Here is a 121,896-nt window from a genome sequence, read left to right as displayed (position 1 = left end):
ACCTAGAGCCCGTGCTCCGCAACAAGAGAAGCCACCACAAGGAGAAGCCTGCGCACGGCAAGGAAGAGTAGCCCCTGCTTGCCTCAACTAGAGAAAGCCTGCGTGCAGCAACAAAGACCCAAAGCAGCCAAAATAAATAAATAAATAAATATTTAAAAATAAAATAAAATAAAGGAGACCCCACAGAGCTTCCTGCCCCTTCCATCACGTGAGGACACAGAGAGAAGATGGCCATCTATGAACCAGGAAGCAGGTTGTCAGCAGACACTGAATCTGCTGGTGCCTTGATCTTGGACTTCGCAGCCTCCAGAATGGTGAGAAATAAATTTCTGTTGTTTATAAACCACGATATATCTTGTATAGAAGCCCCAATGGATTAAGACATTCTCCCAATGCTGTAGTGTTTATACATTCCCTTCACAATCACCATGAATGACTATGTGTGAGTTGACAATTTGTCCCTCTTATCCAGTCTTAGAACATAAACTCAAGGAGGGGAAAAGCCAGACATTATGTTGTCCTGAGCAGAACCCTAAATCTTTGTGGAAAGAACCATTTCTCTACACTGTTGGCGATAACAGAAAATTGTTTATCACCATAGAGACTCTCACCTCATGGAAATGTCAGTTTCCTTGGGTCAGAGTTTGCTCATCTTATAAAAGGAAGTAAATGGAAACCTCATGCTCATGACCATCTTAACTCTGTAATCCAGCTTTGTTCTCTTGAGAAGTGAAAGAGCGAAAGAAACTTCATCTGCTTCTTTGAGAAAAATTGCCATAAATCTTTCAAAGAGGATTTTGTCTCTAATTTTGCCCAAGTTTTCTGGAAATCATAGTAACACTTGGCTCTAAAGGAAATAATAATAATAATAATAATAAGGCTCTAATAGGGAAACTGATTAAGTACCTATCAAATGCCAGGCACAGAGACAGGTTATCAAATGAATTCCAGCTTGTCCTGGAATGTGTTCTGCTGACTGCCATGTGCCACCCTGGGGCTTAATTCCAAAGCTCAAAGGCCCTGGCTCTTGAACTGGTGGGGACACAGGAGGGGAATTTGAAGTATCCAATGAAGAAGAAAGGAGGGTGTGGGATTGATAGTCTCCAGGGACCTACTTCTCTGCCTATGACGTTCCCTTTACCTGGCAAGGTTTGACTCCATCCAGGAAACACCAGCTTGCCAGTTGGGCTAAACCTCTACAGCCTCTCTGTGTTTGTGTTATTGATCTTGGGTATTATAATAAAAAGTTGCAGTTTTCTCTGGGCATGTCCAGGCTTCCGTCTGGGCCTTTGCTGCCATGTGTCGGTAGGCTGTAACTAGAGATGGATTACATAAGAATTGCTTTTGTTGGGAGTCTTTTTCCATATCCTGCGTACCCCGCCAGCCCCCTACCTGTGCTGTGAGCCACCTCCCCATATGGACTGCAGCCCGGCCAGATACACCTGTGCTGGTCTCAAGCACCTACGGTGGGTGTATCACAAAGCAGGAACTGGGACTCCTGCTTTGACTATCCACAGGGCCACTCCGCACCCGATGAGGACACCCAAGCCAAACTTGCAGAGCATGAAGGAAGCAGACCCAGTTTGGGACCTCAGCCTGAGCAGCTGATGCGGACTCCACTGCCAAGCGACAGAGAATCTGGGACAGCCTCCGAGAAGCCTTGGCCAACTGGAACCTGTGAAGCTGCTGTTTTCCTCGGAGCTCATCTTCAAGATGTGTAGAGTCACTGGGCTTGTTTCGCTTCCTCCTGGCTCATGTTTCAAAGCCACGTCTCTTCCTTGACAAGCAGCAAAATCTCGATCCCCTGGGGTTTCCATGCAGGCAGAGAGAAGCAAGGAATACAAGTCTGGGGAGGCCAGAGAGTATCAGGTAGCCTTTCCTGAAGCTGATCTTCAGAGAATCCAAGCCACTGTGTTCTTTTGGACTGTCTTCAACCAAGCGTATTCCACAGTGCCAAGCCTCAGGATATCAAAGAACCAATGGCCCAGCTCAGAGATTGTCACACACAGAGAGCAAATTCTCCCTTCCTTTGCCTTTTTGTTTTATTCAGGCCCTCAACAGATTGAGATTTACACTCTCTTAAACTCTAAAGTATAAAGTTCACATGGGAAATGCTACATAGCCCCCAAGAGAAGCTGAGTTTCCAGAAGTTCTAACGTAATAGGAATGTGGGTTTCAATAATAAACTATCAGATGTCGATATGGTAGTTACTATTATATTAGGCCTCAACTTGACAGGGCCGCGGGGTACCCAGATAATCAGTTCAGCGTTATTCTGGGTGTGTCTGTGAAGCTGTTTCTGGATGAGATCAGCATTTGAATCAGTAGGCTGAGTTAAGCAGGTTGCCCTCCTTAATGTCAATCTGTTGACAAAAAGGCAAAGGAAGGGAGAATTTGCTCTCTTGGGGTGACAAGACATCAGAGGAGTGCCTCGAATGGAGACAGAGAGGCTTCAGTCTCAGCAAAAATTCTGAGCCCCAGATGCAGAATGGAAACAGGAGAGGGAGTAAACAAAAGCAGACCACAGGAATTGGGATGAGAAGATTCTTAACAATCACCAGAGTGTACCACTGATGAGAGGGTTTCCCGGGTGTCTGACCTGGGACTTTTGCCCCAGCTTAGGATAGAATTTCTCTGCAGCCAGTCGATGTGGAGGCTCAGAGTCAGACTGAAGTTGACATAAGAAGATAAAGAAAAGCCATATTTCTCACACACATGTATGCTACTCGGACTTTCAGTAGCTTTGTGAGGAATTAGCGACTGAACAATTTAAACCATTTGGAAAAGTAATGGTTTTCCTCAATATTGGATAAGTAAGCTTAACAAATTAACTGGACAGTCTGTTCTCATTCCCCGATGACTTACATTTTTAACACCTTGTGGGGAAAATTGCTCGCTGGATTGATTTGAGGTGTATTTCCAAAGGGTGGGACTTTTGCCCACCTTCAGGACTCAAGTGCACTTCTGTACTTTTGTATCTTGCCTATGCTGGCATCTTCCACTGCCAGTTCCTGCCCTGTGTCCATAACAGTAGGAAGTCCATTCAATCATAGACATACTCTGATACTACATTGATCAGTAGATTCCTCTCTTTGTTTTCAACTGCTAATAATCTTATATCTAGTGGAGTAAAATGGCTGTATTACTGTTCACTGCTTGTGGCCACTATTTTCTATTGATGGGTCCTCACTACTTATCAAATGCAGTGTGTAATGCTAGCAATATAAAAATGATTAAGACCCGTGCCCCATTAATGGGTGAGCTAAGGCATAAACAAGATATAAACATGTGAATTAACACACCATGGGACAAGTAGGATAAAAGAGTATCACAAGGCACATATGATGCGGATTCTACCACACATGAGACTCATGGAAGGTTTTTCAAAAGCAGTGGTATTTGAGTTGGGTCTTAAAACAAAACTAACTATAGGCTAATCAGTTGAGGGGAGAAAGGACCATTTCAGCCTGAGAGAATATCATGAATACTAGAACCTGGGGAAATTCAGTGGCCTGGAGAAGGAGCCAAAGAGAGAGGGACCGGAGAGTGACTTTTCATGGAATTACACCATAGGGCTTAGATAATGGTTGCAGTGTGACGATAGTCCATTTACTGAGCTCATACATGTGCCCTGTACCCAATGCCCTGAGGGCAGATGATATATCCATCTTAAAAGTGAAGAGAAAACGGCTCAGAGATCCCATAAGAAGTCCTACTTGGGGCCAGTCTCCTTTCCCCCAGGTCTGTCAGGCTCCTCTTACCACTGCAGCCCGCTCTAAGGAATTCTAGAAACTGTCTGGTCTAGTGGTTTTAAAAATGTGTTCTGAAGAACCCTTGGATGTTGTGGAGTTCCAGAAACAAGAAAGAACACCTCCAAAACACAATCATCACTCTTCTCAGATTTACATATGTGGTTACTTCTAAGAATTTCTTTTAAAAGAAGAGTTTTGCTGCTAAAACAAATAAAAAGGAAAACCATGGATTTAGTCAAATCCTCTCTTTTAAAAATGATGCTTTTTTTCCCTGTTGCGCAAAATTATACATGTTTATTATAGAAACTTTGGAAAATATTGAAAATGGAAAGAAAAATCACCTGTATTCCTACCACCAGTGGGGAACTACTATTAATACTTTATAGTCAATATTTTTGCCATGAATATATTTGACATAGTTATGATCTATATAACATTGTACATAAATGCTTAAATAATAACTTAAAATTATATCATGTGCCTAAAATTGCACAAATATTAGAAATATGAGATATTTTTCATGCTGAGACTAAAATCATTGAGTAATAAGCACTGAACAATTTAGTTTACAAAATGCTCTTGAATGGCATTAGTTTAATCAACATAAATGTTGAATCATTTTTTCTTGGCAATATTTGAGTTGAAATTTTTTTAAGAAGTCATCATGTTAAAGGATATCCAAAAGATAGAAATTTCAGCCCAAGTCACATAATTTGACATGTTTAACAATGAATGCCAAAGTCTCAATCTTAAAAGCAGGATAAAGTGTTCAATAAAGATTCTGCTGTTTTTCCTAAAAATATTCTAGAAACTGCAATGTTTTTAGTGTGTGGAGTAAAAAAATATGTTTGATGGTTATATACTTTATCGAATATCCTTTCTCAAATGACAAAGGATAAGCTCTCAATTTTAGGATCAAACAAATGTGAAGTTAAATTTAAAAAAAAACCAACACACTTCCCAGTGATTTAGACTGGTACTCAAGATTCTGAGTAAATATGAAATGTTAAATACAGCCTTTGATTGGTAATATCTGTAGCTAACTCCAGGAGGACTTTGAAACCAGTTGGAGAGTGATTAGGAGATGAAGAAAGATGTCAGAAGTTCCATCTTCCCTACCTCCTCAGAAAAGAATAAGGATGCAAACCACAGCCTCTGGAATGTTAATTATCATCACCCACATCATTTCCCACGCTTCCCGCTTTGTAAATGGACGTTGAGTTGATTGACAATGTTGTGTCGTTTCAGGTGTACAGCACAGTGATTCTACCCTGCTCCCTTTGATACTTCATAGCCCCCAGTCATCCCCACCTCTTGGTATTCACACACTTAGGGTATCCCCTCCCCTCCAGTGTGGGCTGAACCTGTAATTTACTTCTGACCAGTTCAGTGGGGGGTGTCACCCTGTGATGAGAATTCATTAGATTGCCAAGGACCATGTGAGCTTGAAAGGGGATCCTCTGCAGTCCAGCCTTCAAAAGAAACCCCAGCCCTGGTTGCCACCTGGATTGCAGCCCGATGAAACCAGGCTGGGAGCGGACGACCCACGTGAACCACGCCTGGACTCACAGAAACTGGGGGGTAATAAACGTATCCTGTTCATAGCCCAAGCATAGTGGTAACCTGCCATACAGAAATCGATGACTCATATACCTGTTTACACAGTGATCCACCCAGAGTGGCTCAGGAAGTAGCTGGGAAATTAATTGGCCACCAGACCTCCTCACTACAATTCCATTTCCATGAGCTTTCTCCATGTCTGCAAATGTCATTTCAAGAGGCAGAAAAAGATGGCAAGACATATCATTGTTGTCTCAAGGGGTACCAATGTTTGCATTTGGTGCAAATCAACAGAGAATTTGACAAAAAGGATTTCATAGATAGGGGTTTATGGATTTCACTCAACCAACGCTCCAAGGATAGGCAACCAGGACTCCTGGGGTGACCTGGATGATACTTCTAGGGCCCAGGCTCCCCTTCTTCTGTCTTCCTGCTTCAACTTGAAGGGGGAGGCTCTTGTTCTCTTGCTCTTTACCTCACCCGGGGCCACATGTGGTGTCACTTCTGCATCTCAGGCAGGAGGCCCTCTCTGATGCCCCAGGAGCCTGCCACTCACATCATCTCCAAGCTGTGTCATGTGTCTTCTTCTAAAGGGTCTGCAGAAGCAAGAGTTTTTAGTTGGGCACTTTGCTGCCCAACAAATGAAAGCAGGAGGAATGGATATCGGGTAGACCTCTAGCAACGTCTGCACTCAAAGCTCCTTTCCCCCAGAAAGAACTATGGAAAGACAGGAAAAAGAGGAAATAAAAAGAGTGGAAATTAATGATGTGGAAAGCCAGCTATAATGAGGATCATCAAAACCAAACTGAAAGGTGAATTTTTGAAATGACTAATAAAATAAATCCATTTCTAGCAGGACTGACACTGTATAATGAGTACAAACAGTGAGCTTTAAAATCATTCATATAACAGAATCCATCTGTGATCTCTGGTGGAGAGGCTACCTTCTTTTTTTTTATGCTCTTAGGTATTTTCTACAGTTTTTTTTTCTATTAGAAATCATACATGGTTTTCATAAGGAGAAAAAAATGTTGTTTGAAAGTTGCACATGAAATGTGTGTTTTGTAAAAAATCATGTTTACTATCAGTTTCCAAGCCAAAGATAATCTAAATGTCTACATTTAAAACAGTTGACATTTTCTAATTCTTGGAAATACAGTGATGTCGTAGAATCAGGAGATGAATAAAACTAGTGTTTACTCTGTAGATGCTGCCTTGTTAATTGAATATTCTGTTTTTCTTCTGAGGAAACAGTTTAAGAAGGAGTAGCATTGTTTCAAATGCCTAGTGGGTAGTGCTGTTAAGTATTACAGAAAAGGAGAGCCTGAGGATCTATTTATTTTAAAGTTATACTTTTTTTCTGAAAAAGTTTTTTCCTGAGAACTTTTGGGCTGAAGGTGGTTTGGGGAGCATGCAAAAATCACAATGTAGCAGATTATTATTTTTTTTCTAATCAATCTCTATCACATGAATGTTTTATTAAAAATTTTTTTTAATTAAAAAAATTTTTTAAACTCGACTCGATACTATGCAATGACGTATATGGAAAAGGATTCTTTTCTTTATGATGAACTCTTGCCTGCTTCTTTTGTGTTTCCCAGGTTTCATTGTAAAATGAAGCTTGGACTTACAAATAAAAACATGGGATCACATCGCAACAGACAGTTGCCTGGTGGTATAAGCACCAAGTTTGATGTGGACAGGCCTGGATTTCTGGTGGCATCTACTAGCTGTGTGACCCCGGGGATTTCTGAAATGTACAGTGAGAAATTCATTAGGCACAGTTGAAATTACATGAGAAAATACATGTAAGGTTACTTAGCTCAGTGCCTAGGCATTAAAGACACTCCAAAAATGTTAATACACATTATTATCATTATGATTTAGAGAGGTTAGAGTCTTGGAAAAGAGGGAAGAAGTCAGCATAAAGGGAGGACTTGGGGAGAAGTGAGGCCCAGAGGTAGCTCGGATTGTAGGACCTCGTCTTACAGCCAGAGATGGCCCCACCAAGGGTAGGCTGGATGCGGAGGAAGAGGAACACATGCAATCCTACCACAAGCTCAGAGCCTCCTTCCCTCAGAACATTTGCTGGAAAAGTGTTGTAACAAATCTACAGATCTGTGGTGATTACAGAAGTGAATGATGAGCCCTAGAGTCGTACAGTACGCAACCTGCAAAACTGTACATGGCGGCCCTGAACGATACAAGATGGTTCTACTCTTGTTTCAGTCTCTTAAGCAGTTGCCATCTTGTATTTCTGTTTACCTGGTGGGCCCCTTTAAATTCTTTCCAGGTCAAGGCAGAGTACACATGTAAATACATTATATTGACATGAGGTAGAAGTTTGAAACTCAGGCCACCCCAAAAGGCAAAGAATCGGAGCTGAAGGAAGGATGGATTAATCCGTCTTCCTGCTTCCTTCCCACCTCCCATCCGCTACATCTTCCTGCGTTAGCACAGAAAAAGGATCTGTATATCAGGTGATACTGCATCAGATGAGACTGGTCCCAAATGCGGGTTAAATCCTTGTAAATGTCAATCAGGAGTCAATGAGCTCCTTCTTTGTACAGTGGGTTAGTTCACACCTGAAACTCATTACCCCTAGAGGTCGGTTTGGATTGCAAGTAGAACGGTGTTTAAGGAAGATTGATTTCAGGCTTGCTTAAGGGTGTTTAAGGAAGGTTGATTTCAGGCTTGCTGGGGAAGCAGGCAGGCTGGGGATGTAGAGTTTCGGCTACCACCCACACCAGGCTAAGGAAGCCACACCCCCGTGTTCAGCCAAGTGCTTCCTCCTTCCCCGGGATCTGCCTGCCTTCCAGCCTGCCTTCCAGGCGTCTCCTTACCACCACCACCCCCGCCCAACCCACCTCAATGGCTGTCTCACCCTGGGATAGGATGAGGAGCCTGGTTGTTAGCTGACGTAGGTATGACTGTGAGAGGGAGCAAGCCTTGGGGGGCAAATGATACAGGCTGTGACCTGGGGGAGAAGTTCGCGTGGTTGGGAGCCTCCTGGCTTGTGGCTGGGCTGGTGGAGGTGCCGGGATCAGCTGAGACTAGTGGTGGGTGTTTAAGAATTAATGCAGGAGATAACTTGCTGGGGTCCCATGAGGAGGGGCTCTCTAGGCACAGGGCGTCTCAGACTAGGAAATACGGGACTTCCAGCCTGGACATCCATCAGGGAATCAGGAAAAGGGTACCAAAGTCCCAGCACAGGACACTGTCTTGGGACCACTGGTCACAGCCAATCAAGATCCAGTTCCGCCGAAACCGAGAAGGTTATGTAGTGGGACTTGGGCAGGGAGGGCCCATTTGGGGACCTGCTAATCGGAGGTGGGCCAGGAAGCAAGGGCTTCGTTCCAGAAATAAGGCAAAGCAGAGCCTCTTCATAGTAGCAGGTGATGGCAGGACTGGATAATTTGCTCAGTGGGTTTTGGGCTGCTTTCCCTTAGCTGCCTCCTAACCAAGTGCCCGAGACTGAGCTAGGGTGGAGCGTAGGAATGATGCTCAGGTGGTCCCCGCTGGGGGCGTGGCAACAGGCCAGGGGCGGGAGCCTGCAGCGAGCTTCGCAGTGCCCCCCTCTGGTCCTCAGTCCGTTTGCTTCTCTGCGTCCCCCAGATCCACGGCTGGAAGGGCTTGACCGCCTCCTCGCTCTTCTGTTGGACCGCTGGTTCTGGACTCTAACTCCAGGTAATCTCCCCACAGAGCTCGTGAGAAACAGGCCGAGGCCCTTCCCTGGACAGTTTAGCTAAACCCGAGTGCTCCGTGCTGTGTAATTCAGAGCAGCCGGGCATTTTCTGGGAGTGTCAGCCTTCCGTGTTTCTGACAGGGTTATCAGCGTGGTCCTAGGATTATCTCACCCTGTTGTTCCCAATTTTCATATCCAATGAGCAGCCGAGGAGACTCATGATGTCGCCTTCCTTCTCTCTGTATTTCCTTCCCCTACTCACCCAGCTAGCACCTTAGCAGCAGACTCAAGCCTCTCCCCATTTCCTACACTCTTCAGATTCACTTGGTGTGTTTATAGCCTGTGTGCTGTTTCCACGTACACTGTCCACTTCGAAATCTTGGGTCTTGACGTCTCTTACCTCTTATAAAATTCACCACTTCATTTGTTCTTTCAGTCATTTATTCCCCAATAACTGAGTGAGAGCTCTTTTCACAGGACCCGAGGGCCTTATGCAATGACCTCTGCCACAGGCTCTGGGATCAGAATATATACAGCTACTTAAAGTTTCCCACTTACGTCCCAGGTAAGAACTTTATTCCTCCAGCAAGCACTTTTTCTTTGAAGAATCTATTTATGAATTTACGAATGCCTGAAATCGTTTAAACCTCTGCACCTTATAAAATAAAATTCTAATGAGCCTATCTTTTCAACACATCGTTGGTTTGAGATGTGGATAAAACAATTATCACAGAATCCTCTGGGGGGAAAAGAAGTCTTGACCTAACACGAAAGCCTTTCCATTCTACAAGGGGAACTTTTTTGACCTAGCTTAGTCCTTTAAAGGGCAAGTGGCTATAAGAAATTCTAAGGTTTTTCTCAGAATTCTAAGACAATTGGTCAATATTGATATAAAAAGTCAGGTTCATTAGTGACACTAATTTGGTTTTCCTGAAAATCGGCCAGACAGAAAGTTTTCACTTTTATCCACCTTCATTGTTACTCTCCATAGCAACTGCAAACTGTTCTGGGCTGGAATAATCCTCTCTAGCTCCCAGCGCACAGTCAAGGAATTTTAAAAACAGAGGACTTTGTAACCATGAAATACTCTCGGAGATTTAAAAGGCCACAGAGCTCCAGATAAATATCATTTGTCTTTCATCTGAAGGTAAGCACTGGGGTTAGAAATGTTTGTATCATCGTCTGTCATTTTTTTTAAGTGCTAACATAAGAATCTTAAACTCTCTCTTTCTTTTCTTTATAAACCATGAAAGTAATCTTAGTGTTTTTCTCACCACCCCACAGTCATTATTAGCTCATCTCTGGGCCAAGATCTGCCATGAGATGCTGTTCACATTTTGCATTCCTTAAGCAAGCGGTTGAAGAGATTAATTTTTTTCCAGAAAGCTGATTGGTTCTCAAGCTGTCCTTTCACTTCTTTGCTGAGGCCTGAATATGTGGATCTATCATGGCTCGCGTGGCCTTGAAACTCTCTTGTTTTTCCAAGATAGTTCATACTTTTAATCAACTGAAAACTAAAAACTAACCACTATGTTCTGGATGTTACTATTTTCTTTTAGTCCCTTCCTTATCGAAAAATCTTCTAACTCAACATGATAGCTGTAATTTATTCAAATTTATTTTCTGTGTACTTTTATTTACTTACTTCACTGATGAGGCCCATAAATCAATGGGATAAAATGAGGGCGTTTCCTGTTGGCAGTGGTGGAGAGATAAATTAGGAGTTTGGGCTTAATGTATGCACACCACTATACATAGAATAGGTAAACAGCAAGGACCTACTATATAGCACAGGGAACTATACTCAATTATCTTGTAATAAACTATATAATAGAAAAGAATCTGAAAAAATATATATATATGTATGTATAACCGAATCACTTTGCTGTACACTTGAAACACAATATTGTAAATCAACTATACTTCAATAAAAAAAATAAATGAGGGTCTTTCCTGCCCCAGGTCTTATGACCTATAGCACCTTCAGGATAGACAGTGAAATGCATTCTTCCTAATTTTTGACTCTATGTCTATTTCAGAGAGAGACAATATAACACAGTTCTTGGCTGTTGTACAGTTTGAAAGTCTACACCCACCCTGGTTTCCTGCCAGTGGGAGCTATAAATGAGCTAGAGACCCCCTGTTTTTCAGAAACAGCTTGTCATTGCCAATCAGCTTAGCCACCCAATTAATGAATCCTTTCAAACCTGTTGCAGGCACAATAATTAAAGGCTTTATTTTTCCTCTTTCCACAGACATTCCTCCAGTTGCAAGTTGACACCGTGAACACCAACCCACCAACCCTCCCACCGCCATCAGAGGCAGACTTGGGCTAAAGGAAGAGTGGAAATGTGCTTCTGGAGAAAGCTTTCTGTATTCTTGGTGTTCCTTCTACTCAGCCTGGTTCCCTTGACTGAGACAGAAAAACCCTCAACTCCAGACAGCAGTGGCACTTGGAGTCCAGGGCAACTGATGGGAATTCTACGTGTCCTCTCGGCAGAAGAGCCCACGCCCCTGAACCACTCGAGAAGCCTCATCAGAACACTGCTAGAGAAAACCGGGTGCCCACGGAGGAGAGACGGAAGGCAAGGAGATTGCAGTCTGGTTAGTGCCATAGAATGGGATCAGGGACAAGGGCATTTTCCAAAGAGAGCCATGCATTCCTTAGCCGCTTACTTTAGGAAAGCAAAATCCATTGCAAACCTTCCAATATCCGAGTGGGCAATGCATTATGGTGCAATAACTCCCATATTTGGGATATGACAAATCATACAGCATTCTGCATATGGCATTTAGAGACAGGGAGAACTTGTTTTTATTAAAATGGTAATGCTTCTGTAAGTCTTTCTACAACGCTTCTGCAGGTTTAGAGGTATTTATTTGCAGGTATGCACTTCTAGTCCCCTTTTCTCTCTGATTGACTAATCCTTTTTATGAGCTTGCAATGACCTTGAACATGATTGGTTAGATAGATGCCATTTGTTTTCTGAGGCATAATAATAACAATCTGATATTTGTCTAATGTTGAATTTTAAGTACTTTCTCCCGGATATCGGTAGGTGTGTTCTAATATTTTGCATCATGGGGAGTCAATGAATTGGATTATCATCTGCTTAAAAATGAGGAATCTAAGCTGGGGAAGGGAAGTGCTCCCAGTGGGGCTAAAATGGGCCCCAGAAACCCATTTTCCAGGCATTTCCTAGTCTATCAAGGGACTCTCAAACCCTGGCTATCCCTCAGCATCACCTGGCCAGGTTCCACAAAGTACCCAGGCTGGAGCTTCCTTCTCCAGAGATTGAGATTTCACTTTCCCTGGATGGAATTTGTAAAAATCTCTGTAGGCCACTTTAATGTAAAATCAGCATTACGGGCTTCCCTGGTGGCGCAGTGGTTGAGAGTCCGCCTGCCGATGCAGGGGACACGGGTTCATGACCCGGTCCAGGAAGATCCCACGTGCCGCGGAGCGGCTGGGCCCGTGAGCCATGGCCACTGAGCCTGTGCGTCCGGAGCCTGTGCTCTGCAACAGGAGAGACCACGACAGTGAGAGGCCCGCGTACCTCAAAAAAAAAAAAAAAAAAAAAAAAAACCAGCATTGCTGTAAAATCAACATTTAATCTAAAATCAGAATGTCTTCATTGGGTGGGGGGTGGGGAATGACCAGAGAGGCCCCAGAGGCAAGAGCCCGTGTCTTAAAATGACTTCAGACAAAAAACAGACCAAAACACTCTGAGCATCCCTTTCCTGAGATGAGATTTTTCAGAATGAACTCACTCACAAATAAATAAGTAAATAAATGAAGACATAACCAACTAAATAAGAGAAGCAAATCGTTTCTCCCCATAATAAATTTTAGCAGATCTTCTCAATCATGCTTTGTTCTGGGGGAAACATTTCTTGGCCAAATGTTTTGTTTTCTGTTTTTGTTTTTTTCACAGAAGGGTCTTGCTAACAGAATTTTTCTCTGCTCTGTGCAAACAGTAAATAATTCAGTAATTAGTAAAACTCCCAAGGGTTCCTAGAGAAAACATGTGTTGTAAAGGCAACTCATCTGTGATGACATTAATTTATATATATAGCAACAGAAGACTTCCCACCGGAAATAACTAGGAGTCATATCTTATTAATGTCCTCCAAGAATTCGCTTCAGAGAAATGTTCTCTAATGACATGAAATGCCTTATTAAGACTGGTTGAATATTAGTTTAGCTGGGGGGGGATGTAAACAGGCAAGATTATTCTCCATTTTTGGGGGGGGAATGGGTTGTTTTGTACATTTTTTTGATTTCTATGACATTAACAAGTATTTGGCCAATTTAGTTTCAGTTCCATTCCTAGGAAGTGAAACACTGTCTGTAATAGCTTCACCCTCCTGCTGCTGCTGTTTCTCTTTCTCTCAGAGACTAAGGTTTAAAAAAAAGGCTAATCTCAGCTTCACCTGCTCAGGAGTCTCCAATTTATCCGAATCACCATAATCTAAGCAAGGAACCCACGGAATCTCTCAGTGTCAATTCACAAAAACCAGGGAGAAACACCCTGGCTTTACAAACACCCACATTCTGGTGCAAACCAGAAGTCTTCACCATGTTCTTGAATCCTTTTTTGTCTTCCTAGGGACTTTGTCCACTGAGAGGCATGGTACCTATCAGAAGTTCTGTGATAAAAAGAGGGCAATGGAGTGAGTTCAGGTCCTTAAATGTCTGAAAAAAGAGATCAGTGTGTATCCTGAATGTGTGGGGAGGAAAAAAAAAAGTTCCCAATTTTATTTCAGATCTAGGTAAAAACTGAATTTTCGAAAAAACTGAAGTTTTTAAGAGCACTGCACGTTTAAAAGTAAGTCCATTCAAGCTGCCGCCTTTGAATATGGATACTCTTACCTGATCATGGCTTTCCTTTTTCTTTTTTTTAGTTTTTAACGGGAAGGGTGAGAAGGGGACTTTAATACATTTAATGAGGGATTAATTAACTCCAAAAGAATAAATTCCACTTCAGTAGTGATGAGAACCACGAGCCTGCATGGGTTCCAGGCGTGGGGAAGGGAAAAGAATCTGGTTTGGAGAAGGTCAGCCCTGGGTCCGTATCCTTGTTCTGGCACCGTCTAGCTGTTAGGATGCCGAGATGCCGATTCCCTTCTCAGGGGGCTCCCTGTGAGGTCACATGACCATCTATGAATGCATATACGAGCTCAAGCTCTCTTCCCCTGCTTATATTTGCGGAAATGTCCAGTCCCCCCTTTTCCAGGTCACTGGAGCAGCTTTTGTGAAGGACCTTAAGTGCTGCTGAGAAAACAAGACTTTCTTCGGCATCCCCCTCCTGCTCGTCCCCCGGCCCCGCCCACCTCGACTGTCCCCAGAGGTTTGGGGATTTTAACCAAGATCTCCAGGAGATTCTCAGACACATTCAGACAGAATCAATGCTTTAAGGTCCTGCATTTAATTCCCTCCCCGTCCCTGAGTTGTCATAAGGGTCATGGGATAAAGTGTGAAAAGTATCAAGCTTTATCTTAACTTGTTTATCGAGAAAGTTTATCTGAACTCTTCTCAGTTAAGACTTTACTTTCTGTCACTTAGAAATGCCACTAAATCTAGTACAGACCCACAAAAAGCTAGTGCCCGTCATCAACTGACATCCTTCCAGATCTTTGGGAGGAAAAGGAAGAAATATAATTTCCTTCTTGTGTTGTATAGTCAATTGTTAGCAACCCTGCCCCCTCCTAAAACAGAACTTAAAAAATCTAAGAACTTAAAAGAAGGCAGTTGACTTACCCATAGCCCAAAATCAAATTCTAAACATCTCTTGGTCTAAAATTCCTAAAGCTTACCGGGTAGGTTCTGACAACTGCCTTATTAACACAGAAGATTTCATATAGCTCTTTGTCGCGGAGGCTCTCGCCTGAAATACACAAGCAGTAAACAAAGCTGAATTAAGCATCTGGGAAAAGGCAATCTGATTTGGCTCCAGGGTGTCATAGAAAATTACTACCAAACATCCTAGTAGTCCATTTAGCTTAGTAGAGAGGACTTCTCACAATTTGACTAGTCTTTTTTTTTTTTACCAAAGTTTATTTCCTTATGAAGTTGAAAAACTAATTCCCAGAACCTGTGTTTTTCTTTTCCTCTTAAACCTTATGTCTCCACCTGACAAGATTCAAAGGAAGTCAATGGATTATTTCTGAATGAGTCCATTCTTCTTCAACAAAGAATCACTTTACTGGAGTCAGAGCCTGGGACAGATCTGATGCCTATGGGGTGCCAGTATTTGCAAAATTTTGCTAAACATCCTCTCCCAAACCACAACTGATCCACTTCGGAAAACTGTAACAACTGAAACAAATCTAGTGGTGATGAACTGAAAATCCCAGTCCCCCCACCAACCCCCATAGCAATTTTTGTCACGTCCACGCCCAGAAGAGAAGTTACCTTATGTTAGTGCTTCCGATGCTCCCTGCACCACTCTATCCTCAAGCCACCACCTTCTGCATTAAGGTAACTTGTCAAAGACTCAAATATCAGCACAGAGATTTCACCACATGGTCCTCTGATTCACCATTAAGTTCCATTTCAGCAGGCCTCAAAAACTTGAGCAAGGGGTAGGCTACCTCTGTTCATTCAAGATGACCAAAATCTCTAGCGAGATAAAATGAGCTGCTTCCACAACTTACTTAAACTTTTCCAAGTCAGAAACTGATTTACCTTCCAAGATGTAAGCATTTTACAAAAAAATTCTGGAGTGAACATCTGCCTGATCGTATTCAGGGTATTCTATCTAACCTGATAGGAGAGGGAACTCTATCTAGCCTGATAGGAGAGGGAACTCTACCTGCCCCGATAGGAGAGGGGACTCTATCTTACCCTCTTCTCTGCTACCTCCTGCCTCACCCCTAGAAAGGCACAGAGCAAAAGCCTGGAGAAGGAGCCACGTGTGGACAAGGGTCTTGGGCTGCTTGGATGGGATACAGGGTGGCCACAGACACTGCTGTGTGCAACCAGCACAAAACCACACCTGGGCCACGTACACGTGGTCTGGTGGCCTCACGGAGGTCCTACGTGTTCTTAGTGCTCTTATTCCCACCTACCCGGTGCCATCAGACAACCTGAATAGCACTTGGAAGCCTCTAAAGGTGAACTTGTTCAACCTGCTGGCTGTACCATGTTCTCACTGATGGATATTATAACCCTACCAATCCCCTAGCCTCCTAATTGACCAGATCTCTTCATACCAAACAGGAGGGAGAGAAAGTTACCTGGTGAGGGACTGCACAGCAAGTACAAAGTCTATCAATGGCAGAGCAGGAATTAGGACTGGGCAACCACTATTAACTGTGTGGCTTTAGGTACGTTACTCACCCTCTCTTAAACTTGGCTTACACATATACTAAGGGTATATTTTCCTCATAGAAGGAAAACATACTTCATACTTAATTCTGGGCAGGATCTTTGCATACTGCATATATATGTACCTATTAATTATTTCATTATGCATTAAGTAATTGGGTAATTGGTATTCTGAATGCTTTTGATTGTGCAGAAATATTTGGTGGATTATGATATGGGCTTTTGTTTTTCTATTTAAAATAATGCAATAAGTTTCCCCCCATTGAAAAATTGAACATCCGACACCTTTTCCAGAACCAATTAGATTTATACTCTGAGGGATGCCTTGATATGGAAGATACTCAGCACTGTCTTGGACACATGGCTTCTGATACATGGTAGTTGATATGACCAATAGTTTTCCCGATACTTTAGTTTCAGGGAGTTATTTGATTCAGCTGATTCACCTCCCTGGGTCCTGGTGTCAGTCCCATCTAACAGCTACCAACCTATGGACTTTTCTCTAGGGCTGAGGAGGGAACAGAAAAGGGCTGCTGTGGTTTTGGTGGTTGAGTTTAATATTGACACTCAGAGTTGATCTTGTTGGGAAGCCTGCATCTGTTTGCTGAGTTTTGGGCCTCACACCGTTGAGTTGGGGAGAAACTGGAATCTGTGTGGCTTGTGAAGAATGTGATCAATGCTTTGCTTTACAGATGGATGACATGTTTCTTTCTGGCTCAGATGGTATTTTCCAGATACTACCCAGTGGGACACACAGCAGACATGGAATTAGGACCCCTGAAACTTCCACCTCAGAGAACAGATTAAAAGATTTCATAGTAGATTATCCCACAGTGGGACAACTCCCCTGGGGCTCAAGATAGGCATATTTTATGTATGTATGTATGTATGTATTTATTTATTTATTTAGTGGCCAGACCACGCAACATGTGGGATCCTAGTTCCCCAACCGGGGATCAAATCTGCATCCCCTGCATTGGAAGAGCAGACTCTTAACCACAGGACCACCAGGGATGTCCTTCAGATAGGCGTCTCTTGATGCCTTCACTCTGAGGCTGGTGCCATGTCATGAGCTGCTTCTCAGATCCTGGGAGCATTCCCAGAAGCTACCCAACTGTCTTTGAAGAAACACAGCTCTTATCTTGTTGGGAGAGCTTCTCTTCCACAACCCCTGTGTCTATCTTTTTCTCACTGTCCCAACATGTTATCCCCAACACCTTCCTCTGCCATGTAAACTTCCCAGATTAGACAAGCCAGCTGTCTATCTGTGGGTTGTGAAACAAAGCGCCATGGAAACATTTTTAGTAATTCTCGAACCACCAACATTTCTGTTAACAGCAGGATGTGGTAACTGATTGTGTCTCAGAAAGGACTGACATCAGTTCTCCTAGGTGGGCTAAGAGAGAAGCAGATGGTACTTGTTCATTCCATGTTTACTCTTCTTAAGTGCCAGGCATGGTGCTAGAGGCTGAGGATAGACCTGTGCACAAAGCAGACAAAATCCAGCCTTAATGAGCCAGTTGTCTTCAAGAGGAAATAGAAAAGAAACAAGGAGACATAGTAATCTTAGAATCCTAGTTCTATGAGAAAAAAGGAAAAATGGTAATGCTTGAGCTGCCTGTGGCTCTTAGGCACTTAATATGTGGCTCATCCCAGTTGCGATACGCTGATACGTGTAAAACACACAGCAGATTTCAAAGACTTAGTGTGACAAAACGAACATCAAATAGCTCATTAATACTTTTTTAGAGTTTTGATTATGTGTTGAAATGATCATATCTTGCATATGTATTTCAAGAAAATATATTATTCATATTAATTTCACCTGTTTCTTTTTACAGTTTAAAATGTGACTACTAGAAAATTTAAAACGTGCCTCACATTTGTAGCCTATGTGATATTTTTGTTGAACGGTGCTGTGCCAGAGAACACGGGGCAGGGATGGGGAGTTTGGGAATGGTATCTGGGAAGGCATCCCTGAGGAAGTGGCACTTGAAACTGAGACCTGAGAAATCAGGTGGGAAAGAGCCTGGTGGAACTGACAGAAAATCACAGGGGCAGAAGTTGAGTGAGAGAGGTGGAAGGAGGCCAAGAGAAGGTAAGAGAGCTAGGATGGGCAGAAGCCAGACTGAGGAGAAAATTATAAGGAGCTTGGATTTCATTCCAAATGCAATGAGGCACCACTTGAAAAGCCAGAGTCAGCTCGTGTTAATCAAGGCAGAAAAGTGACAGCTTGCGTTATTATAGTTGGAGATTGAAGGGTTGCATTTAGGGAATAAGGGTTTCTGGGAGGACATCCTTTTTATATAAAAGTCCAACCATGATTGTCTTACTTGAATTGGGCTATTGAGGCTGCCCACTTTCCCCTCCTATTCATAAAATAATAAGCAACAGGGCTTCCCTGGTGGTGCAGTGGTTGAGAGTCCGCCTGCCGATGCAGGGGGCACGGGTTCATGCCCCGGTCCGGGAGGATCCCACATGCCACGGAGTGGCTGGGCCCGTGAGCCATGGCCGCTGAGCCTGTGTGTCTGGAGACTGTGCTCTGCAATGGGAGAGGCCACAACAGTGAGAGGCCCACGTATCGCAAAAAAAATAAATAAAATAAAATAATAATAATAATAAGCAACAGAGACTCTGTGGTTGTTAATGTTCTGGGACTATTTGTCAAGCTTTGTTTCTGTTTTTCATTTTTTATTATTATTTTGTGGGGTTTTTTTGCACAGTGCTTTGAACCAGATGCCCTGTTACTAATAGCTGGAGGAGATTTCGAGGATCAGCTCAGAGAGGAAGTGGTCCAGAGAGTTTCTCTTCTCCTCCTCTATTACATCATTCATCAGGAAGAGATCTGCTCTTCCAAGCTCAACATGAGTAATAAGGAGTATACATTTTACCTACACAGCCTTCTCAGCCTCAGGCAGGATGAAGACTCCTATTTCCTTTCACAGAATGAGACGGAAGACATCCTGGCTTTCACCAGGCAGTACTTTGACACTTCCAGAAGCCAGGTAAGAAAGTCAGAATTGCTAACTAGCTCTGCTGCTAAGATACAGTCTCAGAGCATGATTTTTTGTCACTAATTCATTCCTAGGATACTCAAAAACTTCTGAGAGGTAAGTAATAGGGGTTTTTAGTGATGAGATGTTAAGTGATGTAATTTAAAACTCTGAGTCTGAAGGGGGAAATGTAACAACTAATCACGTGAATGTACAAAAATATTTCTTTATTTTTTATTTTGTTTAAAATAATTCAGAATTAACCTCAACAAAGCTGTTTTGTTTTTAAAGAAAAAAGAAGGGGGGGTGGATGTAATGATTAATCAGTTGTCAGATGAGTTTTAGGCGGAAGCTGGCTGGGTGGGTGGGTGGGTGGGCAGGCAGACCAGGTGACAGGGAAGCTCTGTTCCGAGTCCCCCTGAGCACTAAAGTGAGTGTGAGTCATGGCTTTTGATCAGCCTCCAAGGACTGAACTATAGCGGTGAGAGCAGTGTGTCTATTTGCCTTGCCTTCTGGCCAGGGAAGGATTAGGCAGTAAGAGTTGGCGAGAGATGAATTAGTCATTAGTTAGTTCCCTGAGGATGCAGCTTGCAAAAAGCATTATTCATCACAGCACAGACATTATCTCTTTTGTGGCTTGTGATTGGTGCTGCATGTGTTCAGGGGTCCCAAGTGCTTTTCTTTTCTCACAGTTCCCACTCTTAGGAAATGGGCGTCTTGTTGCCTTCATTACTATTCCAGCAAAAGCTGGCCTTTCAATTACCTTTTTGCTTTCTGCTTTGTGATGGGAAGTTTGAGCTGAAAACATCCTCTGAACATGGGTTTTTTTAAGCCATATTTTCTTAAAGAATGAATTGAGGAACCACCAGCACATTTTAAAGAGTGTGGCAGAACATGTTTTTTTTTTTTTTTCTCTTGAATTATTCACTGACATGTGTCTTAGTCCGTTTGGGCTGATATAACATAAATGCCATAAACTGGGCGGTATATAAACAACAGAAATTTATTCTCATAGTTCTGGGAAGTCCAAGATCAAGGCGCTGGGCAGATTTGGTGTTTGGTGAGAGGCTACTTTTTGGTTAACAGATGGTCATCTTTTTGTTGTGTCCTCACCTGGTGGAAGGAGCAAGGGAGCTCTTGGGATCTCTTATACAAGGGCACTAATTCCATTCATGAGGGCTCCACCCTCAAGACCTAATCACCTCCTAAAAGCCCCACCTCCTAATACCATCACATTGATAATTAGGATTTCAACATGCAAATATTGGGGAGTGACACAAACATTCATTCTATAACAACATATAGTGATAAATTTGATTCTTGGCCTCAGTTCTGGTTTCTAGGAGTTCAAAGGTATCTGTGCAATCATGCTACAACTTAATGCCAGCAAACATATCCTCCAATTTGCTGTAAATTTCTCTTATAATTGGTAGAACAAATGGAAAGACTGTTTACTAAGGACTTTGTGGATATCACTTCAGTAGCTCTAATCTTGTGGCTCTCAAACTTTGGTTATATTTTTTCTTTCTATTTCCAAGGGATAAAATGGGGTTCCTTTATAGAATTCAGTTTTTTGCTTAAATAGGGAGGTGTGCCTACCTAGAATTTCCTCAGTTCAACATCTACATAATGTAAAATTGGTTCAAATGAGCCACTAGGATTTTAGTCATCCTATGTGTTACTGTCTTGATACAGGTTAAATGCAAATGCAAAGCCAGCACTTAAAGGCAGACGGAGTATATATATTTAATGTAGATTTATGGTTATCCAACATATACTACAAATACCTGGGCTTCCAAAAGTATGCGAGATTAAACATTCCTAGAACAGAATAAACTAATTCAGTATTATGTGTAGACCTACTTTATTCATCTATTCAGTCAAGAAGAAGTGAGCTACTGATGAGTCATAACCCTGTGCTAGGCCTTAGAACAACTATCTCCTGGAGGATACCACTGTCACCAGTTCCTGGGAAGGGTCCTGTGGCCCATGCCCTTGGGGTAGGCTTCCACTAGGAAGTCAGTCACTCTAGACTTTTGCAGGAGGCCTCTTGGCACCTCCCTGCAGGCTGCTGTTCTCTTTGACTAGGGGGTGTAAGGTCACAGAAGATGCTGGCGGTCCAGGCTCACCACGACTAGCATTTCTAGGTCTTGCTTTCATGGGACTCAACCTCCATAGGTCAAGCCACTAACAGCAACTCCGGGCGGGCCTTAACCAGCTCACTAAGAGAAACAACCTTACACCATCATATTCTGATCTAGCGACCCTCCCTAATGGTCCAGAATCTAAATATCCCTCTGTTCTTTCCTCCTCTTCCTACTCTGTTTTATCTTCCTGACTCAATCTCTTCATGCAACCGCCTCTCTCCATTCTTCCCACTCTTTGGCTGTTTCCATGGTAAATGTACATGATGCTCTACAGTCCTGCCTCTTATATGGAGAACGGGTATTTGTGACCACATCCTAAGGACTTTGGGATTGGAAACAATGGTTAGAATCCTCCTTTGTCCTCAGTGGCACATTGAGATGTTACTCTTTCACACCCTCCATGAAAAACTCACACTTCTATGAGGTTCACACTCTCTGTTATTTTAACTTGTTATTGTCATCCATGAATCTTCTGGCTACTTCTCCAAATTTGTTAAAAATTTGGTAACTGCCTCTCTGCCTTCCCCGCTGCTCCCCACCATAGCTATGACTAGGCTCTTGCCAAGCTCACCAATTACAAACTTAAAAAAGAAATAAATCCAGTATATTGAATATAGCTCCCTAAACCATAATGGAAAAGAGTATGAAACAGAATATATATATATATATATATATATATATATATATATATATATATGTATAGCTGAGTCATTTTGCTGTACAGCAGAAATTAAATACAACATTGTAAATCAATTATACTTCAATAAAATAAATAAATAGATAGATAGGTAGGTAGATAAATAAATAAATCCGATCCGCACTTTTCCCACTTTGTCCTATGTCACAAGAATTGACTAGTAACCTTCCCTTGAGTCCTCATTGGATGAACATACTTCCTCCTTCCCACACTCCTGTACATTGTATTTCTCAACCATCTCTGTCCTTCTCTTTGCTCTCTCACTTTTGTTAAGTCTTGCCTCCATGAAGCTCTCTTTTGGTCTTTGATTTCTGTCAGCCCATACTTCATGTTTTTTCTCATTCGCATCACCCCCATCTCCTGGTTTCTTCTCACTTGTCCAGCTATTCTGTATCAAGTTCCTTTGAAGGTTCCACTTGACCTGCCATCCCTTAAATCATGGCATCCTCCTTGGCCCCCACTTTGGTTTTCCCTCTCCTCACCCTACATATTCTTGTTGAGTGAGATGCTCTCACAACGTCAAGCACTCCTAAACACTGACGACTTTCAATTCTGTTGCAAGCCAGCCCAGATTTCTCTTTTGAGCCATCGACTCATATATACACCCATCTTTAAAATTCTCCATGTGTATATTTGCTCAGCACTTGAAACTCAATATTAAAATCAAAAGTCATATTTCTATTCCTGAACCTGTTCTTTCTTTGATGTTGCTTATGTAGCTCTTGAAATAGTCTCTACTTTGACTTGTATATGCTGCACATTCCTGTTTTTTTTTTTCTCTCTGACCCGCATTTTCACCTTTGCAGGCTCTTCTCTTTCTCTGTGTAGATTTTAAGCATTAGTGCTCTTTCAGGCATGGTCTTAGCCCCCATCATTCTATATGCTTTCTCTGGGGTAGCACATCTATACTTAAAGAAGACTCACCAGAGTGTATCTCCATCCCAGACCTCTTCCCTGCACTCCAGACCCACATAGACTATACAACATCTTTTCTTTAAGGATATGGTAAAGCCACCTCACACTTAAAATATCCAAAATCAAGGTTATAAATCAACCCAACGAGATCCAGTCTTTTTTTTTTTACAACTTTATTGGAGTATAATTGCTTCACAATGGTGTATTAGTTTCTGCTTTATAACAAAGTGAATCAGTTATACATATACATCTGTTCCCATATCCCTTCTCTCTTGCGTCTCCCTCCCTCCCACCCTCCCTAACCCACCCCTCCAGGAGGTCACAAAGGACCGAGCTGATCTTCCTGTGCTATGCGGCTGCTTCCCACTAGCTATCTACCTTACGTTTGGTAGTGTATATATGTCCATGCATCTCTCTCGCTTTGTCACAGCTTACCCTATCCCCCTCCCCGTATCCTGAAGTCCATTCTCAAGTAGGTCTGTGTCTTTATTCCTGCTTTATCCCTATGTTCTTCATGACATTTTAATCCCTTAAATTCCATTTTTATGTGTTAGCATACGGTATTTGTCTTTCTCTTTCTGACTTAACTTCACTCTGTATGACAGACTCTAGGTCTATCCACCTCATTACAAATAGCTCAGTTTCGTTTCTTTTTATGGCTGAGTAATATTCCATTGTATATATGTGCCACATCTTCTTTATCCATTCATCCGATGATGGACACTTGGGTTGTTTCCATCTCCGGGCTATTGTGAATAGAGCTGCAATGAACATTTTGGTACATGTCTCTTTTTGAATTATGGTTTTCTCAGGGTATATGCCTAGTGGTGGGATTGCTGGGTCATATGGTAGTTCTATTTTTAGTTTTCTAAGGAACCTCCATACTGTTCTCCATAGCGGCTGTACCAATTCACATTCCCACCAGCAGTGCAAGAGTGTTCCCTTTTCTCCACACCCTCTCCAGCATTTATTGTTTCTAGATTTCTTGATGATGGCCATTCTGACTGGTGTGAGATGATATCTCATTGTAGTTTTGATTTGCATTTCTCTAATGATTAATGATGTTGAGCATTCTTTCGTGTGTTTGTTGGCAATCTCTATATCTTCTTTGGAGAAATGCCTATTTAAGTCTTCTGCCCACTTTTGGATTGGGTTGTTTGTTTTTTTGCTATTGAGCTGCATGAGCTGCTTATAAATTTTGAAGATTAATCCTTTGTCAGTTGCTTCATTTGCAAATATTTTCTCCCATTCTGAGGGTTGTCTTTTGGTCTTGTTTATGGTTGCCTTTGCTGTGCAAAAGCTTTGAAGTTTCATTAGGTCCCATTTGTTTATCTTTGTTTTTATTTCCATTTCTCTAGGAGGTGGGTCCATAAGGATCTTGCTGTGATTTATGTCATAGAGTGTTCTGCCTATGTTTTCCTCTAAGAGTTTGATAGTTTCTGGCCTTACATTTAGGTCTTTAATCCATTTTGAGCTTATTTTTGTGTATGGTGTTAGGCAATGATCTAATCTCATACTTTTACATGTCCCTGTCCAGTTTTCCCAGCACCACTTATTGAAGAGGCTGTCCTTTCTCCACTGTACATTCCTGCCTCCTTTATCAAAGATAAGTTGACCATATGTGCGTGGGTTTATCTCTGGGCTTTCTATCCTGTTCCATTGATCTGTCTTTCTGTTTTTGTGCCAGTACCACACTGTCTTGATTACTGTAGCTTTGTAGTATAGTCTGAAGTCAGGGAGCCTGATTCCTCCAGCTCCGTTTTTCGTTCTCAAGATTGCTTTGGCTATTCAGGGTCTTTTGTTTTTCCAAACAAATTTTGAAATTTTTTGTTCTAGTTCTGTGAAAAATGCCAGTGGTAGTTTGATAGGGATTGCATTGAATCTGTAGATTGCTTTGGGTAGTAGAGTCATTTTCACAATGTTGATTCTTCCAATCCAAAAACATGGTACATCTCTCCATCTATTTGTATCATCTTTAATTTCTTTCATCAGTGTCTTATAATTTTCTGCATACAGGTCTTTTGTCTCCTTAGGTAGGTTTATTCCTAGATATTTTATTCTTTTTGTTGCAGTGGTAAATGGGAGTGTTTTCTTGATTTCACTTTCAGATTTTTCATCATTAGTGTACAGGAATGCTAGAGATTTCTGTGCATTAATTTTGTATCCTGCTACTTTACCAAATTCATTGATTAAGTCTAGTAGTTTTCTGGTAGCATCTTTAGGATTCTCTATGTATAGTATCATGTCATCTGCAAACAGTGACAGCTTTACTTCTTCTTTTCCAATTTGGATTCCTTTTATTTCCTTTTCTTCTCTGATTGCTGTGGCTAAAACTTCCAAAACTAAGTTGAATAAGAGTGGTGAGAGTGGGCAGCCTTGTCTTGTTCCTGATCTTAGTGGAAATGGTTTCAGTTTTTCACCATTGAGGACGATGTTGGCTGTGGGTTTGTCATATATGGCCTTTATTATGTTGAGGAAAGTTCCCTCTACGCCTACTTTCTGCAGGGTTTTTATCATAAATGGGTGTTGAATTTTGTCGAAAGCTTTCTCTGCACCTATTGAGATGATCATATGGTTTTTCTCCTTCAATCTGTTACTATGGTGTATCACGTTGATTGATTTGCGTATATTGAAGAATCCTTGCATTCCTGGAATAAACCCCACTTGATCATGGTGTATGATCCTTTTAATGTGCTGTTGGATTCTGTTTGCTAGTATTTTGTTGAGGATTTTTGCATTTATGTTCATCAGTGATATTGGCCTGTAGTTTTCTTTCTTTGTGACATCCTTGCCTGGTTTTGGTATCAAGGTGATGGTGGCCTCGTAGAATGATTTTGGGAGTGTTCCTCCCTCTGCTATATTTTGGAAGAGTTTGAGAAGGATAGGTGTTAACTCTTCTCTAAATGTTTGATAGACTTCGCCTGTGAAGCCATCTGGTCCTGGGCTTTTGTTTGTTGGAAGATTTTTAATCACAGTTTCAATTTCAGTGCTTGTGATTGGTCTGTTCATATTTTTTCTTTCTTCCTGATTCAGTCTTTGCAGGTTGTGCATTTCTAAGAATTTGTCCATTTCTTCCAGGTTGTCCATTTTTATTGGCATAGAGTTGCTTGTAGTAATCTCTCATGATCTTTTGTATTTCTGCAGTGTCAGTTTTTACTTCTCCTTTTTCGTTTCTAATTCTATTGATTTGAGTCTTCTCCCTTTTTTTCTTGATGAGTCTGGCTAATGGTTTATCAATTTTGTTTATCTTCTCAAAGAACAAGCTTTTAGTTTTATTGATCTTTGCTATCATTTCCTTCATTTCTTTCCATTTATTTCTGATCTGATTTTTATGATTTCTTTCCTTCTGCTAACTTTGGGGGGTTTTTGTTCTTCTTTCTCTAATTGCTTTAGGTGCAAGGTCAGGTTGTGTATTTGAGATGTTTCCTGTTTCTTAAGGTGGGATTGTATTGCTATAAACTTCCCTCTTAGAACTTCCTTTGCTGCATCCCATAGGTTTTGGGTCGTTGTGTCTCCATTGTCATTTGTTTCTAGGTATTTTTTGATTTCCTCTTTGATTTCTTCAGTGATCAGTTCGTTATTAAGTGGTGTATTGTTTAGCCTCCACGTGTTTGTATTTTTTACAGATCTTTTCCTGTAATTGATATCTAGTCTCATAGCATTGTGGTGGGTAAATATACTTGATATAATTTCAATTTTCTTAAATTTACCAAGGCTTGATTTGTGACCCAAGATGTGATCTATCCTGGAGAATGTTCCATGAGCACTTGAGAAAAATGTGTATTCTGTTGTTTTTGGATGGAATGTCCTATAAATATCAATTAAGTCCATCTTGTTTAATGTATCATTTAAAGCTTGTGTTTTCTTATTTATTTTCATTTTGGATGATCTGTCCATTGGTGAAAGTGGGGTGTTAAAGTCCCCTACTATGAGTGTGTTACTGTTGATTTCCCCTTTTATGGCTGTTAGTATTTGCCTTATGTGTTGAGGTGCTCCTATGTTGGGTGCATAAATATTTACAATTGTTATATCTTCTTCTTGGATCAATCCCTTGATCATTATTCAGTGTCCTTCTTTGTCTCTTCTAATAGTCTTTATTTTAAAGTGTATTTTGTCTGATATGAGAATTTCTACTCTAGCTTTCTTTTGATTTCCATTTGCATGGAATATCCTTTTCCATCCCCTTACTTTCAATCTGCATGTGTCTCTAGGTCTGAAGTGGGTCTCTTGTAGACAGCATATATATGGGTCTTATTTTTGTATCCATTCAGCCAATCTGTATCTTTTGGTGGGAGCATTTAGTCCATTTACATTTAAGGTAATTATCGATATGTATGTTCCTACTCCCATTTTCTTAATTGTTTTGGGTTCATTATTGTAGGTATTTTCCTTCTCGTGTTTCTTGCCTAGAGAAGTTCCTTTAGCATTGGTTGTAAAGCTGGTTTGGTGGTGCTGAACTCTCTCAGCTTTTGCTTGTCTGTAAAGGTTTTAATTTCTCCATCAAATCTGAATGAGATCCTTGCTGGGTAGAGTAATCTTGGTTGCAGTTTTTTCTCCTTCAACACTTTAAATATGTCCTGCCACTCCCTTCTGGCTTGTAGAGTTTCTGCTGAATGATCAGCTGTTAACCTGATGGGGATTCCCTTGTGTATTATTTGTTGTTTTTCCCTTGCTGCTTTTAATATGTTTTCTTTGTACTTAATTTTTGACAGTTTGATTAATATAAGTCTTGGCGTATTTCTCCTTGGATTTATTCTGTATGGGACTCTCTGTGCCTCCTGGACTTGATTAACTATTTCCTTTCCCATATTAGGGAAGTTTTCAACTTTAATCTCTTCAAATATTTTCTCAGTCCCTTTCTTTTTCTCTTCTTCTTCTGGAACCCCTATAATTCGAGTGTTGGTGCGTTTAATGTTGTCCCAGAGGTCTCTGAGACTGTCTTCAGTTCTTTTCATTCTTTTTTCTTTATTCTGCTCTGCAGCAGTTATTTTCACTATTTTATCTTCCAGGTCACTTATCCGTTCTTCTGCTCAGTTATTCTGCTATTGATCCCATCTAGAGTATTTTTAATTTCATTTATTGTGTTGCTCATCGTTGCTTGATTCATCTTTAGTTCTTCTAGGTCCTTGTTAACTGTTTCTTGCATTTTGTCTATTCTATTTCCAAGATTTTGGATCATCTTTACTATCATTATTCTGAATTCTTTTTCAGGTAGACTGCCTATTTCCTCTTCATTTGTTATGTCTGGTGGGTTTTTATCTTGCTCCTTCACCTGCTGTGTGTTTTTCTGTCTTCTCATTTTGCTTATCTTACTGTGTTTGGGGTCTCCTTTTTGCAGGCTGCAGGTTCATAGTTCCCGTTGTTTTTGGTGTCTGTCCCCAGTGGCTAAGGTTGTTTCAGTGTGTTGTGTAGGCTTCCTGTTGGAGGGGACTGGTGCCTGTGTTCTGGTGGATGAGGCTGAATCTTGTCTTTCTGGTGGACAGGTCCACGTCTGGTGGTGTGTTTTGGGGTGTCTGTGACCTTATTATGATTTTAGGCAGCCTCTCTGCTAATGGGTGGGGTTGTGTTCCTGTCTTGCTAGTTGTTTGGCATAGGGTGTCCAGCACTGTAGCTTGCTGGTCGTTGAGTGAAGCTGGGTACTGGTGTTGAGATGAAGATCTCTGGGAGATTTTCGCCGTTTGATATTATGTGGAGCTGGGAGGTCTCTTGTGGACCAGTGTCCTGAAGTTGGCTCTCCCACCTCAGAGGCACAGGACTGACTCCTGGCTGCAGCACCAAGAGCCTTTCATCCACACGGCTCAGAATAAAAGGGAGAAAAAGTAGAAAGAAAGAATTAGTAGAAGAAGAAAGAAAGGAAGGAAGGAAGGAAGAAAGAAAGAAAAAGGAAGGAGGGAGGAAGGAGGGAAGGTAGGAAAAAAAGAAAGAGAGAAGATAAAGTAAAATAGAATAAAGTATGATAATATATAATAACGTTATTAAAATAAATAATAATTATTAAAACAAAGATTAAAAAAAAACGGATGGATAGAACCCTGGGACAAATGGTGGAAGCAAAGCTATACAGACAAAATCTCACACAGAAGCATACACATACACATTCACAAAAAGAGGAAAAGGGGGAAAATCATAAATCTTGCTCTCAAAGTCCACCTCCTCAATTTGGGATGATTCATTGTCTATTCATGTATTCCACAGATGTAGGGTACATCAAGTTGATTGTGGAGCTTTAATCCGATGCTCTTGAGGCTGCTGGGAGAGATTTCCCTTTCTCTTCTTTTTTCTCACAGCTCTCGGGGCTCAGCTTTGGATTTGGCCCCGCCTCTGCATGTAGGTCTCCTGAGGGCGTCTGTTCTTCGCTCAGACAGGGCGGGGTTAAAGGAGCAGCTGCTTCCGGGGCTCTGGCTCACTCAGGCCGGGGGGGGGGGTGCAGGGAGGGGCACGGAGTGCGCGACGGGCCTGCGGCGTCAGAGAGCGGCGTGACGTTGCACCAGCCTGAGGCGCGCCGTGCGTTCTCCCGGGGGAGTTGTCCCTGGATCCCGGGACCCTGGCAGTGGCGCGCTGCACAGGCTCCCCGGAAAGGGGGTGTGGATAGTGACCTGTGCTCACACACAGGCCTCTTGGCGGCGGCAGCAGCAGCCTTAGCGTCCCAAGCCCGTCTCTGGGGTCCGCGCTGATACCCACGGCTCGCGCCAGTCTCTGGAGCTCCTTTAAGCAGCGCTCTTAATCCCCCCTCCTCGTGCACCAGGAAACAAAGGGGTAAGAAGAAGTCTCTTGCCTCTTCGGCAGCTCCAGACTTTTCCCCGGACTCCCTCCCGGCCAGCCGTGGCGCACTAACCCCCTTCAGGCTGTGTCACGCCGCCAGCCCCAGTCCCCTCCCTGCGCTCCGACCGAAGCCCGAGCCTCAGCTCCCAGCCCCGCCCGCCCCGGCGGGTGAGCAGACAAGCCTCTCGGGCTGGTGAGTGGCGGTCGGCACCGCTCCTCTGTGCGGGAATCTCTCCGCTTTGCCCTCCGCACCCCTGTGGCTGCGCTCTCCTCCGCGGCTCCGAAGCTTTCCCCTCCGCCACCTGCAGTCTCCGCCCGCGAAGGGGCTCCTAGTGTGTGGAAACCTTTCCTCCTTCACGGCTCCCTCCCACTGGTGCAGGCCCCGTCCCTATCCTTTTTTCTCTGTTTATTCTTTTTTCTGTTGCCCTACCTAGGTACTGGGGAGTTTCTTGCCTTTTGGGGGGGTCTGAGGTCTTCTGCCAGCGTTCAGTAGGTGTTCTGTAGGAGTTGTTCCACGTGTAGATGTATTTCTATTGTATCTGTGGGAGGAAGGTGATCTCCGCGTCTTACTCTTCCGCCATCTTCCCCTGTGCTCCGATCCAGTCTTCATGTATCACTTCATAGGTCAGCGAATAGCATCATCACCCAGTCAAATGCCCAACTAGAAATTTTATTTTCCAAATTTCTTCCCCCTTTATATCTAATCCAAGTCCTACTGCTATTACCTCCTGAAGAGATCCCTAACCTGTTGACTTAGTCCATTATCATCATCACTGTCTTGTACCTGGACTGCAGTAATAGCCTTCTTGCTGTGCTACTAGGAAGCACTGACTCTCTTTCCAGGTTATTTGTGCTCCACCAGGTAGCCAGAGTGAATTTGTCAGAACACACATCCAGTCCTATAACCCCCATTCCCAAACCTTGCTCAAAATTCCCCTTTGGCTTCCAGTTGATTTGAGGATAAAGGGCGAACTCCGCTAAATGCCAGCAGACCTTCAACGTTCACCACGCTCCCCTTACTCCGCCCACTCCAGTGACGGCCCGCCTTCCAGCTGTGCATAGCTGCAATCCTTCTTCCTGCCACAAAAACTTTGCATATGCTGTGTCTCCTGCCTGGGCTATTCCTTTCTCCCACTCCTTCAGATCAGTGTGTGTGTGTGTGTGTGCGCGCGCATGCCACAATCCCAAGGAAGCCTTCTTGGATCTGCCTGACTGGGTCAAATAGCTGTCTATTTTTACATCATGGTACCATGTACCTCTCCTTCAAAGCAATTGCCAAAGTTATCAACTTACATTTGATTACATTATTATTTTATTAACAACAGTGAACTTTAAGCTCCAGGGCAGGCAGAGACCTGCTTTTGGTTTGGGTCACCACTGCATTTCCAGTACCTAGGGAAGCGCCAGATATATGCTGGGTATTTGGGGGGAGAATTTGTGGGATAGTGGGCGGTATTACCATTATACAGTTGTCAAACCCAGAAACCGGAGTCATTTTTGTCTCTGCACTCCTCATTGTCTTCCAAGTCCTTCCGAGGCTAACTTCTTAATATTCTTCAAATGCATCTGCTTTCCATGTGTAGTCCTACCGTCTTAGGTCATGAGATATTTAGGATTAATCAATAACTTCTTAACTAGACTTCTTGCCCTCAAGTTCTAACCCTGTCAGTCCATTTACTACTTTGCCACCTGAGTGACATTTCTGTAACCTACCTTATTGTACGATTCTCTTGTTGATAATATTCAGTGGTTTCTCTGGGGCCTTAAGGGGAAATTTATTTTTTAAATTTTATTGAAGTGTAGTTGATTTACAATGTGGTGTTAATTACTGCTGTACAGCAACGTGACTCAGTTATACATATATATATGTGTATTCTTTTTTATATTGTTTTCCATTATGTTTTATCATAGGATACTGAATATAGTTCCCTGTGCTCTACAGTAGGACAATGAGAAAGCTTAGACATAAGAATCAATGGGATGGGAGTTAGAAAATTCAGTGTCATGGCAGATGAAAGAAACAAGTATTTTCCAGATAGAGTTCTATCTGAGACTAGAGAATGGTGGTAGGCACATTCCTACCAACAGTTCACTCCTCTTTTAGAAGAATGATTCCTTGTCTTTGGGGGAAATCCTAGAGATGGTCTAATCAGAATAATTTCAGAAGTTAAAATTTTCTTTTTACTTTGTGTCTGATTTCAGTGTATGGAAACCAAAGTGCTGCAGAAAAAAGCTGGTATCTCAAGCAGTGATGGTGCCAATGAAAATACACTTCCTCAGTTGGCGGAGACAATCATTGCTTTGTCCCTCCAAGGTGTTTGTCTGGGACAAAGAAACTTGCCGTCCCCAGACTATTTTACAGAATATATTTTCAGTTCCTTGAATAGTACCAATACTCTCCATCTATCAGGTAAGGATGCTTTTCATGAATTTCACTTCCCAGTCACACCTACTAAATATAAACTGTGCCAAAAACAAAAGCAGAATCATTGCGATGACTGAATTTGTCCAGGTATGTTTTAAACACCCTTTTAATCTCAGCATGTAGTGAGACAGCCCAGGGGGCCTTTTCAGGGCAGACATGCTATGATATGTATGTGGTGATAAGGCAAACATATGCACTCAGCTCCTTTGAGCAGGGATGATGACATTGTGGATGGAGAGCCAGAGGGAGAGAGTTTTATGATCTGTTACTAGTCCTCACTGAACACTTTCCTGTGTGGTACAAAGTGTTGGGCCCGGGGGGACAGAACATCATATAGAAGGATACAGTAGTATTCTAAAGGGTGCAAGAGGCTTCGTAGCAGTTTGCTTGGAGCCATAAAAGTAAGTCATTTAATGTTAAATAAAAGTACTGTAAAATACGCATCCTGGCTACATTCGTGGCAGCCAGCATTTGAGGGATCTGAGGTAAAATAAGACATCACGAAAGGAATCAGAATCTGTGTTTCACGCATTTCTTTGTACTTGACAAGACATTAAGAGTGAAATGACTTATTTTTTCATCTGCATCAGAATTCCCTGCTTTGCACACACACCAAGGCCACATACTTCCTCTTGGGAAGTCACAACATAGAAGAGAAATACAAATTTTCCAAGGTACCAGCAACCCCCTCATGATCTAGATAAATCTTCCAACTCTGAAAGGGATCAAGAGCTAGGAATCATACAATTCCATGCAGAACTTTCTCTGACTTGTTGTCTAACCCACTGAACGACAGGTGTGTTTTTCTGCAATTCGTTTGTATTTGCTTTAAGAAATGAGAGAAAGAAATCTTTATTAAGATGAAAGTTAAAGTATAATTCAATCGTGTTACCTAGAGGTCGTCACTAGGAAATAGGCCGGGGAAAAGCATGCTACGCTGAGAATGATTTTGATGTAGCAAACAGGAATTGCTAAATTCAGATTTTGAGTGATTGAGTTTTAGCAGGGCAGTTTACATATCAGCCGAAGGAATGTAATGATTTCCCTTTTCAAGTAAAAATGTATGCCACTTGAAGGCTCAGTCACTATAAGAAATAGGAATAGCCATCAGACCGGAATACAGAATACAGTTAGAGGCAAGCTGTACTGTAAGATCAAGGCAAGTTGTCTAGATATTGACCATCATGGACCCTGGATAAAAAAACTAAAATAATTGTTTGTGAGAGGTGTTCAGTATCACCCACTTGGGCACAAAGCAGCCACTTTTGCATTTGAGAAGTCAGAATTCCATCCCATCCCAGTGCAATTAGATGCTTATTCCAGAGGCCCCAAGGCATTTTTTTTTCTAACAACTGCCTCTGAGGTAGGGCTCTACTGATACTAATTGTATTTTGGGGTGGGGGGGGAAAGTATGGTATTTTTAATTTTTTTAAATGTTTTTATTATAGAGATTGTTAAACGTAAACAAAAGTAGAAACAATAAAATAGTGTACCCCCATGTACACAGTCCCCAGCCTTAACAATTAGCAGCAACTGGATAACCTTATATTTGCCTGCATCCTCTCCTAATCACTTGATTATTTTGAAGCAATCAACCTGTACATATTTCTGTATGAATCTCTAAAAGAGGAGGATTTTTTAAAAAGCATCATCACAGCTAAAAAAAATGAATGATTCCTTAATATCATAAAAATTTCCTTCATGTTCACATTTTTCTGCTTTTTAAAAAATATTTTTAGTTTTTATTGAACCAGGATGTAAATAAGGTCCATAAAATGTGAATTGTTGGTATGTCTCTGACGTTTTACTTTTGATAGGTGTCATGCCCTTCCCCTCCATTCTATTTTGTTGCAAATTTTTTGTTGAAAAAAACAAAAAGGGATCATTTATCCCATCTGGATTTTGCTGATTGCATTCCTACTCATTTTACATGTGTTTCTTTTTTTAAAATTAATTAATTTATTTATTTTTGGCTGCCCTGGGTCTCCGTTGCTGTGCACAGGCTTTCTCTAGCTGCAGTGAGTGGGGGCTGCTCTTCGTTGCCGTGCGTGGGCTTCTCATTTCGGTGGCTTCTCTTGTTGAGGAGCATAGACTTTAGGCACGCGGGCTTCAGTAGTTGTGGCGCACGGGCTCAGTAGTTGTGGCTTGTGGGCTCTAGAGCGCAGGCTCAGTAGTTGTGGTGCACGGGCTTAGTTGCTCCGTGGCATGTGGGATCTTCCCGGACCAGGGCTCGAATCCGTGCCCCCTGCATTGGCAGGCAGATTCTTAACCACTGTGCCACCAGGGAAGTCCCTTACATGTGTTTCTATGCACCGTGTTTCGTGTATATTGATTTTTATACGAAGAGGTTTGATTAGTTTTAGGTTGCTTATTTATTTGGGGCTACAGTCTGATCGTTGGTATCTTCCATCGGCAACACATAACATCTGGTTGTCTCTTTCTGATAAGTTATAAGCTATTGATGGTCATTGCCTAGATTGATCAATTGTTTGGGGCTTACACAGTGGTGATCTTCTAATTCTCTCAGTTCTTCTTCATGTTTCAGTGTAATAATTCTTTAGTGGAAAATCTTTCCCTCACCATAATTTCATTTTATTGAGGTTCTTAAAGGAAAGTAAGGATAAACTCTTGATTCTTTAATTTACCACTTTACAAAATAATAACATTTTCCTTGCATCCTTCAAGGAACAATGAGCTTTTCTTTTTATATCATTATGATTTCTTTTATATCAATAGATTTCTCAATCTATTGTCATTATTATCCTTTTGATACTCAGATCGTTCCCTCTTTGAGAAGTGGAATCTTATTCAAGGTGGCTGTAAGTCCTTTGTCAAAACCCTTAACACATTTTATATCTCCCTTGCTCTCCAGTATAAAATATTCCAGGTTCATCTTGTACATTTTCTGCCTAAGCTGGGATAATTGTTTCTCCAAATATTTTTTATCTTTATATAAACCAATTAATCAAACTTTTCTCTTATTGCTTTTGGATTTTGAGTTAGAGTTGAGAAAGTTTCCCACATTCCCAGGTTATAGAAGAAGTTACTCATGTTTTCTTCTAGTACTTGTATGCTTGCATTTCTGATCCATTTAGGATTAATTCTGGTGCATGTTGTGAGGATTAGATCCAGTTTATTTTCTCTGTACGACTATGCAGTTTTCTTTATACCTTTTATTTAAAATGCAGTGGAAATTATTTCCTCCACTGGTTTGAGATGCTTCTTTTATATAATAAAATGATAAATGCAATCAGGTCTATTTCTGTTTTCCATTCTGTTCTATTGGCCCACTTATCTATGCATGTGCCAGTACTGTACTGTTTTACTTATAGTGGCTTTATAGTATATTTTAATTTCTGATAGAGCTAGCTTTCTTCATTGCTCTTCTTTTCAGGGTCTTCCTGGCTTATTCACTCTTCCTAACAAATATCACCTAACTGTCAAGCTCTGGGAAAAAATAACCCTGTGATAATTTTATTAGAATTGCAAAATAATTATAAAGTAACTTAGAAATGATATTTATAAGATGTTGCATTTTTATATCCCATAGTGTTTCTGTTTGTGCATATCTACATGTGTGCTTTTGTGGAGTGTTTTATTATTTCCCTCACATAGGTTTTAGACATTTCCTGGTACATTTATACCTAGGCATTTAACCTTCCTTTTGGCTCTCTTACCTGGGGTCCTCTCTTTCATTACAGCTTCTAACTGGTCATTGTCTATGTGAAGGTTAGTGATTCTTTATAGATTAATTTTATAACCTGTTCCATGATTAAATATTTCATTTTATTTTGCCCTAATTTTTTAGTTTTCAGACAGTTTTGCCTCTTCTTTTTCAATTCGTGTGTCTCTTTTCTTTGTCATCTAATTACATTGCTTAATAACCCCAATATAATGGTAAATATTTTGAGAATGGTCTGTACCCTTATCATGTTCTAGACTTTGAAAGAAAAGTTTGTTTCCTCATTGAGTTGAGAGAACAATGATAAAGAAATATATTTAGAGTCTTTTATATTAACCCACATATTTATATTTCTAGTACTCTTCATTTCTTCCTGTGGACTTGACTTACCATTCAGATCATTTCTTTTCAGCTTAAATAACTTCATCTAGTGTTTCTTATAAGACAGTTCGGGTACCAATGAATTCTCCATTCATTGTTTATCTGGGAATAATTTTATTTCACCTTCATTTTTAAAATTCATTTATTTATATTATTTTTTAACATCTTTATTGGAGTATAATTGCTTTACAATGGTGTTAGTTTCTGCTGTATAACAAAGTGAATCAGCTATATGTATACATCTATCCCCATATCTCCTCCCTCTTGCATCTCCCTCCCACCCTCCCTATCCCACCCCTCTAGGTGGTCACAAAGCACCGAGCTGATCTCCCTGTGCTATGCGGCTGCTTCCCACTAGCCATCTATTTTACATTCGGTAGTGTATATATGTCCATGCCGCTCTCTCACTTCATCCCACCTTACCCTTCCCCCTCCCCGTGTCCTCAAGTCTTTTCTCTATGTCTGCATCTTTATTCCTCTCCTGCCCCTAGGTTCTTCAGAACCTTTTTTTTTTTTTAGATTCCATATATATGTATTAGCATACAGTATTTTCTCTTTCTGACTTACTTCGCTCCGTATGACAGACTCTAGGTCCATCCACCTCACTACAAATAACTCAATTTCATTTCTTTTTATGGCTGAGTAATATTCCATTGTATATATGTGCTACATCTTCTTTATCCATTCATCTGTCGATGGACACCTAGGTTGCTTCCTCACCTTCATTTTTGAAGGGTTGTTTTGCTGGATATTAAATCCGTAATTGACAGTTTTTTCTTTCAGCATTTTGAACATCTTATTCCACTACTTTCTGGCCTCTTTTTCAGATGGGAAGTCAGCTATTGATTGTATCAATGCTCCCTTGGTATGTGATGAGTCATTTTTCCATCACTGCTTTCAAGATATATCTTTGTCTTTGACTTTCAACCGTTTGACTATGTCTGGGTTTGAATCTTTTATATTTATCCTACTTGATGTCTGAAGAGCTTCTTTTTGTTTTGTTTTGTTTGTTTGTTTGTTTTTTGACCATGCCCCATATTATTTCCCCAACCTGGGACCTTGACAGTGAGAGCATGGAGTCCTAGCCACTGGACCACCAGGGAATTCCCTCTGATGAATTTTTTGAACGTTGTAGATTAAGGCTTTACATCAAATTCAGAAAGTTTTTAGCCATTATTTTCTCTAGTATCTTTTTCTACTTCTTTCTCTTTCTTCTCTCCAAGTGACTGCCACTACATATGAGTCAGTATATTTGCTGTTTCCCACAGGTCTCAGAGACTTGTTCTTCCTTTTTCTCTTTGTTCTTCAGATTAGATTATTTCTATTAATTTATCCCTATATTCAGCAGTTCTTTCTTCTACCATCTCCATATGCTGTGGCATATTGTTGCAATTCACTCCTCTAGTGAATTTTTCACTTCATTTATTCTGTTCTTCTGCTCCAGAATTTCCATTTAGACTTTTATAGTTTTGATCTCCTGATTGAAAATTGCTATTTGTTAATTTATTATTGTCATACTTTCCTTCAATCTCTCAAATATTATTTTCTTTAGTTCCTTGAACATACTTATAATGACTGCTTTGAAGTCTTTGTCTGGTAAATCCAACATCTAGGAATACTCAGATACATATTTATTGACTGCTTTTTTCCCTGACTCTGAGTCACACTTTTCCATTTCTTTGCAGGTCTCTCTCTCTCTCTCTCTCTCTCTCTTTTTTTTTTGTTGTTGTTGTTGAAACTAGCCATTTAAAATAAAATATTGTAGTAATTCTAGTTTGCAGTTTTCCTACTACTGATGGTAACATTTAGGAAAACACCAGAGGTATTTTTTTCACAAGTAGAAGGATGAATAAATCCCAAGAAATTCACCATAATCAATCATTTTTTAAGGCTACAGCTGTACCAAGGGAAACTAAACTGCAGTCTGCAAACTGACAACCATACCACAGTAGCATTAGAAAACAAAGTCTCGTTTGTCCCAGTAATCTCAGCTGTTTTTCAATTCCTGTTTCTTTCCTGCATTAAACACTGAAGAGGAAAATGATTAGATTGACTTTACATTAAAGTTATAGTTAATCTACTAAGGATGTATAGTGCCTAAAGGGAATAAATTTTCTAAGGATTAAATCAGTTTCATCTTTTGTTTACATTTTTATAGGGAACACCTAGAAAAAGAATTAGTTGTCTTATCAGAAGGCACTCCATTTTTGGAATTGCTCATTTCATCATGGTTCAGCCCTAAGATCTCAAGATCTTGTGAGAGAATCATTAACCATGTGAAGTATAAATATTCTTTATTCTTTTTTTTTTTTTTTGACCATGCCGTGCAGCATCTGGGATCTTAGTTCCCTGACCAGGGATTGAACCTGTACCCTCTGTGTTGGAAGCACAGGGTCTTAACCACTGGACCACCAGGGCAGTCCCTAAATGCTCTCTATTCTTGTTCAGAGTAAAACCTTGGCTTTTCCTTAGAACTTAGAAATTTACTTAGTAAATATCTATGCTGTGGCCGTGTGAAATTGTGATTATTCTGAAACTGGCCTGTCTTTATTCTATGTGACACCAGATTTTGTATGAAATTTCTAGAACTAGACCAACTCCTCAACACTCTCTGGACTAAAAATACCTGTATCAGAAAAGATAGAATCCATCAACTTCAAAGGGAACAAAACAACCTAACAATCCATGATTGGGCCTACCCTAATCTATCTGTATCTGAGGACCCAGGATCAGATGACAGTCCAATTTCCTGGGATCAGGTATTGTCATTATTCCTCTTGTACCATCATTTGCTATTGTCAAAGGAAGTAGCTGTGAACATTCTCTAAGAGTTGTTGAAAAGTTAAAGGATAATGTAGATTTCCTTAAATGTAAAAATGTTCTATTTCCACAGTGTGGGCAGGGTTTTTTCTTTTTACAAGTGGGTCTCTATAGACATAAACTTGAGGTCAAGATATTTAGGAGAATGATATATATTACTCTTTCCCCCACTGGGTCCGTACTGAATGCATGAATAATTAATTCAGCAGACCTGTGAGCATTTACTATGTGCTAGTCACCATCGTGGGCACCAGGGAAAGATAACTGAACAAAAATAGGCACGGCTTCTATGGAACTAACAGGGTAGTGGGAGGATATAGACATTATATAAAAACTTACAATGATGAATGAACACTTTAAAGTTAGATTAGATTATGAAGAGATTACTTTGGATTTTGAGCAACAGATAAATATTTGTATAGTAGGTAGCCCTGAGAAGGTTTTTGAGAAAAGGTGATATATGAGCCTATAAACATGTTCATATTCTTATTTCCTAAAGTTGTGTTCCAAAGTACATTCACTAGTCTACCTAGATAATTCTTGAAAAGGGATGCTATGGTCAAATCTAACTGGGAAATACTGAAGATACATATTGCACTGTAGCATATTAATGTGTCTGGGGAGGTCCTTTAGTAAATAAAATTCTGTAATCTTATTGGATCCAGCATTTTTTCAGACTCTGTTACACATAGAAACCTTCCCTGCCCTTATTATTTAAAATCTTGAAAAATTGATATTCCATGATAATGGCTTACATTTAATGAGTAAATTAATGTATTAGACACTGCACAATGTATTAGACACTGCACAATTTCACCTGCATTCTTCATATAATTATTACAACAGTTGTATGAAGTTAGGTTATATGATTGCATCCTACAGATTAGGAAATTGAGGCATGGAGCTAATAAGTAGTTGCTTGAGTTTACAGAAACTGAGGTATATACATAGGTTGTCTGATGGCATATTTTGTGCTCTGAACAACTATGTTGTTTGAAAAATGTTGATTTAAAGAAATAAAACAATTTTGGTATTTATATCTTGGATGAGTTACTATTCCTATTAAGCACAGTCTGTATTTTAAAAGAGCAAAATTCCTTAAATATTCCTAACAATAGTGAAGGTCGTTCCTGTAAGTTATGAATGATTGGGCATTATCACATATTTTTGCTACGATATATTTTAAAAAGTGAATTTCTATTAATTAGGCCACATATCAAACGCATCAATTAAAGCTGATTCTCTCAAACTCACACTTAGTGTATTCAACTGAAGGTAACAAGAGTTGATGCCTATATTAATCCTTATTTGTGAAGTCTCTTTAAATATTTCTTCAGGGCCAGCTCTTAGAAGGGAACCCATTTGTCTGATGGAGACCCTATTTGCATAAAGAATGAACGTTATGTCTCAAAATTTAGGGGTTACCTACTTAAGGCATGCATCTTCTAAGAGCAGTAATAATCATTTTCTGTACTGACTCTGCAAGATAAATGAAACAACCTCTTTCTCAATTCTTCTCTGTTCCAACATGTCACTTTCTTTGTGACTTTTGAGGGGACCCTAAGGTAAGAGGCTAGATCTGGAGATACTGCCTATATTATTTAGACCAGTGATTCTCAAAGTGTTGTCCCTGGACCAGCAGTATCAGCAGCACCTGGGACCTTGTTGGAAATGGAAATTCTCAGGTCCCACCCCAGAATCTACTGAATTGTACCCTACAATTGTGGAGTCCATCACCCTGTCTTTTAACAAGCCCTCCAAGGGATTCTCAAAACTAAAGTTCCAGAAGCAACACTTCAGAATGTGTTTGTAAAGTTTCCACAGAAATCTGATGATGTCAACACAAGTGTACAAGTATGTTGAAGTTTTATGTGAAGGAATAAAGCTATTTCAAAGGTTATTGATAATCTAAATTTCCATTCTGTTTTCTTCTTCATGAAAAACATTTTGTCTACCAAAATTTTATAGGATATAATGAATCCCCTTTAAGGACATTTGTGTTAGTGATTTCAGAAGAAATTTAATGCAACAATAACCTAAATAGTACAGGAACAGCAAGTAAATATCAAGGGCATAGAAGCTTATAATAGAATAACCTTACTCTATGAGAAGGTATTCTAGAACTAGAAACTATTCAGTTCCTTGACAGTGAACTGCGGGAAGATGCATGGCATTCTTTTCATGTTTATCTTTCCACTCTCTTACTTCCCAGGCAGGCATTTTTCAATGAGAATGTTTATTATGAAGGATTCATTATCAGAAGTTTGTTGTTAGTTTCCCTTTAGTGTTGCCAGTATTTTTAATGATGAAGTAATTCTATTCCATGATTAATAAATGATACAAAAGGGACTATTGTCTTTGGTGTAAATTATTTTGATAAAGGGAAAAAAATCACAAGTTTAGCTTTCTGCTGCTGCTTCTTGTAGTAGAAAGCTTTGGGAGTTCTTGCCCAATCCCTTTCTGAGAAATGGCTTTCTCACCCACAGTGCTGGGTCCAGAAGCCATGTTTGAAGAGCATGGCCCCACCTCCTATCTCAGGGGCAAAACTGATGGAATCAAATGGGTATTTGACCAAGAAAACCCATCTATAGCTTTGCTGAGCCAATCAGATCTGTCAGGGTTTGCAGACTCAATCCAATTTTCAGTTCTTGGATGAAAAGGTCACCTTAGGGTCAGGGCTTATATGGCCATGTGTTTATTAAAGAGAGAAGACCAGACTTTGAAAGGGAGTAGATGTCTGCAGAGGGAAAGAGAAAGAAGAAAATACTAAGCCCCAAAGAGACAGAGAAAAGTCATTGGTTCTAATTTTCCAGCTTCCGGTTCAGTTCCTCTTGAAATGTGGCTGTCCTTCCCATCGCACACATCCTCTGTAAGCTTCATGCATCCTCCTCTTGGTGTCTGCTGGTTTGAGTAGGTTCTGTTCCATGCAACCAAACATCTCCCAATCAAGATAAAGCTTTTTTAACCCTTGGAATCATCCCAAAGGATTTTTGTGTGGGAGAATCCAGCAAATGTGTCATCATTATTTTCTGATTAGCCATGTGCCTTTGTTTAAAATCCCTACTTTCTACAGCATGGCAGATCAGACAATCCTTGTATACATCGCTGACTTTTTTAAAGATACCTTACTGTAACTAAAGATCACACAGATCTTGCATTGGGGTCTTATTTCAGTAGAAGATACGCATTTGTGCTAGTGAAACTATACACCCTTCTCATCCACGTATGAAAACTTTTCAGTGTCATTTTTGATGCACAAAATGTCAGCCCTTAACACTTCTGAAATGGACAGATGCTTTGAGGCAATTTTTAGAGACCCGTTTCATTTGTTGTCTGTTTCTACTTTTTATCTCATAAATATCCCTATACAATATGAAAAAAATCACAGAGATCTAGATAAAAATTAGTGAAATCAGTAGGCAATAACAGTGATTTCAATTGTTTTTGTGGTGGAAGGCTGTCACGGGACAGAGGTAGCCATATCGTTCAGTGTTCACACACCAGCGAGTTGATACAGCATTCACTTTTAAAAATATTACCTTTACTTTTACTGCTTTTGAAAAATGCATGTTGCCTACAAAGGCTTGCTAAATCAGAGAATATTAAAGACGATGACCTCATTACCTCAGAGCTCCTGTTTATCCTGTGAAGTCTTAGCTTTGTTCATAATTACAAAGCCATCCCCCCTCAAGGTTTCCTTAGGCTGCTGGTTAGAACACTATCCAACACATTGTAAAACACGGTGCATCTCTTCAGGAAAGACAAAAGTGTGCAAAACTCCTACTATATAATACTCAGAATGAAAGTGAGATACAGCTGCTTTAATCAGAGATGAAAGATAATCCTGGGGAATTAGTTATGGACAAAAGGCTTCAGGGAGACACACACAGTAATGGCTTCGTGTGGAAGGGTTGACTTGAACCCTTCCGCTTAGTTCTGACTCCTCAAGGATGGTAGTCAATGGGGAATTTGGTTCAGTGCTGAGGATGGTAACAGTGTATGCTCTTCCTCCTACAGACTTGCTTCTCTGCTGGACAATTCGTGGAGATATTTCTACAGAACAAGCTTTCAGCCATTTCTAAGGAGGACTTTAAGCAAATGAGTCCAGCAATCATCCAACAATTGCTGAGCTGCTCTTGCCAGCTGCCCCAGGACCAACAAGCAAAGCTGGCACCCCCCACTCCAGAGAGTAAGTTCTGGTTCTTTACTCGGAGAGCTAATGCACACAGTGTATGCAATAATGATGGTAAGTGAAGGATACGTACCGTATACCAGGCACCGCTCTAAGCATTTTACATTGATCAGCTCACTGAGTCCTCACACAGTGCCACCAACTAGAAATTATTATTATTATCCTCACTTTAGAGATGAGGAAACTGAAGCACAGAGAAGTTAAGTGACTTGCCCACGGACACACAGCTGGTAAGTGATAGAGCTGGGATTCAAACCCAGACAAGCTGTTTTTAACCACCTATGCTATACTGCCTTTCAACGAATATTTTATATTTTGTGTATAGCTTATATAAATCAAGTTTGTCCCCTGTATTTGACTCAAGCATGGACCAACTTCAAGGTCCATAGTTGAGATATGGCATGGTATATGAGAAAGAACATCAGTGCTGGGATCAGAAATGCAGAGCTGAGACATGCCTTCTTTCCCCAGCCAACTCTGTGATCTTCAGCAATCGCTTAATATCCCAAGCCCATCTCTTTCTCTGCACAGTGGGAAGTAGTGATATTACAGGGCTTCCTATCCATTTCCACATGATGGCACACAGTAAAAATGAAGGCACATTGGGGTAGACCAAAGAGGCTGTTCTGGGATGGAGGTGACCAGTGCAAGGAGGTGCCAGCCTCCCGGTTGTGGAAGTGAAAGGATCAATATTCACACTCACCTGTGACCCATAACATCACTGCAGTATGTGAGCACTACTCTAAGACTTCACAGTATACCAGTCCAGTTCCAATGGGCTAATGCATACAAAAATGCATTCTGTAAATTTAAAGCACCTGACATTTAAAAGTCAAAAGAAAAAAAAGTGGTGGCTTAAGAACATCTATGATGGATAGTAAAAATATGACATTTAACTATATTTAAAATATTACCATTGATCTGAGGGCCTTACACATTTTTCAGAACTGCTTTTCTTTCTCTTTGAGGTAGTCTGCAATGCCCATCATAGCAGAATTGTTCAGTTACTTATTTCTAACTCATAATGGATTCTACATCGAGTGATTCATTTGAAGATTGTGAACAAAAACATGCCAGGTCCATACATCTAAGACTCCACGTCACGGAGAGGAAAAAAAGCTTCATTAAAAGTGAGCAGCTAAATAATTCAACACCTTGTGGTCAGTGATGGCTCAAAAATGGATCTGTATAACCAGACACCTCCCTGGCACGGGGTCTGGTTATACAGGCCAATGGGAAACAGGGTTTTGGACTGAAGATCCATGAAAAAAGCTTAATTCCCTTTTTAATTAACTTCTAGACTCTTCTAGGAAATAGTCTTCCTGAGAAAAATCCAAACAAGTCATACTCACTAAAAGAACCTAGAAAAACATCACCGTCCTCAATTTAAACGGTTGCATCATATAACTAAAGAGAAAGGTTTGTGTTGTTGGCCTTTTGAAATTACAAGAATGTAAGACATTAAAGAGGGGAAGACACAGGGAGACGTTATTTAGAACACAGTGTTCAGTATGCTGAAACTCAACCCCTAAGCACCACCTTCAATTGAATTTCCAGGAAAGAATGCTCTGGCCGTGTAGAAATCATTTCAGAGCTGTTCAAAGAAGCTGCTCAGGATTGGTTAAGAATTTAGTTGGTAGGTCCAGTTCTGTTGTAAGGATGGGAAAGATTTATATCAAATCTGACTCCAATCAAGAAAGATGTACAAGCTCCCAAGGAAGGAAACATCCTTTCTCTTCCAAAACCACACTGTAGCTGCCCTCAGGACAATGGGGAAAGTAGAAGAATTAAAGAACTTGAAACTTTGCCTTTTGCCTGGGAAATGTCAGCCCCTGATTTGTCCTTGCTGAATTCCTGACATTTTCTGATCTTTTGTAGCCACCATGAAAGTGTGGCAACTTTGAACTTTATTAGGCACCCAGGTGCTCATGTTAAACTTCAGATGTCTTTATCTGTTGGTCAAGAAGAATCACTTTCCCACTGACTGTCCATTTGTGGAAGAATGGGATGTGAAACTTGGTTAAATATTTCTAGGGATTTTTTAACAACATAGGTATTAAATTAGAGCAAAATAAAACCTCTAGGCAGGTGCATGATCATTCCAGACTATTTCTGTTATTTTTTTTAATGTCGTAAAAAATACATGCAATTTACCATCTCAACCCTTTTAAGTGTACGGTTCCATAGTATTAAATATTTTCACATTGCTCTGCAACAGATCTCTAGAAATGCCTCATCTTGCAAAACTGAAACTCTGTATCTGTTGAACAACAGCCGTTTTATAGATTTCCCTAGCAGCGAAGGAGTAGCGGTGAGGGTGGGAAAGCTCACATCGAAGGAGTAGCGGTGAGGGTGGGAAGACTCACAGCGAGGGAGTAGCAGTGAGGGTGGGAAGACTCACGGTGGAGGAGTTGCGGTGAGGGTGGGAAGACTCACGGCGAGGGAGTAGTGGTGAGGGTGGGAAGACTCACGGCGAGGGAGTAGCGGTGAGGGTGGGAAAGCTCACGGCAGAGGAGTAGTGGTGAGGGTGGGAAGACTCACGGCGGAGGAGTAGCGGTGAGGGTGGGAAGACTCACGGCGGAGGAGTAGCGGTGAGGGTGGGAAGACTCACGGCGGAGGAGTAGCGGTAAGGGTGGGAAAACTCAAAGTGTGGAAGTTTTTTGCCTCCTCCGAGTACACTACCAACTTTATTTTAATGTTCGATCTCTGTATAATTTAGAGCTTATACTTCAATAAGGGTCCTCTTCACATCACAAGCCTGTTGTCATCTTACCAGCTAGTGTCATTACCATGACCTACTGTGGAGAATGACTGTCCCAGAAAAGTACAAGAATGATGAGGATGCAACATCTTCAATTATAACACATTTTAAGATGGTAATTTCTTAAAATCCACAATGGGCTTTAAGTGCAATAGTATGATAGCTGAAATTGTTTGATTTTTCATCTATCTGTGGTCACGAAAGGAAATGATAGTTTAATTTTGTAATTACCTACCTTCCTTGTTTACAAACCATTTGGCCTGACATTAGTAACTTCTGAGTTGAAACAGAGTATTCGCTCTGAATATCTGCAACCAAAGGAAAATGGTGTGTGAATACTATTTATCCCCAAATCATATATACTTGACTCTGAAAGCCATTTCTTTCTCTTAATCTTTCTCTTTCTTCCTTTACCCTTTTATTTCTTCTCCCCTCCTACATATTTGTTTCTGTTTGAATAATTATAAAATATTGCACTTTCTGAACATTTAAAAAATCTAGAAGCTTAGAAATACAGAATAAATTTTAGGGGTTTTAAAAACTTATTGCAATAATCCAAAAGGTAGGCTGTCCAAATTTATATTATCATCCATTACACATTGACTAATCAGTTTTTACCAGTACAGTCGCTCGTTTTAGTCACTGAGAATAATAAACACTTCTGACATCACAAATAATTTTGAGAATTTTTGTAAGAAAGTGCTCATTTTGTCCACAAATATTGATCTACAATGGCCCAAACTATATGCTCCTTCTGTAACATTGCTTCCTTGCCTTCGAAATGTTTAAATGAAATTAAATGACAAATATACCAGTGTCTGTCAATAGAGGTTGTAGTTTAAAGTGAGAGAAATTATTTTTTTGGGGGGTAGGAGGTAAGCTGGTTCCTTGCTTGCTAGGGTGATTTTTTCATAAGGGGTAGTCAGGATAACTTCAAAGCAACGGAGTAATTTGGAGAAAGTCTTTTCATTCTTTTCCTTACAAATTAAAGCCTTGAAACCTTCGCGGGCCTCTCACTGTTGTGTCCTCTCCCGTTGCGGAGCACAGGCTCCGGATGCGCAGGCTCAGCGGCCATGGCTCACGGGCCCAGCCGCTCCGCGGCATGTGAGATCCTCCCAGACCGGGGCACGAACCCGTGTCCTCTGCATCGGCAGGCGGACTCTCAACCACTGCGCCACCAGGGAAGCCCACTTTGAAACCTTTGACGCAATATAGCACTCACAAAACAATTTTGTATCCCTATCCGTTATAGTATAGGCTGGATTCTTCTAGCATGTTCCCTGGCAGAGGCCCTCACAGGGGCTCTGACTGTTTTGCCATCTCCTTTTTGGCTCAGAATATGTCTACAGCACCATGGCAGTGACGCTGCTCACGCTGGGCTCCATGCTCGGGACGACCCTGCTCCTCTTCCACTGCTGCGAGGAGAGCTATAGGCTCGTTTTACAGCTGTTTGTGGGTCTGGCTGTTGGGACCCTTTCTGGGGACGCTCTGTTCCATCTGATTCCTCAGGTAAGCGGCTATTTTCCGTTTCAGATGGAGTGTTTCGAATTTCTCTTTACTTTGTGCCACTGGAGGTGTTTATGCCGAATTTCACAGTGACGTGGATGCATAGATACAGTGGCCAGTGTTTTCCTTGATGATCAGTATTATTTCCCCAAAGCCCTTGTAGGAGAAAAGAGATTAATCGTTAGATCCACCAGGTTATTCTTACTTTTGAAATTGAAAACGATGTGATCAGATATGGATTCCTATTAACAAAACTTCAGGAAGTGTATGTATCTATAAATAAGAACGAATGGGCTATAAGATGTACTGGTTTCTCTCCGGTGGCCCCAACCCTCCTCAGATCCACGCTCTGCTCTTCTCTGCTGTCTTTTCTGCCCCTGAAGATTGCACCCCCTCAGCTCCCTTGCAGGCTGGATTGTTGTTTGAGTTCCCCCAGGGGGTGCACAACAGAAAAGCCAGGGCAGGAGGAGAGAGTGGCAGGGGTATCTCTTTCCTGCTCCCTCCCTCCAGCACTGGCTCTAGAAGCAGCTGATTCCCCGCAGAAATACACCTCCTGCAGGAGGCCTCCTCCCTAACTTCATCTCCCACTGAGCTTCAGTAATTGAGCTTCGGTTGTTATTTCCAACCTTCGCCCTTTGCCCTTTCAGCCCTAAGAGTGATAATGGTTCCCTGGGGTGGCCAGTTTACAGGTGTCTCATTATCCCTCGTTCATACCCTTGACACCTGCCCACACCTCTGTCATAGCACCACCATTAACCTCTCTTTGTTTGAACCATCAAAATGAATTTCTCTTTCTTGCCCAACTATTAGCGTCTAGATTTCCTTTAAGAAACATGCAATCTCCAGGGAGCTGGCTCTTTGCTGAAGTCTTCGGAGCTCTTTATTTGTCAGAGATGAAAGGATTAGAACCAGAGATGCAAAAGAGTTCAGGGAGAAAGTTCTTCAGATGAGGTTATGTATTCCTTCTGAAATCTCTCATGATGGATAATGATGAGCCAGTGATTTCCCCCACCTCTCACAAAGTCTGAGATGTTAAAATTTTCCACAAGCCTCTGGCAATTTCCTGCAGGGTCCCTCTTGTTGCTTAGAGGCTCAAAAATTATTACGTGTTCTGAAAATTGCAAAGTGAGCATTGGAGAAATGAAACAAACCATTATTAGTTTTAATTTCCCTTATAATCTAAGTTTCAGGAAATATTTCAGGGCTTACTGGCTTGAGGCGGTGGCCGAAGCCTGTTTCTAGGTCACTGCAGTGGGTGCAGAGCTGTTCATTGCCCAGGATCCTGGGAAATAACAACAGGATCTTAAGGCTGCCTGGGTCTCCCCGAGTGGGAGAGTACACAGCCCAAGGCAGCAGGGTTGGACGTTGTGGGGAGTGGGACTGTCCACCGGCCCTATAGAGACATATTTACAGAGGGGAACTTAGCTGGGTTTCACTGAGAAGGCAGTTGCTTTACTTGAGGAAAGAGAGGAGGACATAAGTTATTGGGAAGAGGAAGATAGATGCCGTACAGGTGTGGTGGAAAGCTAGAAAAATCAGTGGTTCCTGAATGTGATGCAAGGCAAGTGTTTAAAGGTCTGCACAGAAATGAGAAAAAATCCCACTGTCACGATTTCCTCTTTTAACTAGCTGCATTGATTCAACTTGAAGATGTACATTTTATTCTGAAACTGTGAGGTTTTCCTCTGGTTTCTTTTCTGATGTGACATCCTCTGTTTTGTGACATAATGGTAATTCCAAATATTAGGTGCCTGTCCTTTTAAGTCTTTACCAAAAGAAAAAGTGGACTAATGTGTATATGTCTTTAGTTATGTCCATACACTCAATGTGTATATGGAGATCCATACATATACTCACATATGTATACATATGCATACATATGTATCAATATGTATATGCATATGTACATAAATATCTATACACTATTTATATGAACATATACACATATAATTTTTCCCTTTTCTAAATTTAATGGTTAGTAATATCCTAAATATGGAAACCACAATATTTCCCAAACTGTCTTCTCCTGGGGAGGGAATATGATACATTATGATTTACTAGCTCACAAGAAATCATGAGGTCGACAAATGTATGAGACAACCAGTGGGATGAGTCAACTAGAGGAAACTTCCTAGTGCTTTTCTAGTATCCTTTTGTGTCCCGGATTGCTGACAGTCTGGCTGGGCATACAGGATGCCCTCAATGGAAAAAGTCCTCCAGGTGGATTTCTTACTTATTGGAACATTTATTAAAAGTTCTCTTTAATTGCTATGGGGCATGGGGTGAATAAACCCTGGATGAAATGTATCTTTATATTTGTTCTGGATATAGAAAACATTGATTTGTTATAAAGCTTTGCTGTGCAAATTGGGATGGATTGAACTGGGAAAAAATTCAGCTAAAGGACTGAGAATGTATGAGAATTTAGGCCACTTGCTGAAATAAGCTTAGGCTTTAGTCTACTCATTAGCAGCAGCTTTTCAAAGCTCTCCTTTCTTTTTACACATCTTATTTGGCCCTGATTAAATCATATAGTGGAAGTATTCATACATCTAAAAGCAAACTGGGCTTTGAATGAATTCAGGTGTTGTCATGGGGTTCCCCAGAATGGAAATTGAATATATTTTCAACAATGGACCTACTAAATAATATTTAAGTCATCAAAAGTTATTTCTTTCTGTCTCTTTTTAGGTTCTTGGTTTACATAAGCAGGAAGCCTCAGAGTTTGGGCATTTCCATGAAAACAAGGGCCATATTTGGAAACTGTTGGGATTAATTGGAGGCATCCATGGATTTTTCTTAATAGAAAAATGTTTTATTCTTCTTGTATCACCAAGTGCTGAGGTATATTTTAAATTTTATTTATCTTTTATGTTAGGGCTTCATGATATTTGTCTTTTATTTCAGAAATACTTGTTCAAAAGTAATTAACATCTTCATGAGGTTGTCTATTTAAGGGATGGGACTCCGATTTCTAGGACACACAGATCATTCTGACTGAGAGCTTCCCTATAAGCATGATTATTAATTTTTCAAACATCTGTTGCTGGCCCATTACTATACTTATTACAGCCTCCTTTTTGACCTCCCTGGCTAGTTTAGAAACAGGAGAATATTTCATGTCTGAGAATGAAGGGGTTTAAAGGCCTAGCTACCAATCTGTGTTTTGGGTATCTTTCTTTTTTTTTTTTTTTTTTTTTTTTTTTTTTGCGGTACGCGGGCCTCTCACTGCTGTGGCCTCTCCCGTCGCGGAGCACAGGCTCCGGACGCGCAGGCTCAGCGGCCATGGCTCACGGGCCCAGCCGCTCCGCGGCATGTGGGATCCTCCCAGACCGGGGCACGAACCCGCGTCCCCTGCATCGGCAGGCGGACTCTCAACCACTGCGCCACCAGGGAAGCCCTTGGGTATCTTTCTTAACCCAAAACAAATGAACAAGCAAACAAAAACTTTGAAAATTCCAAAAATTATGCATCGTTTTCTATCTTAAGGACATTTAAAATTATGCAAACAAGAAGCTCAGGAGTGGGAATTCCAGCAAATCTTTTTTTCAGCTTGAATAATTGCTTTCATTGTGCCTGCATTTGATCAATTTCTACATATATGATGAAATGTAAAATGCAGTGTGGCTTATTTTTAGATTTTGTTTCTTTTTGCTCTTATATATTACCCTATAAGAAAATAGATGAACAGTTTTGAACATAAATGCTTGTAAAAAACAAACAAACAAACAAAAAGCTCCAGGAGACTAAAATAAACTTTCCCTACAAAGTCCTGGGATTCTGCAGTCTTCATGGTTTTCTACTTATTCCCTGACTTTCTTCCCGTTCACATACTATAAAATGCTTGTACTCTGGGCAAACACTACTATCTTTTAAAAGACTTTTAAACAAACTTTTAAACAAGCAAACACTACTATCTTTTTTTGTTTTTACTCAGAAAACAAGTCTTTATTAATTTCTATTAATTAGGTATTGTAGGTATAAGCAGAAGCAATATATGTTATAGTCATTTTCCTTGAGTAACTGATGCTATTGGTATTTTTTTTAAACGTCTTTATTGGAGTATAATTACTTTACAATGGTGTGTTAGTTTCTGCTTTATAACAAAGTGAATCAGTTATACACATACATATGTTCCCATATCTCTTCCCTCTTGCATCTCCCTCCCTCCCACCCTCCCTATCCCACCCCCTAAGTGGTCACAAAGCACTGAGCTGATCTCCCTGTGCTATGTGGCTGCTTCCCACTATCTATCTACCTTACGTTTGGTACTGTATATATGTCCATGCCACTCTCTCACTTTGTCCCAGCTTACCCTTCCCTCTCCCAGTATCCTCAAGTCCATTATCTAGTAGGTCTGTGTCTTTATTCCCGTCTTGCCCCTAGGTTCTTCATGACCTTTTTTTTTTTTTTTTAGATTCCATTTATATGTGTTAGCATGTTTTTCTCTTTCTGACTTACTTCACTCTGTATGACAGACTCTAGGTCCATCCACCTCACTACAAATGACTCAATTTCATTTCTTTTTATGGCTGAGTAATATTCCATTGTATATATGTGCCAAATCTTCTTTATCCATTCATCTGTCGATGGACATTTAGGTTGCTTCCATGTCCTGGCTATTGTAAATAGAGCTGCAATGAACATTTTGGTATACTATCTTTTAAAAGTCTTTTAAAAGACTACTATCTTTTAAAATATCAGCACTTGTTGTTTATTATCCCCCCTAAATTTATTCAAAAATTCTATCTCATGCATCAAAAATAAGGTGGTTTATGGATGGATAGAAGGATGGTAGATAGATAGATGGGTGGTAAAATAGGTGTAATAAAATGTCAATCCTAGGATCTAGGGAGTGAATATCTGAGTGTTGACATCAGAGTTCTTTTAGCTTTTTTGTATATTTGAAACTTTTCACAATAAATAGGTTTTAAACAAAATTCTGTAGAAATTTTTTCTGTTTTAATGAATCAGGGTTGTTCTTTGGCCTGGGGCCCAAGCTAGGGTACTATAGTAATTCAGGAATTAGGAATGACAGTTTCAATCCCAACACTTTCTTAAAAACTTAGGAATCCCACTTTCTCTAAAAATTTAGGAACTTAACCTCCACAAAAAGAGTTCTAATCTAACTAAGCATTAAAGGCAATAATAAGATCCCCATTTATACACAATAGACTAGCATTCATGGACTGGAAAAACTAATTCAGAAAGCCAACATATCAACTTATGCATAATAATTAGAAATGTAACCAGATGGAAATGAGTGAAATAAATTCTGAACATTCAAAAATTATATTTTTTTCAGATGGTCCTTGGAGTTGTCAGGGAACTTAAAAGAGTTTTAAGAACATAATTTTAAGATTCATGATATTGTGTAAAAGAAAAGAAATGCAAATATTTTAGAAGCTACAAGTACTTTAATTGGTGACTATCTTTCTGGAGATATTCATTTAGTAGTTATAGGGTACAGTACGGTTTCAATGATCATCCTTTTGGTATCTCCATCGGAAAGAACTCAAAATTTAATTTTGCAGTAAATAAAAAGACAATATAAAATCACCACCATTCATGCCTTTGTAAATCATGACTAGAATTTTTGAGGTTGCATTCTTTTTTTTTATTGAAGAATAATTGATTTACAATGTATTAATTTCTGCTGTACAGCAAAGTAACTCAGTTATACATACATGTATTCTTTTTTCTATTCTTTCCCATTATGGTTTATCACAGGATATTGAATATAGTTCCCTGTGCTATACAGTAGGACCTTGTTGTTTATCCATACTATATATATTAGTTTGCATCTGCTAACCCCAAATTTGCGGTTGCATTCTTAAAGCATTTAGACTATGCATGATGTTTTAGGGCAGTCCTATGCCCTAAAACATTCATTTTAGCAAGTATTTATCCTGATGAAATTCTCCTAGTACCCTTTTGGTGTCATCCACCCCTTTGGCCAATAAGCAAAATGTTAAATAGAACTGTGGAATTAGCAAAGGCTGCACCTGTGTTCTTCTGGCTTCAGCACTAATTTTAAACCATCCTCATCCAGCAGGGCATGTCACTGGTTCATGGGCACATGGGACATTCCCGCCATCTTCCATTCAACACTGAATTAAGTGACCAGTCAGGCAGAGGCAAATCTGCTTCAACTATCCAGTTGGTAGGTTACTGACCTGAAGTATTCTACTGATTTGATTACCTTCTTTCCTTTATTCCTTGATAAATAGATGAGAATCAGTGGGCTAGATAAGTATTAATAGAATCCACTCCTGATTTGCCTATTCTTGATCATGATAAATCCTATTTGGAAAACTTTGCCAAACACCTGAAAGCTGTTTTCAAGGGTAAAATGCATTTTCCACAGATTCAAGCCACTCCTCTCTGCACCTCTTTGAAACCCACGTGGATCAGATTGACATAATAAACATATCCTTAATCACTCTGTTTACAAGGTTTGTTTTTTTTTTCCCCCCGGTGCACGGTACTCTCACTGTTGTGGCCTCTCCCCTTGCGGAGCACAGGCTCCAGACGCGCAGGCCCAGCCGCTCCGCGGCGTGTGGTCGGCAGGTGGACTCTCAACCACTGCGCCACCAGGGAAGCCCCGAATTTCCTGTTTTTTAAGGAAATTTTTTAAGGAAGAGGAACTCACAAATCTTTCCAGTCATCAAAGGAGTTTTAGATATTTGCCTCTAAATTCCTTTACATACTGTGACAATATATAGCTTTTTGGGAAAAAAAAAATCCTGGAATAAATGTCTGAACTCCTGTCTTTTAATAGTCTTTTGATCTTAATCAGGCTTTTGATATAATGTAATTTTTAAAAACCCCACATTTTTCTTTTGTTTCTAGATCCACCAATTTCAGGCAAGAGGCCTGTCTACCTCTTCTAATCCTGTATCCTTCAGATCCTACCTTCTCAGCCACCCTTCTCCAAAGATAGCCTATCGTTACATCTTTTGAATAACTGCTGTTATTCTAACATGTGAATGTTAAGTTTACTTTCTCTGTTTACATTAAAAATAAAGATGCTTATGTCTCACATTAAATTTGTCTCAAAGTTTCCACAATTTTGGGTGATAGGAATATGCTTCTAAAAGGACATGTTCCATAGACAGATAAGAAGTATTCTTTTCACACAATAGAACAAGAATCTTAGGCCTAGGGAGGGAAAGTGTCTTTCCTGAAATTGAACCATGAGTCAGTCTCTGAAATAAAATCATATCATCTCAACTTGTAGAAGTCAATTCCAAAATCTCACCTTCCTGTCATGTGAAAGGATGAAAAATCTTTTCAAATTGTATTCTTTTGTAAGTTTGTTGATCTCCTTTCTTAGTCAGCAAGTTTTGTTTTGTTTTGTTTTGTTTCCTGACTTGAAACGCAACAGAAACAGCATCTTATGCTACGATGAATGAAATGAAGTGTTAGGTTTGCAATGGTTTCTTCTCCACAGTCTACTTAAAGATCAGAAGAGAATTCCAGATCCACAGTCTACTGTACAGGAACAGGGCCAACTGAGGTCAAGGATCAAGAATCATTTTTTTTTCCTATGGCTTTTGGGTTTCATAAAGACTTCCATAATTTAATAATGAATTACAGACTATCTAAGTAGCCTCTAGCTCTCTATGGAAGACTCTGAGCTATGTAAGAGTGCTATTTCCATCTACATGTAGATAGTGGGAAACACTTGCTTGCAGACTCGTGGCTCTACCTTCTGTGTTTGTCTTTGAAATTGAAAAGTTCTAATATACTCCAGAGGATCAAAATGTCTTTTGATAATCAACATAACTCTTCATGTTTCATTTTTCGATAAAATGATGGCTATTGCTTATCATTCATATTTTATTTTTTAATTTAAAATAGAAAGGCCCAGAAGATGCACAGGCAGCTGAAATTCCTATAGGCAGTCTGAACGCCCCCAACAGAAAATGTGAGTACCAATTTTAAAAATCCAAACATTAAATATAGAAAGTGCCATAGAAAGAGGTTATATCTGTTTTGAAATAAATATGTGAAAACCATATAAATTTCATATTGGCTATGTATTTCATTATTAAAACTTTTGCAATGAAATTTTTAATAAGGGCTCATTCCTATCAGTCTTTGAAACCTACTACACATTAATATCAGTGTTACTTCATTCTTTAAAAATGTTTTCCCCAATGGCTTAAAACTGATCCTCTGGAAACTTTGATTAGCATAAATACTTACGTGGTTATCAAGGCTCTTTTAAAATCCTGCTTACATGATTTGAGCCTTTTACTTCCCATGAAGTCTGGAGACAGTACTGTTTTTTTGTCTTCTATCACAGTCTACTGATAATTCATCACAAATGTCTATCTCATTTATGATATTGTCATTAACATGGTAGAGTTCAAATCAGTGCTATCTCGTTATTCACATCTTATGCTATAACTCATTTGTTTGTATAATTTGCATCCAGTCTTCTTCTTTCTATAATTTTCCCTATTTCTGAATTTGATTAACCAATCTTGGTTAGGACTTTATTCCCTTTTGCTCATACTTCTGAATAATTCTTAGAACTTTTTTTTTTAAAGGTCTGTGTTGGTTTTCATCAGTTGCTCCTGAATCCTTGCCCCATTTTTCTAGCTGATATTACTCTTTTGTAAACACACTTCTCAATAGTTTAATGTTAAGCAGTCACGATTAGTTATGCCCATTCTATCAGAATAAGTTAGTTACCTGAGAAGAAAAAGAGGTATTTATTGAATACTTATTATATGCCAGGTACAATGCTAAACACGTGACATGGATTATCTCATTTAATCCTCCTACACTTTACTGAAGTAAGAATAATTAATATTCAAATTACACAAACGAAGAGACCAGTCATTAGAGAGGGTAAGTCACTGCCCAGGACTACATAGCTACTAAACTCTAACATTGAGGGACTAAGAAATGCTAATGCAGCAACAATTTCCTTGTGATCATTCATTCAGGCATAGATCCCTGTATTTTTTCACATTCTTTCATTCATTCAAGAAATGTTTGGGCTTCTTGGGTGGCGCAGTGGTTAAGAACCCACCTGCCAATGCAGGGGACACGGGTTCGAACCCTGGTCCAGGAAGATCCCACATGCCGCGGAGCAACTAGGCCTGTGCACCACAACTACTGAGCCTGTGCTCTAAAGCCCGCGAACCACAACTATTGAAGCCCACGTACCTAGAGCCTGTGCTCTGCAACAAGAGAAGCCACCACAATGAGAAGCCCGTGCACCGCAACAAAGAGTAGCCCGCTCACTGCAACTAGAGAAAGCCCACGCACAGCAACGAAGACCCAACGCAGCCAAAAATAATAAATAAACAAAGTAAATGAATTTAAAAAATGTTTGAGGATGTTTTAGGCACTGTGATTGCACTGGGGAATAAAATTAGGAATGGTCTTTATCCCTAGGTTGCAATGTGGTTGAGGATATAAATGCTAATAAGAACAAACAAGGTGGTAACAATCACTGTTCTGAGTGTGTTTGATATTTTCACGCCCGTAATTTGTTTATACGATTCAAAATATGTAATTACGTAGTCTGTCCAATTCTTTTTTCAGGACATTGGTAGTGATATTTTTCCTTCTAAATATTTAGTCCCAGGAGAAATTTTAGAAGGCCTGGCACCTAGAAAGTATAGCAGAGACATTTCTTTGTATTTGTTTTGAGAAGAAAGGAAGCGGAAAGAAGGCTACACCTAGTCCAATTAGGAGCAGAGAGTGGCTGTAATAATGGAAGTGGGAGTAATAATGATGGTCGTATTCAAATAGTTTGTAGACCTCGTATCTTTCTACTTCAGGTATCAGTCTTGGCATACAGAATGATTAGGGCACAAATCCAAATTCAGTTATGCAACTGCCCCTTTTGCCAGGGACATATTGAATTAGCTTCAAATATTTGATTACTTGTTGCATATTACCTCATTGGTGGAACTCAGGACGTGAAAGTCCTATCCACAGTCTGATTTAAATAAACAAAAAGCAGCGTGATACAAGGTCCAGCCTGGGCATTACCATGGAAAACCTCTGCTAAGTCAGAAATGTGGAACTCAAAATGACGTCCATGTACCGAAGGAAAGGTAAAATATTATTGATAGTTCTGTAACGAATACATTGATCTGCCAGTGAACGCTTGTCTTATCTTCCACTGAGTAATGTTTCAATTGTCTTAAACAACATGCACAATGTGCTCCTTGTTGTTTATATGCAAATATGTATATTTGCCTTGTGGCTTGTTACATAGCCATGATCTGACATTTAGAAACCCATCATCAGAGATAACAAAATAATAGGCAACAAAAATAGGCTGCAGTGTTTCTTGGCAAAGTATAAATTGGGTAAAGTAAAGTATAAAGTATAAATCCATCCAAATATATGCTGTTAATATCAAAACTGTATGTAGGCATACACACAGGCATGGATTGGAAATCACAATTTACTTGTATGCTGCAATGTTGTCACATGGATTACTTTAAATTATTTGATTTTATTTCCACAAAGAAGAGCTTTACTTCTGAAAATTGGCAGGAACAGCTGAGTGACCTGTTTGCATTTTTAGGCTCAGATAGCTTCCAGGCAATGCCAGTAAGAACTCTCTGAATTCAATACTTTGATATTTATTCTGTATTTTTATGACTGTTGCTTAAAATCTTCTCATTTTTGTTAAAGAATGAAATGAATTAGGAAACCACCAGAACGATAGAACTGAGTCTCACCGTGATGGTTCTAAATAAAGCATGATTTTGAGATGTAAAATGCATGGCATGTCTTTCCAACACAGGCAATACACTTATCTCCTGGCTGACAGTCTGGGCTAGATCTGCTGTTTACTGAAGTTCCTTATTTCACAGTGTGGGCTATGAAATAAGTCAAATCATATCCCCCCAGTAAACCATATTTACAATACAGTCCCTCCACAGTCTTAGACCAGGTAACAGAAACCGGAAGGTAACCTCTTCCTATTTTTATTGAGTGTCCAGTTATTAGAATATTGTGGGCAGTTCTGATAGTAACAATAGCAACTCCCAACACCTGTCACACAGTATACATCAACTGAGTAATTAGACTAAAGCAATTGATTTTAATGGCTGTTCTTATCAAATGGTATACCTAGGTAGTTCACTGTCAGAATATGTGTTATCCCTGGAATACTTTTTGTATTTGTTAATGGCTCCAACCCATAATACTAATGCACAGTTTTAGGTTTTTGAAAACAGAAATTCTGTCCATCAAAAAGTTGAACCCAACTGTGATCTAATTATTTCATTAATTAAACCCATTATGGTCCAGTTTATTTCATTGGCTGTCTACTAATCACCTAATGTATATAATGTAATAGAACCGCATGAAGACAGCTTCTCTTTATTTTATTCAACATCTAGTTGGTCTAGTCAGAAAGACAGAACATTCAGTAAATGTTCCAAAGCTAACTTTGGGATCGGAAGGGATGGAAGCGGTTCTGCCGTGGTCACATTTGGGGAGTGAAGGAGGCAGTAGAGGAGGGTGGTTAGCACCAACCAGAAAGGGGAACGATCACAGAGTGGCAGGAGGTTGACAGTTGACTCCAGGAGACTGACACGAGGGGCAGTCTGACTCAGGGGACAGTTTCAGAAAATAGACTCCATTTTAATGGCATTCTGCTCCGAGGGTCTTAAATTATTTAAAAATGCTTCACAAAAGACATTATGTGGAAAGGTCATCGAATGTATTTTGGAAAGTTATACCAGTGTTATTTTTATCTTCTTTTGGCACAGCTGAACAGGAGGATAGAAGAGCGAATGCCCTAACTTATCTCATAATTAGTCAGACCCATTAGAAAAATGGTGACCATAAATCCAAGTGTGCCATATCGGTTGCCATATTCGCATCTCCGGTCCTGACCTATTTTGAAAGCTGAGACAAAGTGGAGTTACTTAATCTGGTGCAATTTAAGAATGTCGAGGCTGGAGGGGAAAGTTGGTCGTAACTGAAGGATTCCATGAACTATGTAGTGCTTTGTTAATGCTTCTAACACCTTTTTTTGGTTCTTTAGGCAAAACCATTAGCTTGTTAGCAGTAATGATCCTGGTTGGAGACAGCCTGCATAATTTTGCAGATGGCCTAGTCATAGGAGCAGCCTTCTCATCTTCATCCGAGTCAGGAGTGACCACAACAATTGCTATCTTGTGTCATGAAATTCCCCACGAAATGGGTAAGTCTGACAGTAGAATCACTCTTCCTGCTTGCTGAGAAAATCATAATATATTGCTAGCCATGGTTTACTAGGCTTCTTTTTCCACCACATGATTGAAAGATGAATACTTTCTGTTCATAATTTATTTAAACCATCAAAAGCAAAGAACTAGAAAAAAAATTCCTGTACCTCAAGATAGAATTCAATTAGACCCCTTTATGATATTTCCTGGATCCAGAAGTGACTCTTTTTGGATTCTGGAGAATTCTATATGGGAAACAGTCATTAAAGGTGGGGGGAAGGGATAAATTAGGAGGTTGGGATTAAGATATACACACTACTATCTATAAAATAGATAATCTACAAGGACCTACTGTATAGCACAGGGAACTCTGCTCAATACTCTGTAATAACCTATATGGGAAAAGAATCTAAAAAACAATGGATGTATGTATATGTATAACTGAACCACTTTGCTGCACAACTGAAACTAACACAACATTGTAAATCAACTATACCCCAATACAAAATAAAAATTAAATTAAAAGATAAATAAAAATACTGGCATAATAAAAAGATTCTTTAAATTTTTTAAAAAAGAATTTCAGCAAAAACTTTAAAATCTGCATATTAAATGTGGGAAAAACATTAATAGGAGAACTTTTGATCCATTATGTCAGCAAACAGGCCAGTGAGATAAAATAACATTTAAATTAAAGCCAAACCATGGTTTCATCAGCCTGATTTACACAAAATGTCTAAAGCCAAGTGTAACATTGAAATGACAGGCATATGGTATCAGATTCATGTAAGACACTTTTTCTGGATAATCTTAATAACCCATGTAATTCAAATCCTGCCTCCCAGGAACCAAGAGGAGATGGAATAGACATTTCTGAAACAGGTCCAGAAAGAGGAGAAGCTGGTCCCAGGCACACGCGAGCCCTAGAGAGAGGGCTTTTGGCAGTCACTCTTTCTTATCTCACTTTCACATTTACATTGCCCACTTGGGCCACCCCTGACCTCTTGGGTTCTGTATCTATTGCCCAAAGTCCTGTCACTGATCATCACTGACCCATTCCTCTCTGAGGAGTTTATCCAAGGTCCTTCCTGAATCCGTTAAGACATAACCTGGTCTGGGGGCCATATTATATGGTCCTATTTTAGCTACTATGATAAAACCCAACAGAGGTGGCTGACAGTCTGCAACAGGCCAGCAAAAATGTCTGAAGACCTGTTCATAGGATTAATTATGCAATAGAACTAGGAAACTGAGTCCCCAGGCTGTCGCTTTTTTAAAATTTTTTATTGAAGTCTAGTTGATTTACAATGTTGTGTCAATTTCTGCTGCATAGCAAACTGACTCAGTTATACACACATAGACATTTCTTTTTTATATTCTTTTCCATTATGTCTCTTTATTGAACTTCAGCCTCTTCTCAATCCCAAAACTAAGAAATAGAGCCTCTCAGGTTACAAGATCATTCTTCTTTTGGAGGAAAAGTGTAGAGGGAATAAGGTGGTTTTTCTATAATCATTAAGGCAGTAAAACATTTTCTAAAGGAAAAACTTGTTTTCCTAACCAACTTTTGCCATGATTTAAAAATCTCCTTAAGTCATTTTCTCTTTCTCCATAGCAGTTCCTGCCTAAGTAAAAAAAAAATAAGCCCATACAATGTTTACTACCTTGGGATTTTGCCTGGCAAGTTTCCAGGTAAAAAGCTTCAGAAATCCCAGGGCAGCAAGTACTTTATTTTGCATTCGTCTCAGTTGAATATGTCACAGGACATTAGGAAGTAAAGAGTATGTCACAGTTCTCTCTGTATATACTATCTTCCAGAGCAGTAAAAGGAACAGAACTCTTGAAATGTAACTTCCTAAAGTATCATGAGTTAGGCTATAAATCCTAGAGAAATATAGGAAAGTGTTTTATTAACTGATCATTCAATTTTACTTATAAAATTGGCCCCAGTTGCTGAAATTTGAAACAAATAGCACATGAGTTGAACAAAGGCATCATCGGTTAAATGATAATTCTATTTTCTTTTCCCTTAAATTTCAGGAGACTTTGCTGTGCTCTTAAGCTCCGGACTTCCTGTTAAGATTGCCATCCTGATGAATTTTATAAGTGCTTTAACTGCCTTCATAGGACTGTATATTGGCCTCTCGGTATCCACGGATCCATGTATTCAAAACTGGATCTTAACAGTTACTGCTGGGATGTTCTTATATTTATCCTTGGTGGAAATGGTAAGCTTTGTGGTTTTTCTATTTCGTTTTTCCAAACACTAAAAATGCAAAACAGAGAAAAAGCAGCAAAACGGAAGGATCAATAGGGAGATTCTCTTCTCTTTCTGTGCAATCCAAGAAAGTAAGTGGTAGGCAGAAGAAACATAATTTGAGATTCAGAGAATATTGACATTCTTTTAACTGAAATTAAGTGGAATGATTGAAACCTTTATAATTGTCAAAAAGTGATTGTCATTTCATTCTGCTCCAGCTTTGCATCTATAAAAGAGGCCTATACTTCCAGCTGAAAAATGAAAAGTTCTGTTAAACAGCCAGCCATTTTGTTTCTACATTAGAAAATATTTCAACTGAATTTGTCATTAAATTAAAGGGCTCTTTGGCTTTAATGAACCAGCCCTATCTTTAAGCTGCCAAAGCGCTATCATGCTGGTGAAATGAGAAAGATTATTATAGTATTGAATCTCTAAAATTGCAATATATTTTTCCTGAAGAGGTCCTTGCTGACATTAATGGTTAGGTTAACTCAATCATCACGTTTCATCCCCTAGAGTCTGAATTGAACCTGGGAAATTTCACTTTTTTTTTTTTTTTTTGCCTCTTAAGTTCTGTTCTCTGCAAGATAAACCAGTTTTTTTAAGGTCACCTTCTATTAGATTGTTTACAACTTACATGTCTTTTTTTTTTTTTTTGGCTGCGCCATGGGGCCTGGAGATTTTAGTTCCCGACCAGGGATTGAGCCTGGGCTCTGGCTGTGAAAGTGCCAAGTCCTAACCACTGGACCACCAGGGAATCCCCTACAACTTACATGTCTTAAGATAAAAGTCATAATGATTTTCCTGTCTCATGGACGGGAATAAGGCAAATTAAAATGGCATAAATTAACAAAAGAAATACATATTTTTAAAATCACCCTTTGTTTTTTTTTTTAGATGTTGGGGTAGGAGTTTATTAATTAATTTATTTATTTTTGCTGCGTTGGGTCTTCGTTTCTGTGCGAGGGCTTTCTCTAATTATGGCAAGTGGGGGCCACTCTTCATCGCGTGCGCGGGCCTCTCACTATCGCGGCCTTTCTTGTTGCAGAGCTTAGGCTCCAGACGTGCAGGCTCAGTAGTTGTGGCTCACGGGCCTAGTTGCTCCTCAGCATGTGGGATCCTCCCAGACCAGGGCTCGAACCCGTGTCCCCTGCATTAGCAGGCAGATTCTCAACCACTGTGCCACCAGGGAAGCCCCAAATCACCCATTTTTAAAAAGAAGTCTTTATTGAATTTGTTACAGTATTGCTTCTGTTTTATGGTTTGGTTTTTTGGCCACGAGTCATGTGGGATCTTAGCTCCCCAACCAGCGAACGAACCCGCACCCCCTGCATTGGAAGGCAAAGTCTTAACCACTGGACCACTAGGGAAGTCCCAACAAAAGAACTATTTAAGACCTAAGATCAATAGAAAGCCAATCTGATCAGAAATAAAACATGATTACATGCATCCTGGAGCAGAAACATAAAATAAACAATCTTGAAGGTCATATGTGGAACAGGACCATTGAGGTTGACTAGTGATTTGGCAGAAACCAGCAATTGTCCTGGAAGTAAGTAAAGAGACTTCCATAAGGGAAAAATTCTGGAAGGCAGGAACCTGGGCTTATACAACCAGAAGAGTGCATTCTGTAAGCAGAATTCAAGAAGGGGACTCTTCAAGTAAAACCACCATCTTAAACTGTGCTGTAGGGACTTCCCTGGCGGTCCAGTGGTGAGGACTCCACCTTCTACTGCTGGGGCTTGGGTGGGGAGGCACGGGTTCAATCTCTGGTCAGGGAACTAAGATCCCCCATGCCTGTCGGGGCACAGCCAAAAAAAAAAAAAAAAGAAACCCACTGTAAATGCTTCTGACTTTTTGGTGGTCTTTCTTAATTCTCATGAGATTCAAGTATATGAGGTAAACACCAAAATGTACTTTCATATTTAGAAATGTTCTTACATATTGTCTATGATACTCAGGGAATTCCCTAATCTTGATAGTGAATATAGTCAGAGGTGCAGCTGATTCTACCCATCTTTTCTGAACCCCGGTCCCCAACCCGCAATCAGTGTTAGAGAATCCTGCCATCCTTCCAGTTTGAGAAATCTGGATTTCTCGCCTTGTGTGACTTAGAAAGCACATGGCCACTCATCACTGAATGTCGTGAGCTACCTTTTATTTAAAATGTCTGTAGATCCATCCTTAAGTTCACTCTGGAGCCTCCTGATTTTCAGCTTTGCATTTTTTTAAAACATCTTTATTGGAGTATAATTGCTTTACAATGGTGGGTTAGTTTCTGCTTTATAACAAAGTGAATCCGTTATACATATACATATGTCCCCATATCTCTTCTCTCTTGCGTCTCCCTCCCTCCCACCCTCCCTATCCCACCCCTCTAGGTGGTCACAACAGCTTTGCATTTCTAATTACTTTTTTCTTTAGGAGTTCGTTGGGGGCAGTTGCTATATTCTTTTGAAGTTGATTTTGTGTTTTAACACAGTGTAGTCTCTCTTCAAGTATGATGGATGTGGATGTACGTAGTTAGTCCTTTCTCTTTGTCTCCTAAAATTGACCTGAAAAGATGATCAAGAACCATTTGAGCCCTAAGCTAAAGACATCATTTTCCCCTCAATGTTTCTTCTCCCAGTCTTGTAAGGATAAAGAATTGCTTGTAAGAAAACAATGTGGCTGACATCCTATGAAATTCTAACTAGAAGAAATCCTGACCTTATTGCAAATTACTATTGGCCAAAGAAAAATCAGCATCCTGGCAAAAAGACAGGAAAGAAAATACTCTGAGTTTCCTGGGGCTACTTCCTATAATCCAGGTCACCTGCTCTCACGGCCTTTAGAGTAACTTCTAAACAAATACAGCTCTTTCACATAGTGGCAAGTTTAACTCTTGTACTCTGGGGCCATGCCAAAGAAAATACTTTTTTGTCATTACAAGGGAAGAAAACAAGGTTTCAAGACTCTGTACAACAGCAAAGAAAATAAATGACAGCCACTAAAGGGTAAGGGGGAATACTTTCATTCACTGGCTATTTACCAAATTCTGGAAATTTACCAGGCATCTTCTGAACAAGGTTAATGTGAAAAGATTAGCTAGATTTTTGCTTTGCTTATTTGTTTCAAAGAAATTGGGTGTGTTATTTCAAACTCCTAAAAGGAAAAGAACTGGGGGCAAAAATGGGGCCATTAGCAATGATGCCAACAAAGCAGAAAGTCTGCACTAGGCAAGTCTTCCAGCCTAAACTTCTCCAAAGTGGTATTGCCTTATCCAAGCACATCACCTCTCAGTTCCACTGAATAGTTTCTAAAGTAAGTTAAGAATGAATGCAGCTCTGGGTGGCCAGAGGAAATTCATTCTCTCTTATAAAGATCCATGTGCTAGACTGGGTTTCCCCAAAGCAGAGTCGAAGACAGAGGCGTGTGTGAAGTCAGTCAACTTGGGAGGTGACCCCGGGGAGCAGAAGGGAAGGGCAGGTGGGGTGAAACAGAGAAGGATAAAAAGTCAGTAAAACAGTGGGTTTTTGTTAAGTTCAATACCACCATGGGGCATCCACCACACAGGACCTACTGAGGGGGCTTCTGTCCCCATTGTTTGTTGGTCCCATAAGCGTCACCTCCCACATTTCAGGTGATACATGCCTGAGTGCCAAGGGAGTTCCCCGGCAGTGCCATGCCATCATGCTGAGGAGCCCAGGGCAAGAGAAAGAGGAATGTAGTGTAGACCTGAAACAAGGCTTTGTACAGGACTGGTTAACGCCCTCTTGGAAATGGTCTCTGCCGCAGTAGCTGGGATGAGAGATGGGCTGAAAGAATATGAAATAGCACACACGTGCTGGCCATTAACAGTTGACCCCACCCACCACTCAAATATGCTCCTGGTCTCCTTCACTTTGGAATTCCATCTATACCAAAGCCCCTGCAGAGCGGTAGACAGCAAAAATCTCCACAAAGACTTCATACAAGGTAGTTAGTGGAAACAGTCTCTAAACCCTACTGGTCTTGAGGCAATATTTGATATTCATGATCTCTGTCCTTTCAGCAGACAATCTTGATTCTCCCCACCTTCAGGCAGCACTTTGGCTGACCTCGATTTCGTTGCTGGTAGGGACACCCAGATCTTCCCTGAGGGATCCTCTTTGTCCTTGTCAGGCCATAGTTCCTGTGGTTGCCTGTTCACCACTGTCACCAGGTGTGGAAACACCAAGAAAGGCTCCACGGAATTCTCAGGTTTCCAGATACAGTCCTTGCTTACTCCATTGTGTAGCAATCACCCTACTCGTCATGGTAACCACTGACGATTGTTCCCATCAGCATAATAACTTTTTTCTCTATTGGTTGATCCATTAGCATGAGATGCTCAAGTGACCAGGTGGTAGACATAACTTCAAGTTCAGTGGAAACATTCCCTGGTGTATTCTTCTCAAGGACAAGGATCTGTGTGATCCAATGGTGCTAAAGTTTGCAGGAACAGGAAGCACAAATTCTAAAAGCAGAAAAACTGGCAGTGATTATATACTATTGCTTCTTGATTTTGCCTGTTGTTTCTGCTCTTATTTCTATTATTTCCTTCCTTCTACTCACTTTGCATTTCATTTTCTGATCATTTTCTGGGTTCATGAGGTGGAACGATGTATCATTGATTTTCATTGTTTTCTCCTTTTCTAGTATAAGTATTTAGAGCTGTAAATTTCCCTCTAAGCACTGCTTTGCTGAGTCTCATGTATTTTGATATGTTCTGTTTCCAGTGCTGATCATTTTGAAATGTTTTTAAACATTCACAGCATCTCATGATTTTTTCTTATTTGACCCATGTACTATATGGAAGTATGTTACCTAATTTCTCAATACTTATAGCTTTAAAAAATATCTTTTAGTTATTTATTTTAATTCTTGCATAGTCAGAGAATATCCTTTGTATTATTTTAGCCCTTTGAAATATTCTGAGACTTTTTTTATGGCCCAGAGTATGGTCTATCCTGGTGAATGGCCCCATGTGCATTTGAAAAGTACATGAGTGCGACTGCTGTTGGGTGAGGGGCTCTGTGAATGTCAATTAAGTCAGGCTGGTTGATAGTGTTCTTCATATTTTCAAATTCCATAATGATTTTTTTTCTCCACTAGTTCTGTTAATTATTGAGGAAATGATTGAGGGAGTTAGGATACAGACCTAACTTTGTGGGTTTCCCTATTTCTTTCTTAGTTCTATCAATTTTGCTTCATGCATTTGACACTCTGATATTAGATGCATGCATATATAGGGCTGCTACATCTTCTTAATTGAATTGATACTTTTATCACCATGAACGATTCCTCTTTATCTCTGGTAAAAGTCCTCGTCCTAAGTCTCCTTTGCCTGCTGTTGATATAGTCACACCTGCTTTCCTGCTTACTATTTGCACAGAATATGGAAAGTAAGTGGTAGGGCTTTGAAAGAGTATTTGAAGTGACGTAACAGGAGAAATGTCTGATGCAATCAGCCGTGTCTGTGATTAATATGTTAATATCCATGTATCTTGTTTATCTTATTTCCCTAAATCTTATTTATAACAAATCTATTGGTTTGTGATCTTTTTCATACTCCCATGTTTGCTACAAAGATTTCATGAGATTTGTTCTTTATAGATGGAATAGCCCCTGAAAGATATACATGTCCTAGTCTTGGAAGCTTGTGAATATGTTATCTCACATATGAAAAGAAACTATGCAGGTGTGATTAAGGTTTAGAATCCAGAGATGGGAAGATTACCCTGGATTATCTGGGTGGTCCCAATCTAATCACCAGTTGTTAAAAGTGGAAAACCTTCCCCAGCTGTGGTCAGACAAAGATATGTGATGACAGAAAGGTCAGAGAGATTTGACGTTGCTGAATTTGAAACTGGAGGAAGGGGACCAGGAGCTCAGGAATGCAGGCAGCCTCTAGAAGCTGGAAAAGGCAAAGAAACAGCTTCTCCCCTAAAGAATCCAAAATGGAAAAATATGTCCCCAAATTCAGGTCCAGCTGCTCCCCGCTCGAAAATCAATACCCGAGAGGCAGTTGTTGGTAGAAAGGAAAATTGCTTTTAATCAGAATGCTGGTGATCTGGGGAGATGATTGACTCAGTGTCCCCCCCAAACCATCTGCTTGGCCATGAAAGTTTTTAAAGGGAAAAACGGAGGTAATCTCAGTTAATCATTGAGATGGGGGTCAGAGTCGTCACCATCCCCTGCTGCATGCAGGCTTGTTGACTTCTTGTGATCTTCCTTTAGATGCTGTCTTGTTCACACAGTTGGTCCACACTGTTTGTTCACGAGATTACTGAAGGAGAAGCAAGGGAAGAGTCACCTGTTAATTACTTATCCTTCTTTTCTACTTCTTTGATCTACAGAAAGAACCAACAAGTTAGGCAAGGTATTGTGTGAGCACAAGCTCTGATAGGTGTGCTGGGGCTGGGGATGAGTAGAGCATGGGGGTGCCTGATTGAAAAGTTAGTTACAGTGTAGCTTTGCTGAGTGGACAAGAAAGGGGGTTTCCTGCTGTGGGCTGTTTCCTGCAAAGAGCTGTTTACAAATCCCCCCCCCCCCCCGCCAGATATCATTCCATTTCTATGGGATTAGGGAAGAAGGTCCATCTTATGTAGCTGCTTCATGCTGTGAAAGGGCCTCGAGGTCTTAGTGTGAAAGATATTGACATGGGTTTGAAGCATCTCTTAGCTGACAGCTTCAGTTGCCCGTTTACATATACGAGCAGAAAAAGCTATAATTATTTATTTATTTTTAAAGAGCTCACATCTTTTTTGTTGTTTTAAATTTATTTATTTATTTATTTATTTTTGGCTGTGTTGGGTCTTCGTTGCTGTGCGAGGGCTCTTCTCTAGTTGCGGCGAGCAGGGGCCACTCTTCATCGCGGTGCGCGGGCCTCTCACTATCGCGGCCTCTCTTGTTGCGGAGCACAGGCTCCAGACGCGCAGGCTCAGTGGTTGTGGCTCACGGGGCCAGCTGCTCCATGGCATATGGGATCTTCCCAGACCAGGGCTCGAACCCGTGTCCCCTGCATTGGCAGGCAGATTCTCAACCACTGCGCCACCAGGGAAGCCCAAGCTACAATTATTTTGATGCCTACAAAGATACAGATTGTTATGTGCAATAGTGTTAATCCCATTCTCTTAAGGCCAGTGCTTGGAGTTGTGGGAGCCATAGATTCAGTGCTGCTCAAGATGGAGCAGCTTATGTCCTGACTGCAGTCTGATCATCATGCAGTTAGCCCTTCCTTCTTGTGGCAATTATAGTGTCTGTAAAACAACTCAGGAGTGTGCATCAGACACTGTCTGTGACCCTATTATCCTAATCATTAACTGCTTGAACCTGCTCTTCTGTGACCCAGGAAGGCCTTGGAGATGTCAGCTTTTCTACAAACAAGAGGCAGAGGACATGGAGGGGCCTTTTTACTTGGGGAGAGGGAGCCCACAGGGTTCTGCTCAGTTCCAGACACAGTGATTTTAGCCTGGTGAGACCCAAGTGAAATTTCTGACCTACAGAACTCTAAGATAAATTTGTGTTGTTTTAAACCACCAGGTTAGTAGTGATCTGTTAACAGCAGCCATAGAAAACTAATATGTCTCTGTGCTACTAACCTTGGTTTAGATGTGCTCGGGAACAGAGGCAGCTATGTAAGAGCTTCTCATTCTGTCTGAGAACTGAAAATTCCTTCTAAGAAAATTCCCAGAACTAAAAAAATCAGGAAGATTTCTCATAGCCACCATCTCTAAAGTTTACAAAATCTCTCAAATAGAAGGAAAAGACCAGCCCTGGAAGTACTGTTTTTTTCAACAGTTTGGATAAGAGAGACTTTATTTTTAACGATATGATTTATTATTTAAAGAATAGTTAATTCATTTTGAAGAGCATTAAGCAGGTTATGCCAAAGAAAGGTTTATTTTGGATCCGAAACAAGATTCAAACCTTTAGGCACTTTTCCTAAGGTTTGAAATCCTGCAAAACTGTTTCCATAGCAACAAGCCCATAGAAATCTCAAGGGGCTATCATGATGGATGTGACTGGAGATGTCTCTAGAATGGGGATAACTGCACAGCTGCCTAGGATCTAGTATGTTAATAGCATCCAAGCTGATAATGGAGGAGCTGTAACTCAGAGAAGTAGGTACAGAAGAAGGAAGTGCGTACCAATTCATGCCAAAGCAAAAGAAACTCCCATGCCCCCTCCGTGTACATCACAGTGAATTAATTGAGAATATACCTTATTTCCAGCCCTCTCCCTCCACCAGTCTTTCTCACTACATAAATCTCTGGGTTGCTTCCTCTTCTGCTCTGCACTTGGGTTTTTTGTTTTGATTTTTTGTTTGTTCCTGTTTTGTTTTGTTTTTTGTTTTGATGCTCTTTAAAACTTCTTTTCACTGACCTAATAATGGGAGAGGAAACAGTAACATTGAAGAGGAACCACTTAGAGCAATTTGCTTATCTACCTTCGTCTGGAAATAATATCCTCCAAGTAATATCACAGCCACCCTTTTGCCTGGAGCATTTTCCAATTACCAAATAATTTTCTTTGTATGAAAGGCAGGGTAAAGAATATTTTGAATTTTTGAACTTAGATCCTGTGCTTTGAAAATATACCCAAACAGAGAAAAAGAAGATCCATCTATGAAACCCACTCAGTAAATAGGATTATCAGCAGTCCAGATGAAGGGCATTCATTGGCTTCTCTACAATTATTTTAGTTCAGTAAATATAACAGCTTTAAGATTGTGAATTGGGTAAAAAGAACATAAATTGACTGACAAAAGGGCCACCCTCCTAGCTAGGTTTCTTATCTTTTTAAAAGCAGGTGACTGTAATATTAAGCTATTCCTACACGTTTAGGATATTGGTCCTATTCCCTGTTCCCATCATGCTTTCTTTATCTTCCAATTTATTGCATTTGATTGAGTCTTTCTTTCTCAGAGAACTTTAAATAAATCCAGTGCAATTCAATCAATAATCTATAATCCCAAGTTGGCTCTGGTAAATGAATCCTTTATCCAAAAAAACTAGTAAGCTACCCTTTCTTTGAAGTTTGGCAATCTCTAGGTGTAATGACCTTTAAACAATATTCATCTATAGAAAAGGGATATTTTGTTAGAAAAGACATAAAATAATCTTGATATGAATATTTGCTTTCAACAAATACTGTACTTGAAATCAATGTGTGTAACTGACATCGTTTAAACACTCTTTTGCTGTGAAAAAATGAGAAGCATTTAAAAACCATTTCAGGCCGCACAATGAATATAATCTAATATTCACAATTATTTCTTCACAAAAGCAAGAAGTATGAAAATCATTCTTACCAACAATTTTGATAGATTTCCATTCTCTTTCTGTAAAAAAAGAGATTTCTCTAAAAATCAGTCAAACCCTACACTTAGATATTTTCTACTGAGAAAATGATTAGTAGGCCCAACTCTGATGAACACTGAGCTCTGTAATTTTTAAACATTGGCCACCAGAAATGTTTGTATTTTTTGCTCTTCATGTTTTTTTTCTTCTAACTAGTTTCTCAAACCATATGTGCATGCGTGCACACACACACACACACACATCTTCCAAAGCAATCCATTTCTTAGGAAACTATTACAGCTGGCTGATGACTCTCTTTGCTGAGCTATACAATTAAGAGTTTGTCTAACTTAATTGCTTCCCCTAAGGAAAAAAATGGAGAAGTGGATTGTTAAATACAAGTTAAAAACAGGTAACATCTTTGTCTCTCTGAATTATATGTGACAATGATGTGGTCTTTGTCTTACAACTCAGTTTTCAAAAGAGAAATTTTCATTTATCTTCTGTTGCAAATGGCTTCATGAATTCCCTTGGGATACCATTGAGAAGGTAGAAACCTATAATATCTTGTATTTGAATATTTAACAAATAAAATATCTAATGCTGGATTTTTAAAAAGAACCTTATAAGCCTCCAGTTTGGTGATCTCAGACACACTGAGAGCTGTGGCCCTTGCTTTCTTCCTTGGTAAGGAAAGTTAACACTACTGTATTAAGTTGTTTTACAAACATAGTTACTAATTTTAAAAGACCTAAATTCGAAACAGGACTTGTGTCAGTGGGAACGAATCTCCCAATTTCAGGATATTGTTGGGTCAACATAGTCATGTGTGTTGAGGGCACTAATTCTATTCATGTGGGCTCTGTTCTCATGACCTCATGAAATCCCAATTATGTCCCAAAGGCCCCACCTCCTAATACCATCACATTTGGGGGTAGGGTTTCAACACAGGAATTTTGAGAGGGGACAAAAACATTCATAACATGACATTTTATGCTCTGGGACTTGGAGATCTAAACATAACCCAGAACTTCATGTTTCTCAGCACAAAGTGAATGCAATAAATCCTTAGTAAATGACACCTCTTCTTACCATATATTTTCTTAGATGTAATCTAGATGCTACTTATTGTAATATTACAGTAAGCTAAAGAGCTAAAGAATTAATCAAAGCAAAGTTTTTGAAAACTTGGAGTGAGTGAATGTGTGTGTGTTCATTGTGGTAAAATATCCATAACATAAAATTTGCCATTCTAACCATTTTAGGTGTACAGTTCAATGGCATTAAGTACATTCACATTGCTGTGCAACCTTCATCACCATCCATCTCCAGAACTTAAAAAAATATTTTCATACTGAAACTCCATACTCATTAAACAATAATACACCCCTACGCCCAGCCCCTGGTAACCACCATTCTGCTTTCTTCTCTATGAATTTGACCATTTACTGTAGGTACCTCACATTAGTGGAATCATGCAGTATTTGTCCTTTTGTGATTGGCTGAGTTCACCTCACATAATATCTTCAAGGCTCATCTGTGTCATAGCATGTGTCAGAGCTTCCTTCCTTTTTAATGTTGAATAATATTCCATTTTATGTATATCACATTTTGTTTATCCATTTATCTATCAATGGATACTTGGCTTGCTTTCACCTTTTGACTATTGTGAATAATGCTGCTATGAACACGGGTGTATAAATATCTGTTTGAGTCCTTGCTTCAATTCTTTTGTGTATATATCCAAAAATGGAGTTGCTAAATCATATGATAATTCTATTTTTAATTATTTTAGAAACTGCCATACTGTTTTCCATAGTATCCACACCATTTTACGTTTCTACCAATGGCAGTCAGCGTTCCAGTTTCTCCACATCCTCACCAACACTTGTTATTTTCTGTTATTTTGATAATAGTGATCCTAATGGGTGTGAAGTGGTATCTCATTGTGGTTTTCATTTGCATTTCCCTAATGATTAGTGATGTTAAGCATCTTTTCATATGCTTATTGGCCATTTGTATATCTTCTCTTTGGAAAAATGTCTATTCAAGTCACTTGCTCATTTTGTAATTGGGTTGTTTGTTTTTTGGTTGTGAGTTATAGGAGTTCTTTATATGTTCTGGATATTAACCTTTTATCAGATATATAATTTGCAAATATTTTCTCCATTCCATGGATTGCCTTTTCACTCTGTAATGTCCTTTGTTGCATAAAAGTTTTAAATTTTGATGAAGTCAAACTTACTTATGTTTTTCTTGTGTTGCCTAAGCTTTTAGTGACATATCCAAGAAATCACTGACAAATCCAATGTTACAAAGATTTCCCCCTATGTTTTCTTCTAAGAGTTTTATAGTTTTAGTTCTTACATTTAGGTCTTTGATTCATTTTGGGTTAGTTTTTGTATATGGTGTAAGGTAGGAGTCCAGCTTCATTCTTTTGTGTGTGGATATCCAGTTTTCCCCATTCGTTGAAAGGACTGTTCTTGCCCCATCAAGTTGTCTTGGCACTCTTGTTGAAAATCAATTGGCTGTGTATGCAAGGTCATCTAGGTTTCACCTATATTATCTTCCAATAGTTTTATAATTTTGTGTTTTTCATTTAAATCTGTGATTCATCTTGACTTAATTTTTATGGAAGTTCTGTGTATAGATTCATTTTTTTGCATGTGCATATCCAATAGTTCCAACACCATTTGTTTAAAAGACTTTGTTCCATTTTATTACTTTTGCTCTTCTGTCAAAGATCAGTTGACTATATTTATGTGGGTCTATTTCTGAGTTCTCTACTCTGTTCCATTGATCTGTATGTCTTATTCTTTTGTCAATACCATGCTGTCTTAATTATTGTAGCTTTATAGTAAGTCTTGAAGTTCTTCTCCAACTTTATTCTTCTCCTTCAATATTGTGTAGGCTATTCTGTGTCTTCTGCCTCTCCATATAAACTTTAGAATCAGTTTGTCAATATCCACAAAATAACTTGCGGGGATTTTTATTTTGATTTGGATTGCATTGAATCTGTAGATCAAGTTGTGAACATCTGACATCTTGACAATATTGAGTCTTCCTATTCATAAACATGCAATATCTCTCCATTCAGTTTTTCCTTGACATCTTTTGTTTGAGCTTTATAGTTTTCCTCATATAGATCTTGCACATATTTGGTTAGATTTATACCTGAGTATTTCATTTTGGGTACTAATATAAATGGTAATATATTTTTAATTCAAACTCCACTTGTTCATTCATGGTAAATAGAAAAGCAATTGACTTTTGTATATTAACCTTGTGTTCTGTAACCTTGATATAAGCATTTAATAGTTCCAGGAGCTTTGCTGTTGGTTCTTTTGGATTTTCTACATAGATGATCATGTCAAGTACAAATAAACACAGTCTTATTTTCACTTTCCCAATATCTTTACCTTTTATTTCCTTTTCTTCTCTTACTGCACTTGCTAGGACTTCCAATACGATGTTGAAAAGCAGTGGTGGGAGGGGACATCCTTGCTTTGTGTCTGATCTTATGGGAAAGCTTTGAGTTTCTCACCATTGAGTGAGATGTTTAGCTGTAAGCTTTTTATAGAGGCTCATAGTGAATATGAGGAAGTTTCCCTCTATTCCTAGCTTACTGGGAGTTTTTATCATAAATGGGTGTTGAATTTTGTCAATGCTTTTTATGCATCTACAGATAGGATCATGTGATTTTTCTTTAGCCTGTTGATATTGGAATGTAGATTACATTAATTGATTTTTGAATGTTAAACTAGGCTTGTATATGCCTGGGGTAAATCCCACTTTTTTGTGGTATATAATTCTTCTTACACATTGTTGGATTTGAATTGCTAATATTTTGTTGAGGATTTTTACAACTCTGTTCATGAGAAATATTGCTCTATATTTTTCTTTTCTTGTAATATCTCTGTCTGGTTTTGGTGTTAAGACAACACTGGCCTCTTACAATGAATTAGAAAGTATTTCCTCTGCTTCTTTCTTTGGGAAGAGATTGTAGAGAACTGACACAATTTCTTCATTAAATATTTGATAGAATTCACTAGTGAATACACTGGGTCTAGTGCTTTGGAAGGTTGTTAATTATTGATTCTATTTCTTTAATAGAAATAGGCCTATTCAGATGGTCTATTTCTTTTTGTGTTAGTTTTAGCAGATTGTGTCTTTCAAGGAATTTGTATATTTCATCTAGGTTATCAAATTTGTGGGCATAGAGTTATTCATAATACTCCTTTATTATCCTTTTATTGTCCATGGAGTTTTTAGTGATGTCCCCTCTTTCATTTCTGATATTGGTAATTTGTGTCTTCTGTCTTTATTTCTTAGTTAGCCTGGAAGAGGCTAATCCGTTTTATTGCTCTTTTCTTGGAATCAACTTTTGGTTTTGTCGATTTTTCTCTATTGATTTCCTGTTTTCAATTTCATTGATTTCTGCTGTAATTTTTATTATTTCTCTTCTTCTTCTTTCTTTGGATTTAATTTGCTATTCTTCTTCTAGTTTCCTAAATTGGAAGCTTAGCTTATTGATTTTAGATCTTTCTTTTTTTCTAACATATACATTCAATCATAAATTTCCCTCTATTCACTATGTTCACTGAATCCCACTAATTTTGATAAGTTGATTTTCATTTTCATCTAGGTCAAAATATTAATTTCTCCTGAGATTTCTTCTTGACTCGTTATTTAGAACTGTGTTGTTTAATCTTCAGTATTTGGGGATTTTCCAGCTATTTTTCTGTCATTAATTTCTAGTTTAATTCCATTGTGATCTGAGGTCAGGCATTGTATGATTCCTATTCTTTTAAGTTTATTAAGCTTTATGGCCCAGAATGTGGTCTATCTTGGTGAATGTTCCATGTGAGCTTGAGAAGAATGTGTGTTCTGCTGTGATTGGATGGAGTAGTCTGTAGATGTCAATTTTATCCAACTGATTGATGGTGCTCTCTAGTTCCACTTTGATCTCACTGATATTTTGCCTCCTGGATCTGTCCATTTCTGAAAGAGGCATGCTAAAGTCTCCAACTATAATAGTGGATTCATCTAGTTCTTCTTTCAATTTTATCAGTTTTTGCCTCATGTATTTTGACATGCTGTTGTTAGGTGCATACACATAAAGGATTGTTATGTCTTCTTGGAGCATTGACTCTTTTCTCCTTATCTAATGCCCATCTTTTTCCCTGATAACTTTCCTTTCTCTGAAGTCTGCTCTGTTTGAAATTTATATAGCTACTCTTGCTTTCTTTTGATTAGTGTTAGCATGGTATATCTTCCCCCATCCCTTTGCTTTTAATCCACATGTATCTTTGTATTTACAGTGGGTTTCTTGTAGACAGCATATAGCTGAGTCTTGGTTTTTGATCCAGTCTGATAATCTCTGTCTTTTAGTGGGTATATTTAACCATTGATATTTACAGTGATTATTGATATAGCTAGATTAATATCTACCATATTTATTACCATTTTCTAATTGTTACCCTTATTCCCTGTTGTTATTTCTGTCTTCTACACTTTTCTACCTTTTGTGGTTTTGAACAATTTATTTGATTCCACTTTCACTCATTTCTTAGCATATTAATTATACTTCTTTTTTTAGTTTTTTAAGCAGTTGCCCTAAAATTTTCAATATACGTTTATAACTAATCCAGATCCACTTTGAGATAACACCATACTGCTTATTGGGTAATGTAAGTACCTTATAATAACAAAATAATTCTAAACCATGTGTCCCATCCCTTGTGTCAATGCTGTCATTCCTTTCACTATTACATAGGCACACATATGCACACGCACACACACAGACACACACACAAAGAATGCATAATCAAATACATTGTTGCTATTATTATTTTGAACAAATTTTTATCTGTTAGATCAATTAAGAATAAGAAAAAATAAAGCTTTTATTTTACCTTTACTTACTCAGTTTTTGGAACACTCTTCCTTTCTTTATGTAGATTCCAGTTTCTGATCTATATTATTTTCCTCTCTCTGAAGAACTTCTTTTAACATTTCTTGCAAGACAGATCTACTGGCAACAAATTTCCTCAATTTTTGTTTGTCTGTGAAAGTCTTTTTTTCCCTTTACTTTCAAAGGATAATTTTGGGGGTACAGAATTCTAGATTGGTGGTTTTTCTCTCTCAACACTTTAAACATTTCATTTCAGTCTCTTTTTGCTTGCATAGTTTCTGAGAAAGATTTAGATGTAATTCTTATCCTTGCTCCTCTACAGATAAGATATTTTTTCCCCTCTGACTTCTTTCAGGATTTTTTTTTTTTTTTTTTTTTTTTTTTTTGCGGTACGTGGGCCTCTCACTGTTGTGGCCTCTCCCGTTGCGGAGCACAGGCTCCGGACGCGCAGGCCCAGCGGCCATGGCTCACGGGCCCAGCCGCTCCGCGGCATATGGGATCCTCCCGGACCGGGGCACGAACCCGTATCCCCTGCATCGGCAGGCGGACTCTCAACCACTGCGCCACCAGGGAGGCCCTCAGGATTTTTTTTTTATCTTTAATTTTCTGAAAATGATATGCCTATATGTCATCCTTTGGGTATTTTCTCTGAGCTTCCTGGATCTGTGGTTTGATGTCTGACATTAATTTGGAGGAAATTCTCAGTCATTATTCTTCAAATATTACTTCTGTTCCTTTCTCTCTTTCTTTTTCTGGTATTCCCATTACACATAAGTTACATCTTTTGTAGTTGCCCCATGGTTCTTGGATATTGTGTTCTGTTTCTTTTCCCAGTCTTTTTTCAGTTGCTTTTCAGTTTCAGAAATTTCTATTGTCATATTCTCAAGCTCAGAGAGTTTTTCCTCAGCTGTATGCAGTCTACTAATGAGCCCATCCAATGCATTCTTCATTTCCGTTAGAGTGTTTTTGATCTCTAATATTTCTTTTTCATTCTTTCTTGGAATTTTCATCTCTCTGATTATTTTACCCATCTGCTATTGCACATGTTGCCTTCTTTTCAGAAAGCCCTTAGCATTTTAGTTATAATTTTTAAAAATTCCTAGTCTAATAAAGCCAACCTTCTTACCATACCTGACTCTAGGTCTGATGCTTGTTCAGTCTCTTCAGAAAACTGTTTTTTACGTGTAGTTTTCCGTATTATTTTTGTTGAAAGGATGGCATAGTGTACTGGGGAAAAGAATGGTGGTAAATAGGCCTTTAGTAATGCAGTGTGAGGCATGGGGGGAGGAGGGGAGTTCTATAGGCCTGTGATTAGGTCTCCATCTGTTGGTGAGCCTGTGCCCCTGGACCATGGATTTCTTGTCCCCTCCCTGCTTAGGTGGAACAGAATGGCTGAAAAGGGGCTAAAGTTGGGTACTTCCCTTCCCCAGGTAGGTTAGGCTCTGGTAAAGTAGTTTCTCCTGAGGGCAGGCTTTGTTAAAAATAACAAAAAGCTCTGGCATATTTAAAAAATGGCTCTTTTAATCCTCCTCTTGCTGGAAGCTTGACAGCATTTTTCTCCAGTATTCACTGTGAGAATCTGGTAGAGCTCCTTGCAGTAAAATTCACAAAAGTGTGTGGGTGGGAGGCCTCCCTAAGACTGGTTCCCCCTGAAGTTTTTTTTTTCTTACATCTTTATTGGAGTATAATTGCTTTACAATGGTGTGTTAGTTTCTGCTTTATAACAAAGTGAATCTGTTATACATATACATATGTCCCCATATCTCTTCTCTCTTAAGTCTCCCTCCCTCCCACCCTCCCTATCCCACCCCTCTAGGTGGTCACAAAGCACCGAGTTGATCTCCCTGTGCTATGCGGCTGCTTCCCACTAGCTATCTATTTTACGTTTGGTAGTGTATATATGTCCATGCCACTCTCTCACTTTGTCCCAGCTTACCCTTCCCCCTCCCCATATCCTCAAGTCTATTCTCTAGTAGGTCTGTGTCTTTATTCCCGTCTTACCCCTAGGTTCTTCATGACATTTTTTTTCTTAGATTCCATATATTTGTGTTAGCATATGGTATTTGTCTTTCTCTTTCTGACTTACTTCACTCTGTATGACAGCCTCTAGGTCCATCCACCTCACTACAAAACGCTTAGTCTTGTCTACACTCAGCCTCTAACGATCCATCAGTTACAGCTCCAGTTTCCCTACCCTGGCACTGGTTCCTGCAAAAGTTCCTGCTTGTGGTTTCTGCTACAGTAACTTGTGATTCTCTGTGTCTTCTTGGCTTTCCATATGTAGGCCAGCAGTTTGCCCTGTGAGCTCACTTCTCTGACATATCTGAGAAGGCTTGTTAATCTTTGAGTTTGTTCAGTTTTTCACGTGTTAGGATGAATTGGTGACTTGTAATCTCCTTACATGCCATACCAGAATCCAGAAGTCTTCGATATTCAACTGTCGATGGGAAAAAAATGCACAACGTGAGAGTTGTGAGTTAAGTTTTATTGGGGCAAAATGAGGACTATAGCCCAGGAGACGGCATCTCAGAGAGCTCTGAGACACTGCTTCAGAGAGGTAGGGGGGAGGTCAGTATATATATGGTGTTAGTGAAGGGGGAGTACATGCAATCAAGCACATATCGTTTGCAGAAGGTTTCTGCTAATCTCATGATTAGCTAGTCACGAGGAGCAGATGTCAGCATGAAGGATTTTAGTGTTTTTTCTAGATATGAGGAGATGCAAGATTTGGGCTCATAAAATCGTCTCCTGAAAATATCTAATTATCTGAAGACCTGTTCTGCCAGTTTTTCCCAGAGCACAGAGCACCTCATTTCTGATCTCTACCCGAAACTCCTTTCAGGAGGTGTTGAAAGTCAGCAGCTGCAGCAGCTCATAATTTAATCCTTAGAGGTAGATGGCAAGTGCCAATTTGTAGGTGACACAACTATTAAGTATACAGTTGCACATGCAAACAGATCATTGCAGATTTGCCAACCAAATGGTGACTTCCATTAACAAGTTTCCATTTTGTTTTTAGAAGTGAATCTTCTGCAAGGACAAAATCAAGCCATTTACAAATGTGACAGTTAGACAAACCCATTGCATATGTGCCCCTAAAGAGTTTAAACATTATTAGGACGCCCTACAAAAAGTCTTCTGAGGTTTTTTTCCTCATCATATTTCTTAGGAATAAGCATGGTTCTTCTTACCAAAGGCAAAAATATACCCGACTCAGTGTGCACGATGGGTTTTAAGGTCCCTCTGAAAAGAAGATGGCATAAACCAGTTGTTAATTGTGCTTCATGAATGTAGAAACACATTATTTCTCTTGAAAGTTGGTGATGCCAAAAGCTATGGATTCCTGAGAGGGGAAAAATATTTGCATTACTATTTTACCTTAATAAGAGATATCACCAAGTGTCTGCAACAAATGAATGTTGAATTTCTATATTTGAATTGTACATTGTTAATAATGAAAGGCCTTTGAAATTTTTAGTGTATTATATCAATAGAAATATTGGACACTGAGATTTCTTTTTTAGCATGTACATTTATGAACCATAATGAAGGTAAATGTTGCAAAATCCAGTCAGTGATCTTTAATGACACCAACAAGAAACCATTTTCAGAATACCAACGGAAATGGACAGAGAAGTCTTTGTATGGCCTGGGAGTGTGAACCTTAGATGTACAAGAAGGAGAGACAGAATCTTAGTTTCAGAGGATATTTTACAGACCACCTTTTTTTGTGACAAGTCCTCCTTAGTATATAATTACTACATGGTACATGATATTAGTATTTATCCACTTTCCTTCCTGATGTGTTCTAGCTTCTCTGTGAACATTCATTTTAAAGCTTCAGTTTGACTAAGGATACAATTATCAGGATGGACTCAAGTGTAAAACATTTATTTACTATCACTTTCTAAAATGTTCAGAAATCGTACTCAGCACTTGACCATCATAACTACCTCTGAATTAGTTAATAGAACTTGCAAGGACAATTATCTGTAGAAAAATCACCGTCAATATGTGGACTTTGTGCATCTCAGGGAATTTCTTTCCTGTGCCTGATTGAAAATTTAAAAAAAGAACTTAGTGGTATGTTAAAGAGTTGCATCTTAGTTAAAGATTATTTTCCAGAAAATTACAACACTTTGACTATCATATCTTGACATTCACTGATCTGACTTGAGGAACTTGCCAAGCATGGAGGTTAAAAAGGAAGGACTTTCTACTTCAATGTTTCCGAATATCTGGAAGAAATCTAAAGAACATTTCTCCTAGTGCTATCTCTGGGCAAGGCTGTTTTACTAACATTTCTCATCTTTTTTTTCTACATTTTACTTCAGTGTTAACACACTCTATCCATCATTTCACCCCTCTGGTCTTAGGGTATAAATCAACGTCTGTAAAACTGTTCAATAACAGAATTTAATTGCCCTGGAGGAAAAGGAGACTTTTCTCACTTGAAAGCCAGGGGAAAATGGTGGCATTTAACCTCTTGTTGGGCATTTTAAAAAGAGGAAAAGAATAATAAATGCTCTTGAAAATTAATTCACATGGACCTTTATTTTCCTTCAAAATTTTCTGACTGAAATTATCTTTAAAGTGTGAGTAGGGGGCTTCCCTGGTGGCGCAGTGGTTGAGAGTCCGCCTGCCGATGCAGGGGACACGGGTTCGTGCCCCGGTCCGAGAGGATCCCACGTGCCGCGGAGCGGCTGGGCCCGTGAGCCATGGCCGCTGGGCCTGCGCGTCTGGAGCCTGTGCTCCGCAACGGGAGAGGCCACAACAGCGAGAGGTCCGCGTACCGCAAAAAAAAAAAAAAAAATGTGAGTAGGACTTCCCTGGTGGTGCAGTGGTTAGGAATCCACCTGCCAATGCAGGGGACACGGGTTCAAGCCCTGGTCCGGGAAGATCCCACATGTTGTGGAGCAGTGAAGCCCGTGCGCCACAACTACTGAGCCTGAGCTCTAGAGCCTGCGAGCCACACCTATTGAGCCCGTGCGCCACAACTACTGAAGCCTGCGTGCCTAGAGCCTGTGCTCCTCAACAAGAGAAGCCACCGCAATGAGAAACCCGCACACAATGAAGAGTAGCCCCCACTCGCCGCAACTAGAGAAAGCCCACATGCAGCAACGAAGACCCAATGCAGCCTAAAATAAATAAATAAAATATAAATTAAAAAAATTTTTTAATGTGGGTAGATTTGGAGCAAGTGAAATACCGTGATCAGATGTGGTCTGAGCTTTGGCATTTTATGTTTGTATCTTTTGGAAAGACATTCTGCAGAACTCTCTGGTATTTTGGCATGTACCCAAGAGATATTACGGTTCACATTATCATCCATAGTCATCCAAAAGAGGGCCAAGTATTGTCTCAAAAGCAAGCTTAGCTGGGTTTTCTTACCAAACCACGTGGACATGGGAAGTTCAGACAGGCCACTCAAATTAAGATCAAAGCTTCCATATCAGGGTGAAAATCTCCTTAAAGTGTTTTGAAATGTTGATTTTCATTGTTTATCTGTTTCTATAGGTGTACAAAGTTAGCCTGTTATAGCTTTTTTTTCCAGAGCATAGTGTCTGCCTTAAAAACAGAATCAGTAATGTGATGTCTTGTATGACAAAGGCAGTGTGATATCTGTATATTCTACTACATATTTTTATCACACGCAATGGCTAGTTTATGCCTAATTGGACATTTTTAGTGTTTGCATTTTCTATTTTTTTCTAATTGGTTAGAAATGTATTGGCCATAATAGACAGAGGTGGATTTCAGAGAGAAAGATGGTCTTTGTAGGTGTTTGTATATCCTCTACAATAATGAGATGCCCTGGCTCCTTGTCTTGGTTCTGACATCACGTCCGTGTGCCTTTGGATGAGCCATCATCCTCCTTGAGCCAGTGTTTCCTCATAACTGAAAGAAGTTAATAATTTTACCTCTTACAGGGTTATGAGGAGTAAACAGGAGAGGGGGAAATATATAAGAAAGGGCATGATAAAATGGATGTAAATGAAAGTAAATGTTACATAAGACCTTCTGCCAGAGCATCTTGAAAGGCCTCGAGGGAAAGGTGAGCTGCTAGAAGGTACCCCTGAATGGATGGCAAGTTATCACAGAGCCAATTATTTTGATTAAAAAAAAAAGCAAGGGATACCATTTGCAGCAATATGGATGGACCTAGAGGTGATGATACGAAGTGAAGTAAGCCAGACAAAGAAAGACAAATACCATATGATATCACTTATATGTGGAATCTAAAAAAATGATACAAAGGAACTTATTTACAAAACAGAAAGAGGCTCACAGACATAGAAAACAAACTTATGGTTACCAACCAGGAAAGGGAGGTGGCGGGAGGGATAAATTAGGAGTTTGGGATTAACATGTACACATGACTATATATAAAATAGATAACCAATAGGGCCTACCGCATAGCACAGGGAACTCTACTCAATATTTTGTAATAACCTATAAGGGAAAAGAATCTGAAAAGGTATATATATACCAGATGCTCCCATACAGGCATGAAAAAATACGTCAGCCTGTTTTCCACTGCCATAAATCTAAAGCCCTTGCATATTTTATATGTTTGACCTTTCTCTTGCTAGGTAAAAGAATCCAGTAGTTCTCAATCAGAGGTGATTTTTAGCCCCCAGGGGACATTTGACAATGTCTGGAGACATTCTTGGTTGTCATGACTAGGGGCAGATGTACAACTGACATCTAGTGGATAGAAATCAGGGATGCTGCTAAACATTCTTCAATACACAGGAGAACTCCCACAGCAAAGAATTATCTAGCCCCAAATGTCAGCAGTGCCAAGGCGGAGTTCAGTCTCCAATCCATGTTGACCGGAGCCTGTGCTCCAATAGAAATGACTGTCATGAGAGAGATATAGTCACTCTGACCTTCTCAGGGTGAGGGATTCGAAAGAATGTGAGACAAACACACTGAGGCACTTCACACAGATGCTTGAGTGAACGTTTCCCTCTAAATGGCATACGGCATTTCACAAACATAAAGCGGTTGCCATTTCTCTCTCTGAGAATAAAACATAGCCTTAGGAGATGATGCCTTTATTGTTCCAAAGGTCAGGAAGACCTTGGTCATCATTTTGAAAAGAAACAAGTATATGCTTTGTAATAGCCAGTGAATTTAGCAACTTCATAAACCTAACAGAACGATCAAAAATGATACCTTTCATTTATTATCTATTGCACATTTAAGCATCTTCCAAAAATAACAATAAGAAGAGTTGGGTTTGCTTTCAGTTGATAGCTCTGTCATTTTAAGATTTCTGGTATCACTAAGATCCTTCTAACCACAATCAAATGGCTTAATTTATCTAATGTTTTAGAATTTTGGTAAGAGTAGGTATTAAACATTTTGTAACTGTTTGGGGAATTTGAAAGGTTATTAAGTTCTGAATAACAGAGTCTCTCATGTTTTCCCACCAAACTTTTCCCAGCAGTGAATATATCTGGATCTTATTCTGGTTTTTTATTCTTTTTTTAGCTTCCTGAAATGACTCATGTTCAAACACAGCGACCGTGGTTGATGTTTCTCCTGCAGAACTTTGGACTGACCCTAGGTTGGCTTTCCCTCTTACTCTTGGCTATATATGAACAAAATATTAAAATATAAGTTGAGTCTCAAAATCCTTCAAAAATCAATTTCAATGGCATCATTTTGTTTCTTTTGTTGTATTCTATAGTGATTTATAAATTAAATATTTTTATCTTAGGTGAAGTGTATGTCTTTTAGTTCATTAACTTATTGATTTTATAATGCAATTTAGTTTCTATAGTGTATAAATGTCAGGTTGTACTTAAATGAATTTTTGTTGTTAGTTTCCAACACTGTGATGGAACTCACACCTTCTTAGTAACTCATACGCTCTAAATTAATTCTAGTAAACTTTCAAAAAATATTTTTTCCCTAGTAAAGGATGTTCGTTTGTAGTATTTGAAGTGGACAGACGTCTGTTGGGTTAAAATCTGCTGTAACTTCTTTGATGTCAATAATATATTTTTTGTGTGTATGTGAGATTATAAACCATAAGCAAACTAAATTACAAACAAATGTAATAAAGTCTTGTTTTAATGTGATGGTTTGTATTACCTTCTGTTACTGGATGTCAGATTCTGAATCAACGATAAAGAAAAAAACCAATATAGCATAGTTCACCTGAAAGTGTGACCCACTGGCTCAGAAATGCTCATAAATGAGCAAACTTGGGAATTTTAAAGGCTACTGTGTCAGCACTCTTCTCTATAAGCACCAAAGGAAATCTGTTCTCGGCAAAGAAAACTGGAAACAAAAGATGAAATTCAAAAAATTTTAACATAAAACTTGAGTCGGGCAGTAGATTTAATGCATAAAGTGTCACAGATTTAACAGTGTGTTTATGAGAATAATATTACTAAGTGAAACATATTTTTATGCTCTTTCTGAGGAAATATAGAACCCTAAACATTATTTAAGTAGGTAAGTTCATGAAATGTACAAGCAACATTCCTGATTACCTAGGATAAATCATTAAAATAGAAAATAACTCTGGCTTTAGTCATTTTTCTTGGAAAACAGATGCCTACTATTTTTCTTATTTTTTAATGAGATATCTTGACAAGGGAAAAAAAGCCCATTTTCCTGCCAGAATGGCTCATGGCACTGCATCAAATACATCTCTCCTACTTCCTCACTTACCAGTAGATAGTCTTTGCCACGTGCACCCAAACACAATCTGCTTCAACCTTTCTTTGATTTCAAAATGAGGGGCGTTTCTCCTTCACTTGTCTTTAGAGCTTCGTTTAAGGGAGCCTCATGACAAGGCAATAGTGCTCTGACTTCGGCAGACATTAGGACTGATGGAGGATGTTTCACCGTGTAGACTGCTGGGCTTCATCCCTAGAGTTTCTGAGGCTGTAGGTCTGCGGTGGGGCTTGATTTTGAACTGCTTCCAGGTGATACTGATGCTGATGCTGCTGATTGGATGCCCCGCCCCCCGCCCGAGCTTCGCTGGCGTGATGGAGATCAGACACACCTGGCATCATGAAAGAGCAGGCGCACGACCCTTGCCCCGTTAAGCTGATGAGCGCCTGACAAGCCTCACACTAGACCTGAGTTCCTGCGTTGAAAGCCCCTGCTCTTTCCGCCTTGCTTGTGAGCGACGGTTCAGTCGCGGGAGTTACCGGATGAAGAGTTCGCAGGCAGCACTTTGATTCCTCTTTGCCTTGAAAGGTAAGCGGCCCCGACGCGTAGAGCTTTGTCGTCCTTTTATTGGAGAATAATATGTAGCTGAACAAAGCCCCTTTGTACAGGTCGACGTGGTGTGGAGCTTACGCAAAAGAAGCACCTGGCACCAACCGTGTTTGGGTTTCTATGAGCACGTTCTGATTTTGGCGTGAAGCCTTAACTTAAGCCAGTTTAGTTAGAAAAGCTCTGATGGATGAGTTTGTTCCCAGTTCAAGTTTAGAGTAGCTTGGGGCTTGGCTAAATTAAACATCTTGATGTGAGCTACTCTGTAACCTTCAACTTAGAGTGGGTTTAATTTCTTTTTTTTTTTTTTTTTTTTGCTGTTCGCGGGCCTCTCACTGTTGTGGCCTCTCCCGTTGCGGACCACAGGCTCCGGACGCGCAGGCTCAGCGGCCATGGCTCACGGGCCCAGCCGCTCCGCGGCACATGGGATCCTCCCGGACCGGGGCACGAACCCGCGTCCCCTGCATCAGCAGGCAGACTCTCAACCACTGCGCCACCAGGGAAGCCCAGGGTTTAATTTCTTTTTAAATTTTATTGAAGTCTAGTTGATTTACAATGTTGTGTTAATTACTGCTGTACAGCAAAGTGACTCAGTTATACATATATATATATTCTTTTTCATATTCTTTTCCATGATGGTTTATCACAGAGTATTGAGTATAGCTCCCTGTGCTGTACAGTAGGACCTTGTTGTTTACCCATCCTATAGATACCAGTTTGCATCTGCTAATCTAGAGTGGGTTTAATCTGACCGTTGGCTGAGGTGGTGCCGAGGATGTTGAGGGATTAAAAGGAGTCACAGCTGTCGGAAGGATTTGGAGGGACATTTTCAGGGAGTATTTTGCAACCCAGCACCGGTGTGCTCCGGTTGTAAGCAAAGACCTGGCCCTCAGAGGTCATCTGCAAGGGTCATCCTGGGAATAGGATGTAGCAGCTCCTGCGGGTACCTTTCTAGGTTGGCCACCCCTCCCCCCAGCCTACCTTATACCTCGCTGTTTGTAAGTCCTATCAGCAACCCAACAGCCTGAGCTGGACCTCCAGCCTCAAGCAGTCTTAATTGATAGAAATTCTCTTTTCCTCAAAATTGAGTGGTAATGATAAAAATATTATGACGACGTTTTGCCTTCTAAATATGGACAGAGTCTAAGTTTGGGGTGGCTGACCACGGTCATCCCTTTCGGTGATCCAAGTTATGTGTTACTCACTGAGCTTTGGGGTAAGTGGTGTTTTCCTTGAAACCCGATTTCACAATAACGTTAGCGTATTTCTGTTTAGGAGGCCTAAATTTAGGATTCCACTGTATTTCTACTCGGTGATGGATTTGTTTTTTAGTCACTGAACTAGAAATGCTCCTGGAGGAATAAAAACCAAGGAGCAAGTCATACAGAATTCTTATTTGAACATCTATCGCCCACTGACAGGGCCCTCTTTAGGGAAAGGAGAATTGGTATCATGTTACTGTGAGGCAGAATTCAGGGCCTGGGAAGGTGGTTCCACTGCCGCGTGCTGACCAAGACCAGGGTGTATATAAATATGCCCATAAATTACAGCCATGATCACCCCTCCGCCACCCCTTCCAGAAGCCAGACTTTGGAGATGCGACTGTACCTCTTTCTGTAAGACGCCCCTCTCAGGATACTGCACTTTGACCACTTCCTTTCCTCTTCGAAGCTGGAGGGGAAGGGTTGGATTGTGGCGATGCTGGTTGCTAGGGTAGACTGGACCAATCAGGTTGGGGCTCTTGTGTGCATTAAGAATTCAGGCGCTAAACTGGAATCTTGGTTCAAATCCCAGCAATGCCACTGAATAAACTTACAACTTCTTTGAGCAATTTTTATTTCTGTAAAATAGGGCTAAAAATAGACCCTACCTCCTGAGATTGTGGTGGGGTCAATATGAGATGCTTACTGCTCCTGAAGCACAGTGCATGGCGAATACTGAAGGCTCAATAAATATTAAATCAACATCATCATCACCATCATCATCATCAGTATCCCGTTCTTTTATCACATTTCCACAGTTTACCTCTCAGGGCTGTACCTCAGCTCATGGAAATGTCTTTCCTTGGTAGGGAATGGAGGTCAAACCTTTTTATGTCTTTACAATCTTCTACTCAAGCCTCCAAACCAGTCACTCAAATATTTCCTTACTGTTTTTTCACCTTGACTCATTTCCAGAGCCGGAGAGCTGGTGGGGGGCCCTCTGGTTGAGCCCAGTCTGCCATCTCCTCTGGGAAGCCTCTCTCCAAGTGTCATAATGCTTACACTCAGCGTGAGCCCCTCTCTCTTATTCTTTATCTTATTTATTTATTTATTCTTGTTACCCAGAGGCACTCACTTTATTTTATTTTAAACTTTTAATTTTATATGGAGCATAGTTGATTAACACTGTTGTGTTAGTTTCAGGTGTACAGCAAAGTGATTCAGTTATACGTATACATGTATCCATTCTTTTTCAAAAATTTTTCCCATTTAGTTTGTTACATAACATTGAGCAGAGTTCTCTGTGCTAGGCAGCAGGTCCTTGTTGGTTTTCTATCTTATATGTAGTAGTGTGTATATGTCAATCCCAAACTCCCTAACTATAAGCAAAACCTATTATGTTCCACTCTGATCATACTTCTAAGGACCTGGAGGTTGAATAAGGGAAGCTGATGGAGAGGAACCTGTCTGAGGTCATGGCTATGGTCACAACTTGATTTCGATTCAGAGCCCAAAGGAGTTCAACCCACTGCCCCTGTTGCCAATGTACCTGTTGCACCTGCTGCTGAGGGAATGCGACCAGCTCTGAAAAGAGTCCAGGGTCCATGATACATCACCCTCGGGAGTGCTGGCTTGTTCAAACAGGGCAGGTGCCCTCCAGCTGGAGGTATCCACAGCCGCCCTGGACAGCAAGGGCACCATGGACAGCAGCGCCAACTCACCCAGCGGATGTTCCTACCTGCCCTAGCACCCATGTGTGGGGGGCAATGAGCCCCCCATGGTCAAGCTTTTACCTACATAGGCACATCTCAAAACCCACTGGAAATCGTAGGAAGTTTGAGAAGCCAAAGAGAGTTTTCCAAATCCAAAGTGATCTTACCCCATGTGAAGGGCCTGTGAAATGTACTTGCACACCTGCCCTCCCCCTACCACAATGTTCATGTCTCAGAGACAGACTTTATCATACGGACCTTCCCCCCACCTCCCAGTCCATCCCCCCACCGCTGCTTAACCCGCTTTGCAAAGCCTCTTGCTTCTCAGAGGCTTGCTTTCTTTGTATGATAAATCCCTCCATCTCCCTAGTCATATTGACCAATATAAAAAGAGAAAGATCTTCCTCTTCCCCCGCCCACAGAGACAGGTGCTGCCAGCTGGGACCCACCTAGGCTCTCACCAATTCCCATCCCTACCCTTGACTTTACACAAAATTTTGGGAAGTTTCCAGGATTTCTGGTTTATGGATTAGTTTTGTTTCACGATCTCAGCATTTCCCTTAAATAGCTATACAGAGTGCCTCTAGACTCAGCCCACAGCATCCCATGATGCTGGTGTAAGAACCAACCTCAGAGATTTAATTCAACTCTTTGATTTTATAATGGTGATGTAATAGCAAATATTTTTATAGTGCTTACTAGGTGCCAGATACTATTAAAGGTGCTTTATAAGACTCATTTAATTCTCTTAAGAACCCTGGAAGTATAGGTGAAACACTCTTTTCATCCCCCCTTTTACAGATGAAGAAACTGAGGCCCAGAAGGGTCAGTTAACTTGCCCAAGGTTACAGAGGCAGGCCTGCTAGGGCAGGCTGGCTCCAGAATCTGTGACCTCAATCCCTGTAACACCCAGCCTCTATAGAGAAGAAATTGAGGTTTGGAGAGTCTACATGATAGCCCAAGCTCTTATCTCTGTAAAGGAGTTGACCAAGGACTCAGCTCGAGATCTCAGACTTCTGGTCCAGCAATCTTAACAATTTTTACCATCCTCTCTGGTCCCAGTCAACCCTTCTCCTCTCTAAGGTCTCAGTCATTTAAGGTGGCTTTGCTTATTCTTGTTCATGTTAATTTCTTCCCATGAGGATCTACAGTCTATGCAGCATGTTTTTTTTAATGGAAGTTATGATTTTCATACAAGTTAACATCATTTAACAAATGAATTCTTTAAGTTCTAAAATTCCAAAAGGTTTCTAGGCTTAAGGATTTTTTTTTAATATAACTGATATATTACATGATTAGTTTCTGGTGTACAACATAATGATTCAATGTTTGTGCATATTGCTAAACAACCCACCACAACAAGTCGAGTTAGCATCCATCACCATAGCAGTTACAACTTCTTTATTTCTTGTGATGAGAACTTTTAGGATCTACTCTCTTAGCAAGTTTCAAGTACACAATACAGTTTTATTAACTATAGTCACCATGCTGTACTACATCCCATAACTTATTTATTTTATAAGTAAAAGTTTGGCACCCTTTGCCTATTTTGCCCACCCCTTACCCCCCGCCTCTAGCAACCACTAATCTGTTCTCTGTACCTATGAGCTCATTGTTTTTGTTTTTAGATTTCACATATAAATGAGATCATATGGTACTTATATTTCTCTGTCTGACCTCTTTCATTTAGTGTACTGCCCTCAAAGTCAGTCCATTTTATTGCAAATGGCAATATTTCATTCTTTCTTATGGCTGAATATATTTCATTGTACATAGGTATATACATATATATATCACATCTTCTTTATCCATTAGTCCATCAGGGACACTTAGGTTGCCTCCGTATCTTTGTTATTGTAAACAGGGCTGCAGTGAACATGAGTGTAGAGATATCTTTTTTAAAAAATTTATTTATTTATTTATTTATTTTGGCTGTGTTGGGTCTTCGTTGCTGCACGCGGGCTTTCTCTAGTTGCATCAGAGGGGACTACTCTTTGTTGCAGTGCATGGGCTTCTCATTGCGGTGGCTTCTCTTGTTGTGGAGCACAGGCTGTAGGCAGGCGGGCTTCAGTAGATGTGGCACGCAAGCCCAGTAGTTGTGGCTCATGGGGTGTAGAGCGCAGGCTCAGCAGTTGTGGTGCACAGGCTTAGTTGCTCTGCGGCATGTGGGATCTTCCCGGACCAGGGCTCGAACATGTGTCCCCTGAGGCGGATTCTTAACCACTGTGCCACCAGGGAAGTCCCTAGACATCTTTTTAAGTTAGTGTTTTTGTTGCCTTCACATAACTACCAGAAGTGGAATCTTGGATTATATGGTAGTGATATTTGAAGAATCTCCATACTGTTTTCCACAGTGACTGTACCAATTGACCTTCCAGCCAACAGTGCACAATGATTCCCTTTTCTCCACATTCTCACCAACACTTGTCATTTTTTAAAAATAATAGCCATTCTAACAGATGTAAGGTGATATTTCATTATGGTTTTGATTTGCATTTCCCTGATTAATAGTGATATTGAGCCCCTTTTCATGTACCTGTTGGCCATCTATATGTCTTCTTTGGGAAAATGTCTAATCATATCCTTTATTAGATATATGATTTGCAAATATTTTCTCTCATTTGGCAGGTTCACTTTCATTTTGTTGGTAGTTTCCTTTGCTGTGCAGAAGCTTTTTAGTTTGATGTAGTTCCACTTGTTTATTTTTGCTTTTGTTGCCTTTGCTTTTTGTGTCAAATCCAAAAAATCATCACTAAGACTGATGTCAGAGAGCTTATTGCCTACGTTTTCTTCTAGGAGTTTTATGGTTTCAGGGCTTACATTCAAGTTTTTAATCCATTTTGAGTTAATTTTTGTGTACTTTGTAAGATAGTGGTCCAGTTTCATGCTTTTGCATGTGGTGGTCCAGTTTTCCCAGACTGTTTATTCAAGAGACTGTCCTTTCTCCATTGTATATTCTTGGCTTTTTTGTCATAACTTAATTGACCCTGTATGCATGGGTTTATTTCTGGGCTCTCTATTCTGTTCCTTTGATCTATGTGTCTGTCTTTATGCCAATACCATACTGTTTTGATTACTACAGCTTTGTAAAGTAGTTTGGAATCAGGAAGTGTGATGCCTCTAGCTTTATTCTTTCTCACAATTGCTTTAGCTATTCGGGGTCTTTTGTGGATCTATACAAATTTTAGGACTGTTCCTTCTATTTCTAGGGAAAAATGCCATTGGAATTTTGATAGAGATTGCATTGGATCTGTAGATTGTTTTGGGTAGTATGGACATTGTAACAATATTAATTCTTCTAATCCATGACCGTGGAGTATCTTTCCATTTATTTATATCTTCAGTTTCTTTCATCAATATTTTATAGTTATCAGTGTACAAGTCTTTCACCTCCTTGGTTATATTTATCCCTAAATATTTTAGTCTTTTTAATGCTATTGTAAGTGGGATTGCTTTCTTAATTTCTCTTTCTGATAGCTTGTTGTTAGTATATAGAAATGCAACTGATTTTTTTTGTTGATTTTGTGTCCTGCAACTGTACTTAATCCACTTTTTAGTTCTAACAGTCTTCAGGGTGTTCTCTTTGTAGTCTCATGTTGTCTGCAAATAGTGGCAGTTTAAATTCTTCCTTTCTGATTTGGATACCTTTTCTTCCTTCCTCCCTTCCTTCCTGTCTTTATTCCTTTCCTTTTTTTTTTGCCTAATTTCTCTGGCTAGGACGCCAATATTATGTTGAACAAAGTGATAAGTGTAGGCATCCTTGTCTTGTTCCTAATATTAGAGGAAAAGCTTTTAGCTTTTTCACCATTGAGTATAATGTTAGTTTTGGGCTTGTCATATATGGCCTGAATTATGTTTAGGTATGTTTCCTCTACACCCACTTTGTTGAGAGATTTTATTTTAAAAAATGGTTGTTAAATTTTGTCAAGTGCTTTTTCTGAATCTGTTGGGATGATCGTGTGGTTTTTATTCTTTGTTTTGTTAATGTGATGTATCACATTGATTGATCTGTGGTTGTTTAACCATCCTTGCATCCCTGGAATTAATCCCACTTGATGCTGGTGTATGAATTTGACTTGCTAATATTTTGTTGAAGATTCTTGTACATGCTCATCAGGGATATTGGCCTGTAATTTTCTTTTCTTGTGGCATCCTTGTCTGGCTTTCATATCAGAGTAATGCTTGTCTTGAGAAAAAAGTTCGTTCCCTCCTCTTCTATTTTTTGGAAGAGTTTGAAGAGTGATATTAATTCATCTTTAAATGTTTGGTAGAATCATCAGTGAAGCCATCTGGTCCTGGCCTTTTTTTGTTGGAAGGTTTTTGATTACTAATTCAATCTCCTTACTAGGAATCAGTGTGTTCAGATATTCTTTTCTTCATGGTTCAGTCTTGATATGTTATATGTTTCTAGCAATTTATCCACTTCTTCAATGTTGTCCAATAGTTGTTCATAGTAGTCTCTTATGATCCTTTGTTTTTCTGTGATAACAGTTGTAATATCTTCTTTATTTCTGACTTTATTTATATGATTTGTCTCTCATTTTTTCTTGGTGAGTCAAGCTAAAGATTTGTCAGTTGTGTTTATCTTTTCAAAGAACCAGCTTTTAGTTTTATTACTGAGTCCAACCTCCTACTGCTCATCCCACGACAGGCCAGTAAATCAAGAGATGAATTGTTGGGGCAATGAATAGTGACTTTATTCAGAAAGCCAGCAGGTCAAAAAGACGGTAGACTAGTGTCCCAGAGAGCTATCTTACCCAAGTTAGAATTCAGGCTTGTTTTATACTGAAAGGGGAGGGAGTGTGGCTGTTTGTTGCAAACTTCTTGGTACCAGAATCCTTTATTCTTGCAGCTGTCCAAGTAAGTCTGGTCACAATGCTTCTATAAACCTCCAACAAGACAAATGTTATTCTTTGTTCTGCAACTTTTTATCTCTATATGAATGGAAAAGTGTTATACCTTTAAAGGTCAGAGCTTTGAGAATGGGCTAGACTGTATATTTCAGGTTATAAGCAACATTCTTTTATGAAAGGTGCAGAACTAGCATGACTAAGCACAGGCAACAGAGCACAAAAGTTAGAGCTAAAGGAATAGATTCAATATGGAGTCAGGTTTGTTTCTCTCTGTTACAGTTTCACTGATATTTTCTGTTGTCTTTTTAGTGTCTATTTTACTATGAAATTTCCACTCTGATCTTGTTATTTCTTTCCTTCTACTAACTTTGGAATTTATTTGTCTTTCTTTTTCTAGTTCCTTGAGGTATGAGGTTAGGTGGTTTAACTGATATTTTTCTAGTTTCTTTATGTAGGCACTAGGAACTTCCCTCTTAGAACTGCTTTTTCTGCATCCCATAAGTTTTGGTATGTGGTATTTCCATTCTCATTTGTTTCAAGGTATTTTTTTGAATTTTCTTTGATTTCTTCTTTGACCTATTTGTTGTTCAGTAGCATGTTGTTTAACCTTCACGTATTTGTAAAATTTTCAGTTTTCTTCTTGTAATTGATTTCTAGTTTCATACCATTGTAATTGGAAAAAATGCTTGATATGATTTCATTATTCTTAAATTTATTAAGACGGGCCTAACACATGGTCCTGGAGAATATTTCATCTATGGAGAATATTTCATCTATGTTGGAGAAGAATGTATATTTTGTTGTTTTTCAATGAAATGTTCTGTATGTGTTTGATAAATTCATGTTGTCTAACGTGTCATTTAAGGCTGATACTTTCTTCCCGATTTTCTGTGTGAATGATCTATCCATTTGATGAAAGTAGGGTGTTGAAGTCCTTTACTATTATTGTATTGCTGTCTGTTTCTCCCTTTAGGTCTGTTAATATTTGCTTTATATATTTAGGTGTTCCTAAGTCAGTTGTGTAAATAGTTACAAATGTTATATCTTCTTGTTGAATTGACCCCTTTATCATTATATAATGACCTTCTTTGTCTCTTCTTACCGTTTTTGTCTTAAAGTGTATTTTGTCTGATATTTGTATAGGTGCCTGAGCTTTCTTTTGTTTTCCATTGCATGAAATATCTTTTTTCACCCCTTCACTTTCAGTCTGTGTGTGTCCTTACATCTGAAGTGAATCTCCTGTAGGCTGCATATAGATGGGTCTTGTTGTTTTATCCATTCAGCCACTCTGTGTCTTTTGATTAGAGAATTTTAGTCCATTTACAGGTAAAGTTACTGACAGGTATGTACATTCGACCCTTGAAAAATGTGGGTTTCAACTGTATGGGTCCACTTATATGTGGAATTTTTTCAGTAGAAAAACTATAATACTACACGATCTGTGGTTGGTTGAATCCTTGGATGTGGAACTGTGGACAGAGAGGAACTGTGGATGTGGAGGACCCACAAATATGGATGGCTGACTCTACGTTTTATGCAGATTTTTGACTGCGTGGAGGGTCAGTGCCCCTAATCCCCATGTTGTTCAAGGATCAACCGTACTTATTGACATTTTGTTAATTCTTTTCTGACTGTTTTTTTTTTTTGGTTTGTTTGTTTTTTGCGGCACGCGGGCCTCTCACTGTTGTGGCCTCTCCTGTTGCGGAGCACAGGCTCCGGACGCGCAGGCTCAGCGGCCATGGCTCACGGGCCCAGCCGCTCCGCGGCATGTGGGATCTTCCCGGACCGGCGCACGAACCCATGTCCCCTGCACCGGCAGGCGGACTCTCAACCTCTGCACCACTAGGGAAGCCGTTTCTGACTGTTTTTAATTCCTCTGTTTCTTTCTTCTTCCCTTGCCCTCTTCCTTTGTGATTTGATGATTTTCTGTAGTGATAAGTTTAGGTATCTTTCTTTTGATCTTTTGTGTATCTACAATTGGTTTTTGCTTTATGGTTACCATGAAGCTTATATAAAACAACTTATATTTGTAACAATCCATATTAAGTTGATAACAGCTTAAGTTGGAATGCATTCTAAAGCTCTACATTTTTACTTCCCCCACCCATGTTTTATGTTTTTGATGTCACAGTGTACATCTGTGTATCCATTAACAAATTATTGTAATTATGTTTTTTTTTACTACTTTTGTCTTTTAACCTTCATATAGTTTTTAAGTCATCAACACACCACCTTTACATTAGATTATTTTGAATTTTACTATATATTTACCTTTACCAGTGAGATTTGTACCTTCATATGTTTTCCTGTTCCTAATTGGTGCCCTTTTGCTCAGCTTAAAGAAGTGCCTTTAACAATTCTTGTAAGGCTGGTCTAGTGATGATGCATTCCTTTAGCTTTTGCTTGGCTGCAAAATTTTATCTTGCCTTCAACACTGAACAACAACTTTGTCAGGTAGAGTAGTCTTGTTTGACAGTGTTTTGTTTTGTTTTAGCTCTTTAAATATATCATGCCACTTCCTTCTGGCCTGCAAAATGTCTGCTGAAAAAAATCTGTTGATAGTCTTATGGGGGTTCCCTTGTTTATAACAAGCTGTTTTTCTCTTGCTGCTTTTAAGATTCTCTCTTTGTCTTTAACTTTTGACACTTAATTATAATGTGTCATGGTGTGGGTCTCTTTGAGTTCATCTGTTTTGGAACTCCCTAGGCTTCCTGGATCTGGATGTCTGTTTCCTTTCTCAGGTTAGAAACATTTTGAACCATTATTTCTTCAAATAATTTTTCTGCTGCTTTCTCTCTCTCTTCTCCTCCTGGGTCTCCCATAATGTGAATGTTGGTCTTCTTGATAGTGCCCCATACATCCCGTAAGCTGTCTTCACTCCTTTTTCATTCCTTTTTCTTTTCACTGTTCTAACTGGGTGAATTCCAATGCCCTGCTTTCAAGTTCATTCATCCTTTCTTTTGCTTCATCTGGTCTGTTGTTGAACCCTGCTATTATATTTTTCAGTTATTATATTCTTCAGTTCTGTGACTTCTATTTGGTACTTTCTTATATTTTCTATCTCTTTGTTGAAATTCTCACTTTGTTCATCCATTCTTCTCCCAAGCTCAGTGAGTATATTTATGACAATTATTGTGAACTTTTGATCAGGTAAATCACATATCTCCATTTCATTGAGGTCTTTTTCTGAGGTTGTATCTTGTTCTTTCATTTGGAACATATTCCTCCATGTCATCATTTTTTTCTGTAATGCTTTGCATTAGATGCATTAGATAAAACAGTCACTTTTCTCAGGCTTAAGGAGTGGCCTCATGTAGGAAATGAAACTTATTTTTCAGTGTTGCCCTGGATCTTGGTTGTGTCTCAAACCTTTGTGATTGTCTAAGCAGACTACTTTACTTTTAGGGGCTCCCAATAGTTGAGGGTGTGCTGAGACCTGTCATTTTACCAGAGAGGAAGATCTCAGTCAGCACCTAGATTCAGGCTGATTGGATGCCAGACCTTCATGCAGCAGCTTTTCAGATACGCAAATATTCCTCTTTCAGAGGAGGACTGGGAGATGAGTGTTTCTGTCTGCTCCCTGTGTGCTGAAAACTGGTGTGATAGCCAATTAAGAACTGTCATTTTCTCTTTGCTACTGTCCCATTGAACCCATGAACACAAGCCCTACTGGTCACCAGAGCCAGGCTTTCAGTGGATGTGTCCACCTGGGCAGCAGACACAAAAGCCAGGGCACCATATGTGTACAGAGCTTCTTTTTCACAGAACCAATGATCTGGGGCAGCCCAGAGGGAAGGTGCAAGGATGGAACTTGCTGGCCTCCCTGGTCCCTAATGAGGATTGTAGTTGGCCCCTTGATTTGTGTTTAATTAGAGCCCTGCCCCTCAGACCACAACAATGAAGATACACTAATAGTCCTCTTCCACAGATTCTAGCAACCCAGAGGGAGAAGGAGGCAGAGGGAGGGCACAGAGATGGTACCCACCAGGCTCCATCCCTGGAGTGCACCTCAGTAGACCCCTAGATGTGCACCAAACCAGAAACCTTCCACTCAGGCCAAAGCTTCAAGACAAGCAAATAGGCCTCTTTCACAGAAAGACTGGGGGTGTGTTTCAGTCTGCTGTCTGCATTGTGCCCTGGGGTGGGGGGAGGCCAAGAACTGTCTCCATCTGTTCCAGTCCCATGAATGCAAACCCTGCTGGTCAGGTGATCAACCCAGGTGATCAAGGAGCATCCCCTGGGAAGTAGCCAGAAAAACTGGGGCACCAGCTGTGTGTCCAAGCTCCCCTCTGGGAGAGACTGGCCCTCTGGAGCACAACAGAAGGAAAGTGCAGAGATAGAATCCACCCTCCAAGGTCTCTGGAGAGGATTGAATTCCGCCCTCAGATGCGTGTTGAGTAGAAGCCTGACCCTCCAGCTGCAGCTCTGAAGATAAGCTAACAGGCCTCTTTCACAGAGACACTGGGTACCCCAATCTGCTGCCTTTCTGCCGTGTCCCTGGAGTGTCCGCTGGTTAAGAATTCTTTCTCCATTGGTTGTAATCCTATGGGACCCAGTAGTGTAAGTGCCACTGGGCATCAGAGCCAGGAGATGCAGATGAGTCTCCCGGGCAGCAGTTGCATAATTGAGGGTGCCACACAAGTGAGAAGCTCCTTTTGGGGTGACACCGGCCACCTGGAGTGAGGAAGAGGGAGAGCACGGAGATGGCAGCCGCTGGCCTCTGTCTGGAGAGTATTTCAGCCAACTGTAAATGTCAGTTAAATTGGATGCCTGCCCCATTGGGATGATGCTTTAAGATAAACAAATAAGCAATAAGCCTCTGTTGTAGAAAGTCTGGGCACCTCTCAGTTTCTGCCTCTGCCTGGTCCCTGGGGTGAGAGTCCCAGCATGTGAGCCCTTTAAGAGTTGTTTCTCAGTTTGCAGTCATCTACGGGTCTCATGGAACAAGCCCTGTTGGCTTTCTAAGCTAGATGTTTGGGGGAAGGCTCATCTCTCAGGTGCAGGTCTGAAGAGTTGGTGCCTGATATGGGGGTCAAATGCTGTGCTCCTTGGGGAGAAGCTCAGGGTTCTGAGTTTCCTCCTGACTGTGGGTTGTCACCGTGTGGCTGGTGGGGTTTATGGTGAGACTGTGCCTCAGCCCCTCCTACCCGCTTCCATGTGGGTTTTCTTCTCATTCGTCCAAAGTGTAGGAGTCACCCAGCTAGTTTGGGGTTTTTTTCATGAGGAAATCGTTCCTTATGTAGCTGTAGCTTCATTGTGTCTGTGGGAGGAGGTGAGTTCAGGATCCTGCTACATCACCACCTTGAATCAGAAACTATTTACTCATCTTGAGTTTCTGACCAATCCAGGAAGCAATTGTGAAATGTTAGATACACAAGGTCACCTACTGTGATTATTATGGGTAAGAAATGGGTCTCATTTGGAGTTTTAAATGCATCACCCTTAAAAAAATGCACAGAGAACTACCTGGTTATCAGGCCAAAGTGGAAGAGATGAAGCTCTTCTAGGGACTAAGTCACCCAGCTCAGCTCTCTACAGTAGAGACTAGTTGGAAATAAATGTCTGAAATTGCCTAATACATATTTTTTGCTACCCAAGAGAGACAGTATTCTGTGACCATATTACCTGTGATGAACCCAGGTAATGAGTTCAATACTGGGACCAACATTTGGAGAGAGTTCATGAAAGTTTTGCTTGTTTTTCGTTTTTTTTTTTTTTTTTAAAGAAGCGAGGGCACAGGCATATCCAGAAATGATGTTTCAGTCATCATAGTAACAGCTCTTATTTACTGAAATTTATTATACAAGGGACTTGCTTATTGCTTTACCTATATTTCTCTTATCATGTAGGTCCCATATTAAACCATTTTAGAGATGAGAAACTTGAGTCAGAAAGTTTAAGTAACTAACCCAAGACCACACAGCTAGTAAATGGCAGAGCCACTGTGATTCTCTGGTCTGGGGTCTTTCCCGTTACACACGCTGCCTCAAACGAGAGTTAAAAGAACAGGAAAGACATTACTGGAAGAGGAACCTCTGAAATATTATGCAGGAATCACCTTTTTAACATATCTACTTCCAACAGTGGAACAAGCTGACTTGGGTGGTTTAATAACAGTTGAGGAAGGCTGTTATTAAAGAGATATGAAACTAGATGACTTCTAAGGCCCCCCAGCAAGTCTGGGAGCTGATACCTGTGCAGGGGCATTTTGTTGCAAGGAATAAAGAAAGACAATGTATGTACTTGTGTTGCAAAGACTCCAACGTACTATGTACAACTCAGGAAAGAGAAGCATTTTCCCATCTATTTTTGGAGCTGTTTTGGGTTCGCCAACTCTATCTGGGTGTTCTTTTTGCAGATATCCAGGGCATCAGAGTACTCAGCAAGTGTTCTGAAGTGACATCTTTCCTTGTCTACCTTTTCCCCTCAACTTTCATCTTTCAGGGTGAAAGGATAGCTCTTGTTCACTTTTGTACTCTTCTAACTTAGCCTACTGCCCTAAAGCTGCTAAATAAAAATTTGTCAAAATGAACTGTCTAAATGCCAAATCAAGTCATTCCTCTATTCAAAATATTTTGTCTGTGGGACTTCCCTGGTGGCGCAGTGGTTAAGAATCCGCCTGCCAATTCAGGGAACGAGAGTTCGATCCCTGGTCCAGGAAGATACCACATGCCGTGGAACAACTAGGCCCGTGCACAACAGCTACTGACCCTGCGCTCTAGAGCCTGTGAGCCACAGCTACTGAGCCCGTGTGCCACAACTACTGATGCCCGTGCTCCTACAGCCCGTGCTCCGCAACAAGAAAAGCCACCACAGTGAGAAGCCCACGCACCACAGCAAAGAGTGGCCCCTGTTCGCTGCAACTAGAGAAAACCTGCGCGCAGCAACGAAGACCCAACACAGCCAAAAATAAATAAATAAATTGAGAAGAATATTTTGTTTCTCCCTATTGCCTCCATGAAAATGTCTAAGTTACTTAACATGGAGTAAAGACTGTCTGTGATTTGTCCTCTTTCTACTTCTCCTGTTGCATTTTTGTCTCCTCCTTCTTTGTGTTTTAGGCACCAACCAAATCAGACTGCTTGCATATTTTCCTCGTCCTCTTGCTCTTCCTCACCTCCGTGTATCTGCAAGGAAGTTCCCTCTGCCTGGCTTGCCTCAGGCACGAGTTCTTCTACAAGTTCTTCCCTCATTCTCCTAGGTCTCACCAAGCCCAGGGGGATGATGTCAACATCTTTTATGTTCCCACCAAACCTCTATCATGGCTCCTGGGGCTCTGTGGTTTATTACAGTAGAGATCGCCCTCTTTCCCACCGGAGAGCTATCTCTGCATTTTCTCATGCATCTGGATATTTCCAGAAGCTTGATCTTTACCTGATCTACAAAAGGCATTGAGTTAGTATTTGATGAGCAACTGAATCAATCAAAAATTGTAAATCTCCCTCCATATCTGAAACCTGTTGAGTAAAAAATAAGAGGCCAATCTAATGAAATGCCAGACTAACTTTTTGGATGGGATAACAAATAAGACATCTGAAGTATTTACCCATAGGTGTACAAGCATGAGTCTCTTTTTTGTGAATTATTTAAAAATTCTTTTTGTTAATATTCTAACAATGTTACAAGGTGGATAAAGATTATTAGACTTGTGCTACAGACTGAATGTTGTTTGCCTCCCCCCTCCAAATTCATATGTTGAAATCCCGATCCTCAAAGTGATAATATTTGGAGGTAGGGAGGTGATTAGCTTGTGAGAGTGGAACCCTCATGAATGGGGTTAGTGCCCTTATAAAAGAGACCCCAGAGAGCTCCCTTGCCCCTCCCACCATGTGAGGACACAGCGAGAAGGCACTATCTACAAACCAGGAAGTGGTCCCTCACCAAACACCAAATCTGCCGGCATCTTGGGCTTGGACTTCCCAATCTCCAGAACAGTGAGAAATCAATTTCTGTTGTTTATAAGCCACCCAGTTTATGGTATTTTGCTACAACATCACAAGCAGACTAAGACACCTTTTTCCAAAAAGGCTGTGATAATAAGTCAATGACCGATTCTCTTCATTTATTTATTTATTTAAATGAAATATAGTTGATTTACAATGTTGCGTTCATTTCTATTGTACAGAAAAGGGATTCAGTCATATATATATATATATATATATATATATAAACATATACATTGTTTTTCATATTCTTTTCCATTATGGTTTATCACATGATATTGAATATACTTCCCTGTGCTATACAGTAGGACCTTGTTGTTTATCCATCCTGTATATACTAGTTTGCATCTGCTCATCCCAAACTCCCAATCCATCCCTCCCCGCCACCTCCTTGGCAACCACAAGTCTGTTCTCTATGTCTGTGGGTCTGTTTCTGTTTCATAGATAGGTTCATTTGTGTCACACTTTAGATTCCACTTATAAGTGGTATCATATGGTATTTGTCTTTCTATTTCTGACTTACTTCATTTAATATGATAATCTCTAGGTCCATCCATGTTGCTGCATATGACATTATTTCATTCTTTTTGGTAGCTGAGTAGATTTCCATTATATATATATATATATATATATATATATATATATATACACATACACACACACACCACATCTTCTTTATCCATTCATCTGTCGATGGACATTTAGGTTACTTCCATGTCTTAGCTATTGTAAATAGTGCTGCAATGAACATTGGGGTGCATGCATTTTTTTAAATTATAGTTTTGTTGAATATATGCCCAGGAATGGGATTGCAGGATCATATGGCAACTCTATTTTTAGTTTTTGAGGAACCTCCAGACTGTTTTCCATAGTTCCTGCACCAATTTACATTCCTACCAACAGTATAGGAGGGTGCCCTTTCTCCACACCCTCTCCAGTGTTTATTTGTAGACATTTTAACGATGGCCATTCTGACCAGTGTGAGATGGTACCTCATTATAGTTTTGATTTACATTTCTCTAATAATTAACGATGTTGAGCATCTTTTCACGAGCCTATTGGTCATCTGTATGTTTTCTTTGGAGAAATGTCTATTTAGATCTTATGCCCATTTTTCAATTGGTTTTTGTTGTTGTTGTTGAGTTGTATGAGCTGTTTGTATATTTTGGAAATTAAGCCCTTGTCAGTCACATCATTTGCTAATATTTTCTCCCAATCCATAGGTTGACTTTTCATTTTGCTTATGGTTTCCTTTGCTGTGCAAAACCTTGTAAGCTTGATTATATCCCATTTGTTTATTTTTGCTTTTATTTCTATTGCCTTGGGAGACTGACCTAAGAAAACATTGGTACGATTTATGTCAGAGAATGTTTTGCCTATGTTCTCTTCTAAGAGTTTTATGGTGTCATGTCTTATATTTAAGTCTTTAAGCCATTTTGAGTTTATTTTTGTGTATGGTTTGAAGGTGTGTTCTAACTTCATTGATTTATTTACATGTGGCTGTCCAACTTTCCCAACATCACTTGTTCAAGAGACTGTCTTTTCTCTGTTGTATATTCTTACCTCTTCTGTCAAAGATTAATTGACCATAGGTGTCTGGGTTTATTTCTGGGCTCTCTATTCTGTTCCATTGATCCATATGTCTGTTTTTGTGTTAATACCATGCTGTTTTGATTACTGTAGCTTTGTCATATTGTCTGAAGCCTGGGGGAGTTAGGCCTCCTGCTTTGTTCTTTTTCCTCAGAATTGCTTTGGCATATAAATTTTAGGAATATTTGTTCTAGTTCTGTGAAGAAATGTCGTGGGTAATTTGATAGGGATCGTGTTAAATCTGTAGATTGCTTTGGGTAGTACAGACATTTTAACAATATTAATTCTTCCAGTTCAAGAGCATGGGATATCTTTCCATTTCTTTGAATCATCTCAATTTCCTTCATTAATGTTTTATAGTTCTTATCATATAAGTCTTTCACCTTGTTGGTTGCGTTTATTCCTAAGTATTTTTTTATGTGATTGTAAAAGGCATTGTCTTTTTACATTCCCTTTCTGATATTTCATTGTTAGTGTAAAGAAATGCAACCAATTTCTGTATGTTAGTCTTGTATCCTGCTACCTTGCTGAGTTCATTTATCAGTTCTAGCAGTTTTTGTGCAATCTTTAGTGTTTTCTATATACAGTATCATGTTATCTGCATATAATGAGGATTTTAGGTTTTCCCTTCTTTTTATTTCTTTTTCTTGACTGATTACTGTGGCTAGGACTTCCAATACTATGTTAAATAAGAATGGTGAGAGTGGGCATCCTTGTCTTCTTCTAGATTTTATTGGGAAGGCTTTCAGTTTTTCACTGTTGAGTATTATATTGGCTGTGGGTTTGTAATAAATAACTTATTATGTTGAGATATGTTCCCTCTATACCCACTGTGGTAAGAGTTTTTATCATGAATGGATGTTGACTTTTATTAAATGCTTTTTCTACATCTACTGAGATGATTATGTGGTTTTTGTAGTTTCTTTTGTTGATGTAGTTTATCACATTGACTGATTTGCCTATGTTGAACCACCCTTGTGACCCTGGGATGAATCCAGATTGGTCATGGTGTATGTTCTTTTTTATATGTTGTTGGATTTGGTTTGCTAGTATTTTATTGAGAATTTTTGCATCTATATTCATCAAAGACATTGGCCTGTAATTTTCTTTTTTGGTAGTGAATGACCAATTCTTTAGTCAAATTCAGAGTATACTGCTTGCTCCAGAACTCAACTGTTGACTTATCACTGTTCAGGTGTTTCCTTTATGACTAACATGAAAAAATAGGTAAAAAAATATGATACGATCTCTGTTTAGTTGTCTTTTTTAGAAGATAGTAATTTTGTATTAGAAGTGAGGTTTGGGGGAGCATTCCACACTACATTATATGACATAATGAGAATAACTATCCCCCATAACACTGCTGGCACTAGGACTGCACCTTCATTTGTTAAGCACCAGCTGTATACCAGACACTATTCCTGGCATTATAAGTATCTCTCCTTTAACCCTCAATGCAAGTTTGAGGTGGTTACTCTTACATAGGTACACTGATGTTTGTAAGATATTGATGAGGGGTTAATTCCATCTCTCTTTTAGGGTTAGTATAAGGAGGATGAGAAAATGCATTCGAGAGTGTTTTCAAACAGTAAATCTCTATACAAATAGGTTGTTTTATTCCTGACAACTTATTTCAAGAGGAGACACTCAAATTTGAGCATATGTAATAATGTTTGTCTGATTATCCAATTATGTCCTATATCAAGATTATTGTTGGGACTTCCCCGGTGGTCCAGTGGTTAAGACTTCACCTTCCAATGCAGGGGGGTGTGGGTTTGATCCCTGGTCAGGGAGCTAAGATCCCACATGCCTCAGGGCCAAAAAAACAAAACATAAAACAGCAGCAATATTGTAACAAATTCAATAAAGACTTTAATAATGGTCCACATCAAAAAAAAATCTAAAAAGAAAAGAAGACTATTGTTGACTTGGTAACTCAGAGCCTTAACTGTCAAACAGAATTCTTCTCTGAAATAGACATTAGATGTGAGTATATATACCTTCATGTACAGAGTCATAGGATGCTAGGTCTGGTAGGAAACTCTGATGGATTCAAGCTCAATTTCTTTACTTTCCAAAGGTGGAACTCCAAACAACAGGAGGCTGCCTTAATGTATGATCAGATCAGAGGCAAGTTCTGGATGACAAAGGGTTAGTAATAGAGGAGAGAAAGCTATGGAAAGGGGTTTGGAGAAACTGACTTTGCTTTGGGGAAAAGGAGTTGAGAGAGAAGAAGCTGTCCAGACAGAATATTGGAAAGAGTGTCACAGCCTCACCCCTAATTCCTGAAGCCTTCCCTCCATATGGCATCAAGGAATGCAGACAGCAGAGTCGGGTGGGCTGGGGGTCCAGGCTGTGACCAGGAGGATGGCTGGGTCACTGCATCTCAGGCATAGACCCGTGTGTCTGAAGTCCAACGCTTCTCCCAAGTCTGACTGTACTGTTGGCTCATCAGAGGACTTGGGAATCCAGGAATTGGAAGCTGAGGCAGCCGGATGGGCCCGGCCGAGATGCTGCCATTGGTGAGCGGCAGAGCTGAGCCCAGAATCCAGCTCTCCCGACCCCTCCTCCCGCCTCCACGCTGCCTGGATGTGTCGAGTCTACCTTTGGCTACGGTCTTCTTTCCTGGATCTCATTTGTCTCTTTCTTCAGCAAAAACTTTTCTTGCAAAAGGAATAACAGTATGATGTGTGTAACTCTATAACTGGGAGACTGAGAGGTTGGGGAGCATTCCACGTCTGCAGTCACTCACGTGGTGGAAATAGGGAACCCCCAACCCCCTGCCAGCACAGCACCTATGAGCACCACTTGCATTTGTGAGGCACCGACTGGATACCAGGCACTACGTCAGCCACTGTGAGGGCATCCTTTACTCGGTGGTAGTTACTGTGACGTGACTACACGTGTTTACAGAACACACATACCCACGTCTAGGGATCATTCAGCAGTTCAGGCGAGTCTGCTTCTTCATGTAGTCTGTTCACCAATAACAAAATGTGTTTATCCTGCCTTCCAGAGGCTGGAGTATTGAAAGAGCCCGGGCTTTGAGGCCTGCCTCTGACACTTACTTGCTGTGGTTACTTGAACCAGTTCCTTAACTTCTCTGAGCCTCAGTCCTCAGCATGGATGTAGCACTTTCTGCCTCGCCAGGTCAACGATCTGTGTAAGCAGCCCACCTTAGTTCCTGGCATGTAATGAGCAGTCCATAAATGAGAGCTATTATTATGTCACTTCCATCAATAAGATTTTTTTTATTAGACCAGTTAGCAGCTTAAACCGAGTCCATTGAAAAATAATAATAATAACAGCAACAACAACATTAGCAACATTTGCCAAACACTTTCTATATTTTGGGTGCTGTTTTATCAATAATTACCTCTGTTGTTTCATTTAACCCTCACAACAACCTTTGCTACCTATTTAAATGTAATGAATCAATGCGTAAATACTTGTAAGTAGCTGGAATAGTTTCTGGCACATAGTAAGTGCTATACAAGCTTATTTAAATTTAAAAAGATAAATACTGTTCTTTGCCCCATTTCTCAGATAGGGACGCTGACTCCCAGAGATAAAATGACTTGGCCAAAGTCACACAGCTGGAGAGCGAGGAGGCTGGGACCCACACCCTGGCAGGGCTCCTGCAGGCCTTGCGTGAAGCTTGTGGTAGACGGTCCTGGTATTTCTCACAGAGCTGAAGGCTATACCCATGATGGAGAGGAGGAGAGTGATTCACCCACTGAGACATCCTGCATGTTGGCTCTTTCCCTCACTTCGTTAGATACCGACGACTTCCAATGCCCTAACATCCAGGTCTCGCTCTGTTCATCCACTTGGGTGGTCCTTTCTCTCTCCGGAGAGCAACTGGACTACACTAGTCTCTCTCTGATCCCCTAGGGACGTAGTCACCCTTCTCCCTCAAGAACCTTCCTGTCTAAAGCAGCCCAATTTCCTTCCACACTGTACGTAGCAGGTCAGCCCAGATCAGAAGTTTACCTGCCTTTCCCCCCTTCTCTTTGTGGGTTTTTCTAGAATGTTCTAACCCTCCCTCTGCACAAATCTGTGAATCATTCCCCCATAGTCTCAAGAAACGCATTCCTGGAAATGGGCACTAGTGCTACATAATCATACAGAAGCAGCATGGGGACACAGGTGACAGTTTAGCTGCTTGCGTCCAGACAGCCAGGGGTGTGATGGGATGCGCGCCCCTCGTTCGGCCGTCGTTTACCTTTTCTTCTGAGTAGCCGCTCTGGCGTGTGTCTGTGCGGAAAGCCTCGTCCGTCTTGGAAGGCTGCGGTCTTGATCTCCGCGATAAGAGCATCGGTCTCACTTGAATCCGCCACTCGCGGGGCCTGCTTTGCTTCTCGAGGACGCTTAGTTCTTAAACCCAGGCGAGATGAAACACATATTGTGCATCCCTCGGGGACTATTTAAAATGTAAAATATAAATATTTCTCCTTTGAATGGACTTAACTTCGCAAGCCGGGGTCTGGTTTGTGTCCCTTCAGTCATCACGCCGACAGGATGTTTGCCAGCCCTCCATTTAGCTGAGTCGAGCCGCGCCGGGGGCAAAGCCACTCAGCGCTCGGGCCCGTTCTGCTGAGCAGCCCTCGCGAGGATTGCCAAGTCTCCCTTGACCACATAATGCCTTTCAGATAAGGTTAACTCTGCAGTGGGCCCTGCCTCGTGTTCGTGCTTTATGGGGACAGATCCCCTGACTCGGGCTCTTCCGTGACAATGAACCCCTTGTGAGGAACATCTAAGGGGAAGGTCACCCAGCCGGGGGTGGGGCGCCGGGCCTGGGACTCGTACCTTTGCCTTGTCACGGCCAACTCAAAGTCACCCCCCTCCTCCCCCGCTTCCCCTAACCAGGGTGTCCTGAAGAACATCTGAATAGAAAGGAGAAACCCGGGAGAGTGGCTACATCTTCCTTCTAACATCCTCCCACTTTGCCAGACTTAACGGCTGCTCTTCAAATATGACTGAGAATACTCTTTTTTTTTTTTTCTTTTTTTTTTTGCGGTACGCGGGCCTCTCACTGTTGTGGCCTCTCCCATTGCAGAGCACAGGCTCCGGACGCGCAGGCTCAGCGGCCATGGCTCACGGGCCCAGCCGCTCCGCGGCATGTGGGATCTTCCTGGACCGGGGCACGAACCCGTGTCTCCTGCATCGGCAGGAGGACTCTCAACCACTGCGCCACCAGGGAAGCCCATTGAGAATACTCTTCCCGTCTCACACGCTGTTCAGACGTCTAGCCCGCCCCTTCCTCCTGCCTTAATTTAGGACCCAGGGCTTTCAGGGGACCGGGGGCTGGCGGCATAGGGCTCTCTGATTGCCTTCTGCACCTGGAGTGACAGCTCCTGATGCTTGTGGGGCCGAGTGGTGGATATCTTCTGTATGTTCTATTTGCAGGTCTTCTTTGGTTCTGAGAAACATTAAACAATAAAAGAAACCTCATTGGGTGCAGGAAAAAATATGTCTTTCTTGAGCCAGTGGGTACTTAGCACTCCAGGGACAGGACCGAGTGGGAACGTGGCTTCTGAGTGTCCCAGCCTCGGACCCCTTTCTTCAAGCAAACTCTCATGAGGAAGCCCCACCTTAGCAGGGAGTTTTCTGGCTCAAGGAGGGTGTTGAGTGGATCACCTATGAATGGCACCCCTGGGAAACACCTGAGGCTTTGAGGAGCAGTGCTAGGGAAGCATCTGGATTTAAAGGGAACACGCAGCCTCGGGTTCCGGCTCCAGTTCTGACAAACCTTGAATGGTACCGAGCAAATCATTTCATACCTGGGGGCCTGTTCTCTCCTCTGCTGATGAGCGCTCAGGTGAGAATAGTGTGTGGTGATCAGTTTGCTTTGGCACACAGCACCTCCTGCTTGACTCAGTTTGCAGAGGAATGTTGGGGGTTGGTCCAGAAGAGTCATAGCTGGAATTCCATCTGTTATTTTTCTTCCTCTCCTCTCAGCTCCCATGTCATTTTGGATCAGCCAGAGAAGAGATTCTACCTGGGGTCTCCTCGCATCCCCAGTGTCTTGGTCCAAAGTTCCGTGGACTGGGTAGTTTACAACCAACAGAAATTTCCTCCTCACGGTTTTGGAGGCTGGATGTCCAAGATCAGGGCACCAGTACAACTGGCTTCTGATGAGGGCGCTCTTCCTGGTTGCAGACAATACACAGCCTTCTCACTGTGTCCTCACGTGGCAGGAGGGGGGATGGAGCTCCCTGGGGTCTCTTTAGTAAGGGAACTAATCTCATTCATGAGGGCTCCACCCTCATGACCCAATTACCTCCCCCAAAGCCCTATCTCCTAATACCATCACCTTAGGGGTTAGGATTTCAACATACGAATTTTGGGGGGGCCACCAACATTCAATCCATAACACCCAACCACCCCATATATTGCAGATCAGCCAACTGCAGGCATGTCCTGTCTTTTTCCCACTTTGGGGTCTTCTGTGGCTTATTTTCTCCTCCTCTATACTTGGTTTATTTTTCTTTTTACCTTCTCGTTAAAAAAACCAAGCAGTTGTGTGTACTAGGGACTGTGATGTCTCAGTGATTTGAAAGAACTGGGAGAGGGAACTGGAGTCTAAGGCTATGGACACAGAAAGGTGGGGGATGTCACAGCCCCTCCCCCCAGCCTTTCACAAGGCTGATGTCTCTGGAATATCAGAGGCCATTATCCCTGGCCTCAAGCCGTCATTTACTCCAGGCTCCTGCCTCACTGAGGGTCACTTGTTCCCCGAGTCCTCATCTATAAAATAAGGAGGCTGAGTTTGCTGATTGCCAAGATGCCTGTTAATTCTAACCTCCTTTGAGGGTACTGCCCCATATACCTCTTAAAATGGGCTTGGGCTGGAGCTGATAAGAGCAAAGCAGAAGTTTGAGGAATGAAGTTCAAAGGTCCCTCATTTTGCTGTCCTTGGTGCTGCTTGGCTCATAAAATAGAACAAAACGTCATGAGTAAGATATTTTACTATCGACGAGGAAGACTGCCCTCGGCCTCTTCTTTTGCATTAAATTTTACCAGAAATGCAACATGATTGCAGACTGTTTGGAACTTTGAGTTTACAAAAGTCACCTACAATCACATGACCCTGACGTTACAGCCATTATTTTTGGTTTTTCTGTTTCAGAGTTATCTCAGCTACGTGATTGTCTCAAAGACGGAAGACATTTGTTATGCATTTTTTTCTCTGACATCTTAACATGAACATCTTGGGTGCTAATGAGATCAGAGTCTTTGGAATCAGATAGCCACTTCCTACCTGGATAACTCTGGATAGCGTCTAGACCATCAGCTTCCCCATCTGTAAAATAGTACAACCACTAGGATTAAATTAAATAAGATGTATAAACACGTGTAGCACAGAGTTTGACATATAGGCAATACTTAAAATATCAGTTCCGCCCTGCTTCCTTCTGAATACCCCAGACAGCTATTATTTATGGCATTTCCTATCTGACTAACTGAACTTTGGAAAGGGATTATAAATCTAACTCTACGTTTTGTTTTGCCGAAATTATTTTGGTGTGTCATGTTAATCCAGTCCAACATATATCTATTGAACTGCCACTTGGAAAGACGCTGTGCCTTTTACTGTGTAGTGTAGAAAAAGCATGATCCTAGTTCTCAAGGAACTTACCATCTGTAAGGGGAGATAAAGCACATGTGCAAACAACTATCATCTTGATGCAAGGTGTGTCGAGAGACATAGGACAGATGTGGATTGCGTTGGGCTAAAAAGTAGGAAGAGGGAACTTCTGACCAGAGACTCAGTTCCAGCTCCGCCCCTTTAAATGAATCTGTCCACCGGCTGGAGCCCCGTTCTTTCGGCTCTCGTTCCTTGCTTATCGCATCCTCTGAGTTTTCCACCTTATTTAATGCTGTGCTTTCCTGCCTCTCCATTTAAACTTCTTAGCTACTTTTCTTTGAACCGTTTTTCTCATGCCTGCCCTTGTGACATCTTGACCTCCTGACTCCATTCACTGTATATACAGTAGGGTTCATCCTGTACTACTCTGTCCAGAGCTCCAAGAAACCCGCCTGGCCAGCCATGCCCTATACATTAGCCACGCCCCAAGTCATTAGCCACGCCCCAAGTCGTTAGCCACACCCTGATTCACCTCTGTCCTGTTCTTAGAAAGGACTTTTTGGTAGAGGAGAGATCTGATCTATTCCTTTAAGAGCAGATGGTTCTTTAAGGCTGGAAGGGATTTCTAAATGGTAGGAATGAGCCAAGCAAACGTGCGAATGAAGGAAATTGTCCCGTGTTTGGGAAATGCTGAGTAGTGGGGCTGGAACACAGACATACATAGAGGTGAGTCATCAAAGAATTGAGGATGGATAAATTGAGGTAAAATTGTGGAGGCTTCAGAAATCTCATTTAATAGTTTTAAACTTCACTTGACAGATAGGATGGAGTTACTGTAGATTTCTGATCTAAATATGTTCAAGCTTTACTGACAAGGGCTTTGCAGCATGGGAAGGAGTATAATCCCACATCTGGGCGCACCATGCTTCTTTGGGGTCCCTCTATGTCCCACTGTTACCCCAGATGTCACCTGGTGGCACTTGCTTCAGCTTCAGCTATCTTTTTCATTTTCTGGCCTGGCACTTCTCTGACGCTGCAGCAGGATGGGAGGGAAGACCCCTCGGAGATACCCCATCCTGCCAGCCTGGACGTGCAAGAACATTCACCCCCGTGGCAACCTGTCCCCCATGGGGAAGGATGTGGGTGATAAGTGCTACCTTCTGGGGAGCAGTCTCCCCAGCTCCTAGGAGTGTCCAGCACGACTGAGCCCAGAATGTACTTATGGAACAGCTGCCCTTATTTTCTGTTTCATTCTCTGCACTATTCCCCTTCTATTTCCTGGGATCCCTTCCCAAAATAAATACCTTTGAGAAATGCCTTGTCTCAAGGTCTGCTTTTCCTCAGAAAGCTGGGCTAAGACCCATGGGACTTGTGTCTCTGCCCTAGAGCACGGATGAGAAAAAGGTTTCAAACTACATTTCAAATTCATTAGCCTGTTGAACCATGTAGGGGGTTTCGTTTTATGTTTTTATTCCCCAAATTCTTCTTTCTTGTTGTTGTTATTATAAAATATATTTAACATAAGATTTGCCATTTTAACCATTTTTATGTGTACAATTCAGTGGCATTACTTACAGTATTGCGCTATCATCATCACTTAAACTTCAAACTTCTTTCATCACCCCGACAGAAACCCTAGAGCCATCGAGCAATAACTCCCCATGTCCTGGTAGCCTGGGTAACCTCTAATCTACTCTCTGGCTCTGAATTCGTCTGTTCTAGAGATTTCATATAAATGTAATGATACAGGATTTGTCCTTTTGTGTCTGGCTTATTTCACTCAGCTTAACACTTTCAAGATTCATCCAAGTTGTAGCATGTGTCAGGACTTCACTCCTTTTTATGACTGGATAATATTCAATTGTTTGGATATACCATATTTTATTTTTCTATTTACCCATCGATGGACACCTGGGTTGCTTCCACATTTTGGCTCTTGTGAATAATGCTGCAGTAAATAGTGTCATATAAGTGTCTGTTCGGATCCCTGCTTTCAGTTCTTATACACCCAGGAGGGGAATTGCTAGGTCATATGGTGATACTGTGTTTAGCTTTTTGAGGAATTGACAAAATGTTTTCAACAAGAGTTGCTCCATTTTATGTTCCCACCAGCAGTGTAGAAGGGTTTAATTTCTCCACATCCTCACCAACACATTATTCTCCATTTTAAAAATTATTATTATTATTTCCATTCTAGTGGGTGTAAAATGGTATCTCATTGTGCTTTTGGTTTGCATTTCCCTAATGATGAAGGACACTGAGAGCATCTTTTCATGTGCTTATTGGTCATTTGTATATCTTCTTTGTAGAAATATCTATTCAAGTCCTTTACCACCTTTGGGTGGTTTGTTGTTTCATTGTTGAAAATTAGAATCTCGTTATATATTCTGGAAATATGGTCAGGTATACCAGAGACACAATTTTCAAGTATTTTCTCCCAGTCTGTTAGTTGTATTTTCACTTTCTTGGCAATGTCTTTTTTTTTTTTTTTTTTTTTTTTTTTTTTTTTTTTTGCGTTATGCGGGCCTCTCACTGTTGTGGCCTCTCCCCTTGCGGAGCGCAGGCTCCGGACGCACAGGCTCAGCGGCCATGGCTCACGGGCCTAGCCGCTCTGCGGCATGTGGGATCTTCCCAGACCGGGGCACGAACCCGTGTCCCCTGCATCGGCAGGCGGACTCTCAACCACTGCGCCACCAGGGAAGCCCTTGGCAATGTCTTTTGATGCACAAAGTTTTTAATTTTGCTGAAGTTCAGTTTATCTAGTTTATCTTTAGTTGCTTGTGTTTTGGTGTTGTATCTAAAAATCCGTTGCCAAGTCCAAGATTATGAAAAGGTACCCCTATGGTTTCTTGAACTTTTTTTTGAAGACTTATGTGTCAGGCACTTTCCATATATAATGTTATTTAATTCTTGCAGCAAACCTATATGGTAATATTGTCCCCTTTTGATTGATGAGGACATTTAAGCTCAAAATTGTAATTTGCCCAAGACTGTGCAACTAGTAAAATGATAGAGGAGGGATTTGAACTAGTGCTTCCAAAGTCCTGATAGATACAAATTTGGGGGGTTCAGGAATGAGATACCATAATTTACAGAATTTCTCAAGAATTCCCCCAAATCATAACTTATTCTTAAAATACTTCCAACATTCTTTATATACTTAACTCATTATTATGGATATCTAAAAATTTTTGTTTAATAAACAAATATTAAATTTAGTAGAATTTATATAGTGAATGTTCAAACACTGGAAATGCCAGCAAACAGTATTGGCTTATATTCAAATAATGTAATGTTTGGATCTCTTAGCAAGATTAATAGAACGTCGAAGAATCTTGTGTAGAAACTGTCAATTTAAGGATTTATTTGCTTCTAAACCTTGTTATTTCTTAAATCATTCTTCATAGGATTTAAATAAAGCATACAATGTCTATAAGCTTATTAATATTTATTTTATGTGCCAGAATGACTCACTGTTAGCAGCAGACAGGGCCAGAAGCAAACACTAATAATCTGGCAACTGCCACAGGCAAGACTGATTAGATCGTAAATTCTCCTCTCCGGCGTTGACGGTTAAGCTTTAATTCTTGCTGGAGGATGATAATACTTTCTCCCTGTCCCCAATTTCTCAACTGATTTTTCTCAGGATTGAGGAAAACATAAATTTTCTGAGGAATGCCAAGGAAGAATTCTTGCATGGAAACACTAATTAGAACCAGATCTGGGTGTTTCCCCTTAAAATCCCAAGAGACGTTAGGAAGGAAGGAGGAAAGGAAAAGATCCTTCAGTTTTATGATGAGGAGGTCTCCGGTATAACACTCTGGGAGTGATTATTGGTGTATTAGTTTCCCGTTGCTGCTGTAACAAACTACCACAGACTTAATGGCTTAAATTAATTCTCTCACTGTTCTGAAGGTCAGAACTTCACAGTCAGTGTCACTGGGCTAAAGTCAATGTGTTGACAGACCTGGTTCCTCCCGGGGCTCTGCTGTTTCCCTGGGTGTTTCATCTTTGAGTGGCTGCCTATATCCCTTGGCTTGTGGCCCCTCGCTGATCTTCAGAGAGTGTCACTGCAGTCTCTGCCTGCATCATTATATCTCCTCCTCCTTGGACTCCTCCTTCATCCCTCTTTTGGGGACCATTGTGATTACACTGGGCCCATTGTGTAATCCAAGACAACACCCCTCGTCTAAGGCTCTCTAAAATAGTCACATCTGCAAAGTCCCTTTTGCCGTATAAGGTAACATTCCCAGGTCCCAGGAATAGTTCAGGGACCTAACGCGGGGGCCATTCTTTAGCCTACTGCACTGGGCACTGTGGTCCACTCTTCAAGTAAGAATGAAAGGCGGATAGAGGTGGCCGGGACCTGACAACAGGTGAGCCATCTAGATCAAGGTACTGAATAAAGAACGTGCCTAGGTGACAGTTAGGCTTCATCTCAGTAGGCAAAATTCAAGGTCTAGTGGAACTTGGCAGGCTCCTATCCTGATCAAAGTCAAGAGCTGGTGAGTATATGAGCTGAATTACAAGGGGCTCAACTTGAAAGGAAAGGAATTAAGATCCAGAAAACTGATGCTCTGAAGTTTAGGTGGGCAGCCATCACAGGAAGTCTGTCAATAGAACAAGAGCTCCTGTTGAGGCTCTGATTTTGAAAGGAGGTCTAGTCTCTTGGAAGGAAAACTGGTAAGAATCAAGTGTGACTTCAGGGCTCTCAGGATAACAAAGCAACCAGCTTGTTCCTGCATTACAAATTCAGAATGTGGAAAGATGCAAAAGCATAGCTCTTATGACCTGTGTGTTTTAGGAGAGTGTAGGTTTTAGAAACCATGTTATATGTTGTGGTACCTGGTGTGATAAGTGATATGTGGGGTAGGTGAGCTGTGACCTAAGAAAAACATGAGATTGTCTATGATTAGAATTAGGAATAGGCTTAGACAAATCAGATTTACAGAAAGAAAGATTTATTCTTCAGGCTACGGAGCACTTAACTCCTTGTATGTAAGTGCATGTACGCACATGGGTGCATCTGAATCTTAGAGTACATTTTACTTATCTACGTTCCCAGTGAGATATAGCCAGGTGCCTATACCTTCCTGATACCCTCCCCCAAAAGACTGCAATAATTATGCTGAAATACTTCTCCTTATGGACTCATATGAGGATTTCTTTGAATATATATCTGGAATGCGATTCCTAGGTCAGGGAATATAAGTGCCTGGTCACTCCCCAGAATGATGGTATCAGTCTACGTTTTTTTCCAGGAGTGCATGAGGATTCAGGTATCCTTACATTCCTGTTAACATTTATCATTTTCCAACTTTCTAACTTTTCCAATCAATTTATTAGGCAGTGCCTCCTTGTTGTTTTAATTTGTGCTTTTCTGTCTACTGCATTTCAACCTTGTTTCATATGCTTATAGTCATGTGACTTTCCTCTGCTATAAACTGCCTCTTTGTATCCTTTGTTGACTTTTTCTATTAGAGCTGTTATCTTTTTCTTGGTTCATACAAAAGTGTCTCTTGTATTCAGGAATATTAATCCTTTGTCAGTGTCAGGCATTACAGATAACTTTTCCATTCTGTCAATCTATTAGTTTTGTCCATGATGTTCTTTGCTGAACAGAAATTCATAATTTTGATGTGATCAAACACATCAAGTTTTAGCTTTATTGTTTGCACTTCTGAGATTTTAAGAATTTCCCCCCTTTCAAGTCACAAAAAATATTCCTCTGTGTTTTCTAATAACTTTAGGTCTTTAATCCATTTGGTGTCCACGTATCCGGTGCTAGATATTAATTCAGGTTTGTTTTTCTTCCTAATACTAGCTGCTAGATAATGGATTCTTTCTCCATTGATTAATGATGCCATTTTACTATACATTAAGTTCCCCTCTATACATGAATCTGCCTCTGAACTCTTTTTTCTGTTCTGTTGGTCTACTTTGCTGCTGTACTTTTATTACTGTGACTATATGGTAAGTCTTAATAATTGATACATGTCCCCCTTATAGATCTTCTTTTAAGAATAACTTAGCTTTTGAGAACCTTCATTCTTTTTTTCTTTTTTTCTAAAATTAAGATACAATTCACACAAACCATTAAACATACCCTTTTAAAATGTATAATTCAGTGGTTTTTAATATATTTAGCAGCCATCACTGCTCTCTGTTCAGAACCTTTTTATTCTCCCCAAAGAGAAACTTTGTACCTATTAGTAGTTACTCTCCCTTTCCCCCTTCCCCAAACCCCTGGAAACTACTAATCTACTTTCTGTCTCTATGGATTTACCTATTCTGAACATTTCACTTAAATAGAATCATACACTATGCGATCTTTCACGACTGGCTTCTCTCACTTAGCGTAACATTTTCAAGGTTCATCCATGTTGGTGTATGTGCTGTATTAGGTAGTATATTTGTTGCCAAGTAGTATTCCATTTGTATGGATATGCCGTATTTGTTTATCATCCATCAGTCGATAGCTATTTGCGTTGTTTCCACTTTTTACTCTCTTGAATGATGCTGCCAGGAACATTCACGTACATGTTTTTGTATGAACAGTTTTCAGTGCTCTTGGTTATATACCTAGGAATTAAATTGCTGGGTCATATGGTAACTCCATGCTTAAATTTTGAGAAAATCCCAAGCTGTTTTCCAAAATAGCTGCACCATTTTACACTCTCACCAACAGCACTATCATCTTTTACCTGGATTATGGCTTAGGCTCCTAACTCTTTTCCCTGCTTCCACACCTACCCTCAGACTGTCTCTTCTCAATTTGTACAATACCAGAAAGATTCAATGGGTTTGATTTCCATTTCCTTAATGGCTGATTTATGTTGAGCATCTTTCTATGTGTTTGTTGGCCATTTGTGTATCTTCTTCAGAGCAATGTCTATTCAAATCCTTTGTCCATTTTTAAATTACATTGCTGTTACTGAGTTACAATTGGATTATACCACTCCTCTGAGAAAATTCTCCCCAAACCACTCAGAGTAAAAGCCAAACTCCTCGAAATGGCTTAGCAAACCTACAAGATCTGCGCACTCCATGAAAACTTTTCCTTCCACTCACCCCTCCTCAACTCTGCTCTAGCTACTGGCTGCTTCTGGACTCCTGCCTCTGGGCCTTTGCACCTGCTATTCCCCTTACCTTGATGCATCCCCACAGATGACCACAGGACTCTAAGTTTTCAGGGGTTTGCTTAAATTTCATCTTTCAGTGAAGACTTACCTGTTCACCTCATTTAAAGACTCACACCACACTTCTAGTACCACTACCACTGCCCTCCCTTTCCTAGTTCCCTGGTTTGTTTTTCTCCATAGCACTTGTTTCCTTTTAAGTGCTATATATTGTGCTTGTTTTTGTCGGTCTTTCTCCACCCCGACTTTAGAAAGTAAATTCCATGAGGGTAGGGATTTCAAAAGACATTACAATCCACAAGAACCTCCCAGGACCTGTGGCACTTTTCTGTTTGGAAATCAATGCAGTAGTGGTTCAAATTATTTGTCTTTCCTGCTTCACACGGATTTCAATGTAGTCTTTCCTCCTCCTCCTCCATGCAGGACTGCTCCTGTCACAGCACTGTGATTTCTACAAGGGCAAGTGGTGAGTTCATTTGTTTTTGTTGGTTTGCTTTTGTTTAAATATATAGATAAATTTATTTATTTATTTATTTATTTATTTATGGCCGCATTGGGTCTTCGTTGCTGCGTGCGGGCTTTCTCTAGTTGTGGCGAGTGGGGGCTGCTCTTCATTGTGGTGCATGGGCTTTTCATTGTGGTGGCTTCTCTTGTTGCGGAACACCGGCTCTAGGCGCACAGGCTTCAGTAGTTGTGGCATGCAGGCTCAGTAGTTGTGGCTCATGGGCTCTAGAGCGCAGGCTCAGCAGTTGTGGCGCACGGGCTTAGTTGCTCCGTGGCATGTGGGATCTTCCTGGACCAGGGCTCGAACATGTGTCCCCTGCATCGGCAGGCAGATTCTTAACCACTGCGCCACCAGGGAAGTCCTGTTGGTTTGCTTTTTAAAATCAAAAAGTGAATATGTGTTTAAATAAAGAAAGAAATCACTGGATTCTTAATAATTAATTCCTTATCTCTTTCTTTAAGAAATTTCCAATTGCAATCTGCCTTCCCCTCCCACCTAGAAAACTCACTGCTCCCAGCTACCCCTGGCATTGACTGGAACCCCGCAGGGTGGTGAGGGGCCCAGGAAACAAGCCTCATAACTTCAGGATAAAGCAGACTCTGCTTCCCAGCAGTCCTGCTTCCTTTATTGAGATTGTTCCCTGGTTCTCACTCTGTCGTTAGTGTCTTTTTTATTGATTAGCGTACAACATCCAGAAAGCACACAGATCATAAGTGTACAGCTCAATTAAATCTCCCAAGTTCAACACACCTGCCCAACCAGCTTTCACATCAAAAGACCAAATGCTACCCAGCAGAACCCATCTGGATTGGTTGTACTTTTAGCTGATGAAGGAGGTCAAGGCAAAAAAAAAAAAAAAAAAAAAAAAGACCATAGCACGATCCCTTTTTACCTTAGTAACAGGACTCTACCTTTTCAGAAATGAGCTTCCAAATGTGTCTGATACTCTTGAATTTCCATAATGAGCTCATCTAATCTCTGTGCAGATGTCTGATAATGCGATTCATCCTAGCATTTTAGCTTTTCTCTCCTTTTAAAAAATAAACTTAATTTTTTTTTTAAAAGGGATCTAATGTTGAATATATGTGGCCAGTTTGTCTTTTGACACTGTAAGTGGACGGCTTCCAGGAGGAGAAGGGCAGAAAGGCGCCATCTGAAGTTACTCTAAATCACTCTCAAAATCTTATCACCCCTTCTACTCAAGCAGCCTCTGCATGGGATCCAGGCTTTCCTCTCAGGAAGCAAAGCAGACAATCATCTATAGCCCAGAAGTGCTGAGAAAGCCCCAAGCTCAAAATATCCCTTCTGAATTTACTAGTTTCTCCACCAATTTCTGTCCTTTGTTCCTAGACCTTCATGTTGCCCAAAGCGAGTACCCCTAGAAATGTATCATTTGAAGCATGATGCTTTAAAAATGCAACAAGTTTGACATACCTTCCTGGTGTAATGCTTTTCTGGGGTAGGTTAGAGAGAATAAAACTCTGAGGGAGAAAAGGAGTAATCAGGAGAAAGTGACATTTGTGAGAATTAGTGTGGTTTAGTGGCGAAGAGGTTAATAAGCATGAGAGACAGACATGGGTTCCAGTCCTAACACTGCCACTATGCAAGCTGTGTGTGCTACAGGTTGCTGCCTTCAAGTTCCCTAAGCATTGGGTTCATTATCCACAACACAGAAGGATCACTGTAATAGTGCAATGAGATTCTGTAGAATGGGGATAATCATACTAACAGTGTGGTGAGAATCAAAGGAAATAATATATTTGCAGGAAGCAGAATAATGTTCCCCAAAGATGCCCACATCCTAATCCCAGGAATCTATGAATGTGTCACCTTATGTGTTGAAAGGGACTTTGCAGTTGATTACCTTTAAGGACCTTGAGGTGGGGAGATGGCAAAGGAGAATTAGGTTGCAGATAGAATAAAGGTTGCAAATCAGGGAGATTATTGAAATAGGGAGATGATCCGGGATTATCTCTGTGGGTCCACTGTACTCAGAAGGATCCTTAGAAGTGAAAGAAGGAGTCAGAAGAGAAGGTCAAGGTGACGTGAAGTATTGGGAGAAGAACTTGACCTACGATTGCTCTCTTTACAATGAAGGAAGGGGCAAAGAGCCAAGGAATACTGGCAGCCTCGAGAAGCTGGAAAAGGCAAAGAAATGGATCCCCCCGAGAGCTTCCAGAAAGAGACACAGCCCTGCTGATACCTTGATTTTAGCCCCATGAGAACTGTGTCAGATTTCTAACCTTCATAACTGTAATATAATACATTTGTGTTGTTTTAAAGCCTTTGAACCGGTGGTAATGTGTTACACCAGCTCTAGAAAATGAACACAAACTAACAGAAAACTAATAAAATATTTAAAGACCCTAAAGAAGTGCCAGGTACATAATGAGTTAATAAATTAAATCCATGTTAGTTATGCAGGATATATAGGGAAAAGGAATGCTGAATACTCTAAAATGTTTAATATGTAACAATTTTGTCCAGGGTTGACCCTGTATATGTCATCCAAAGCCTGCTCTGAGAATCTCAGAGATTCACAAAGCTGGCTTTAGAACCTAAAGTAATTCTTCCTCTTACTTGTTTATGGTCAGAGCCAGGGTTGTCATGTCTAAGTACACCCCCAATAGTCATTCTGTTCAAAAAGCACTTGAAGAAACGTGTTAGTCCAAATATATATATATAATACATTCTTTATATGTCTATAAATATACATAAATATATATTATTTATACATAAATATATTATAATATAAATATATGTATTATATACATAAATATAAGTATACATGAATATATAAATATACATAAATATATAAATATATTTATATGTAA

At 40.3% G+C, this 121,896-nt stretch overlaps 1 protein-coding gene across 1 annotated transcript; it reads left to right on the top strand.

Annotated features, from left to right (window-relative positions):
* The first annotated feature begins 10,068 nt into the window (after nt 1-10,068).
* SLC39A12 (solute carrier family 39 member 12) lies at nt 10,069-85,325 on the top strand. Its single transcript, XM_081229493.1, has 13 exons — nt 10,069-10,144; nt 11,253-11,601; nt 19,051-19,332; nt 32,044-32,251; nt 38,916-39,088; nt 43,167-43,338; nt 47,439-47,611; nt 50,300-50,452; nt 53,661-53,771; nt 55,472-55,538; nt 59,643-59,801; nt 61,846-62,033; nt 84,785-85,325. Exons 2-13 carry the CDS (start codon nt 11,347-11,349, stop codon nt 84,911-84,913), a joined length of 2,070 nt encoding a protein of 689 aa, XP_081085619.1. The 5' UTR covers nt 10,069-10,144; nt 11,253-11,346; the 3' UTR covers nt 84,914-85,325.
* The last annotated feature ends 36,571 nt before the right edge of the window (nt 85,326-121,896 follow it).

The sequence above is a fragment of the Mesoplodon bidens genome, assembly GCF_964165515.1.
Source record: "Mesoplodon bidens genome assembly, chromosome: 3".
Lineage (NCBI taxonomy): Eukaryota > Metazoa > Chordata > Mammalia > Artiodactyla > Ziphiidae > Mesoplodon > Mesoplodon bidens.
Note: the sequence above shows the minus strand (reverse complement) of the source record. Positions and strands in the feature narration are given on the sequence as shown.

Coding starts and splice junctions, on each gene's coding strand:
- SLC39A12 (XM_081229493.1), top strand. CDS start 11,347: ATGTGCTTCTGGAGAAAGCTTTCTGTATTCTTGGTGTTCCTTCTACTC. Junction 19,333..32,043: donor TTGACACTTCCAGAAGCCAG/GTAAGAAAGTCA, acceptor GTCTGATTTCAG/TGTATGGAAACCAAAGTGCT. Junction 59,802..61,845: donor TGAAATTCCCCACGAAATGG/GTAAGTCTGACA, acceptor CTTAAATTTCAG/GAGACTTTGCTGTGCTCTTA.